Source organism: Bos javanicus, chromosome 14 (assembly GCF_032452875.1).
Source record: "Bos javanicus breed banteng chromosome 14, ARS-OSU_banteng_1.0, whole genome shotgun sequence".
Lineage (NCBI taxonomy): Eukaryota > Metazoa > Chordata > Mammalia > Artiodactyla > Bovidae > Bos > Bos javanicus.
In genome coordinates, this window is record NC_083881.1 from 23,309,979 (window position 1) to 23,454,157 (window position 144,179).

General features: G+C 44.5%; 2 protein-coding genes across 5 annotated transcripts in view; one reads left to right on the plus strand and one right to left on the minus strand.

The window, feature by feature from the left end:
• Positions 1 to 1,205: 1,205 nt before the first annotated feature.
• LYN (LYN proto-oncogene, Src family tyrosine kinase) lies at positions 1,206 to 110,531 on the plus strand. Of its 4 annotated transcripts, none has more exons than XM_061438777.1 (13): positions 1,206 to 1,479; positions 61,574 to 61,710; positions 65,332 to 65,377; positions 67,038 to 67,143; positions 69,291 to 69,389; positions 69,512 to 69,615; positions 69,999 to 70,148; positions 71,528 to 71,680; positions 81,608 to 81,790; positions 84,129 to 84,205; positions 103,525 to 103,678; positions 105,583 to 105,714; positions 108,863 to 110,531. In XM_061438777.1, exons 2-13 carry the CDS (start codon positions 61,579 to 61,581, stop codon positions 109,063 to 109,065), a joined length of 1,539 nt encoding a protein of 512 aa, XP_061294761.1. In that variant the 5' UTR covers positions 1,206 to 1,479; positions 61,574 to 61,578; the 3' UTR covers positions 109,066 to 110,531. The 4 variants fall into 4 exon arrangements, with proteins under 4 accessions (XP_061294761.1, XP_061294763.1, XP_061294762.1 ...); XM_061438779.1 differs by having other exon boundaries at positions 61,574 to 61,647; XM_061438778.1 differs by lacking the exon at positions 1,206 to 1,479 and adding an exon at positions 35,630 to 36,128.
• A 33,383-nt stretch (positions 110,532 to 143,914) lies between these two features.
• Positions 143,915 to 144,179, minus strand: part of RPS20 (ribosomal protein S20) — a 1,319-nt gene continuing 1,054 nt past the window's right edge. Inside the window, exon 4 of the mRNA XM_061438781.1 lies at positions 143,915 to 144,128. Within this exon, the coding sequence (XP_061294765.1) occupies positions 143,946 to 144,128 (183 nt within the window). The 3' untranslated portion in view covers positions 143,915 to 143,945. The remainder of the gene's footprint in view (positions 144,129 to 144,179) is intronic.

Here is a 144,179-nt window from a genome sequence, read left to right on the forward strand (position 1 = left end):
GACTACATACCAGTGATCATCATCGGTACAAAGTACACTACTTAGTGTTGTTGGATAAGGCAGTAGTTTTCAGACCTTTGTCCTCTGGTACCAGTAATAAGTGACTACTCGATGAGTATGTTACAAGATGGTAGACTTGACCCCAGGACTGTGGTTGCAGACTCCGGTGGGGCCAGCTTCCTAAGAACATTGTTAATAAAAGGTTATCAGTCTGACAAGCTTAGGCTTGTCAAACCAGTGTCTGGCTCCCAATAGGCCCTATGCAGGTGTCTGCTATTGACACAAACTCCAAAATCTACTACTACTAAGTTGCTTCAGTCGTGTCCGACTCTGTGCGACCCAATAGACTGCAGCCCACCAGGCTCCCCCGTCCCTGGGATTCTCCAGGCAAAATCTACTACAGGGTACTAATTATTTCCTTGTAAATTCTGAGCTGCAGTGCAATGCTGGGATTCCAGGGAGCAGGAATCTTGCTTAGAGCACGTGGGTATCCACAGCGCCGAACAATGATTCTCTACCCTGGGTTTGTAAGTGGTATTTATTCAGTTGAACCATGAGCTTGAAGATGAAGTCTTGTTTCAACAAGTACTGGTCAGGTACGTGCAGCACGCAGGGATGCAGAGATGGTAAGAGGGAAAGATTACAGCGACCATGACCTTGTGCAAGGCGCAGTGCCCTTTGTAACCTCCCAGCAGCCCTGTCTATATTTTTCCAGGAGGAAATTGAAGTCTTAAGGAACCGGGTAAACTGCCAGACCATCTAACACCAAGGCCACCTCCACCCTCATCAGGTGGAGTACGCCCCCGAGTACACCCTGAAGGAGAGACTCTACGGGTTAAGAACTAAAGGAGACCCGGAGCATCCTCTTTCCAGAGGACTCCAAATGTTGGGGGACCCGAGCGCCCTCTCTGCTGCCAGAAGCACCCCTCTTCCTAACACTGGGGAGTAGGCTGGAAGGGAAGGAACGGAGACTCGAGGGGCTCCTTCGCTGTGCGGGACGCCAGGCGCAGGGCGAGCTCCTGGAAGCCCCTTCAGTCCGTCTCCAGGCTCCCGGGCTCTGCGCACCGGGACGCAGGTCTCCGTGCCTTCAAAGCGCTGCGCGACAGCCACGCCAGCGCCCCAAACCTTGGGCAGGGGCCAAACGGTCACTTCCCCGCCCTCCAGGCGCGGTATGCAAATCCGAGCACCAGGAAGTAGCTGGGACCTCCCGGCCGAGCTCGGCGACGGCCAGTTCCTCCTCCGCTGCTCCGGGCCGCCGCCGCCGCTCGCTTCGGGCCGTGGCGCCTCCGGGCCGGTCGCCCTGCAGCCTCCAGCCCGCGGCAGGCGGGGCGGCCGCGCCACCCGGGTCCCCGCCCGCACCCCGCACTCCGCGCGCCCCCGCCCCGTCCTGCCCCGCCGGGCCGCCCCGTCGCGGCCCCAGCTCGGACCCCCGGCCACCGTGGAGCGCCGCCGCCGCCCCGCGACTCACACACGGAGCTGGTGAGTTCCGGGCAGGACCCGGGCGGGGTGGAGGGGGGAGCGCGCGGCGGGGCGGTGAGTACGCTCGGATGCCTTCCGCCCGCGGAGACTCGCCCCCGGGAGCGCGATCGCGGGGGCGGGCGGCTCCGCAGGTGTCTCAGTGCCCCGGGCGCAGGGGCGGGGCGGGCGCACCGCGGGGCCCTCCTGCGCTGCCGCTAGGGCCGGATGCTGTCCCCGCGCGGGTGGGGAAGCCGGTCTCCACGCGGAGCGCGCGCGCGGCGGGGATCCCCGGGGGACCCCAGGCCTGCACAGTCCGGTATCCCCTCCGGGCCCGGGGCCCCTCCGCGAACCGCGGGCATCTGCCCTCCTCGGGGCCCGGGCGGAGCTTGACGTCCGGGCTCTGCGGCGGAGGCGGTGCGCACCCTCCCGCCGAGCCCGGCGCCTCCCGGCCTGCGGAACCGCAGCCCCGAGCCCCCTGCGGCCGAGAGGAAGCGAGAGTTATTTTAAGAATTCAGGGGTTGCCTTTCCTTCGCCTTGGGGGAAGGGTGTGAGCGTCAGTTCCCACTTTCCTGCGTTATCTCGGCCACTGTGGTGTCTTCGAGATGCTGAGCATTTGTTATGTTCCATCTAATAGCAAGCGTGATCGTGGGGTGTGTGTGTATGTGTGTGTCTGTCTGTTTGAATTACCCCAAATCCACCCAACTTCTTCGTCATCTCAGAAACTCGAGTTGAACCCAGGCTTCTCAGTTTCCTAGCTAAGTGTGAACTGGGGCCCGTTACTGAAATTCTCGGTTAGGGTTTCCTTGTCTACCTTCTGAGCTATTTATTGCATGTAAAGCCCCAAGCACATACTAGGCATTCCATAAACGGTGCTGTTATTATTGCAAATAATTCTATCCATAACAACGAGGCTCCCTGGTTCTTTGCAATTTGATGATTTTAAACCTAAGACAGCTTATCCAATTTAGCCACTTGACCTTACTGATACACTGCATAATAAATACACCAGTGATTTACTGTCGCAAAGCAGGGCCCGGAGTCTGACTCAGGCTAAGAACAAGCCAATGAGGAGGTTTGACTTACTTTTGATTTCTTGGCTACCCCCAGCTGGCTGTAGGGTTCAGAAGGGGTGGGGGATGAGGGGGGTTTGAGGGGTGGGTCTCTCTCTCCAGCACCTTCTAAAGCAGGGTGGAGGGGAATAGGCACTTACTGAGTCCTCTGAATCTGTCCTGATAAGGTAAGCTCTGCTGGAAAAGGGTAGGATTCAGGTGGCTCCTAGTTCTCTCGTGGAAGTCGGTGTTTTGAGGCTTGAAGTCATTTAATTTGATCACAAGAGGTTCTTGGTGATTGGTCCTCTTTGGATGCAGAATGGGGTAACCTTCTTCCTGAGAGAAGAATAGAGGGCAGCCGATGTGAAGGGAGAGAAAACAGGAACCAGGAAGCCTGAGTTTGGGTGTCTTCCATCACTTATCAGAACTGTGATTTGGGATAAATTACTTGGATCATTTATCCCATCAACATCTCCTTCACAATGGTAATTACAATTATATTATGATTTGCCCATATGTGTGTAGTCTGTTTTCACCACTACAATGAAATGTCCGTGAAAACAGCTTTGTCTGGTTTGTCCAAAACGCCAGCCCTGGTGCCTGTCACATGATCAAGATTGCATGGAAGAAGGAAAGAGGGTCTCCAAGCCTCACCCTGTGCAAGTCTGAGGAACAGGGCTGGCCTCTAAGGCATCTGTAGGCCACTGGCCCTCTAGTCCTGGCTTTTAAAATGGAAATTGGAGGAAGTTGACTGTCAAGTTATCCCAGCGCTAGAGTTCTCCGCTCAGGACTGGTTTCCATGCTTGTAACACTGAGAGAGAAGTCTTGATTTGAAGTGGTAAGATGCAGCCTGTAAAGCTGACATCTGGGCAAGCTGTTATGCAATCAAAAAGACACACAACATCCTAGAATCATCAATGTTGGAAAGGTTTGTAGAGTACTTGTGTGATACCTCAATGCTGCCCATGGCATTCTCTTAGCAGAAAAGTGGTGCAGCGAGGTAGTGATTCAATGATTCCCAAAGCCTTTTAGTTCCATTATTTTTGTATTAAAAAAAAATCACCAAAACTTTTGAGATGCCAACTGGTTCAAATGAATATATGGGTTTGTAAATTACAATGTGAAATCATATCATCCATAAACGAACCCATATTCATTTAAAATCTGCACAAATCGGAGCACATGCCCCCCAGCATGGAACATGGCTGTGGCCCACTCACACCATTGATCTGTGACCTCCGTGTCCTCAGGCATGGGGAGAGTTGAAAAGAAAAGGTCATCGCATCACTAGTTGGGCCGCTTATCGGTGACATGTTGATGTCAGAGACAGTCTCAGACCTTTCCTTGGCTCCTTCTGCCAATGGTGGTACTGATGATTTTTGCCGATCCAGGGCTCTGAAGCCTTCTGAACACTGATTTCCTCCAAACCTTTCAGGACCCTGCACAGTAGGCAGGGGCCAAAAAATGAGGGTGAGGAGGGTTGGCATGATCAGTGTCACAGGCCTGATTAAGTGACATCATTGGGCCTAGTAGGTATGTTTTCCACTCCAGCTCGGACAGCTTTTCCCACTTTCCTGCCTTTGGATCTGTAGTAGGTACTCCATTACTTAAAAGTAAAGAACTCGTCATTTAATAAACATTTTAAGGACAGAATCACAAGGTCATCTTCTTCTATCACATGGAGATGGTCTGCACTAAGGGACTGTTAGAGTAAATGAGCAGGTGGACCAGTGAGCAGGGTGCAGAGGCTGTTGTGTCGAGCTGAGTTTCTGTGTCTTTCAACTTTGCTACCTGCTCAGGGCAGGGGGAGGTCTGATAACTCCCCAGATGACATCTGTCCTGGTCACTGTCAGAGCAGCACTAGTGACTGCCTTCAGGACTGTTCCATGCTTATGGGTCAGCATGTTGTTTAGTCGCTAAGTCGTGCCCAGCCCTTTTGCGACCCCATGGACTGTAGCCCACCAGGCTCTTGTATCCTTGGGATTTCCCAGGCAAGAATCCTGGAGTAGGTTGCCATTTCCTTTTCCAGAGGATCTTCCTGACCCAGGGATCCAACTGGAGTCTCCTGCATTGGCAGGCGTAATCTTTACCACTGAGCCACCTGGGAAGCCTCTGGGACAGTATAAAAGTACTCAATGATACTTTGTAAAAAAGTTCCCCCTAGCTTCTTTATAAACCCTACAAGCCTCCTTGTGTGGTTGTTATAGCAGTAAGAGGTGTCATTCGAGGGGAATATACAAGGTGAGGAGACAGGGCCCATGGGATGCATGTGGAAATATGCAGCCTCCTTCCTGGGCTCCTGTTGTGGACCAGGCTCATCCTAAGTCCACACTCCTATAATGGATAAACATTCCCTCCCAGCTTTTAAGATTGATGAGAAGGACAAGGAAGAGGAAGTTGGTCAGAAGTACTGAAAAATTTCTTACAGCTGCCTGGTTTCCTGATACTTAAATTGTGAAACCTTGAGTTCAGTCTCTCATCATTTCTGACATTTATTTTGAGTAAGTTCCCATTTGGGGGAGAAGCCCATGTGTAGAAAATAGTATGGAAATCTGCCCATAGTGGTGGCTTAGTTGCTAAGGCCTGTCCAACTCTTGCTACCCCACTGACTGTAGGCGCCTCTGTCAATGGGATTTTCGAGGTGAGAATACCGGAGTGGGTAGCCATGCCATTGCCTTCTCCAAGGGACCTTCCCCACCCAGGAATCGAACCCGGGTCTCATACATTGCAGGCAGGTTATTTACTGACTGAGCTGCGAGGGAAGCCCTGCCCATGGAGGGATTCAAATTTTTGGAACACACCAGTTTAAAGACTCGGACCTTCTTTCAGATTCTCTTGACTACATTAGCTGGAGGGGCTGTCTTGTCATTTAGAACAACAGGTTTCAGGAGTTACTAGGGATGATGTGTGGAAAAGGCTCACCCATGCTGGCAGGTTGCAGGGGCTATTATCACCCTGGTTCTTCATTCTTGGGCTTTGTCTTCAGTCTTGTCCTGACCTTCACTTTGCCTTGTTCTTGTTCAGTTGCTCAGTTGCGTCACTTTTCCCGACCCCACAGGCTACAGCACGCCAGCAGGCTTCCTTGTCCTTCACCATCTTCCGGAACCTGCTCAAACTCATGTCCATTGAGTTGGTGATGCCATCCAACCTCTCATCCTCTGTCATCCCTTTTCTCCTCCTGCTTTCAATTTTTCCCAGCATCAGGGTCTTTTCCAGTGAGTCGGATCTTTACATCAGGTGGCCGAAGTATTAGAACTTCAGCATCAGTCCTTCCAGTGAATATTCAGGGCTGATTTCCTTTAAGATTGACTGGTTTGAGCTCCTTGCAGTCCAAGGTACTCTCAAGAGTCTTCTCCAACACCACAGTTCAAAAACATCAATTCTTGGGCACTCAGCCATCTCTAGCTCTCCCATCCGTATAAGACTACTGGAAAAACCATAGCTTTGACTATACAGACCTTTGGCAAAATAATGTCTCTGCTTTCTAGTATGCTGTCTAGGTTGGTCATAGATTTTCTTACAAGGAGCGTCTTTTAATTTCATGGCTGCAGTCACTGTCTGCATCTTAGTACTTGACTAAGCATCAACACTCCTGATTTGCTGCCAAGCTGTTTAATGATAGTTGTATTTATAATCAGAATACAATTTTCCTTTTAGAGAACTCTTCCAAAGTGTTGATTACTTATCTCTGCTTTATTCACCATCAATGTATGTCCACTCTCTCTTCTCTAACTCCCCTCTTCAACTCCTTTCTCACTGTCTTACAGAGCCTGCAAGCCACGCATTGCTAGGAATTGACCATTATTGGTTAACCTCAGTGTAACTGTGTTCTTTCTTCATTGTGCTTAGACGTGTAAGTGATGCTCCATAAAATGATGGATGAATGGGCGTATGTTAACAGAGACCATTGGATGGATGTTTCTTGGTGTGGGCTCTGCTCTTAATGAGCTATAGGACTTGGGGAAGAAGTCTTCATCAAGAGGTTCAGAGGGTCTTTAAGTGTCTCATTTCCTTTTTACCATTCACACTTGAGACACAGTCAGATATTGTTGGGCCTGCCCACACTCCCCCCTTTCTTTTTTTTTTAAATTTTATTTAACACCAAAACATTTTGTATTGGGGTATAGCCAATTAACAATGTGGTGATAGTTTCAGGTGAACAGCAAAGGGACTCAGCCCTACAAATACATGTATCCATTCTCCCCCCAAATCCCTCCCATCTAGACTGGCACATAACATTGAGCAGAGTGCCATGTGCCATATAATAGGTTTTTGTTGGTTATTCTTTTTAAATAGCAGCGTGTACATGACCTTCCCAAAGTCCTTAACTATCCCTTCTTCCCGGCAACCATGAGTTCGTTTTCTAAGTCTGTGAGTCTCTTTCTGTTTTATAAGTTCATGTGTACCATTTCTTTTTTAGATTCCACATATAAAGGATGTCATATGATATCTCTCCTTCTCTGCCTGGCTTACTTCACTCAGTGTGACTTTCTAAGTCCATCCATGTCACTGCAAATAGCCTTATTTCATTCGTTTTAATGGCTGCCCACTCCTCCCTTCCTGTAAGCATCTAACTTCACTCTCTGTATTGATCCCGAGTCATGCTGGTTGGAAGCTCATTGTCAGCTCTCCCCAGTTCTCTCTCCACTGGTCCAGTGTTTGGTGGGAGCTATGGTGACTTTTCGGCGCTGGCCTGGGTCCCCAGTGAGATGGTAAGGCAGGTCTGGGTTCATCCTGCCTCCAGCCAGAGTAGAGATGTCTCCCAGATGCTGGGCCTTCTGGGTGCCTCCAGTCTTCCTGGAAATGTTAACCCACACAGGGGCGAGGGCAGCTGAGAAGCCTGTCTCAGAGAGACCGTCTGGAGAGGGAGGCTCACTTCTGCTTTCCACGGGGAAGCTGGGTCACAGAGCGCAGAGCTGCAGCAGGAGGCCGCAAGAAAGTGGTACTTCCTTCTGCTTTGAAGGCCCAGGCCCGTCATTTGCCTGCAGCCCCACCTTCCTCACCACCCAGCCCTGCTTTTTCCTCTGGGTTGGGGTTCTTTCTACCATCTTCTCTGCAGTTGGTCCTTGAGAAGGCGGAAAGGAGGGGAGGGGAAGGAGGAACGAATGAAGCCAGTCCTCAGTGCAGAGCCTCCTGGGGTGGGGAGACTCCCACGGCCATGCTGGATTGTTCAGCCACAGAAAGATGTTCGTTTTGAAATTCTCCATCATGGAAATCATTACAAAACTCCGAATAGAGGTTTTGAAATCTTTTAATGTTCAGGCAGTATAATTATTTCTTAATCTTAACTACAGTGGATCAATACTGTTTTAAAAAGTCTTTAAGCTCTGAGTGTTAGTTGCTCAGTCATGGCCAGCTCTTTGTGACACCCATGGGTATAGCCTGCCAGGCTCCTCTGTCCAGGGGATTTTCCAGGCAAGAGTACTGGAGAGGGTTGCCATTTCCTTCTCTAGGGGATCTTCCTGACCCAGGGATCAAACCTGGGTCTCCTGCATTTGCAGATAGATTTTTTACTATCTGAGCAACCAGCCTCTCCTTAAATACTTGGGGTAGATCAGTGACCTTTCAAACTTCTTTGACTTTGATCCATATCAAGAAGCATCATGTTTTATTTTGTGCCAGAATGTACATCCATCTGTATGCAAAGAAAGAGGAAGAGAGAAAGATAGTTTGGTGAAAAGCCCCTCCCCACAGCTTGTAGGGGGTGGGGAGTGTGACCCCAGGCAGTCCTCTGAGGCCAGCTTGGTGAGATGTAGAATATACAGAAGTGAGGAATCCCTGGTGACTTGGTGGTTAGGACTTTCTGCTTTCACTGCTGTGGCCTGGGTTCAGTCCTTGGTCTGGGAACTATGATCCAGCAAGCAGCTTGGCCCCAAAATAACTACATAAGTAAAGTAAAATGCACAGAGGTGAGCCCAGCTATTCTATAAGCTTCTGTCCAATAAGGTTTATTACACAAACACAAATTAAGATACATCTGGCTTTCCATGTGGCGCTAGTGGTAAAGAACCTTCCTGCCAATGCAGGAGACATAAGAGATTCGGGTTTGATCCCTGGGTTGGGAAGATCCCCTGGAGGAGGGCACGGCAGCCCACTCCAGTATTCTTGCCTGGAGAATCCCATGGACAGAGGAGCCTGGCAGGCTACAGTCCATGGAGTCACAAAGAATCGAATATGACTGAAGCAAATTAGCAGGCATACAATGAATGGTGTACCTTGTAAATATCTTTATTTTTTTTATTCCAATTTTATTTTATTTTTATGTTTATTTTATAATTTATTTATTTTAATTAGAGGCTAATTACTTTACAATATTGTATTGGTTTTGCCATACATCAGAATTATACTTACTAGTGTGAAAGATGTTCTTTAAAAAGCTGAACACAAGCTGAACAGTAATCATATATTACCATTTCTGAAATACAATATTTATGTTGATACAATGATAAACTATGAATGTCAGTGATTTTTTTATAGTAAAGTTTTCAATACTGATTTTCTCTGGGTGGTGGGTGAATGCTGATTTTTCTTTTTTACATCTTTCTTTTGTTACAAAGATTATGACTTATGTGGTTTTAGGACAGTGGTGTGATGGGCGATGACGCGTAATAGGCTGGCGAGACAGCAGAAACTTTAAGGCAAAGGTGGTCCTTTTGATGGTTGTGTGGATATCGTTGTGGGCAGACCGACCCTAGAGGAACTCGTGCACTGCAGATGGTGTAAGCAGACATAATATTTCCCTAAAGAAGTGTCTACTGATATTTACTCATATTTAGTACTGAGTTTCTTGAGAACCTACTATCCTTTAGGCCCAGTTTCAGGGAGGAAACCCCGAAGGGGAGAAGGGGTCTGGGGTGGGGAGAACAGACCCGTTCGCACAGCATCCCTGGGCGGCCAGGCAGTGATGAGGCAGTTTGCGCAGGCGCAAAGGAGCCGTGCCCCCAGGACCCTCAGTGTTGGATTTCACTGTGAAGACCAAGGTGAATCTTGTGGAAAGTCTTTGTGGGAAACTGTTTTTTTCCCCATCACAATCACTTTCTTGACTAGACTCTTCTGTAACAAAGTATTGATGATGTTGCCAAAAAATATAGAGACAGGGAGACAATCAGTAATGGCTAAGTGTCCTCTGAATAGGTGAGTGTCATCCTCTGAATAGGTGGATGATTAACAGGGGGAGGGACGTGGACTTCCACGGAGATTAACTGGGGCCAGAAAGTAGTATTTATTGCCTTTGTACATGACCTAAGACTCGTTTGTAGACACTAGCGAGCAGATACTTGGTCACTCCCCTGGGAGGTGATGACCTTGCCCAGACATTTATCTGACTCTTCCTGATGAGGCAACACTGCTGAGGGGAAAAAGGAGTTGAGTTCTAAGTTTCTGTAGGGTTATTAGTATTTTCCATTTGACTTAAATGCAGACTGTTGGGATTTCCCTGCAGTCCAGTGGTCAGGACTCTGGGCTCTCAGTGCAGGAGACATGGGCTCAATTCCTTGGTGAGGAACTAAGATTCCCAAAGGGTGCTGATAAATAAGTAAATAAATAAATGGAGACTGCTGTACAGCAGCGGCTTGGTGTTGGCCTTGTTCTTACCATATACAAATTAGTGTGTTTAAAAACATCACCATAACCAGGAATGGCAACAGTTGGACAAAACGGGATAATTGGGCAATTCTGCAAGGAATGCTTTTGCATAATCAGAGATGACCTGTTGAATACATGCTGTATTCAGTGCCTGCTGCATGCTAAGTTGCATCAGTCATGTCCAACTGTTTGCGACCTTATGGACTGCAGCCCCGAGGGATTATTAGTTTTAAACTTGAGAGGAGATAGTGTACTGTGGTGGAAAGAAGATGGTCTTCCAGGTGACACAAATCAGAAGTCAGGTGAACTTCTGATCTGCCTGGGGCACCAGGAATCACCAGAGGCTATGGGGTAAGCTCAGTGTTCTTGGCATTCAAAGATGCCCTCAGGAGTGGGACATGGGGCCATAACGTGGTTCTCAGAGCGAGATTGTTTTTGCCCTGGACAGGTGAACACAGCACCTTGCAAACAGGACAGGGCTCCTGGTGATGGGGGATGATGCTTGGTCAGGGAGGGCTGGGGGAGAAGGAATTTACCACTTGGAGACCTTAAAGAGAGGCATCCTTAAATAATGAGAGACTTTATCTCTGAGGAGTGATGGAACAACACAATAGTGCGTGTGCTCCCTGCTTCAAATAAGTGGCTAATACACAGTTTATGGTCATCAGGGTAATTAAACACGCACCCCAAGAGTTGGCTTTTGTCTCTCTGGGCCATGTTGACTTTTCCAACTGTTTCAACTTTAATGCATGGCAAGTGTACATAAAAAACAAAATTCAACAAGTTCAGTTATATAACTGTCTACATACCTTTTATTTTATGGTTTTCAATTACTTTAAAAGTTTTAAATAAGTGAAGATAACCACTAAATGAGAAATTAATGGTCATTTTCCATACATTCCTGTATCTGTGGATAACCTTTCAAATTTGTAATAGAAAAAATATCTGAGGAGTTTGGTAAATGACTTGAATGTTACCTTATTGCTATAGTTCTGTCTTCAGCTAAGGCCGTGCTGCACAGCCCCATTTAACAAATGACTCATCCCCTCTGCTGTCAGCCACTGGACTCTGGACATCACCTGTCTACCTTGGTGTCCAACATGAAAATCAGACTCTCAGAGGAGAAAGATATCTTAGCTGTGTTTCTCGAACATAGGCCTTATCAAGCAGTCACTTTCTCTTGAGCACTGGGTCTCAAAAGTTAGCGTCTGTCCCAGTGATTCTAACAGTGGTAAAGGAGGTCATGTTGTGAGAAGCACTGTGACAGGTATATTCCTGTTGGCCAAAGTGGCCCATTTCACTTTTGTCCAGCTGTGGATATTAAAAAGCTTTTTTGTCTTGTACTGCAATGTCTTATTTCTATAGTTTCTGCTATAGAACTATATATAACTATATATATAAATATATAGTTTCTATATATTCTTACCAGTGATTGGTTCATGAGTGGTGTACTTTGGGTTGAATGGTAATCAGTGAAAAAAGTGATGCTCCATAGATGGTCCTAAGATACAAACAGAAAAGGTGTAGGAGAGAGAGGAGAGAAGGAAAGTCAGATCTGGTCAAAAGATAAAGAAATACAACACAATATGTGAAAGTCCGGAAATTGGAAATTGGAAGGGAGATAGTATAAGTTATTCTCATCAGTAATTTGTGATGTGTACTGTGTGTGGTTGTCTGCTCTGTGTTTGTCCTAGTCGCACAGACCGGTGTGGAATTAATGCTGATAACTAGGCTTCTGTAATCACAGTGGATTTTTTAAAATGTATATTTATTGGGAGAAAAGTTATGACAAACCTAGACAGTGATTAAAAAGCAGATACATCACTTGGCCAACAAAGGTCTGTATAGTCAAAGCCATGGTCTTACCAGTAGTCACATATGAATGTGAGAGTTGGACCGTAAAGAAGATTGATCACCCAAGAAATGACGCTTTTGAATTGTAATGCTGGAGAAGACTCTTGAGAGTCCCTTGGACAACAAGGAGATCAAACCAGTCAATCCTAAAGGAAATCAACCCAGAGAGAGATTCATTGGAAAGACTGATGCTGAAGCTCTAATACTTTGGCCACCTGATTCAAAGGACTGACTCATTGGAAAAGACCCTGATGCTGAGAAAGATTGAGGGAAGGAGGAGAAGGGGGTGACAGAGATGAGATGGTTGGATGGCATCACCGACTCAATGGACATGAGTTCGAGCAAACTCCGGGAGATGGTGAAGGACAGAGAAGCCTGGCGTGCTGCAGCCCATGGGGTCGCAGAGAGTCGAACACTACTGTGTGACTGAACAGCAGCATATTTATTGAGTATTGTGTGTCAAGCATTGTGGTGGGTTCTTGGGGGAAACATAAACCTTAATAAGTGTGAACTTCCTGTCCTAAAGAGTTTATTGTGTTCTATTCTGTCTGGGCTGTTCACACACCAGAAGCTGACAAATTAATTTGCTGTGGTCATGGGTGGGACAGTTACCTTGCTCAGGAAATCCCTAGGCATCTGAATCAGTGCACAGAAACCAAGAGTTCTGGTAAAGAAGGAAGGCAGTGTGTGAAGTGGTTAGAGCACAGTATATGAAATTAATCACACTTGGGTTCAAATTCCAGGTCTGTCTCTTCCTAGGCATAAGGTGCTGGTTTTGCTAACCTCAGATTTAAACCTCAGAGGCTGGTTGTGGGGATTCCAGGATGTAATAGGTTCAGAACTAAACTATATTTGAAGCACATAGCCAATGGTAGTCATTGTTATGAACAAAAGAAAGTTGCTTAGGATTGTTACTACCAAAAAAATCAAACTGACAGAAAGAAAACCCAGAAAATAATAAATGCTGGTGAGGATATAGAGAAATTGGAATCTTTCTGCACTGCTGTTGGGACTGTAAAATAGTGCAGACCCTTTGGAAAACAGTATGGCAGTTACTCCCAAAATTAAACACAGAATTACCTTTCAATTCAGCAGTTCCACTTGTCGGTATAGACCCCCCCAGAATTGAAAGTGGGGTCTCCAAGAGATATTTGTACACCCACACTCTAGCAGCATTATTCACAATAGCCAGGGGGTGGAAGCAACTCAAGTGTCCATCAACAGGTGAATGGATAAACAAAATGTGGTGTATACATACAAAGGAATATCATACAGCCTGAAAAGGATGGAGACTCTGATGCAGGCTATAACACGGATGTATCTTGAGAACAGTATGTTAGAGAAATAAAAGGACAAATATTGTATAATTCCATCTATGAGGTCCTTTTGCTGTTGTTTGTTTGCTAAAGTCCTATCCAACTTTTTACGACCCCATGAATTGTAGCTTGCTGGGCTTCTGTGTCCTTCACTATCTCCTGGAGTTTGCTCAAACGCATGTCTGTTGAGTTGGTGATCCCATCCAACCATCTCATCCTCTGCCACCCGCTTCTCCTCCTGCCCTCAATCTTTCCCAGCATCAGTGTCTTTTCCAATGACTCGGCTCTTTGTGCCCAAAGAATTACAGCTTCAGCATCAGTCCTTTCAATGAATATTCAGGGATGATGCTATGAAAGTGCTGCATTCAATATGCCAGCAAATATGGAAAACTCAGCAGTGGCCACAGGACTGGAAAAGGTCAGTTTTCATTCCAATCCCAAAGAAAGGCAATGCCAAAAAATGCTCAAACTACTGCACAATTGCATTCATCTCACATGCTAGTAAAGTAATGCTCAAAATTCTCCAAGCCAGGCTTCAGCAATACGTGAACCGTGAACTTCCAGATGTTCAAGCTGGTTTTAGAAAAAGCAGAGGAACCAGAGATCAAATTGCCAGCATCTGCTGGATCATTGAAAAAGCAAGAGAGTTCCAGAAAAACATCTATTTCTGCTTTATTGACTATGCCAAAGCCTTTGACTGTGTGGATCACAATAAACTGTGGAAAATTCTGAAAGAGATGGGCATACCAGACCACCTGACCTGCCTCTTGAGAAACCTGTATGCAGGTCAGGAAGCAACAGTTAGAACTGGACATGGAACAACAGACTGGTTTCCAAATAGGAAAAGGAGTACGTCAAGGCTGTATATTGTCACCCTGCTTATTTAACTTACATGCAGAATACATCATGAGAAATGCTGGGCTGGAGGAAGCACAAGCTGGAATCAAGATTGCTGGGAGAAATATCAATAACCTCAGATATGCAGATGACACCACCCTTATGACAGAAAGTGAAGAGGAACTAAAGAGCCTCTTGATGAAAGAGGAGAGTGAAAAAGTTGGCTTAAAGCTCAACATTCAGAAAATGAAGATCATGTCATCTGGTCCCATCACTTCATGGCATATAGATGGGGAAACAATGGAAACAGTGGCTGACTTTATTTTTCTGGGTTCCAAAATCACTGCAGATGGTGATTGCAGCCATGAAAATAAAAGACGCTTACTCCTTGGAAGGAAAGTTATGACCAACCTAGACAGCATATTAAAAAGCAGAGACATTACTTTGCCAACAAAAGTCTGTCTAGTCAAGGCTGTGGTTTTTCCTGTGGTCATGTGTGGATGTGAGAGTTGGACTATAAAGAAAGCTGAGCGCTAAAGAATTGATGCTTTTGAACTGTTGTGTTGGAGAAGACTCTTTAGAGTCCCTTGGACTGCAAGGAGATCCAACCAGTCCATTCTAAAGGAGATCAGTTCTGGTGTTCATTGGAAGGATTGATGTTGAAGCTGAAACTCTGGTACTTTGGCCACCTGATACGAAGAGCTGACTCATTTGAAAAGACCCTGATGCTGGGAAAGATTGAGGGCAGGAGGAGAAGGGGATGACAGAGCATGAGGTGGTTGGATGACATCACTGACTGTATGGACATGGTTTTGGGTGGACTCCTGGGGTTGGTGATGGACAGGGTGGCCTGGAGTGATCAAAGAGTCGGACATGACTGAGCGACTGAACTGAACTAAACTGATTTCCTTTAGGATTGACTGGTTTAGTCAGAAAGCTAATTCATAGAGACAGGAAATAGAATGGTGTTTGCCAGGGGCTGGGGGAAGGAGAAAAGTAGTTGTTTGATGGACCTGGAATTTCAGCATTGTAAGATGAAGAGAGTTCTGGAGATGCATGATGATGGTCACACAAGACTATGGAGGCACTTATTTGTACAATTAAAGATGGTTAAGATGTTAATTTTGTTATGTGTATTTTAATACAATTTAGAAATGATTTTTTAAAATTTGTCAAACTTCTATGGGGATCCAGTGGTTAAGACTCTGCCTTCCAATGCAGAGAGTGTGGGTTTGACCCTGCTCAGGCAGCTGAGATCCCACATGACTCAAGGCCCTAAAACCAAAACATTAAAAGAAAAAAAAAAAGAAGAAGCAATAAAAAGACTAAACAAGACTCAGTATTCAATAAAAAGACTTTTAAAAATTAAAAAAAAATTTTTTTAAGTTAACTTGGTAATCAGAAAAGTAAAAGTTGCTCAGTTGTGCCCAACTTTTTGCAGCCCCATGACTGTAGCCCACCAGGCTCCTCTGTCCATGGAATTCTCCAGGCAAGAATACTGGAGTGAGTAGCTGTTTCCTTCTCCAGGGGATCTTTCCAGGGGCTGAACCCATGTCTCCTGCATTGGAGGCAGATTCTTTACTGTCTGAACCACCAGGGAAGCCCCTGGTAAGCAGAACTGTGTACAAATATTAATAGATGAGGGTGGTCTGGAAACAAGTTAGAAGCTTGTAAGCATGGGCTTCCCTGGTGACTCAGTAAAGAATCTGTCTGCAATGCGAGACACCTGGGTTTGATCCCTGGAAAAGGGAATGGCTACCCATTCCAATATTCTAGCCTGGAGAATCCCATGGACAAAGGAGCCTAGCAGGCTACAGTCCATTGTTTCCCAAAGAGTTGGACATAACTCAGCGACTAACACACACAAGGACAGGCCAAGTGACTTTCTTTAGGGCCTTTTAGAAAAGATGAAATGGATGGCTCTAAAATGCAATTTCTAATTTGATAGTTATATGTTATTTCTAGCCACAGACCCTCAATTCCAAATTACATAATAGGAAAGAATATTTTCAGTGGATAGTAAAGAATCTGCCTGCGATGCAGGAGACCCGGGTTCGATCCCTGGGTCTAGACGGTCCCCTGGAGAAGGAAATGACAAACCTAGCTCAAAGCAGATCCTCCTGTAACCCCCACCCCAGATCAAGAAGCAGAACGATGCACACAACCAGCATCTCCGGGTGCCTCCCCCGGTACATAATGCTTTCTCTCCTCAAAGGCATCTGCCTTCCTGCTTCAAGTTTTAGTTTAGTTTCCCATGTTGGCTTTTTCATAATAAAGTGTAAGAAGCTGAAGAGCAGCACAAAGCCATTTGGCTTGGCAGATGAACAAGTTTTCAAGCTGTGGGTTTGGCTGGCACAGGCATGACTGCAGTTCAGCAGGATAGAGGGCAGGTCCTGGTCAGGTTTTATACCCTGGATATTCAGCTGCCAAAATTCTCACACTGTGGGTTTGATCAGAGCCTTATTTAAATGCCTGTTTATCCAACCATTAGTTAGTAAAATTAGATAGCACTCACCATATATAGCTTGTTTTTCTATCCATCTCTGCATCGCTCAGTACACGTATAAATGCAAATGTGAAATTGTGGGTGTGATAAGGGTGGTTTCCAGTGACCCACAAGTAATCAAACATCCTGCTGTGCACACAGACATTTGAAAGTGCCAACTGGCTTTGTGAATTCAGTTATGAGAGTCCTCATAAAAGGGGACTCGTTTTTCTGATGTGAAGGAACATGGCACCCTGTGACTGACTGATTGTTCCGTTTCTTGTAGTTTTGACATTGATTCTGGTTGGAGGTGAGAGGGCACTGTCGTTTGACCTGCAGGATGCATTAACTCATGAAGTAATGCTTCATCTGTTCATGATTCGGAAACATTTCTCAGATGCTCCCTGGTCATGAATGTGCAGGCTTATGACTTGCCCTCCTATCCATCACCTTTCAATAGCAGAATTGTTCCATAAAGGCTCAGGAAGTTAAAATGTTTTTTAAAGTGGGCTGAATAATGTAACTTTCTATTTTGTATGAAATATGAAGAATACAGTCAGGTAGCAGAGTACAGAGGTACCCATCTTCCTGCGAAGAAGTCACAGGTGTGGTCCAGAGGTCAAGGCAGGGAATGACCCCACCCCAGGGCAGTTGCTGAGCCCAGGGTTGGACTGCCCACAGCTCCAGCCCCAGGTTCATCTTCCTCCAGCTGCATTTGCTGATGTTTGGCGTCTGCGTTTTCACCTCTGGATGATCCACAGGAATTGGAATCGGGAGGGAAGGTAGGGATGGAGGGAGAGGAGGATTAGCAAGGGGACTGGCCAGAGCAGGGCAGCTTTCCAGGGAAGAAGTGCATTCCTCAGTTGAGAATAAAAAAAAAGAAAAGATGGAAAAGCAGTTTAGCCAGCTTCCTTACCTATGGTGTGCATTGGCAATAATCTAGCAGCTTCTGAGAACTGTGTTGCTCCAGGATGACCTTGAGGATACTTGTAGTACTTATTTTCTTTTAGATCTCCTACCTAAAAAAAATAAAGGTCCTCTCCAGAAGAATCCTCAGAGATGGTACAGGGCGGTGTTATTCAACCTGGATGAAAGTTATTAAGGAGCAGACCTTGAGAAGCTGAGCTATAGATTCTAGGGGTGAACTCTGGGCATTTGCACTGCTGCTGTACAGATGTGAGAGCTGGACCATAAAGAAGGCTGAGTGCCAAAGAATTGATGCTTTCAAATTGTGTTGCTGGAGAAGACTCTAGGATAGCAAGAGATCAAACCAGTCAATCCTAAAGGAGATCAACCCTGAATATTCATTGGAAGGACTGAAGCTGAAGTTCCACTACTTTGGCCACCTGATGTGGAGAGCTGATTATTTGGAAAAGACCCTGATGCTGTGAAAGATTGAAGAGGAGAAGGGAGAGGAGAAGGGAGAAGCCTGAAGAGGAGAAGGGAGCCACAGAGGATGAGATGGTTCGATAGTATCACTGACTCAATGGACATGAGTTTGAGCAAACTCCAGGAGATGGTGAAGGACAGGGATGCCTGGCGTGCTGCAGTCCATTCGGTCACAAAGAATCAGACATGCCTTAGCAACTGAACAACTACAAAATTCTGCTGCCCACTCCCTCAACCCTGCTGCCTCAGGGAAGATGGCCCTGCTCTTAACTCCTGGGTTTCCTTTGGGCAGCAGTGTCCATGAGCCCCGGCTCCTCACCTGGAGAGCAGTTATGGCCATTGCCTCTCTCAGGCTGTCACTAACATCAAGGGAAATGGGGTCATTTGAGTCAGTGCTTCCTCTTCTTTGTGAGGGGAGGAACGTCCTGTGGGCGGGACAGACAGAGGACAGGTCACGTGACCTGGCTCCACCTTCGCAGGTGTGAGCCCTCCCTGTCAGAGGTGTCATCTCGAGCAAGTCATCTGACTTCTCCACGTCTCCCTGTGGCCCTCTGTTAGGTGACAGTTCATAACAGAAGGTCTTTTGAAGTTCAGCTGTGTTTATTTGCATGGATGTACTTGAAACATAATAGAGACCTAACAAATATTTCATATTTGCTTTTCTTTTCATTCAAGTGATCATTTTTTTTAGCCATGATAGTCTTTAGGGAGCTGATTCTGTGCAACAATATGGAAGTGACTGCAGAGATTTTGAGAGGGTTGTGGTCATCTGAACTTAGGTGCGCACTTGGACTTGAGCCCGAAGTGCATTTGGAAATGTTTGTTCAAGCTCAGAAACACCATATGTGGCTGAAAGGGAGAAAATGTTTGGATGAGCGATGGACAAAGGAGGGACCGCACCAGATGACTTACGTTTTCCATGCTGCCTGGGCTTTGTAGGGACCTAAAGGGCCTGTCTAGCTCGCAGGTCCCAAAATTCAGACTGTTACTAAAGTCTAGGTCAAGGTGAGCCACTCTGAACTTTCTTTCGGTGGAGGAGACTGATGTCCAAGGCCCAAGGAGAAAAGGAGCTGGGAGTGATTAGTTCGAGCACAGTAGTTAAATTGGCAAAATGAAAGCCGGTTTCCTTCTTAATTGGAAGAATCTTCTTTTTTCTTTCTTTCTTTTTGGCCACAGGCTTTTGGGCTTCCCTGGTGGCTTAGATGGTAAAGAATCAGCCTGCAGTGCAGGTGACGTGGGTTCAGTCCCTGGGTGGGAGAGATCTCCTGGAGAAGGGAATGGCAACCCACTTCAGTATTCTTGCCTGGAGAATCCCATGGACAGAGTAGCCTGTTGGGTAACAGTCCATGGGGTCGCAAAGAGGTGGGCATGACTGAGCAACTAACACACACTTTTGCAGGATCTTGGTTTCCTGACCAGGGCTGGAACCTGGGCCGGGGCAGTGAAAGTGCCAAGTCCTAACCACTGGACCACCAGGGATTTCCCAGAAAAATCTTACAATGATGCCAGCACTGTTATTACTTGCCTGACTTTTGTATCAGGCCATAATTACCTTTTACAGAAAATATAATAAAAAGAACAATCATGTATTGAGTGTGTGTCCTCTGTTAGATGACCATTCCTTACAAGACTTGTTATTGATATTCTTGGTATTGTTAAGGAAACCAAGGCTTAGAGATAATAAATACCTTCTCCTTGACATGTGTGCATGCTCAGTCACTCAGTCATGTCCAACTCTTTGTGACACATGGACTATAGCCCGCCAGGCTCCTCTGTCCATGGGATTCTCCAGGCAAGAGTACTGGAGTGGATTGCCATGCCCTCCTCCAGGGGCTCTGCCCGACCCAGGGATCCAACTCAGTCTTCTGTGTTTCCTACATTGGTAGGTGTGTTCCTTACCAACTGAGCCACCTGGGAAGTCCACTTTCTTCTTTGGTTACTAAGTAAATGGAATATGAGACTGCTTGACTCCCAGGCTGATGTGTTTTATTTAACTTTGAAAGGTTATTTTTTTTTTTAAAAAATCAGGTTATAAAAAAAAAAAAAGTCAGGTTATAATGTGTGGAAGGTAATATCCTGGATAGTTTATCAAGTTGACTTTATACATTAACTTGAATGCAAACAGAGGAATGCAACTCCTCCTGAGAGATCAATAATAAATACAGCTCAGGGACATTTACTGGGCACAGACTGTATGTCATCCATTATTCTAAACATTGCTAAGTTTTTATTCACTTAATCCTCACAACAACCTTATGAAATCGGTACAGTTATCATCCCCTTTTTTTTGTGGACAATTGAAGGTTAATTAACTTGCCCAGGGTCACATCTCTGTGGGGTAGAGCTCAAACTTGAATCCTGGAAATCTGACTTTTAAGGCCAACTCTACGGCTGTAGGATTCCAAGGTGCAACCTCTCTGACTTGAGGGAGAAAAAAACCCAGACACTCACAACCAGCCAAAGCGAGAGAGAGCCCTCAGTTCTGACAGTTTGGTGTCATTCTTACTATGATCACAACTTGCAAAGACAAATAAAATTGAAATATTGAAATTGAGCTGAAAATCTGAACATTAAATCAAGAGCTTAAGTGTGATTAGGATAAAGCCAGTTGATTTTATATGCATTAACTTCAGATGGTGACTCCATTTCTCTCTAGTGTCCTGGTCACCATTTGTTGGGAAAGAAACGATTTTCCTCTGCTGGCCAAGCAAAGCAAATCAGCTGTTTTGTAGCAAAGATTGAATCATGATTGGATTAGCCTTTTCTTCATAGTTCCCTCACATTTTTCTTTTGCTAAGTACTCATCTAGCTTGTGTTTTTCTTCCTAATGAAGCAATATCTTACATTATCACAACTCTTTAAAATGCAGCTACAAAGCCTTGGACTTTGAAAAGTTATTAAGATTGTAGTTAATAGATCACTAATGGCAAAGGGCTGGATAAAAGGCAAAGAATACGGATCTGGTGAGTCATACATCCATCCTTGGCTCACTACCTTCCTCTGTTTCTTGTGGCATTTGCAGGGATGAATTCAAGGTCATCTATGGTTAAGCCTCAGCTAAACGGACTTATTCCCTGGGAAGTGTGTCAACCCTCTGGACAGTGTCTCCATTCAGCACTTGGGTACCCCTTGCTTGCTGTCTCTCTATGGTTCCTCGATGGGCTGTTTCCATTTCTGAATGATTGCTCTCCAAAAAGAAATTAAAAGGAAAGTGGATGAGACTTAAACTTTCTTTAGAAGGGAAAATGTATTAGGATCCCTAGATTTCCTTTCATTCCTGGGGTGCCAGGTGATTCTTGAAGTAAAATCTCAATTTTTTCTGGTCTTGATGAAGTGTTTTGACCTTGACGTTAACATAAACATTGCTGTTTAATCTCCACATCAGTCCTTGTGTTCATTCTTGGGCCCCTACAGGATCCTATTCTGGTCTATCTTGTGGCCTGGCTGGAACCACTTCTGGGGATTTTCCAGGACCAATAGTCTCCAAACATGGTACCTGAAGGGCTGGGCATTAGCAGAGGTTGTGTGTCATCCTTGCTTTCTGTGGGCAGGAAGGTAGAGCTGGAGGAGTCTTGTGTCCATATTTTTGACGCCTATCCAGAAGCGACATGAGTCATACCCTGAAATAAACACAATTGACTGACAGTTTGGACCCGCTGCTGGTCGTGTAAGAACCTCTAGGCTGTAGAACCGCTACTCCATCCAGACCAACCACTTGCTTGAGATCTTTTGGAGGCTGGGCTGCATGCAGAGGAGAGAACTCCTTGCTGAGTAGTTCGTGCTAGTTCTTTGTCTAATTGCACTTCCTGGTTCAACCAAATGTAAACAGATGAGAAGAACCTAAGCCAGAAAGGGCATTAGGACTGTGACTTGGGTAATAAACTACCCCAGGGTCATAATGGACTCATTCCTGGATAGACATGGGATTGAGTCTAGGGTGAGAAAAGCTGAATGAGTGAGTGATGATGCGTCGTCATTTAAAAAATGTCTCACTGTGTTTATGCAAACGGTAGACCAGATGTTAGATGGAGCCCCTCTTTGACTGTTTCTTTGAAGTTTTCAAGAGAACAATTGTGAGCTTATGGGGAACAGTGAAAATTATTTGTTTTTGGCTCTGCTGGGTTTTACTTGCGGCACGGGCTTTTCTCTCTAGTTTCAACTCCTCTCTAGTTGCAGTGAGTGAGCTTCTCATTTTGGTGGCTTCCCTTGTTGCGGCTCCCAGGCTCTAGAGCGCAGGCTCAGTTGCAGTACACGAGCCTAGCTGCACTGCAGCACGTGGGATCTTCCCGGCCCAGGGATCAAACCCTTGTCCCCTGCACCGTCAGGTGGATTCTTTACCACTGAGCCACTAGGAAAGCTTCCCAATGAAATTGACTAAGGTTCCTGTATGCCAGACCCGTGAGGTAAAATCAAAAAACATGCAATAAACCCCAATAAGAGAAGAATAATGAATTGAATTACAGTTGACCCTTGAACAACATGGGTTTGAATTGCATGTGTCCACTTATACCTGGATCTCTTTCATTAGTAAATACTACAGTACTACGATCTGCCTTGGTGGAATCTGTGGATGTGGTAAACCAGAGCTGACTATAGAGGCGTCCATGGATTTTCCTCTCCAAGGGGACAGCACCCTTAGCCCCACCCTGTTCAAGGGTCAACTATGCTTCTGTTGTTTTTGACTGCCAATGTTTCGTGAAATGAACTGGTTGGTAATTTTCTGCTGTTCTAAGTTTTACATTTAAGGTCAGGAGAAAACTCATTTCCTAGGAAGCTGCTCTTTACTGTAAGTTCTATTTCTGTGTTGATAGTATAATCTGAATTCACTGGGTTTATTGAGACTTCATCATTTATAAGTGATGATTAGTTTATTGTTTGTTTATATAGAACTTAAGCTATTTTGTTGTTTATGTAGATCTTGAGGTTTGAAACTTGAAGTAGCTCTGCTTTTCATAAACATTCATTCTCTGAGCATTGATTATAAACTATAAGGTAGAAGGACTCTTGAACTAAAGGAAAATGATAGTGATAGTTTTATAGTAGATAAACCTGAGATAAGTATAAGTGAATTAATATTTTTCATAAAATATTAGTCCCAAAGCTAATACTTTGAAAATACTACCATTTTCTTATGGTTAGAGTATAACCAAATCCAGGACTAAATAACTTTCCATTTGGGGCCAAGTGGAACAAAATAAAGTTCATAGAATAAAATAAAAAGTTCACAGGTTTCTAGAATAAAAAATAAAGTCTGCAGAAGACAAATTGTGATAGTAAAGTCAATTTTGCTGCACCAGCAAATTTTTAATAGTTGGCTCCATTTATTAATCAGTGCTTTTTTTTTTCCTCTTGCTGAGCTTTTTTTTTTTTCTGATTTGAGTTCAGGTATGGGGTTAGGTTGGTTGTGGGTAAATTCCAATGTCCACTCTTGCATAACAGTATGACACTGTAATGCAATATGAGATGGTTTTTGTAGCAGCTAGCCAGCAGGACATCTGAAATTAAACCATCTATGGCCTCCCTTGGCTTCCCTGATAGCTCAGTTGGTAAAGAATCTACCTGCAGTGCAGGAGACCTGGGTTCAATTCCTGGGTCAGGAAGATTCACTGGAGAAGGGAAAGGCTACCCACTCCAGTATTCTAGCCTGGAGAATTGCATGGACTGTATAGTCCAAGGGGTCGCAAAGAGTTGGACACGACTGAGCAAGTTTCACTTTGGGCTTCCCTGATAGCTCAGTTGGTAAAGAATCTGCCTGCAATGCAGGAGACCCCGATTCGATTCCTGAGTCAGGAAGATCTGCTGAAGAAGGGATAGGCTACCCACTCCAGTATTCTTGGGCTTTCCTTGTGGTTCAACTGGTAAAGAATCCCCCTGTAATGCGGGAGACCTGGATTTCATCCCTGAATTGGGAAGATCCCCTGGAGAAGGGTATGGCTACCCAGTCCAGTATTCTGCCCTGGAGATTTTCATGGACTGTATAGTCCATGGGGTCTCAAAGAGTTGGACACAACTGAGTGACTTTCACTTTCACATAGCCCATCTGGGCTTCCCCAGTGGCTCAGCAATAAAGAATCCGCCTGTAATGCAGGAGATGTGGGTTTGATCCCTGGGTTGAGAAGATCCCTGGAGGAGGGCATGGCAACCCACTCCAGTATACTTGCATGGAGAATCCTATGGACAGAGAAGCCTATCGTTGCTAGGGTTGCAAAGAGTCAGACGTGACTGAGCAACTGAATACAACACAACAATGCATATGGCATGTCTATTACTATGATTTCAGTTCTGAAGTGGAGTTCAGTGTCTGATAAAAGGATCCCAACACCATTGGACTGTAAAGTCTTTTTCAGAGCAGATGAAGTCAAAAGTATAGGGTTTGTCTAATGGTTCTCAGCCCTGGCTGCTCACTGGAGTCAATGGGAGAGCATTTAATTCTCTCTGGGCCCAAGCTGCACCCCAGCTAATAAAAGGGGGATAGTGGAGGACCCAGGCATTGGTGCTTTTTATTATTTTTTAAAGATTTTTTGGATGTGAACCATTTTTAAGATAGTTCATTGAATTTGTTACAATATGGCTTCTGTTTTATGTTTTGGTGTTTTGGCTGAGAGGCATATGGGCTCTTAGCTCTCTGACCAGGGATTGAACCCGTGAAGACTGCACTAGAAGGTAAAGTCTTAACTACTGGGCCACCAGGAAAGTCCCCATTGGTGCTTTTTAGGACTCTCCTTGATACCCTGCTTGTGTACCAAGGTTGAACCACTTCATCAGATCCAGCCGTTGAGGATGTCGGGGCTGTTATGGATTGAAGTTCAGATCAGTGAATTTAGATGTCTTGTTAATATCTGGTCAGTTCCCACCTGAATGTCAAATGTCTTGAGAGCTGAGATGTGCGGGCTCCCTATCCCTAGAGAAGGGGCCACCACACTGAGCACCAGTTAGGAGGGTGGTGTGTCTCCTGGGTTTAGAGAGCCTGCGCCTCCAGTCTCCCCCCACATACTTCAGAAGCTTGAGGGTGGGGTGGGTTACCCTACCTGCTGGGAGAGCCTCAGCCTCCAACACAGCAAGTCCTGGTTGTGTTGTGAGGTGTGTGGGTACACAGAGCTCCTCCCACTTCCGAGCATCTCCCTTGCACTAGGGGACCACTCCCCTCTCCCCAGGACTCCAAGGTTTGAGGGTCGCTCGTGACCTCTACAGAGCAAGGCTCTGTCAAAGCGACCCATGAGTGAGAAAGGAAGTCCATATAGGAGCCAGGAAGTAGTATAATGCCGTTGTAGCTCGTTCAGAAGTTTTTGTTTTTTAACATCCAGATTGCCCTAAGTCTCAGAGATGGGGTGCTTGTTCAGGCAGAGGGCCAGGGTGGTGAGATTTACCCTGTGAGCTCTGGGCAAATTACCGCATCTCTGAGCTGCTCTCTCACCATCTGTTAGAATTTCTTATTAGGATTGGTTGTTGAAGAGTATGTGAAAATGGTTTGTTAAGAAAAGGAAAGAAAAGAAAGGAACCCCATTCAAACTCCAGCTTGGGGTGCTGGCCCTTTCATCTAGGGGGAAGGAGCAGACTGCCTGAAAGCTGTTACCCCTTTCCGGCATCATTCATGTTGGTTCCATGAGCCATTAGGGCCCATTAAAAAAATAAAACCCTGACAATCACAGCATGCTGGTGAAGGTGAGGGTGTGGGGAGACTGGAGTGGAAATGGTCCAGCCACTGCAGGAAGCCATTCAGTGGTTTATTATAAAATTCCACATACAAATGCCTCCCAGGCAAGCCTTTCTACTTCTGGGTATTTATGCAAAAGGGATGAAGACGCATGTCCACAAAAAGATGTGTACAGTGATGTATATAGCAATTCTTTAATAATATGTACATAAAACAAAAAACCCTGTACATAAAACAAATATTCATTATCAGAAGAGTGATTCAATAAAACTGGATGATGTTTTCATAAAATAGGACTACTCAAACCAAAAAAAAGACACTGCTCCAACAATGACTGGTTGAATCTCCAAAACATCATATTAAGTGAAGGACTGATAAGTCAGACAGAAAGAAATGCATACTGTCTGATCTTGTTTCTCAGAAGGTGATGAACAGTGGTCATGGGGAGGAGGTGACTTAGAAATGGACCCAAGGGTACTGAGGTTGTGTCCACAAACATGGCCTTTCTGCGTCTTGCTTTGGAAGCTGGGATTGTGGGTGGAGACATTATCAAAAAACTGATCTCACAGAGCATTTAAGATCTGTGCATTTTACTCTATAGATTTTGGGGAGATGAATAATTAAAATTTATTTTTCTTCTTTTTTTTATTGTGGTATACCTAACACAACATTTACTGTCTTAACCATTTTAATTTTTTTCAGTTAAAAAATTTCTGGGCACAACAGCTTGGCTTGCAGGGTCTTAGTTCCCTGACCAGGGATGGAACCTACTCCCTCGGCAGTAAAAGCACGGAGTCCTAACTGCTGAACCACCAGGGAAGTCCCTCTTAACCATTGTTAAGTATCCTGTGACATTAAAAACATTCACACTGTCCTGCGACCCTCATCACCATTCATCTCCAGGAGATTCTATATTTTGCCTCAGTAAGAAAAGCACACTAAAAACGCTGTCATGTGGTGAGGTCAGTTCAGCTGTAACTGAGGTGTTAGCCTCATACGTCCGGACACACAGGACCATCTGCTTCCTGCTGCTGCTACCAAGAGTGGGTGGACACTGTTCTGCTGGACACCTGTGCCCTTCACATCAGCACGGACTTGCCTGCTTCTCCACTGACCGAGAGCTCCCAAGGGTCGAGACAGTCCTGCTCATCGTCCTCCCGAGTCATCCGTGTGAGGAAGGCTCCCATGAACGTGCGCTGAACGCCTAGTGGTCCTCGTGTCAGCACGCAGCCTGGTACCTTTCCAAGGCTTTCTCAAAGAAAACAGTGCTGCATCTCTTAAATGGCTCAAGAAACCATGTGCAATTTAGAGTCTTGAACTGGGGAGCCTTTTGCACAATTTCCTGGAACCACTGCTTCTGGTTAGCATGTGCGTTCATGTCTCTGTTCCTTCTTGCTGAAGTGAACTCTCAGGCTCTCCCACCCGACATGGGGCCTTCAGCACTTCCCTTCCTCCTTGTCCTGTGGTTTCCTGGCCCGCCTTCAGGTTGCCTATCTACCCAGCCCAAAGGGCCTGGACCACTGCAAATAAGCCATTCCTCCAGCAGCTCAGAAAAGTCCAAACTAAGACCTCATGTTTTTCTTCTTCAGAAACTCCAACAATTGCCAGGAATCAGAAGGATTATAAAATAAGGGGAGGGGTCTTTGCATGCTGCAGTAGGAGGACCTGGCCGCCTTGCTTCTCAGCTGAGTCACAGATGGTCCGCTGCAGGCCCTTCTTCCTCTCCGGAGCCCCAAAGCCAGAAATAGAGTGTGTGATAAGGGCTTCCATTCCTGGACAGCTGAACAGTTTGTACCATTTCAAAACTGCATAATCCTGTTCAGACAGTTTTCAATATGTGTTCAGCATTGCCGTCCATGGTCTCAGTTGCATGCATTTTCTTCACTAGAAAATGCAACCAGCATACACTGAAAAGAGTGTTTTGCTTAAGGCTGAAGGGTTCCTACTTTCAACCTACCTTGTAATTTTCATCGTGTCTTTTCCTAGCATTCATATCAACACCTTGGACTTTTAGCATCCCACTACATTTTTAAAATTACCACTTTAAAATACAATGAAAAGCTCAAATAAGACACTGTCCCATCTATCACCTGTTGGGACTAGGACGGAGCTCCTGGTGACTCTGAACTTGGAGGGCGGGCGGTAGCACCATGCAACAGGCAGGAATGTGCATTCATTGTTTGAGAGGGAAAAGTCTGAGTTTGGGGCAGAAAAGGTAGTTTGGGGATGTCAACATATTATTATGAAAGTTGGACATGCTGCAGTGAAGACTGCTTACAATGTAAGGAAATCTCGTTTTACAGACAGGAAACTCATTCATTCATTCATCAGCAATATGTCTTAGTGGTTTAGTTTAGTTGCTGAGTTGTGTCTGACTCTTTGTGACCCCATGGACTGTAGCCCACCAGTCTCCTTTGTCCGTGGTATTTCCCAGGCAAGAATACTAGAGTGGGTTGCCATTTCCTACTGCAGGGGATCTTCCGAACCCAGGGATTGAACCAAATTCTCTCGTCTCTTGCATTGGCAGGCAGGTTCTTTACCACTAGTACCATCTGGGAAGCCCTAGAGAGGGTTGCCAGATTTAACGAATACAAATAGAGAATGCCCAGGTTACACTTGAATTTCAGGCGTGCAATGAATGAATTTTTAGTATATCTCATGCAATGTTTGGGACGCACTTATACTAAACAATGATTGGCTGTTTTGTGAAATGCTGATGTTGCTGGGTGTCCTGCATTTTCTCTGGCAGTGGGAGGCTGTGGGGCTGGAGCCAGGAGGTCAGACTGAGAATGGGCAGTGGATGTCCATGGGGAGGCCTTGCTGATGAGCTGGATCTGGGGAGTGAGACAGAGGAGTACAAGATGACTTCCGGGTCTCCAACCTCAGCACCTAGGAGGCCCTTAACTGAGCTGGAGAAGCTGGGGCGGGAAGTGTGTGTGTTGTGATGCTGACAAGCCTTGTTTAAGGGAGTGTAAACAGGAAGACATAGACATTTCATGAATTGTCCCCTGCTTCTCCGTACAGGCCCACCCCTCCAACTGTCTCCCCTTCCTCCTCCCCCCCCGCCCCCCATCTTGTGTTCTCTGCTCCAAAGGAATAGAGAAAAGCAGTTCAGGACACAGGTGACTGGGGCGAGCTATTTTCTAAATAAACATTTAGATCCCCTGGAGAAGGGAATGGCAACCCACTCCAGTATTCTTGCCTGGAGAATCCCATGGACCAAGGAGCCTGGTGGGCTATAGTCCTTGGGGTCACAAAGAGTCAGACATGACTGAGCAACTAATATTTGCATGCTTTCAAGCTGCTACTAAGGGAAATGGTGGGAAAACAGAAATGTGCTTCCTAGGGACTGGGCTACAGAATATTTCTATTAATAGTTCCTTGTGTAACATTTCTGTGCGCCTCTTTTGCAATGTGTCTTTAAGGATCCATCGATAGGCATAATGAAACGGGACAAACAGGGCAGTTTTGCAATGAAGTGGTTATGTGGACAACCAGGGACAGGCAAAATAAGCTGGGTGCAGAAGTGTCTTAGTCCAGCTTTTATAAAATCCAACATTTCAGTTATACCAGACATTACAACTGTAATATCTAACATTACAATTGGGCTTCACAGCTGGCTCCGTGGTAAAGAATCCACCTGTCAGTGCAAGAGACGTGGGTTTGATTCCTGGGTTGGGAGAGTCCCTTGGAGGAAGAAATGTCAATCTACTCCAGCATTCTTGCCGGGACAGTGGAGCCTGGTGGGCTACAGTCCATGGGGTCACAAAAGAGTCAGACTCGACTTGGCAACTAAACAAACACTACAACTAAGTGCATGGCTACACTGAAGTATTTTCTGAAATTTTATCCCAAATAAGAATTTTAGCCCTCTCATTTCTATTTTTATGAAGAAAAAACAAGTGTATACAAGCACAGTTGTGATATTGCATTTCCTGATTAAAAAGATACATCTTTAAAAAAAAATTGGACTACAAATATTAAGATTTCTTTCAAAGTGGTCCTTGTAAAGTTCATTCTCCTTGACTTTATTTTTATGTAGGGTGAAGCCACTTGATTAAGTAAATATTTTGATTACAGAGGGTTTGGATGTAAAATGGCCCCTTATCCCGAGAATGTTTTGGAAAAGTGAAAACTGGACATATGCCATGACTCTGACTTTTTCTCCACCCCTTCTACTTAAATCTTTTAGTAAAACAATTTTACCAGAAATTCCATATGAACAGTCAATAAGGCTTATTACTGTTGCTCTATTTCCAAAGTTGCTCGGCTTCCAGTGGCAGACAGAATGTCCCCTAAGTCAAACCTGGAGAATCACCTGTAATGTGTGTTATGAATGCTCACTTGCTTCACGTGGATTTGAATTCAGGGGTCTGCCTAGGGCAGGGTCCAAGAATCTGTATTTTTAACAAATACGCCAGCCATTTTCGCAGGCTGGCAAATCTGGAAAACACTGGCTTGAGTGAAATAATTAAAATATAGTCATTGAGGACTTCCCTGGTGGCTTAGTGGTAAAAAAAATCCACCTGTCAGTGCAGGAGACAAGAGTTCCATCCTTGGTCTGGGAAGATCCCACATGAAGAACCTAACCCGAGCGCAACTAACCAGTGAGCCAAGCCTGTGCTCCTCAAGAAGAAAAGCCATCACGATGAGAAGCCCAGGCACCGTTACAGAGTCGCCCCTGCTCGCCGCAACTAGAGAAAGCCCTCACGCAGCAGCAGAGACCCAGCACAGTTAATAAATAAATAAATAATTAAAAAAATAAAATACAGTCGTTGCATTCCAACTGTCTTGAAGGTGTGAGTGAAAGAGCCTTTTGAGAGATTGAAGGAGAAATAATGGCACGTAAGTGGTTTCATGTGTTACACAGTTCATCAGAGTTTGGTCTGCCAATGGGCTTGAAAGCATCCTGGGCACTGACGGTGCTGTGTGTTCAAGACATGAGCCAGGAGGGACGGTCAGTTCTGCCCGGTAGCTCCGGACAGCTTTGCACACAGGACGAGGCATTTGAAATGGTTCATTTGAAACCAGAAGGAGGAGGTTGCTTATGGGCTGGTGGGGTAGAGAGGGGGAGGGTCATTATTCTAGGAAGGAGCAGGTGTGATGGTTAGAGGAGAATGGGGCCCTCAGGTGTGGGGTTCCCATGGAGCTGGTCCTTAGGGTGGGTGGGGTGAGGTGAGCGGCTTGTGGAACCAGGAATGTAGGCTGCTGTGAAGGGAGAGTCTTGCCAAGCTCTGTTGTGTGAGGAACAAGGAAATGGCAGAGAGCTGCAGTTGTTTTTGGAAAGAGAACTGGAAGAGCACTGTGTGGCATGGCGGATGGGCTGGGGGTGGGGGTAGAGGGGAAACAAGAGGGCTGAAAGCCAGGGTGGAGAGTTTCAAACTCAGCTCTGGTGGGAGTGTGAGGCACAGAGAGCACAGTGAGGCCCCGGGAGGCCAGCCCTCTGCTCCCTAGATGCATCTGAAGTATTAACATGAAACCTGCTGGGATGACCCCATACCTCAGAGAGCAAATATTCCCTTCAAGTCAGAGTAGAGAAGAAAAAGCCAAAATGTTCCCGTCTCCACGTGTGAGAGGCTTTGGTCCCTTGGGTCTCAGGGTGGTAGGGGCCCTGCAGGTGGGTTGGCACAACCAGCAGCCTTGACTTGGGCGCTGCTTGGACCAGCTGAGGCGTCCAGGCACCAGCCCAAGCCCTGGGGTGTCTTCCAGATTCTGCAGGGAACCGACACATCTGCGTCTCCGTGTGAGCTGTGTTCCTCGTCCCTCCTCTCCACCCGTCTCACTCTCCTTTCTAGATGTGAGAAAACACTATCTCAGAACAAAAGCCGGTAGATTCACCTACTTGGTGAAGGGAGAAAGACCAAGGAAAATGCTGTTTTTTTCACTCCCCAACCTTGTTCATTGTGTTTGTAACGTGGGAACCCAGTTTGAAACAAATGTGGAGAAGGTGAACAATGACAGTGGGCTGGTGTCGGGGGAATCCTGGGCTGCCAGACTAGGAAGGGGCTTCAACCCTCTGTTGCCTGAGGTTTCCCCTGCTTAGAATTAGGAGAAGTGAATGACATCCATGTAGACGGGGAGTTCAGATGGGTGTGTGTGTGCGCTCAGTCGATAAGTTGTGTCCTACTCTTTGCAACTCCATGGACGATAGCCCGCCTGCCAGGCTCCTCTGTCCTTGGGGATTTCCCAGGCAAGAATACTGGAGTGGGTTTCCATTCCCTTCTTCAGAGGATTTTCCCAACCCAGGGATTGAACCTGTGTCTCCTGCACTGGCAGATGGATTCTTTACCACTGTGCCACCTGGGAAGCCAGATGGTTTTGTTAATTAAATGTAAAAGATCCATTTTATAATAACACACATTAACGCGGGGTTGATGACTGAGGCTGTGCTTTGCCTTGAAGCCTCCTCATCTGTTATCTGCTCTTCTTTTTGAAAGTTGTCTTCTCATTTCAGTTTCCATTGCACTGCATTGCAGTGGTCCAAGATCTCTGAATTCTAGAACTGGCTGCTGCCTGCTTTCCACTGCAGCCCTTACTGTCCTTTGCCCCATCTTCTATGATTTTGCTCTGCAGTTCTGGACATGGGCTGGTTAGAAACACCAACCCCCTCCCCTGGACTTTGTCAGATTACTAGGGGTGATTTTGAAAGGTTTATGCCTTATTTCCAGACCTGATGCCACTCTGGGAGGGTGTGTGTGCAGGGTACAGATCTCAGAGCAGTGGAGATGGTTCCACTGGAACACGGGTTCTAGGTGGGTGTCCTGCCTTTGATGCTGATCCCTGAGCACCAGATGTGAAGGAAAGTGTAAACCCCTCATCATGTCCTGCATGTCACGATGCCCCACCCCTGAGGGACAAGCACACACTGACCTAGAGATGTGGGGATGGTAACACTGTGTGTGTGTGTATGTGTGTGCGCGTGCTGTGCTTGTCAGTCACTCAGTTGTGTCTGACTCTTTGCGACCCCATGGACTACAGCCCCCCAGGATCCTCTGTCCATGGGGATTCTCCAGGCAAGAATACTGGAGTGGGTTGCTATGCCCTCCTCCAGGGGATCTTTCCAACCCAGGGATCCAGCTTAGGTTTCCTGCATTGCAGACGGATTCTTTACTGTCTGAGCCCCCAAGGGAAGCCCGTGTGTGTGTGTGTGTGTGTGTGTGTGTGTGTGTGTGTACAGACAGAAAAATAAAAGACCAGGTTTCTGTTCATTTGGAATGATGACGGGCTTCCCAGATGACTCAGTGGTAAAGAACCCGCCTGTCAATGCAGGAAAACAGGTGTGATCCCTGGGTGGGAAAGATCCCCCGGAGGAGGAAATGACAGCCCACTCCAGTATTCTTGACGGGATAATTCCATAGAGAGAGGAGCCTGGTAGGCTACAGTCCGTGGGGTCGCAAAGGGGCAGCCATGACTGAAGTGACTGACCATGCTGAGATCAGCAAGAGTCATTCTTTTGCAATTGCTCTTTAAACATTTTTATACACTGGATACGCTAATGATATTGTGTCAAACTTGTTGAGAAAGTGGAGGAGGGGGAGCTGTTGACATGAACTGAAGAAAGAAGGGGAGGCCCATGTCTGGAAGGCGTCTGCAGCTCCTGCGTCTCTTACGGTAGATTCAACAAGTCACAGTGACCCCAGGTGCATAGAATTTGAGCTGGAAAAGATGGACATTTTGTTTGACCCACGAGTACTGTGAATGAGGAGACAGTGGCTGTCTAAACCAGGTAAAGGAATAGTGCATCCGGGATCCTCAGTGGTAGTCGCTGTACTCAGTTCCCCCCAGATTCCGATTGGAATTTGTCAGCTACGGCTCCACAAATAAGATGAGTCTAAACTAGATAACCTGTGGCATTAGTAGGTCTTTGGGTTCCCATGGAAACCTGCTCTGGCCACAGTGTAAGCAGAAAGGAGGAAATTTTGGAAGGAAGCTGAGGTCTTACACAAAACTGCCCTGAGGCGAAGGAAGGGCTGAGTAAGCGAGTCTGCGGTGCTAGGGACAAGGCATCTCGAGACCTCCCACTTTGGATGCTGGGGAGCCCAGCCCTCTGACTCAGTGGTTCTGTTCCCTTTCATGGGGTCCTCGCCATGAACATGTTCTCACCCAGACATTGCTCACCAACCGTCCCATCCCTCACCTCCTGTTACCCTGCTCTTTCTGCATCACACTCACCACCACCTAAAAGTCTTAGAGTTGGAGACTCCCCTGGCGGTCCAGTAGTTAAGATTCCGCCATCCAATGCAAGGGGTTCGGGTTCTACCCCAGGTGGGATAAGTAAGATCCCGCATGCCTTGGGGCCAGAAAACTAAAATATGAAACAGAAGCAATATTGTAACAAATTCAATAAAGACTTCAAAAATGGTATGCATCTAGAAAATCTTTTTAAAAAAGGAATGATTAAAAAGTTTTAGAGTTACTTGTTCACCTGTGGAGATTGAAAAATACTGACACCCAGGCCTGACCCTCAGAGAGCCTGGTCTGGCGTAGAACCGGAGCATGTGTTTTCCCTAAAAGCCCCATGATCTTCAATGCTTAGCTCAGGTTAAGAATCAAGGCCTAAGTGGCCCTTACACATAACACTACTGTGTGTAAAATAAATAACAAGAACCTGCTGTTCAGCACAGGGAACCCCACTGAGTGCTCTGTGCTGACAGAGTGAGGATATGTGCATACGTATGGCTGAGTCACTTTGCTGTACAACAGAAACTAACATTGTAAAGCAACTAAACTCCAAAAATAATAAAAGAATTGTGGCCTAATAAACACATTGGTAGAGCAAACACAGGATGTACTGCTGTTACCAGCATGGCTGAAAATATGTTTAAAAGAATTGAGTGACACTGTGAGGGAGAGGGGTAGTTTGGGATGGACATGTACAGCTGAGTATATTTAAAATGGATAACCAACAAGGACCTACCATACAGCACAAGGAACTCTGCTCAGTGTTATGTGGCAGAGTGGATGGGAGGGGAGTTTGGGGGAGAGTGGATACATTATATGTATGGCTGAGTCCCTTCACTGTCCACTCCGAGTCTACGACAGTATTGTTAATCAGCTATACTCCGAGGGTTCAGGATGGGGAACACATGTATACCTGTGGCGGATTCATTTCGATATTTGGCAAAACCAATACAATATTGTAAAGTTTAAAAATAAAATAAAATTAAAAAAAAATAAAAATTGTAAAAAAAAAAAAGTTTCTTTTAAACAAAAGAATTGAGTGACTCATGTAGAAAGGATTCTTTGGGAAGAATCAGGCCGTTGTGAGTAAGCACACATAAGTGATGTTGACGAGAGCCCTCCCAAAGCAGGTGCCCTGGGGGAAGGGGGCGGTGGCCCCAGTTTCCCAGTAAGTCCACGGAGGATGGGGGAAGTAAATGACTTGCCCAAGGTCGACCCGTAGCTCAACAGTCATACATTCCACCTTCGTCTACACTTCTCTGATCCTGAGTGACACCCTCTTCTCCGTGGTTCCCTCTTGGGGCCACATGGGGGCTGGGGGTGAAGCCCCCTACTCCCTTGCCTAGAGGTTAAAACCAGGGGAGCTGATGGCACAAGGAAGGATTGTTGAAGGTTTGGCTGTGTTACTAAGGGAGGGCACATTTTTAGCAAAAACCATAGGCGAGAAGGAGAACCTCAATTTCAGCAAGAAAAGCAGAAGTTGCTGGGCGGTCAGGGCTAATGAACGGAAATGTGAGGGATCTAAGTGTGAGAGTCTGAACCTAAAAGCAGTTTGGTTAAAAGCAGGGAAAGAAACAGAGGCAGGGAGAAAAGAAAGAATAGGTTTTGTCTCTTTAGGGAATTGAGATGTAATTCAGTGGTTGCACTTTTAGCGTTTTGGTGAGAGGGGCAAACAGAAATATGAATGATCTGTAAATGTTGTACTTTTCATCCAAATAGTGGCATGAAAGAGTCTTCCCCTGGGAGAACAGAAAGCCCCTCTGTGTCAGGATGGTTTGGAAACGGATTGCTTTTTACCAGGAGGGATGGACCATGGGACTGCGGGTTCTTACAGAAAAAAAATCTGTAATCCTTTTGGGTTTAACCATTAGGCAAATTGAGCTTCCTGGTTTCAGAAAGAGAAAACACCCAAAAGAGAAAAACCCAGGCCCGTGGGAACAAGAAACTTCCTCCTCCTGGGGCTGCTTGAAAGGCCTGCTGTGCCCGTCTGAGTCTCCAGCTCAGCGTGAGGCTGGCTGGAGGGCTTCCCGGAGGTGGAGGGGTGATGGGCAGAGAACGGCCGCGTTGAAAAGGAACTCTGGACATGGTAGCTGAGGCTGCAGGCTTGGGCCTTGGGGTCTGAAGCACCGAAGCTGCCTTTTCGTTCGATGTAAACCTGGGGAGTGAAGGACCCGGGGACTGAATTGTGTCCCCGCTGTTTGCCCCTTAGTTCTCTGGGTCCTTCAGCCAACCTGGAGGCCAAAAATAGAATTCTTCAGGTTTTTACTCTTTTGGTGACAAATCAGAGGAGAGACCCAAAGCCAGTTGAAACAGAAAGACCTGTAAGTACAGAGCGCTTTTGTCTGCCAGATGGGTGAGTAGGGGCTGTAAGACAGTGAGAGGCTTGAGCAGTTCAGTGAGGGGAACCCCGTGTGAGTGGGGAGGGCTCTGTAATCTGGCCCGCTTCCATCTCAGGGAAGGGAACTAAAGTCTGGGATGGGGCTGAGTGTGGGGTGCCTTAGAGGCCTGTCTGTGGTGCTGTGCAAACTGTAACACTTTAGTTGGTGAAACCCACACTTGTAAAGACTCCCTAGTGATTTTTATTTAGCAGTTTTGTTTGTGCCAAAGGTCCCATGAGCCTTTCTTCTCTATAATCTGGCTCTCCCTGTTTGGGGGGATGGGGAGAGAAAATGGGAAGTCATGCATTGTTCACTGTTTTGAAGTAGAGGGATTAACATATGCTCTTGTGTTTAATCCTCACAATAACCCTTGAAGGAGTAGTGTTATCTGCTTGGTACAGACGAGTAGGATGAAGTTCAATTAAGTAACTGGCTGGCGTTTGTTTGGCTCTCAGGAAATACAGGAGTCAGGTTGGACCCAAATTTCCTCATCCTAAAGCTCTTGGCACCTTCATTTGGGAGAAATGACTGAGTTGAGATTTCAGCCCAGATTGTTTGAATGGTCACAGACTGACTAGGTGGCTGCCATGGTCTAGATTTGTCTGAAACAAAAATGATTTGGGGAACTAACATTTGTTGATCATCTATTATAAACCAGATAGATTGTAGCTAATAAAAAGAATGGGATCTACCTACAGAATTGCTTCTGACTGCAAACTACTGTATCAGTTCAGTTCAGTTGATCAGTTGTGTCTAACTCTTTGCGACCCAATGGACTGCAGCACACCAGGCCTCGACTCAAACTCACGTCTATTGAGTCGGTGATGCCATCCAACCATCTCATCCTCTGTCGTCCCCTTCTCCTCCCACCTTCAATCTTTCGCAGCATAGTCCATGGGATTTCTAAGTTCAACTTCAATTCAAAGGAGGTGTTTTGCTGTGTCATGGTGACGGGGTCAGGGGACTGTGTATGTCTCAATGGTGGAAGCAGGGTGGTGTACAAGGAGGCTGATCAGATAGTATGTCAAGGAGTATACAGTCTCCATGGAGGAGAGAGATGCATACACATTAACAGCAGCTGATGCAGGAGTTACAGACACACATAAAACAGGACCGTTGGTGGTGTCCTGGGGCTTGTGGCTACATCCCAAATTGATGATGGATAGAAGTGGTCAGGGAGAGAAGGATGTAGGCAAGACGCGGTCTGAATTAGGCTTTGGAGAATCAGTGGGATTGGCCTACATGGGGAGGCAGAATGGTGTTACCATGTCAATAAATGCAAGTTTCTGTCCTTGTCACACTGAGCAGCAAGAGAGACTGGAGCCAGGCTGTGAGGAGCTGTGTGGGCCAAGCTGAACACTGGCAGTTTTCTCCTGTTGATAGTACTAGAGATGTTGGTAGCAGAATTTGAGATGATGGTATAGTAGTAATAATGGTGTCTTAACACTTCCTGAGTGTTTATTCTACTGTGTCCTCCGTGCCATGATGAATATGTATGAGCATTTTCAAGTGCCAAGCTCTGTTCTCCAGACGGGCAGTCCAACGGGGTACAGACCTGACAAAAATCCCTGCTCTCACGGGGCTTGCCGTTCATCGAGGAGGGACAAAGCAAATGCTAAAATAAATCCTATAAGCTAAATTCATGTGATCATGCCATGGAGAAATGTGAATACAGAGTGGTGGGCAGGGAGTGGGTGAATGAGAGCACATCTCAGTTTTGAAGTTTGCCTCTGAATAAAGGTAGAATTCATTCATTTAATCAGGTGAAGAGTAGAAGGTGGGTCTGATGGATCCTGAATGTAAATGAAAAGATGAGATGATTAATTCACAGATTTGAGCCCAGAGTCGGGAAAAGCCTGATGCCACAGATACTGGCCAGGAGGCAACCACACTACCCAGAATAGTCACATCTAAAGTGGACCTTTTAGTCATTAATATCATGTAAGGGTTAGTAGGGGCTAACCTACTAACTAGTAGGGGCTAGTGACTCAGTGGATAAAGAATCCGCTTGCAATAAGACTCAGAGGAGACGCAGGTTCAATCTCTGGCTCGGGAAGATTCCCCGGAGAAAGAAATGGCAACCCACTCCAGTATTCTTGCCTGGAGAATCCCATGGACAGAGGCGTCCGGCAGCCGCCGAGTGGGTTCGCAAAGAGTGAGCCACAACTGAGCAACTGAGCATGCGCACAGGGTTTAGTAGAGAAAGAAGACTAACGTAGGGGAAAACCGTCAGAATGACGCTCTTGGCCTTGTCGGTGCCTTTCCCTAAGCCTCCAGCGAGGTTACACAGAAAGTGACGAGGGCCCAGTGGAGAATAAAATGGGACTGCAAGATGACAGAGGTTTTGATCCTGGGTGACGAGGATGGTGGGGGAAAATGAGAAATTTGCCCTACGAATAATGGAAATTCAACAGAATAGCCATCATGCTGTTTAACTTATTTAGAATTTTCTGTAAGTGACCAGGGGGCACCCGGCCCAGCATCAGTACTCCCTGAGAATCAGTGGTTTCTGCTTAGAGCACAGTGGGCAGCCTGGAAGGTGACGGGGTGGGTTTCCAGCGCCAACGCACCAGCCCCCCTCCCCCCACGTGCACCTGCCGGGGCCCCACCCTCCACGCTCTTTCAGCCTGGCTGCTTCAGCTGACAGCACCCACCTGCTGCATCTTCCCCCTCCTGCTGCTGCTCTCTGTGTAAACTTACAGATTCACAGGTCCCCAACCCCCTTGGTTCACAGCCCCTTGAGAACCTCTGAGACCCCCTGAGGGTCTCAGTAAGTTTTTCACAGCGATCCTAGAGCAGAAGCACCAGAGTCCCATTCCCTAGGGAGTCAGATGCAAACCACTTCATATGCATTCGTTATCACAACTCAGTACCATTTAAAAAAGTAATAATGGTGCTAGCGGTAAAGAACCTGCCTTCCAATGCAGGAGACATAAGAGATGCAGGTTTGATCCCTGGGTCAGGAAGATCCCCTGGAGGAAGGCGTGGCAACCCACTCCGGTATTCTTGCCTAGAGAATCCCATGGGCAGAGAAACCTGGCGGGCTTCCATGGGGTCACAAAGAGTCACTACTGAGTGACTAACACTTAGCCAGTTAACAATGTCCTGATGGTTTCAGGTGGGCAGCAAAGGGACTCAGCCATATATGTGTATCCAGTCTCCCCAGCTCACCTCCCCATCCAGGTTGCCGCATGATATTGAGCAGAGTTCCTGTACTGTACCGGTCCTGGTTGGTTATCCATTTTAAATAAAAAGATCATACTTCTATGAAAGTAAAGCAGTGTCCCTTGTTATAGACATTTTGGCAGTGGAGAGGGAGAAAAATAAAAAAATGACCATAGAAGTGTGAAAATTTTTTATTTTAATTTTGATTTAAACAAAAATTTTTCTAAAGTTTATTGTATTAATAATAACCAAGTGTTTTCCCCTTGTAATTTTAAAACCCATCACATATAATAATGCTGTACTGATTCGCTCCCCATCCTGTTCTGATTTCATTTGATTTGAATAGTCCTTTCCGGACTTGTTCCTACGTATGTCATCATAATGTGGATTCAGTTTTAATCTTGCCTTGTTAGAATGTTACATTATAAACATTGTTTTATTCAGTCACAGAGTTCTTTTAGCCATTCTTAAAAATGGATGCTTGTCACTTTCAAGGAGATGTTGTTGTTGTTCAGTTGCTCAGTTGTGTCCCACTCTTTGCATGGGACACCCCATGGACTGTAGCACACCAGCCTTCCCTGTCCTTCACCATCTCCCAGAGTTTGCTTAGACTCATGTCCATTGAGTCAGCGATGCCATCCAACCATCTCATCCTCGGTCATCCCCTTCTCCTCCTGCCTTCAATCTTCCCCAGTGTCAGAGTCTTCTCAAATGAGTCTGTTCTTTGAATCAGGTGGCCAAAGTATTGGAGTTTCAGCTTTAGCATCAGCCCTTCCAATGACTCTTCAGGACTGATTTCCTTTAGGATGGACTGGTTGGATCTCCTTGGTCCAAGGGACTCTCAAGGGTCTTCTCCAGCACTTCAGTTTAAAAGCATTAATTCTTTGGCACTTAGGCTTCTTTATGGTCCAACTCACATCATTCAAGGAGATACTTGCACATAATTTAAAAACCAAAACAACTGAAACACTTTGAAACATCAGATGCTCACTCCTCCTTCCTAGCATCCATCATCCAGTTTTACTCACCAGATCCAACCACTTTCTTTTCCTCAATTCCAATAGCTTTACACCATGGTGGAGTCTCTTGAATGCTACCATATAGTTTAGGTATCTGCTACCAACCTAGACAGCGTATTAAAAAGCAGAGACATTATTTTGTCAACAAAGGTCTGTGTAGTCAAGGCTATGGTTTTTCCAGTGGTCATGCATGGATGTGAGAGTTGCACTATAAAGAAAGCTGAGTGCCGAAGAATTGATCTTTTTGAACTGTGGTGTTGGAGAAGACTCTTGAGAGCCCTTGGACTGCAAGAAGATCTAACCAGTCCATCCTAAAGGAGATCAGTCCTGGATGTTCATTGGAAGGACTGTTGTTGAAGCTGAAACTCCAATACTTTGGCCAGCTGATGCGAAGGGCTGACTCATTGGAAGAGACTCTGATGCTGGGAAAGATTGAGGGCAGGAGGAGAAGGGGACGACAGAGGGTAAGATGGTTGGATGGCATTACCGACTCAATGGACATGGGTTTGGGTGGACTCCGGGAGTTGGTGATGGACAGGGTGGCCTGGTGTGCTGCAGTTCATGGGGTCACAAAGAGTAGGACATGATTGAGCAACTGAACTGAACTGAACCATTCTATTTTTACTTAATCAACTTACTGAACTGTTGGTTGACAGCAGTGGTTCTTCAGGATTGCTAATTTCTGATAAAATCCTGTTCATTATGCAAATATGTGTGTGTACTCAGGGCTGCCTCATCTGATAGTCTCTGTCTTTTTGTTTTTATGTCTAATTTAGTTGTATCTTTCATCGATTATAGATGGCTACAGGTGTTTCATTAGGAATATGACTTTAATAAACATTAGTAAACTTCTACCTCTTATCAGTTATTTTTCCAAGCTAACATTGTAGAAGTTTGAGGATTCAGTTAAGAGGATTTAACACAATTCTATTGTATTTTACATAATGATGATTAAGGCAGAGCAGCCTGCCCTTGATCATTGGGATCTTTGCAAAGACTATTGGGTGCTAGGAAGGGACACGCTAGTAGCTGTGGACAGCTTTTCTCAGCAGAAATAGTTTAAGGTAATACAGTCGTTTCAAAATTGAGGATACATTTTTCTGAAATATCAACTCAGAAGTATGTGGCTCCATGCCCATTCTGTCACAAATTTTAATCTACTTAATTTTTAAAAAATTAATGCCTTATTTTTCGGAGTAGCTTCAGGTTTCCAGAAACATTGAGTGGAAAGTACAGAGGGTTTTCCATGTAGTGCTCACCACCTTCTCGGTTTCCCCTAATTATTAACATCTTGCATAGTGTGGTGCATTTATTACAATGGGTGTACCAGTATTAATATTAATACATTGTGATGCATGCAGATCCACTGTTTTCATTGGGCTCACTCTTGGGGCTGTACTTTTTGTGGGTCTGACAAATGTATAATGACATGTGTCTACTATTATGGTGTCATACAGAATAGCTCAGTACCCACAAAATCCCCTGTGTTCCACCCATTCATTCCTTCCTCTCTCTGAACCACTGGCGACCACTGACCTTTTAACTGTTTCCTCTTCCACAGTTTTGCCTCTTCCAGAATGTCATTGGAATTATACATTATGTAGTTTTTCATACTGGCTTTTTTTCATTTAGCAATATGCATCTAAGTATCCTCCATGCCTTTTTATGACTTGATAGCTCATTTCCTTTTGTTGATAAATAATATTTTGTTGTCTGGTTGGACCACAGTGTGTTCCTCCAGTCACTCACTGAAGGATATATTAGCAGTGCCCAAGTTTTGGCAGTTTCAAATAAAGCTGTTATAAATATCCATATGCATGTTTTTGGTGTGAACTGAAGTTTTCAGTTCATTTGGGTAAATAGCAAAGTAGTAGAATTACTGAATCAGGTACTAAGAGTATATTTAGTTTTGTAAGAAATCGCCCAGCTGTTTTCTGAAGCGGCTACACCATTTTTTATTCTCCGGTATTGAATGAAAGTTCCTCTCCTTCTGCCTTTTGTCCAGACTTGGGTGGTGTCAGTGTTTGGGATGTTTGTCGCTCTCGTAGGTGCGTGGTGGTATCTTACTGTTTTAATCCACATCTCCCCATTGACATATGATGTGAACCATCTTTCACAGTCTTAGTGGCCATTTTTCTCCCTTCTTTGGTGAGGTGTCTGTTCAGATCTCATACTCATTTTTCGATTGGGTTGTTTGTGTTTGTATTATTGATTTTTAAGAATTCTTGTGTATTTTTTTAGACACCAGTCCTTACTTTGTGTTTTGAAAAGATCTCCCAGCTCGTGCTTGTCTTTTAATTTTCTTTTGCAGAGCAGAAGTTTTTAATTTTAATAAAGTCCAACTTTATCAGTTTTTTTCTTCTATGGCTCATGCTTTTGGTTTTTTATTTAGAAAGTCATTACCAAACTCAAGGTCACCTGGATTTTCTCCTATGTCATCTTCCAAGGGGTTTATAGTTTTACATTTTACACTTAGTTCTGTTATGCATTTTGAGTTAATTTTTGTATAAAATATGGATCTAGAATAATTTTTCCTTTTGCATTTGGGTGTCCAGTTTTTCCAGCACTACTTATTGAAAAGACTGTCATTTCTCCATGGAATTGCCCTTGCTCCTTTGTAAAAGACAAATTGACTATTTCTGGGCTGCCTATTCTGTTTACTATACTTTTATTTTTTTTACTTTTTTATGCTATTCAAAATGGTATTTCCACTATAATCTATACAGTTTTATGCATACAGTACTACAGGTTTTAGGCTGTTTGTTGTAGTGTTGACTATACTTTTACAGTATAGGTGTTTGGGTTTTTTGCTGTTGTTGTTACCTTCAGTGGAAATAGAATCTATTAGTAGCTACTCTTGTCTTGACTTCTTTGAACCTTAGTTTCTTCATAAGAGGGAGTGGGTAGAATAGATCGTTCTTGACAGAGGACGAGATGGTTGGATGGCATCACCAACTTGATGGACATGAGTTTGAGCGAACTCTGGGAGATGGTGAAGGACAGGGAAGGCTGGCCTGCTGCAGTCCACGGGGTTCCAAAGAGTCAGACGTGACTGAACAACAACTGTTCTAGTTTTATCTCATGAGACTAGTTTGTATTGTATTTAAGTATGAAGCCAGGGTGGTGATTTTCTCGTAGAAAGTTTCTGGGTGTAGTCCAACAAACACCAGGTCTGTGTGTGTGTGTTTGTGAGTCTGTATCTGTGTGTGTAAGCAGAGTGGCAGACATCTATTGGACAGAATTTTTGGCTATGAATGTCCTTTACATTTTATAAAGGAATAGTAGACCTGCCTTTCTCTGATGAGTGACAAAGCATATTTTTCTGTCCCAGTCTGTAACAGAACATATCAATACATAAGCTCATTACCAGTAATTTAAACACCAGATTTCCTGCCATGGGGGGACATTTGGAAATGTCTGGAGACATTTTTGTTGTTCTATCTGGCCATGTGGAGCGGGCGGAGGTGTTACTGGTATCTGGTGGGTAGAAGCCAAAGATGCTGCTAATGACCTTACAATGCACTGGACAGCGCCTACAACATATATTTTTTGGTTTAGAATGTCAATAGTACTGAGGCTGAGAAAGCCTGTTGCAGAGATGCAGACTTATTTATATCTGTGGGCATGTTTTCCTCTTGCTTTAGCCTCCAGAAAACCTAAACTTCTGGAGATTTTTGGTCTGCTGTAACAATTGTGCAGACCACTTAAGATATGACCTTTAGCTTTGAGCTATCTTGCGCTTAGTTTCACTTTTTCTCAATTTCATAATAATTTCTATTTTGTTACATCTATGTATGTAATCCTGACTTAAACTTTTTTTTTATTGGAGTACAGCCAATTAACAAACAATGTTGTGGTAGTTTCAGGTGAACAGGGAAGGGACTCAGCTATACACATACATGTGTCCATTCTCCCCCAAACTCCCCTCCATCCAGGCTGCCACATAACATTGAGTAGAGTTCCCTGTGCTGTACAGCAAAGCCTGACTAACTCTTAAAGTAGAATTTAAACATATCATTTTATATATTTCTAAAGAGAAGCAGCTGGACCACTGATTCTAAAATTCCGAGGCTAGAAATAAGGTTGATGTTCCATCTGCTTCTTGGTGGGTTGTGCATACAGAATTCAGACTCTGCTTTGAATTTCCTCTTCTGGTCCTTGAAGTGACACGTTTTCCCTGTGATACCTAACTTTCCATTAGCTCATCTTGTTTTCATAGTGTTCCCTTTTACTGTGAAGAGAAACGAAACCAAAAACCCCCACTTGTTTCAGCAATCCCCCATGTCTTCCTCTGTGTGAACTTGCTCAACTAAGAGTTATGCAAATAGGATCAGCTTTGTGTACTCAATCCCAGAGACTGTCACCGGCATGTTTGGTGGGTTTGTTGTCACGAGAGAGTCAGGACCCTGGCCTCCTCTCGTATAGCTCAGCCCCAGCCTTCTTCCAGCCTCACCCACTCCTTCCCCACCTCTTACCTCATTCCCGGCATGGATCTTGGCATGACCTTCCAACTGTCTTGGAACCAAAGAGAAGAAGGCTTGTAGGTATCCACAGAACCTACCTCTTGTGTCCACATGAGGAACTGAGTGCTTGTCACCTCCTGAGATAGCCAGCAGGTGCCTTCTGTCTGTCCAGGGCATGCTGATATGCGCCTCCTGGACACGAAGCCATTTTCCTGATGTCCGTAACTGTCTGCATGATTGACATTTCATTTCCAAGTGATCTTAGCAAATGTAGATGGACGATGGCTCCAGCTGGAGTCTCTCCAAGTTCTTTCCTCCTACAGATTCTCTGGGTTTGAAGGACCTTAGGTTATGGGTCCTCTTGTTTTAAAATTTCAATCAATTTTTGTACAAGTTTATGTATGCGTGTGCATATTATATGTTATATATATACTTATATATAATTAGAGACATTGCATATGTATGTATAATTTACACAAAATAAAAACATCTTTTAAAATTTTAGATTAAAGGTAATTAAACACATGACCTAAGGTTCTTCAAACTCTGATACGTGTGTGTATACATATATATATCTGAATAGGAAATTATATATATGCTATACACACACACACACACACACGTAGGGCTTCCCAGATGGTGCCAGTGGTAAAGAGCCCACCTGCCAATGCAGGAGACATAAGAGACACAGGTTCCATCCCTGGGTCTTGAAAATCCCCTGGAGGAGGGCATGGCAATCCACTCCAGTATTATTTCTTACAGAATCCCCATGGACAGAGGAACCTGGTGGGCTACAGTCCATGGGGTCACAAAGAGTCAGACTGAAGCAACTTAGCACACACGTACACATACATGTAAATATATACACATATATTTTAAGAAAAAGGCAAACCCCAAAATACCTGCAAACTCATCACCTGTAGATGAACATTGTGATATTTTAGGATATTTCTTCCTAGACACTTTTCCTACCTGTTTATATCATTTCTCCTCACAAAAAAATAGCATCTATATATGTTGCTTTTTAACTTAAATATATTGTGAATATCTTTTTAAGTCAACAGATGTAATGTGCAATATTTTAATGACTACTAGTATCCTTTTTTGTTGAGGTATCATGTTCTAGACCAATTTTACAAAAGTCAGTTGCCTGAAGGCCAGTTTGATCAAGTTATCAAATGTTCCAATTTACCAGAAGACATGCTTCTTTGAACTACTTGAATATTATTTCTATTTTTAAAGAAACTTTAGGCATTTTAATGTTCTCCTGATAGTTCTTCAAATGGCATATCAACTCTGAGAGTTGTGAAATTAAAAACTTTTAAGTTTAAATTTAAATTTAGAAGGATCAGAAAGTAATTGGAAGTGGTCAAACATTCTCAACACAGGGACTGCCCTGGTGGTCCAGTGACTAAGACTCCTCACTCCCAATGCAGGGGGCCCAGGTTTGATCCCTGGCTGGGAACTAGATCCCACATGCCACAACTAAAGATCCCGCATACCGGAACTAAGACCTGGTGCAGCCAAATAAATAAACGAATACTTTTAAAAAAACATTCCCAACACATATGGCATGCTAAATCTCTGGATTCTAAGGATAAGTTAGGCTGTGTTGATCTGTCGGCTGTTTGTAAAATCAGTTGACATGAAAGGATAGAAGAATCTTGAGATATGGAAAGGAAGTGAGGGTGTATAGAGGAATTTGTAGAAAGAAGCAGAAGACTTGAGCCTCAGACATAGCAAAAAACATGCCACTATGTTCAAAAGAATTTTTTAAAATTAACTTGTCCTAAGGGCTGGTTCCAAATAGGAAGAGGAGTACGTCAAGGCTGTATACTGTCACCCTGCTTATTTAACTTATATGCAGAGTACATCATGAGAAACGCTGGGCTGGAAGAAGCACAAGCTGGAATCAAGATTGCCGGGAGAAATATCCATAACCTCAGATATGCAGATGACACCACCCTTATGGCAAAAAGTGAAGAGGAACTAAAAAGCCTCTTGATGAAAGTGAAAGAGGAGAGTGAACAAGTTGGCTTAAAGCTCAACATCCAGAAAACGAAGATCATGGCATCTGGTCCCATCACTTCATGGGAAATAGATGGAAAAACAGTGGAAACAGTGTCAGACTTTATTTTTCTGGGCTCCAAAATCACTGCAGATGGTGATTGCAGCCATGAAATTAAAAGACGCTTACTCCTTGGAAGGAAAGTTATGACCAACCTAGATAGCATATTGAAAAGCAAAGACATTACTTTGCCAACAAAGGTCCGTCTAGTCAATGCTATGGTTTTTCCAGTGGTCATGTATGGATGTGAGAGTTGGACTGTGAAGAAGGCTGAGTGCCGAAGAATTGATGCTTTTGAACTGTGGTGTTGGAGAAGACTCTTGAGAGTCCCTTGGACTGCAAGGAGATCCAACCAGTCCATTCTAAAGGAGATCAGCCCTGGGTGTTCTTTGGAAGGAATGATGCTAAAGCTGAAACTCCAGTACTTTGGCCACCTCATGAGAAGAGTTGACTCATTGGGAAAGACTCTGATGCTGGGAGGGATTGGGGGCAGGAGGAGAAGGGGACGACAGAGGATGAGATGGCTGGATGGCATCACTGACTCGATGGACGAGAGTTTGAGTGAACTCTGGGAGTTGGTGATGGACAGGGAGGCCTGGAGTGCTGCAATTCATGGGGTCGCAAAGAGTCAGACACGACTGAGCAACTGAACTGAACTGAAGGGCTTCCCTTGTAGCTCAGTTGGTAAAGAATCTGCCTGCAGTGCAGGAGACCCGGATTCGATCCCTGGGTTGGGAAGATCCCCTGGAGAAGGAAATGGCAACCCACTTCAGTATCCTTGCCTGGAAAATCTCATGGACAGAGGAGCCTGGTGGGCTGCAGTCCAGGGGGTCGCAAAGAGTCAGGCAACAACTGAGTGACTAACACTTACACTTAAAAGTTAAGAAATGAAGTAGGAAACTACAGAAAAATCATATCCCCTATTGTGTGTTAGTTGCTCAGTCATGTCCAAAGAATTTTTAAAAGTTAACTTGTCCTAAAAGTTAAGAAATGAAGTAGGAAACTACAGAAAAATCATATCTCCTATTGTGTGTTAGTTGCTCAGTTGTGTCCTACTCTTTGTGACCCCATGGACTATAGCTTGCCAGACTCCTCTGTCCATGGGATTCTCTAGGCAAGAATACTGGAGTGGGTTGCCATTCCCTTCTCCAGGATATCTCCTATTACACTTAAGCTAATTACTGTTTCCAAAATTACATCCATAAATATTTCAATTTTCATCTCTAAAAGATAAAGAATCACATTTTCAACATAAATTTAATACCATTATTAAACATAAAACTGATTATTCCTTATCATCAAATATTCAATAAATGATCAAATTTTTCCAGTTATCTCATAATTACTCTTAATAATTTGGCTACCAATTACTAGTAATCAAGGCTAATATGGTAGCCCACTCCAGTATTCTTGGCTGGAAAATCCCATGAACAGAGGAGCCTGTTAGGCTACAGTCCATGGGGTTGCAGAGTCAGAGATGATTGAATGACTGAGCATGCACACATGCATAAGGCTAATACAGTTCTAAGAAGACTCAACAAGTCTTAGTTTCTAAAAATAGAACATTCCTTTAAAAAAGCATCATAGAAATCTTCAAAAGCTTTTAAAACAATTACATTGGATAAGAATTATTATACCCTTAAGCTATTGAATACTAACACAAACCAGCAGTAAACTTAAACTGTTAAAACATCACATCAAATATGAAATTATATACACTATACAAAGAGTTAAAAGATACAAAATTTGGTAAATTTGTCATCTTGTAAGGTGAAAATCCTCAGAGAATTGGTTTTGGGTGAAATGAATTTCAAGAGCTAGTCTCCATTTATTTAACCAATGACCTATTACCTGCCAAACCTTTTTTTCTTTTTTTTTATTTGGAGTATAGTTAATTTACTATGTTGTGTTAGTTTCAGGTGTACAGCAAAGGGATTCAGTTATATATAGTTTTACATACACATACACACACAGGCTTCCCTGGTGGCTTAGTGGCAAAGAATCTCCCTGCCAGTGCAGAAGACACGGGTTCTATCCCTGGGTCAGGAAGATCCCCTGGAGATGGAAACCGCAACCCACTCCAGTATTCTTGCCTGGGAAATCCCATAGACAGAGGAGCCTGGTGGGCTGTAGTCCATGAGGTCACAAAGAGTCAGACACAACTTAGCAACGAAATGACAGCGACATATAACTATATAGTCTACATTTACATTCTCTTTCATTAAAAGGGATGATTTGGGAGAATGGCATTGAAACATGTATAATTTCATATAAGAAACGAATTGCCAGTCCAGGTTCGATGCAGGATACAGGATGCTTGGGGCTGGTGCACTGGGATGACCCAGAGGGATGGTACAGGGAGGGAGGTGGGAGGGGGTTCAGGATGGGGAACACGTGTACACCTGTGGCGGATTCATGTTGATGTATGGCAAAACCAATACAATATTGTAAAGTAATTAGCCTCCAATTAAAATAAATAAATTTAAATAAAAAAAAAGAAACAGTCCATAGAGTTAGCAACAACAACAAAAAAAGATGGCAGCACTTGATTAATATTTTAAAAATAGATCTACTGAAGGCAAAATGTAGCAGTAAGGAAAAATAAGTGAATAACAAGCAACGGAAACATATACATTACTGTATGTAAAACAGATCACCAGTGGGTATTTGCTGTATGGTTCAGGGAACCCACAGCTGGTGTTGTGACAACTTAGAGGGTTGTGATAGGGTGGGAGGTGGGAGGGAGGTTCAAGAGAGAGGGAACATATGTATACCTATGGCTGATTCGTGTTGATGTATGGCAGAACTCAACACAATATTATAAAGCAGTTATCCTTCAACTAAAAATAAAAAAGAGAATAAACGTAAAAAAAAAAGAAAAAAAGTTATTTCAAAATACTGAGGATAGTTCCCTATGCTATACAGTAGATCCAGTTGATTATCTGTTTTGTATACAGCAGTGTGTATATGTTCGGAGAAGGCGATGGCACCCTACTCCAGTACTCTTGCCTGGAAAATCCCACGGATGGAAGAGCCTGGTGGGCTGTAGTCCATGGGGTCGCTAAGAGTCGGACACGACTGAGCGACTTCACTTTCCCTTTTCACTTTCATGCATTGGAGAAGGAAATGGCAACCCACTCCAGTGTTCTTGCCTGGAGAATCCCAGGGACGGGGGAGCCTGGTGGGCTGCCGTCTACGGGGTCGCACAGAGTCGGACCCGACTGAAGTGACTTAGCAGCAGCAGCAGTGTGTATGTTACTCCCAAACTCCTAATTTGTCTCTCCATCACCTTTCTTCTTTGTTAACCATAAAGTTTGTTTTCTGTCTCTTTTTCAGTTTTGTAAATAAGTTCATTTGTGTCATTTTTTTAGGTTACACATATAAGTGATGTATGATATTTGTCTGTTTCTGCCTAGCTTACTTAGTATGATCATCTCTAGGTACATTTATGTTGCTGTAAATGACATTGTTTCATACTTTTATGGTTGAGTAATATTCTATTATATATATATATATAATATTCCACTTGCATATATATGGTGTATATATATATATATATATGCACATGTGTACCACATCTTCTTTATCCATTCATCTGTTGATGGACACTTAGGTTTCTTCCACGTCAAACAAGTCTATTTCTGATTGGATGGTATTATAATACAGTCTCACAATAAAAATCCCTTTCTTAGAGCTTTGTGTAACTACCCAGTTATTTTCTTAGAAATCTCTTATTGGGAGAGGTGTGGGTGTTGTGTTGAGAAGTGGATACGTTGTAAAGGCCCTTGTTACGTGCTGTCAAGGTGAAGAGTATCACATACTCTCTCCCGCCATGCCCACCGATTTCATTTCATGGTGAGGAGATTAGAGTCCTGAGACCGGCTTAGTCTTGTCATATACAGGACTGTCCAGGCCAGACCTGCAGCTGGACACCCAGATTCCTAACTTCCCCACATCTTTGTCACTTCTCCACTCTCTTCCAGGCAAGAGGTAGATTTCTCTTCCACTTTCTCTGTGCTGGATACCAACCTCCAGGTGTTTGAATTTCATCTACCTCTGAAACTGTCTTGCATTTCTTTTCTGGACTCAACTCTAACTAATGTAGTGATAAAAATTGTACCAGGTTATTAAAGTTCCAAAAATGCAGTCAATTTGCTGTCTTTCGTATTTGACTGTTATTTCGAAAGATCTCTGTGTCAGGTTAGGTTCACATTTTTATGCCACACATTCATGTTTAGTTCATTGCCTGATCCCCGGGTCTTCCTGAAGCTGCACCTGGCTCTTAGAGCACAAAATAAAGAAATGGTTTCAAACTGGATAAAGACATCGGCAAACATGAGTAAATTAAAATGGATCAGATTTTTATTTCAAAGGCTTGAAGAAGAGTTAATTAAGAGGGAATCAGCCGTAATGTACTGGGTCTCTCATTTCAGCATGGGGGGGGGGCTTTTTAAAATTAATTTTTTATTGATACACTTTTAGTATACTCATAAGTTGTAAAACCATCACCACTCTCTAATTCCAGAAACTGATGCATCTTCTGTGAAACAGGCTTGCAGATTTTGCACACTGCAGTTCAACTGTGAAAAAAAAAAAAAAAAAGGAAAGAAAGGAAAAAGGAGGGAAAAGAAATCTTCACATTGTCTAACTCTTCTCTCTCCAGCTCTCTGAGTAGCAGCAGGTGGGAAAACAACCTTAAGTTGACCAACAGGGGTCAAATCATTTCCATTTTAAACAGTCTGTTTTCCATCATGACTCTACACCTTCCAGATAAGAGTTGTCCTTCTTGTTTCTTCTGCTCTCTTCCAAGATGTAGATAGATGCAGGTTTCTCTTGTGTTATTTGGGGAGAAAGAAGCCATCCCCCACCTCAAACAAATGGTTGATATTAGCACACGTGGAAATGCCTATTGTTGTTCAGTCGCTAAGTCATGTCCAACCCATGGACTACAGCACACCACCCTCCTCTGTCCTTCTCTATCTCCCAGAATTTGCACAGACTCATGTCCATTGAGTCAGTGATGCCATCCAACCATCTCATCCTCTGTTATCCCCTTCTCCTCTTGCCCTAAATCTTTCCCAGCATCAGGGTCTTTTCCTATGAGTCGGCTCTTCACATCAGGTGGCCAAAGTATTGGAGCTTCAGCATCAGTCCTTCCAATGAGTATTCAAGGTTGATTTCCTTTAAGATTGACTGGTTTAATCTCCTTGCTGTCCAAGGGACTCTCAAGAACCTTCTCCAGCACCACAGTTCAAAAGCATCAATTCTTGGGCACTCAGCCTTCTTTATGGTCCAGCTTTCACATCTGTACATGACTACTGGAAAAACCATAGCTGTGACTAAATGGACCTTTGTTCAAAAAGTAATGTCAGTCTAAAGTGATTTAGACCTTAGCAGGGGCATTATAGTAGAGAAAGACAACTACTTAAGTTGGAATAGATGGTGCTGGTCATGGAGTTGAGTTCTGATGCTCCCTCCTCTTCTGTCCCCTTCCTTCCCCCGGACACCCAGGAGGCTTTTCTGACCCCTTTCTCTCGTATAAGCAGTTTGGAGAAAAGATCCCAATTCCTCCCTGGGCTTTGCATCTCTAAAAAAGCCTCCAAAGTCTCATTCTTAAAAGTAAAGGAAAAAGGAAAACGGTCAAAGGGCATCTGAAAGGTTTCTATTTGGGCAGGCAAGGTACATCTCTCAGGCTACATAACCGGTACCAGGTTGCCCAGATAAGAATTGTCTTGGGGATGAGTCCCTGTGAATGATCCTGGAACCAAGCTCAACTTGCTTTGGAAGCTCAAGACCACTTTTGTCTGGGATCATAGGCACCTATCCCTATGTTCCTGGGGCTTCCTTTCTCTTCTGAGGCTCCCTCACTCAGCTCTTCTGGAGGTGAGCTCCTTGCACTGTCAGGCAAGAGGCCTTGGGTGGTTGGAAGTGCATCTCCAAGGCCACTGGGCTCAGGTCCACTTTGGCAGGGACCGTTGATCACCAGGCATGGGTCCATCTCTGGTAGTGTCTTCCTGGTCTGCACTGTGCCAGTCACAGAGCAAGCAAGTGCTCATCTTCCTCTCATTTCCCATATGCTGTCTCCTGCCCTAGAGATGCTTCTGGTCACTCCAGAATGACCACTTACATTTCGCAAGGTCAGGCCAAAGGGGGTCAGGAGGGGGACTTCAGAACCTCTGGATGCGTTATTTACTAGCTCCTGGGAAAGTGCCGTGCAAATGTACACGTTCAGTCTGGGAAGTTGCAGTGAAGTGAAAAAAAAAAAATGTTTTTGTTGAGTTTCTGTGTGGCTGCTGGGATGCTGTCTTTAAAGACAGATGCCTTTAAAGAAAGCAAATACATCGGTCATCATAAAAAGAAAATGCTGTCATAATAAAAACAAAGCAAAGAAACCAATTTCTTTGGTAGCACTTTGTAAAGGCAAGAAATTTATGTTCTCAGGGGTTAAACTCTAGTACTTCTGTTTTTCGATTTTAAGATCTAGGATTCTGAACATAAATGTGTGAAATAGCTGTTAAAATCTGGGTTCAGATTTTATAGGGGAAGTAGCAGTCCAATTTCCTGTTTTTATTTCTTTTAGCTCTCAGAATAGGAGAAATTGGTGATTTAAAAATCTTTCTATAGCCGAGAGGTGAATTTATATGAACTTCAGGCTGAAATGGACATGATGGAATATCTTTTAAATTTGTGAAACTTATGGTGAAAAACAAAATATTACCTGAAACGTATATTATATAAATCCAAGCTCAGGAACCTCTTTCATTGCAGAATTCCTTCCCCTCAAAGGTCCGTCTAGTCAAAGCTATGGTTTTTCCAGTAATCTTATACAGATGTGAGAGTTGAACTATAAAGAAAGCTGAGCACTGAAGAATTGATGCTTTTGAACTGTGGTGTTGGAGAAGACTCTTGAGAGTCCCTTGGTCTGCAAGGAGATCCAACCAGTCCATCCTAAAGGAGATCAGTCTTGAATATTCATTGGAAGGACTAATGCTGAAGCTGAAACTCCGATACTTTGGCTACCTGATACGAAGAACTGACTCTTTTCTAAGACCCTGATGCTGGGAAAGATTGAAGGCAGGAGGAGAAGGGGACGACAGAGGATGAGATGGTTGGAGGGCATCACCGACTCAATGGACATGAGTTTGAGTGAGCTCTGTGAGTTGGTAATAGACAGGGAAACCTGGTGTGCTGCAGTCCATGGGGTTGCAAAGACTCGGACATGAACTGAACTGAATACACACATTTATGTTCACATCATCATGTTATTAAAGTGGACAGCAGGGCTTCCCTTATGGCTTAGTGGTAAAGGATTCACCTCCCAATGCAGGAGACATGGATTTGATCCCTGATCAAGGAAGATCCCACATGCTGCATAGCTACTAAGCCCGTGCACCACAACTATTGAGCCTGTGCTCTAGAGCCCAGGAGCCACAACTACTGAGCTCTCAAGCTGCAACTACTGAAGTCTGAGCGCCCACAACAAGAGAAGCCACCTCAGTGAGAAGCCTGAGCAGGGCAACTGGAGACTGGCCCCAGCTCCCAGCAACTAGAGAAAAGCCCACGCGGCCACAAAGACTCAGCACAGCCAAAAATAAATAAATATAATTTTTTTAAAAAAGTAGACAAAAGAGTGACCTGACGTCTAGGTTACCTTGCCTAACAGAGGGGAGGAAGGAGAGGGGAGAAAAGCTCCATTTAGAAGGTGTAAGTGGGGCATGTGCCAGCCAGAAGCTGATTTGGGAAGTGTGCTGCTGCGGGTCCCTCTTTGGGGTGAAATGGGGTTTCCTTATACATCTCATCACGAATTCTCTCCCTCCCAGTAATGGAGGGAAACCTAGGCTTTGGGTTACATTTATTTATATATTATTTAGCAGAGATGTATATAGCTCTTACTATGTGCTGCTTAAGTACACTTCAAGCACTTTACACATATTACTGATTTAAGGCACATCACCCTCATAACAAAGCGATGAGCTAGATGAAGTGATCTCCATTTTTTTCAGAAGGAAACTGGAGCACAGAGGTTAGGTTGCTTGCCAAGATCACACAGTTAATAATCGAGGGATGCAGGATTTGAGTTTAGCAATCTGACTTCACAGTTCTTTTCTCCAAAATATTTTGCAAATTGTGGTGTCTTCCTTAGGAATTAAAAAATATATATATATATATATTTTGGCTGCACCGTGGGGCTTGTGGGATCCAGTTCCTGGGCCAGGGATGGAACCCGGGTGACCACAGTGACAGCACCAAATCCTAACCACTAGGCCTCCAGGAAACTCCTTTCCTTAGACATTTTTTTAAGATAAAATTTCTTTATGGGCTGTTGCATCTTACAAATGAACTTCAGAACCTAAGCAACATGGTGGTGGGATCCTTTCAGACTATTTTCTGTGCATGTTAATTATACATGGATGTGTGCATGTGTGTGTATGTGTATGTATGTATATGTGTGTGTGTGCTGATTGATTACATAAATTGATAGATATATATTAGGGCTTCCCTGGTGGCTCAGAGGGTAAAGCGTCTGCCTACAATGTGGGAGACCCGGGTTCAATCCCTGGGTTGGGAAGATCCCCTGGAGAAGGCAATGCCAACCCACTCCAGTACTCTTGCCTGGAAAATCCCATGGACTGAGAAGCCTGGTAGGCTACAGTCCATGGGGTCGCAGAGTCAGACACAACTGAGCGACTTCACTTCTTAGATATATATGAATTTTTTTCAATAAATGATCGGTGGTCAAGAGCATCAAAGTTATGCAAATCTCTCTTTTTAACCCACCTCACTCTTATAATATGCTCAGTTCAGTTCAGTTTAGTCACTCAGTTGTGTCTGACTCTGCGACCCCATGGACCACAGCACACCAGGCCTCCCTGTCCATCACCAACTCCCAGAGTTTATCCAAACTCATGTCCATGGAGTTGGTGATGCCATCCAACCATCTCATCCTCTGTCATCCCCTTCTCCTCCTGCGTTCATACTGTTCATGGGGTTCTCGAGGCAAGAATACTGAAGTGGTTTGCCATTCCCTTCTCCAGTGGACCACATTTTGTCAGAACTCTCCATCATAACCCGTCCATCTTGGGTGGCCCTACACGGCATGGCTTAGTTTCACTGAGTTAGCAAGGCTGTGATCCATGTGATATAATGTCAGTTTGGCTTAATTTAATGAACTCTCCCCTATCAGGCTTCCCTGGTGGCTCAGACGGTAAAGAATCTGCCTGCAGTGTAGGAAACCTCGGTTCAATTCCTGGGTTGGGAAGATCCCCTGGAGCAGGGAATGGCAACCCACTCCAGTATTCTCGCCTGGAGAATGAAATAGACAGAGGAGCCTGGCAGGCTACAGTCCATGGGGTCACAAAGAGTCAGACATGACTGAACAACTAACAGACAACAACACAACCCCTATTGATGGACATCTAGATTGTCTGTGTCTGTTATATAAATAAGACCAGTATGAACATCCTTGTACTCTGTGTAAGCATATCTAAAGAACAAATCCTCTACAAGTTTTCACCATAAAAACCAACAACAACAACAAAAACCCCTAAAAATGTGAAGTGATGAATGTGTTAACTGTTTTGAGGTAATTTTGCAATATGTAAGTATATCGAATCATCACATTGTACACCTTAAACTTATACAATGGTATATGTCAATTATATCTCAATAAAGCTGGAGAGAGAGACTTCCCTGGTGAGCCACTGGTAAAGAACCTACCCTCCAATGCAGAGGACGGGGGTTTGAGCCCTGGTCAGGAAGCTAGGATCCCACATGCCCCAGGGCCACTAAGCCCAAGCACTGCAACTAGCGAGGCCCACATGCCTCAACGAAGACCCAGCAAAGCCAATACATCAATAAGATTGTAAAAAAAAAAAAAAAAAAGCTGGAGAGAGAGAAAAAAGAACAGCCTCTCAGAAGTGGAATTCCAGGTGGACAGCTGCTTCCTTGCTGAGCATGTCGATAACTGTGGGACATTATTTGGTCTGGCCATGACCAGCCTGATGATAAACGAGGAGTCATAATTAGCCTTTTATCCCAGAGTTTCTTCTGGTTTTTCTTTTTTAAACAGAGATTTTAGTATTCAAAGGCCCTTCAGTGAGGATGAGGCACCACTAATGGATATTTGCCCCAGTGAACGTCTGGACAGAAAAGTCGCCCAATCCTGATTTCTGGATATGTTGATGGCAGTCCCTTTGTGACAGAGGGTCACCTGCTATCTGTGTCTGGTTAGATCATCTACTTGAGCTTCTATGATGAACAGCATCCTAGGGGTGTATTTGCATGCGAGACCCTCAGGTATTATCATGATTAATTCATATCTGCTGGGAAAGATTGAGAGCAGAAGGAAAAGGGGTCAACAGAGGATGAGATGGTTGGATGGCATCACTGACTCAATGGATATGAGTTTGAGCAAACTCGGGAGATGGTGAAGGACAGGGAAGCCTGGTGTGCTGCAGTCCATGGGGTCACAAAGAATCAGACATGACTGAACAACTGAACAACAGAGTCCACATGTAAAATGTGCTTTCATTTACTGTTAAAAAAGAAATATCGAAGACATTGCCGACAGCACTTTATGTGAAGCCCATCCTATGAAACTTTAGAAATTTTATGCCGGGGCGTGCCCGTCCACTGTGGACCCAGGTCAGCTTCCTTTTTCCCAGGAGAGTGCCCTGTGATGCCGGCTCTGGCTCTTCCTGCCGGAAAGCTCCTACTGCAAATCTGGATCCACATTTGCATTGTCTTCTTTTCCTCACCTAGAGTTTTCTGTTTCCAGTTTGTTAAACTCACTTTTTGGTAAAAGTATTTCAAATCCTTTTTGAGAAAGAAGCGGGCTATAAAAAACAGTGTCTTTAGCATCATTAATAATGAGATAAACACGTTTCAAAATAGCCATTGTTTGGCAAAAGGGTAAGAAAAAAAAAAGCACATACTTCAGGCGAAAGCTATGTGAGTCCACCATTCACTTGTGCAATGGTTTGAGGCCAGTCATGTAATCTCTCCATGCCTCCATTTACTCCTCTGTAAAATGGGATTAATAATACCTGGGTCATGGGGTTTCTTCGAGGATTAGATGAGATGCTCAGAAAATTACAGATATTTAATTGAAAAATAAATACTAAGGTGTAAATCCTTATAAAGCGTAGCTCCTGTCACTTGCAAACATGTAACTGGGCTCTTAGTTTTTGTTGGGGGTGCACTGGGTTTTGTGTGTTTCTGGTACCTTGGCTCAGTGAAAAGAATTGAAGACCTGGTGCTGTTTATCCTCTGATGCAACAGGATGCTATCTGAGCTCTTTTGCTGGAATGTTTGAACTGCAGGGACCCAAACTCAAAGCTCAGTGCTAGTGGGTTAGGGTCTTCGTCTCCAGTGTGCACACGGGGCTCTCAATTATCTGTGTGATGAAAAGTGAAAGTTACTCAGTGGTATCTGACTCTTTGTGACCCCCATGGACTGTAGCTTGCCAACTCCTCTGTCCTTGGAATTTCCCAGGCAAGAATACTCAAGTGGGTTGCTATTCCCTTCTTTAGGGGAGCTTCCTGACCCAGGGATTTGAACCCAGGTCTCCTGCACTGCAGGTGGATTCTTTATCATCTGAGCCACCAGGGAAGCCCATGTGATGGGGGAGAGGGAAATCATGAACTATGCATAAATAAATAATACTGCAGATTAGACGACCCCCTCACACATCCTCCCACTTTTAATTTTCATTCTCTGTTTTCCTTCCCATGGCCACGGCCTTCAGACGATTGCCATCACCGCTTCAGAGGACCGAACCACCAATTCCCCGATCTGTGCCATATCACTAACACCCACGAAGTGACTTTCTAATCTCATCTGCCTTCACACACAAATGTGTGTGCACACGCACACACTACAGGGGTAGCTAATATTTTCCTGGGAATTTTTTGGCATAAAGTCGTTTATACTGTCCTTCTATGTTCTCCCTTATCTGACTTTTTATTTTGAAAATTTCAAATCTACAGAAAAAAAATCCTCACCTAGAGTCACTAATTTTTTTAAAGCTATTTTGCCACATTTGTCCCCTCCTCTTGCTCTCTTGTCCCCCTTTTTTCTTTTTCATTTTGGTGGAAATGTTGACAGCTGGCAGATACCCTGAGCCCACATCCGTACCCGCCTCATGAGCATCCTCTCAGATGAGGACTTTCCCCTGCATGACCACAGTACCATCATCACATCAATGAAACGCATAATCCCCCGGAATCAAGTCCACGTGTATTCAGATATCTCCAATGATCCTACCCACGTGTCCTCCCCTACTCACCTATTCATTCAAGGCTCATTTAGGGAATACTTCTGAAGTTCCCACCTTTTGACACATCATGGACCTGTCTGATTATTTTGATCCTTTAACCTCTGTTTCCTGTGAACTAGTAGTTAGTTCTATAGGTTTCTGTGCCTCTATCTCCAATACAACAACGGCTGGGGCAGGGATGTCCTCTTTCCCTTTCCTTGTCTGTCTGGAGCGGGAGGGGCTGGGATGAGCACACTGGAAGCCCAGAGTGCAGCAGCCTGAGCACTTGGTCCATCCCTTCTTTCCACAAACCCTCCTGGAGCACCTGCTCGGAGTGGTATTTCAGAGAAGAAACAGGCTGGGACCCCAGCCTGTCTACTTCAGAAGATCTGAGGAGGTAACATTTGGGTCCAGATCTGGAAAAAAAGACAGAACTGGAGTGTGTTAGAGCCAGGGAGGGTGTGGGGAGACAAGCGGGCTCCCGGGAAACATCCTGGGGAGAGGTGCGCATGACCAGGAACGCGTGTGTCCTAGGGGCCCGCTGGGCTGCTCCTTTCACAGCTCAGGGAGCCACTGGGGTCCACTAGGGTCCACTAGGGTTGGCCTTTTCCAATACCGACTTCCTTCCTTCATGCAGCCCCGTTTTCATGCGAATAAGTTAAAAACATTTTTTTTGGAGGGTAGGAGTAGGGATGGAGGTGGGATGGGTCAAAAAAGAGCTCCCCTGTTTATTTACAGATCAACTAGGAAACCCATCCCATTTCAGAAACTTTAGCACATGAAAGAAAAAAAAAAAAAATACTGTGCTGTTTTGAGTCAAAGAAGTACTTGCTTCCCCTTTATTTTGGGAACTACAGCTCACTAGTCTCAGAAAGAGGCGTGGCCGTCTTCAGAGGCTTCCTATGTCAGCCAATGAGATGATAAACAAGGCGGTGGTCGCCGAGGCCTGTGGGACCAAAGGCAGGCCAAGCCGGGGCAATAGGGACGAGCTCCTGAGGCTTTTTTGACCCATTCCTCCTCTAGGAGGTGTTCCGAACTCCCATCACCCGCCTTCCCCACGTGAAACCGTCCTTGTTGTGTGATGTTCTGGGCAGGGGTCCCCTTTGGCAGTGCCTGAGAATGACAGTCACAGTGGAGCGCCCACCCCCCTGTGCCCCTGGAGAACTTCCTGGACTGTGTCCAGGGAATCTGCTCTGTGAACCTAGGCGATTCTTGCGTGCCTTTAGGTTTGGGAACACCGCCCTCCAGTACCTTGTAATGGAGTGCATAACAGATTTTGTTTTGTCTTTAATGTATAAATTTGACCGTGAGGCTGTGCTGTGAGGAATAGTCATATCCAATTTCAGTTTTAAAGTCGCCTTTAGATCTAAAGTTCCCACTTTGCTTTGGGTGGCACTCTGCACATCCTAGTATAACTGAATAGACAGATAAGAGTTTAGCCTTTAGAAGGGTGGTTCCATCTGTCTCACTGGTTGTGCTCAAGCCCTCTTCTGTCGGGGCGTGTTTCCTGAGGCCTTAGGCTGGCTGGCGGCACCCTCTGTGCCTCTGGCTCTGACATCTCTCATGTTTTCCACACTCACACGTCTCACTGGGAAGTCTACAGATGTGATCATGTGGATGTTCCTACAAGCATCTATTCTCCATACCTGTGTCTCCTCTTTGATTTCCCGTCTCCGTGAAGGCCACCACCATTGCCCCAGGCCCCAAGCCATATAAGGTTGGAGCCACCCTTTATGCTTCCTGCCTCTTCATCATGTTTGCCTTTGAAGCCCCAGGTCCCCTCACTTCACTTTGCACAGTGACATTCGTCTTCAGCCATGCTTCCCCCTCCAGCCCAACTCCTGGACTTCCCTACTTGTTCCCTGAAGGGTTTGACTTGAACTAGTTCCCGGAAGGGGCCGTGTTCCCGGGGCCAGTACTTTGCATGTGAAGTTGTCTCTTCCTGGAATCCCTTTACTGACTCTGCCACCTAGCTGACATCACTCCCATTCTGACTCAAAGCGTTTCCATCAGGACGCTTCCCCTGCCCACATCCTTTTCCTCTCGCTTGAGGTCAGTGTCCTTTCCTATGTCCTGTGCATCCTCTGTTGTTGACCTGCCACATCGCATTGTTATTTTAATTCACGCATCTTCACCACAAGAATAGGAGCGTCTTTAGGGCAGGAATTTATGCTGACCTAAAATTGATGCTCAATAAATTGTTGTTGAATGAATGAGTGAACAGATTATGAACAAGCACCTGGCTTGTGAACAGTCTTTACCTTTTTGACTTGGTTAAATCATCAGCGATGAAGAATAGAAGTGTGTTTGTTGTTGTTGTTGAGTCGCTATCACCTTCTCTTAAATGGAGAGACTTCGGTGGCTGGAAGCCAGTTCTGGAATGGTAAAACGATGCCGTTGCTTTTGTATTCCAACAGGAACTATGGGATGTATAAAGTCAAAAAGGAAAGACAATCTGAATGACGATGGAGTAGATTTGAAGACGCAACCAGTACGTAATACTGACCGAACTATTTATGTGAGAGATCCAACGTCCAATAAACACCAAAGGCCAGTAAGTAGATAGTCTCAGGGGAGCGTTCCCACGGCAGGATCAAAACATGGCTGCGTAATTTAAACTCCAAATCTTACCATGTGCATGCCAAAAAAAAAAAGAAATCATGTTAATTACTTGGGCCTCAAATAATTTTTGATATACTTTGTTACTTAATCCTTTAAAGAGTTTATAAATATATTCGAGACAACCAGGCCACTTAATGTACAGTAAAGGGGACTTTGGTCACCTTATGTGTGGCTATTATCACCTTTCCTGTCACTGGTACAAATACCCTCTCTTTATATGTAAGGACATGTATATGAGCTTGTGTGACTTAGGATGGGCAATAAGAATAGTGGTCTGGAAGCAGAAGGAAATGCTGAATTCAAGTCGGAAGCCAAAATAGGTGCTAATATGCCCTTTGGTAGATGTTGTTGTTTAGTCGCCCAGTCACATCCAGCTCTTTGAGACCCCGTGGACCGTAGCCCACCAGGCTCCTCTGTCCATGAGATTTCCCAGGCAAAAATACCGGAGTGGGTTGCCATTTCCTTCTTCCCTGGGGAAGGAAGATCCTAGGGGATCTTCCTGACCCAGAGATCAAACCTGCGTCTCCCATGTTGGCAGGCATATTTTTTACTGCTAAGCCACCAGGGTAGCCATCATACTTTATCCCATCATGTTATTCTTCAATTAATTCAAACTAGTATGAACACTGAAGTTGTCATGACTTACTATAGAGAATTAAAAGATAAAAAAAAAAAAGCAACTAATTCTGCCTTCTAACCTAGGACAAATACCTGTACCAGCATTTTTACATGATGGATGTGCTCTCTGATGTGTTTGAGAAATGCTTGGCAAAGAACTAATATCACATTTCATGAAAGAAAGGAACAGAGCTTTGGATAATTACAACCTTAAATGCACTTTACTTCAGATCTTAGGTCCTTTCTGTTTGCTCACTGTATATATGTACATCCCCCATTGCCTGGTTTTTATGGAAACCAGTGTTTCAGCATTTAAGCTGAAAGCAGCTTATTCCACATTAGTCCAAATGCCTTCATTAAGAGTTTTCATTGTTTCTCTAATCTGACATGTTTTTAAATACCTTGGCATTCTAGAAGTATATTATTGTTGTCATGCCCTGTACCAGCCCCCTCCCCTACGTTCCCCCTTATCCTGCAGGTATGGTGTATGTCAAGGCCACATGTCATTGTTGAGATTGGTAAATCGGTGCTTGCACCAGAAAACTGATATTCTTGCAAAAAAGTAGAGATGAAGAGTGAATACATTATGCTGTTAATTCCCTATATGATATTTCTAGACAGATAAATTAACGTTAATTTTAGGAACGTCCCCGGCAGTCCAGTTTTTAAGACTTTATGCTTCCAATGCAGGGGGCAAGGGTTTGATCCCTGGCTGGGAAACTAAGATCCTATAGGCTGTGGTGCACAACCAAAAAAGAAATTCAAGAAAAACATTGTGGACTTCCCTGGTGGTCACTGATTAAGAGTCCTGCCAATGCAGGGGACATGGATTTGATCCCCTGTGCAGAAGGACCCCCATACCACAGGGCAGTTAAGCCTGTGGGCCCTAGAACCTGTGCTCAAGAGAAGCCACTGCACTGAGAAGCCTGTACACTGCAACTAGAGAGTAACCCCGTAACTAGAGAAAGCCCACGCACAGCAGTGAAGACCCAGCACAGCCAAAACTAAAGAAAAAATTTTTTAAATATTGTAATTTTACAACAGAAACTCAAAATGTACAAGATTATTAATAACTTTTATAATTTAGTTATAAATACCTATAAATATAATATTCAAAAACACATCACATAAATAGGTATAGATGTGGAGCTATGCTATGGAAATATGACTCACAGAAAATGAAATGATACAAGGACTTGGAGTCACAGATAATTTTCTCGTTATAGACTTCAAAGGCGTCATAAAAAGGACCTGACTTTTTCCAGTGTCATGTGCTGTAGATTTTACATGGTTTAAAATCCCCCATTTTTTTTTTAACGTAATTAAAGAAGATGTCCTTCATTCAGAAAAGCAAAGGAGACCAGTACAAACTTACGCACCATTTTTCCTCTTGGTAAGAGTAAAGGAGGTTAAAAGATAAGTTAGAAAGCAGAAGTAGGAAGCAGGTTTGAAATCTCTCAGTTCCCTCATGCACCCCCGGAGCGCAGTACACTCCACCTTCTGTGGTCACAGGTGCCCTAGTTTGTGAACTGGGCAGTTGGACCTTATTCCATGGATAACATTCAGTTCCAGCCAGATGTGCCCAAAACACACCCCTGGATTGAGTACAGGCTGTATGTGTGACAGCAAGGTTGAACTGAATCGAATTCAATAACTCTCTAAGGAAAAGACATTTTAGAGAAGAACAGTGGTGACAGATGCTTTCTATACATGTGTTTTGGCCTTCTGAAGAATGTGTTCAATCATTTGTCAATTAAGGACTCTTTGATATTTGAAAATCAGCTTGCTGCTTTCAAAATGATTTAATCAGTCTCTCATCTTCTAATTGTTTCCTCTAACTGCTTTAAAATTGATCATACATTCTAATTATGCAAATCTGAATGAGTTTAAAAATCGGTATAGAACTCCTTGAAATAAGTATTGAAAGATCATCCGGAGCCAAGAGTTTCTCAACCAGAAAAAACGTAATCCCCTGCTCCCCGCCCCTGGAGATTGGATGGGCTGACTTCCATCAGAAATTTAAATTTCAGTACAAGCTGTTTTGATTCATATTCCATTCAATCACGTTAATCAAAGAGAAACACAATGAAGCCCAGGAAGTCTCACACATCCTCCCCATGTCAATGAAGGAAAAAGGAATTGGATTTCCAAGGTGATTGGGGTGGCCTTTTGTACCGCCAGGCCCTTCCTGATCATTCAGCTCCAAGCTAAAAAAACAGGGATGCCATCTGTCCCCATAGCGGAATCGGGGTCAGCCACAGGAAGCCTGGATCTGTTAGGACTTGTTCTCAGCTGCCAGTGACCAAGCCCTTACAGCAGCTTTTAAAACAAGTCTGGGAAAAGTGAAGATCAGCAGTCCTGGCCTGGGTGGCACTTCCACAAGGTCACCAAGGACCCAGGTGACCCCTCTCCGTCTTTGGCTCTGCTGTCTCTGGTCACTGGTATCCATGGCTGCTGAAAGCCCAGCTCATCACCTGCTGCTGGGCAGAAAGAAGAAGCCCAGGGAATAAGAAAGCCGATCCCAAAGCCCCATCACCTGCCTGCAGGTCAACTCCTTGCCAACTAGCAAGGCTGGATAATGGGGAAGCATTACCATGGAGCTGGGCAAACCACCACTTCTAAGGATATTTGGGCTCTGGTACCTGAATCAGGGGGAGGGAGCCAATTGAATCAGCAGCGGCTCAGACATGTCCTGTCACCCCCAGGCCAGTGGCTGCTGAAGAAGGAAAAGCCCTTCCATGGTTGGGGCAGGGGGCAGGGATCGGAACACAGCTCTGCAGGACTGTTCCTCTGCACTCCTTTTCTTTCTGGCTTAATAAATTAACAAATCTAAATCCTATTTGCTTCTGTTCGAAAATGACATAATATACAGTGTGAATGTAAGCATAAAACGCTAAACATAGAAAATATTTTTCTAATGAATATTCTCTTTTAGGTTGCAGACTCTCAGCTTTTACCAGGACAGAGGTTTCAAACTAAAGGTATGTTTTCATAACGCCATGGTAGTTTCTTTTCTTTACTGTTCGAGTTTCTGTAAAATAGTTGTCCTGGGTGTTTTTGTTGATTTTGGGGGGGCAGGCGGTGGGGTGAGGTAGAAAAGGATACTTTTATTGTTTTATCAGGCAAAGGGAGACACACTAGGCTTCTGCCTTGAAAAACTATGTGTCTCCGAATTTTTTTTTTTATTGTGGAAAAATAGACATAACATAGAATTTATCATTTTAGCCATGGAAGTGTTCAGGTCAGTAACATTAACTACCTTCTCATTTTTGTGCAACCATCACCTCCATCCGTCCATCTCTCCATCTGGGATGATGAACTTTCCATCATCTCAAACAGAAACTCTGTGCCCATCAAACACAAACTCCCATCCCCCATCCTCCCAGCCCCTGGTACCCACCATTCTACTTTCTGTCTCTATGAGTGTGACGGCTCTGGGGATCTCGCCTAAGTGGAATCAAATGGTATTTGTCCTTTGTGGCTGACTTATGTCATTTAGCATAATGTCTTTAAGGTTCATCCATGTTGTAGTAGGTGTCCGAATTTTGCTTCCTTTATTCTGTGGTATGTATACACAGTGTCTTCGGATGGTTTTCTCCTTTTAACTTTTGTAAACAATGCTGCTATAAGCACAGGTGTATCGCATTTTAAACCTAGAGCTGGAAGTCATTGAGGTCATAGGTCTCTATGATTTGAGATGACAGACATGTACCAGTGTGTACAGTGTGTGGCCAACCACGGACCATGTGGACCCTGAGCCATCTGGGAGGAAAACACGTCTTCTTTCCAGCTGCCTGTTTCCTCAGTACATCCCTGCACTCTGTGCCCCATGACAAGCTGTTACAACATTTCTGCTGTGGATTCTTTTTTTAAAAAACTTTTAATTTTGTACTGGGGTATTATGACCAACCTAGATAGCATATTGAAAAGCAGAGACATTACTTTGCCAACAAAGGTCCGTCTAGTCAAGGCTATGGTTTTTCCAGTTGTCATGTATGGATGTGAGAGTTGGACTGTGAAGAAAGCTGAGCGCCAAAGAATTGATGCTTTTGAACTGTGGTGTTGGAGAAGACTCTTGAGAGTCCCTTGGACTGCAAGGAGATCCAACCAGTCCATCCTAAAGGAGATCAGCCCTGGGATTTCTTTGGTGGGAATGATGCTGAAGTTGAAACTCCAGTACTTTGGCCGCCTCATGTGAAGAGTTGACTCATTGGAAAAGACTCTGATGCTGGGAGGGATTGGGGTCAGGAGGAGAAGGGGACGACAGAGGATGAGATGGCTGGATGGCATCACTGACTCGATGGACGTGAGTCTGAGTGAACTCCGAGAGTTGGTGATGGACAGGGAGGCCTGGCGTGCTGCGATTCATGGAGTCGCAAAGAGTCGGACATGACTGAGCGACTGATCTGAACTGAACTGAACTGAATAGCTGATTAACAATGTTGTGAACAGGGAAGGTGAACGAAGGGACTCAGCCATGTATACATGTATCCATCCTCCCCAAAACTCTCCTCCCCTCCAGGCTGGCCACATGACATTGAGCAGAGTTCCCTTGCCATACAGTCAGTCCTTGTTGGTTATCCATTTTAAACATTCTGCTGTGGATTCTTAAAGGTCTTCACTCGCCTTGTTCATTTTCAGATCCAGAGGAGCAAGGGGACATCGTGATCGCATTGTATCCGTACGATGGCATCCACCCAGATGACTTGTCCTTCAAGAAAGGGGAGAAGATGAAAGTCCTGGAGCAGTAAGTGCAGCCAAGTGTCCCTCTTCTATGGCACCGAATCCCGAAGCCTATCCCCCTCCCCGGGCTTGGCCGCCAGCGGCACAGCAAGGCAGACACCCCTCTGGGGGTGGGCATGGAACTCCAGCCTTATTGCTGCCAGAAGGAGCAGGGCCAGAGGGATTTTCCTCTTAGGCTTTACTGTGAGCAGTTTCCAAGAGTTTTTCCTTTGAAACCAAACACCATTGTCTTTCCTTATCCATCTGTGCTGCCTTAAGAGGTTTAGATCTATGTGGAATTTGCATTTCTTTTTTTAAAATGTTTGTAAAATTTATTCTTGGCTGTGCTGGGTCTTTGTTGCTGCTCTCTGGCTTTCTCTAGTTGCCGTGAGCAGGGGCGACTCTAGTTGCAGTGTACAGGCTTCTCACTGCAATGGCTTCTCTTGTTGCAGAGCATGGGCTCTAGAGTGTAACAGGCTTCAGTAATTGCAGGACACGGGCTCTCTAGTTGTGGCGTGTGGGCTTCATTGCCTCGAAGCACGTGCATCTAAGTTTCTGTACCAGGCATATGTACCGTGTCCACTGCATTGGTGGGTGGATTCCTAACCGCTGAACCACCAGGGAAGTCCCTGCATGTTCTTTTAATGCCATTTTTACTTTGTTATTTTCCTCAAATTCACACCAAGTGTATGGGTCCAACTGGGTGTGAGTCATCAGGGCGGGGTGCCAAGGCAGTGGTCATCTCGGGGAAAGCCCCTGCTCAGCACTTAGCGCTTCTGTGAAGATGCTTGGACATCATTTTCTTGACCCCTCAAGGTTGACTCACAGGGCTTAGGACTGTGCTGAGAATAAGGAACTTCAGTAATTCTACTGCTCTTCATATAGCATTACCTTGGCCCGCCAACAGGAGACCCTTGGTTGGCTGGAGGAAAGAGACCCTTATTAAGTATAAGGTGTTGAGTACCTGAGAGGGCTTGTCCATTACTGGCTGAATGTGAACTTGAGCCTCATTCTGGGCTTGCCACTTGATCGCTGTGTGACTGTGACAAGTCTCTCTGTATCTTAGTGTCTTGCTTGGGAATCAGAAATGGCTTATGTGTGTGTGTGCATTTTATAAATATGGCACAGGTGTGTAGTGTACCACAGCTGAGTGCCAGTTGTAATTGTCCTTCATGTCTTGCCAGATGAGGGTCCCATCTGGGTGTGAGAACCTGACGGGAACACAGCTGAGGCTCATCCGTTGGGGACCCATCCGTTCCTCCTTCCCCAGCCCCTTCCCTGGCTCCATGCCTCTTGTAGGAGATGCGAGGTGGTGATAAGGCTCATCTGCTTGGGACTGTTTTATGGTTTTCTTTTTTTCCCCATGGCATCAGCCTATGGACACTAGCTATTTCAACAAAGCCATTTATAACTTAAGAACTATGAGCTTTTATTCCCTTGACTCCCATTTCTGTAAGTGTGAAAAGTGAAAGTGCTAGTCGTTCAGTTGTATCCAATTCTTTGTGACCCCATGGACTCCTCTCTCCTTGGAATTCTCCAGGCAAGAATACTGGAATGGTTTGCCATGCCCTCTTTCAGGGGATCTTCCCAGCCCAGATATCAAACCCAGGTCTCCTGCATTATAGGCAGATTCTTTACCCTTTGAGCCACCAGGGAAGCCCATTTTAAAGATATCCCTGGGGAAGTTAAGAATTCTGCTTCTGCAAGATGGAAACCATTTTCACCAACTCTTATGCAGCAGCTCTGAACACAGAGACCCACACTTCAGTCATGAGGCTGTTTTGCTTTGGGTCCATCACTAAACATATTTGTATTTCATCAGGACACATCAACTTTCCCCCTGCATTCTGGGGTCCCAGGGCCTTCCCCACTGTCCCACACCCCACAAGACAAACACCTTAAGACAATTGCTCTTGTAGTTCTTGAGTCATTGAATACAAACCCTTTTTTCTTTTTTTAATATGTATTTATTTGGCCATGTCGAGTCTTAGCTGTGGCGTGTGGCCTCTTTCTTGGCAGCTCAAGCAGTTGCTTGGCTGCCCCATGGTATGCAGGATCTTAGTTCCCTGACGGGGGATTGAATTCACATCCCTTGCATTACAGGGTGGTTGTTAACCACTGTACCATCAGGGAAGCCCAACAAACCCATTCTGATGAGGGTTTCTATTCCAGGCACGGAGAGTGGTGGAAAGCCAAGTCCATTTTGACAAAGAAAGAAGGCTTCATTCCCAGCAACTATGTGGCCAAAGTCAACACGTTGGAAACTGAAGAGTGAGTCCTCACCTGGAGTGGTCTGGAATGGTTCTGTGTGACATGCTGGATTTCTTGCTTTTTCTTCATCTTTTTTCTCCCCGGGATTACAACAGCCATGGGATGTTAATATGTCTTCACAGGTGGTTTTTCAAGGATATAACCAGGAAGGATGCAGAAAGGCAGCTTCTGGCCCCAGGGAACAGCGCTGGAGCTTTCCTTATCAGAGAAAGCGAGACATTAAAAGGTAGGAAGTGACATAAGGCCTCAAACGCTGTTTAGGAAATCATTCTTAGAAATGATTCTAGAATTCTGTTAAAAAAGAATTATAGGCAGACCTCGTTTTATTGAAGTATAGTTGATTTACAGTGTTGTGTTAATTTCAGCTTTACAGCCAAGTGATTCTGTTATCCATGTATGTCATCTTTCTTGTACTCGTTTCTGTTCTGGTTTATCACAGGTTACTGAATATACTTCCTTGTTCTCTACAGTAGGGCCATGTTGTTTATCCATCCTATGTGTCATAGTTTGCATCTGCTAATCCCAAACTCCCAACACTTGCCTCCCCATAATGCCAATCTTGTTTACAAAATGTAAGTGTAATCTTTGCTTGTACTTCTTCCTCTGCAGGAAGTTACTCTCTGTCTGTCAGAGACTATGACCCCGTGCACGGCGATGTGATTAAGCACTACAAAATCAGAAGTCTGGACAATGGGGGTTATTACATCTCCCCACGAATCACTTTTCCTTGTATCAGCGACATGATTAAGCATTATCAAAGTAAGTGAAAACATAAGGTCAGACAAGAAAAGAAAGATACATCTGTTATGATAAATATATGATGTCAAACTTACATAAAAAATTTTTGTATCCTACAACTTTATAGAATTCATTGATGAACTCTAGTAGTTTTCCTGGTAGCCTCTTTAGAAAGGAGAATCATATTTCTTTTGGATAAAGTTGCAGGATCATGTTCTATAACTGGTCCTAAAGTAACCTGTAACTATACATTCAACAGTGCACTAGTGGTAAAGAATCCACCTGCCAATGCAGGAGACACAAGAGACACCCATTCAGTCCCTGGGTTGGGAAGATACCCTGGAGGAGGAAATGGCAACCCACTCCAGTATTCTTGCCTCGAAAAGTTCATGGCCTGAGGAGCTTGGTGGGCTACAGTCCATGGGGCCACAGAGAGTTGGACACGACTGAGCAGCTGAGCACACACAAACATTCAAAGTCAGATTTGATCTTTGTGAATAATTATCTTAGTCCTTCCCACCTAGCTTGTGCTGTTTAACAGTTAATGTTCAAAAATTACAAACATAGAAATGAGTATTATTTTCATATAGTGCATGACTTTACAACACATCTTTTAATATCCAGACTAGGAATGCAGACATGTGTATGTGTGTGTGTAAAAGTAATACGTACCCTTGGTAAAAGAAAACAGAAATTATAACAATAACACCAAAACAATTAGAAGTGGCCAGTCAGTGGTCCTTCGTCCCCAGTCTGCTCTTCAGCCTTGCTAGGCTGACCCCGTGAATAGCCTTTAGGTACATTCCCTTTGTGTTTGAGGTCAGTTGTAGTGGGAAGCTGTTACTGCTTATTTCTTCAAGCTGCTCTAAGGTAAAACACATAAAATTTGCTTATGTCCCCAAGTATGGAGAGAGCAAGTACTCTAGAGTAGTAAGTCCTTCTTCCCCCTCTGTTAGCCCCATCAAGTTATTCATCTGGCATATGTGTTGAGTACTTGTGGAGTCCTGGCCCTGTTCTGAGACTGGGCGGGGAGGTGGGGGGGTCCCCTGGTGACCTGACCAAGTTCCCACCATTGTGCCCTAAAGAGTTTACACTGACTCAGTAATTAAAATTATAGTCTATTAAGTGTGACAACCTGCCAGCCTGTGTTTGTCTATTTATTTTATTGTTTTTATTTTCATAGATTAATATTACTGATGAATCAAATCAAGTGTGTCTTAAACTGTCTTTCATTTAAGAATTTCAAGTCATGATTACACAGAAGAGACCCCCATAAACATTTTAAGTTTGTAGACCTTGGCGAGTTGGAAATGATAAAACTCATAGTCCAGATTTCTCTGTAGATACTGGTAAAATACAAAGGATGACTTTTTCCACATTTACTTTCTCTTTGAAATTAGAGCAGTCAGATGGCTTGTGCCGGAGATTGGAGAAGGCGTGCATTAGCCCCAAACCACAGAAGCCATGGGACAAGGATGCCTGGGAGATCCCCCGAGAGTCCATCAAGCTGGTGAAAAGGCTGGGCGCCGGGCAGTTCGGGGAAGTCTGGATGGGTGAGTGTGTGGCTCTGAAGCCTGAGTCCCTTCTGGAGAAATAAGGGCTCCAGCTGATTTCTGTCAGTTTTCTCAGAAGCATCGATGCTTTCATTTCTGTCCCCCTGGTGCCAAGAACAAGCCCACACAGTCCTCATGATTAGACTCTTCATCTTCCTCGAGACTTAGGCATTCTTTTGTTGGATGAATGTTTACAAGGAAGGGGCAGTGGGTGCTTATCCTGGTTTATCTGTCTACTCTTCTCTGACTCTCATCAGCAGATTCTTTGGACATACGGTTAAGTGCAGGCATCTCAGGGAAAGGTACAGTTGGGTTGTGTGCCTGTGCTCAGTTGCTCAGTTGAGTCTGACTCTTTGCGACCCTACGGACCGTAGGCCACCAGGTTCCTCTGTCCATGGGATTCTCCAGGCAAGAACACTGGAGTGGGTTGTCATGCCCTCTTCCAGAGGATCTTCCCAACCCAGGGATCGAACCTGCACCTCTTGCATCTCCTCTAATGGCAGACAGGTTCTTTACCACTAGCACCACCTGGGAAGTCCATAATTAATTCTTACTGTGCTGTAATTCTCTGGGAGCATGATAATGGAATCAGGCTAAATCATGATTACACAGCCTCACCTTGCTCACTGGGGTCTGTGTGAGTACGTGGCACCCTGTTTCTGGTCGGGTCCACAGACCGGGGGCGTGATCTTGCTCTAGGTGTGTCTCTGCTCCCACTCTGCTGCCTAAATCATCACCTCCTCCTCCTTGCTCTGTCCACCTTTCCTTTCTTATTGAAGTAAAATTCATGTAACAGACTCTGATGCTGGGAGGGATTGGGGTCAGGAGGAGAAGGGGACAACAGAGGATGAGATGGCTGGATGGCATCACTGACTCGATGGACGTGAGTCTGAGTGAACTCTGAGAGTTGGTGATGGACAGGGAGGCCTGGCGTGCTGCAATTCATGGGGTCGCAAGGAGTCGGACACGACTGAGCGACTGATCTGATCTGATCTGATCTGAAGGTCAGTCATTTTAAAGTGAACAATTCACACTCATGTTGTTGTACAGTCACCACTTCTATTTAGTTCCAGAATATTTCCATCAGTCCAGAAGGAAGCCCTGTACCCATAATGCACACATTTACCCCCACCCCCACTTCCCCAGCCCCTGGACACCACTCTAATTCCTGTCTCTATGACTGTAATACTCTAGGACTCTCACATCAGTGGGATCCTACACACATTTGTCCTTTTGTGTCTGGCTTATCTCCCTCAGCATGATGTCCTCAAGGTTCACCCACATTTGTCAGAATTTCTTTCTTCTATGAGCGAACACTATTCCATTGTATGGGTATGCCACAGCTTATCTACTTATCTGTTGGTGGACCTTTGGCTTGTTTCCATCTTTGGGCTATTATGAATAATGCTTCTTTGAACATTCATATGGAAATTATTGTGTGGACAGGTGTTTTCATTTTCTTACGGATATACATTCTCCTAGCAGTGAAATTGCTGAGTCACACCATTCTGTGCTTAACTTTTTAAGGAATTGTCTTAACTGGGATCTACTCATTTAAAAAAAAAATTGTCACCTCTTTCTCCCCTGAGATATTTGCATTTATTCCTTAATATATTTTTTTCCAAGTCCACAGAACAGGAGCAGGTATAATATACGTTGTATATTCTTCACCTAGATTCACCAGTTAATATTTTGCTGTATTTCCTGTATCATTTCTATATACGCACACAGACATGTTTTATTTTTACGGAGCCACTTGAGAGTAAGGTGTAGACGAGACGACCTTCACCCCTGAATACTCATGCAGGCATCTCCTCAGGGAAGGGCTATGGGCTCATGCCACACGGTGGTCACATTCAGGAAGTTCTGCATTGATCCGCAGAGTCTAGTGTAGAGTCGACATCCTAATTCTCCCCATTGTCCCAGTGTTGTCCCCAGGGCTGTTGGGATCTAGAGTTTGCTTTTAACTGACCTGTCTGTAGTCTCCTTGAATCTGGAAGAGTCCCTTGGCCTGTCTCCATCTTTCATGACAGGTTTGTCCTTTTGTAGAATGTCTCTCATTTGGCTTTCCCAATGTTTCCCGTGGCTTGGTCCAGATTATGCCCTGGGTCACGAATAGCATCTAAGTACTAAGCGATGCTGTGCCTTCCTGCATCCCTCAGGGGTACAGAATGATGGTTGGTTCCATTATTGCCTACAGGCCAAGGAGGGAGGGCAAAGTCCCTAGTTCCCAGACTGAGCTGGAGGTTGGAGTAACCATGTTTGGGGTGGGGTGGGGGCACCGGGAAGGGTGGAGGCAGGTCAGAGGACAGACAGCTGCAGCTTTTAGAGAGGTGATGGCCTCTAAGAGGGATGAGAATCAGATGAGCACGTGATTCTGAAACCATGTGGGGAAAGTGCTTTTGGATATTTAAACAATTTTAAAGAATCTCCCCTAAGGTAATGAATACATCAGTTATAATAGGGAATTAAAATGTTACATTAAAAATAGAGAAATCTGGTAGACCTCCTTAAAATCAAACAGAACAATAGCAGCTTACTCTCAAGTGGCTCAGCAACAATAAAATAGGGATGGTGTAAAAACAGGATGAGGTGATGCAAGTAATCATTTAATATAGTTGACAGCATTTAAGAACAGTTGTTATTATTTTAAATAATCATATTATGAAGATAGTATGATAAATTAGAGCCAAGACTATGAAATAGAGGGGAGAAATTACCCAGAATTTCCCCCCTCAACATGAGCTGTTTCTTGGGTATTTTCAATTAAACTTTTTATTTTGAGATAACTATGGATTCACACACAGTTGTCTGCAATAATACAGAAATGAAAACATCTGTTCACAACAAACATTTTTACACAACTGTTCATAAGTAAGAGCGTTATTCATAATAACCAAGGAGTATAAACAACCAAAATGTCCATCAGTTGATGAACGGATAAACAAAATGTGGTGTTTCCTTGCAATGGAATATTATTTGGTAATTAAAAGAAAGTCCTGACACACATTACATGGATGACTCTTGAAAACATGATAATAAAGAAAAGAAACCAGAGACAAAGGATCATGTGTTATATGACTGCTATTTATGTGAAATGTCTGTAAAAGACAGTTCTGTAGAGACAAAGGAAATGAGTGGTTGGTTCAGGTGGGGGAGGGCGATGGCAGTGTTAATTGTTAATAGGTTAATAGGTAATTGTTAATAGGTGGGGACATGAAAATGTCCTTATAATTGATTGTGGTGATGGTACCACAAATCGGAATATACCAAAACCAACGAATGGTATGTTTTAAATGGGAAAGTAATGTGGCATATAAATTATATTTCAATAAAGCTATTGTAGGTGTAAAAGAAATAATACAGAGAGGTCCCATATAGCCTTTACTCAGTTTCTCCCAAAAGTAACATATTGCAAGACTATGGTATAACATTACCGCTGGAATGTTGATGCTGAAAGTTGTTTGTTTTTAAATGGTGCTTTCCCCCTAGTTTTGTATTAAAGAAAGAAAAGAAAGAGAGGGAGAGAGAGAAGGAAGGAAAAGAAAGAAGAGGAGAAAAACAGTTTTGATCTGGGGTCTTGTGCAAGTGTGGTTCTGTGAACCTGGCTGCCAGCCAGGGAGCTCTTCCTTCGCTGCTGAAATTACGTCAATTTGTTGAATGCACTTAGCAGGGGAATGCTGGAAATAAAACCAAAGGAACAGTGGGGAGTGACATGCTACGAAGCAGGTCAAAGGATGCGCCCCTCGCACGCGTGTCTGCACGTCTCATTCCGACCAAGGCTCCATGTAAAAGCAAGGTCTGTCTGTGCAGTTTAGAGCTGCTGGCAATTAGCTTTAACTTCTCGAGGGATAAATAAGCTGGCTGGCTTTGCTCATGGCTAGAAAAAGGACAGCAGATTAAGAATTGCATCCCTTTTAATCAAGTAAGTAAACATTATCGTGAAGCGTGAGAAATGGCTCAGAGGCTCCCAGGCACAGTTTATGGTCTGGATTCTTTGGTCCGAAGCACAGTGGACAAATACTAGGGAACGCCCTGATCTGGGGGAGCAGGGGTGGGGAAAAGAGAGGGGAGTTTGTCCCTCAAGCTGTTTCCTCTGGTCCGTGTGATCCTCGGCCGTCTGGTTCAGGGACCCGTTTTCCTCTTCGGGTTGCTGGACACTGAGGGAACTGACCCATGAGTAACACAAAAGGAGACATTTCCTGTTCCCGCTCGGCCTCTGGAGAGACTTTGGGAAAGAAAGGAAACTGATTTTGCGTTGCAGTTTGCTTGATCCATCTTCATGGGAGCCAACTGTATTGAATGACTTCTAAAAGCAACTGCATTCATCTTTTCGTATGAGCAAAACCACCTTCGTCCTGTGATATAGCAAGGCAGCCACACCTGCATTGGAGCGCTCTCTGCTTTACCTATGGCACAGCGGCACCCACAAGAAATTATTTACTTCCTTCAAAAGATTTAAAAAAATTTTTTTTGCAGCTTCCTTTTATTTATTTATTATTACAAATTTATTTTTTATTCAAGTACAGTTGATCTATAGTGCTGTGGTAGTTTCAGGTGTACAGCAAAGCGATTCAGTCATATATAAGAATCTTTCTTCAGATTCTTTTCCCTTAGTGAAGTCGCTCAGTCGTGTCTGACTCTTTGCGACCCCGTGGACTGTAGCCCACCAGGCTCTTCCATCCATGGGATTCTCCAGGCAAGAATACTGGAGTGGGTTGCCATTTCCTTCTCCAGGGGATCTTCCCGACCCAGGGATTAAACCCAGGTCTCCCGCACTGCAGGCAGACGCTTTAACCTCTGAGCCCTTTTCACTTACAGGTCATGATAAAATATTGAGTAGAGTTCCCTGTGGGTCCTTGTAGTTCATCTGTTTTATACATAGTAGCATGTGTATGGAGAAGGCGATGGCACCCCACTCCAGTACTCTTGCCTGGAAAATCCCATGGGCGGAGGAGCCTGGTAGGCTACAGTCCATGGGGTCACTGAGAGTCAGACACGACTTCACTTTCACTTTCGCTTTTCACTTTCATGCATTGGAGAAGGAAATGGCAACCCACTCTGATGTTCTTGCCTGGAGAATCCCAGGGATGGGGAAGCCTGGTGGGCTACCATCCATGGCACCAACCAGTGCAAAAACAAGGGCACAGAGTCAGACACGACTGAAGCAACTTAGCAGCAGCATGTGTCTATTTCCATCTGTCATGCCACATCTCTGTGACCCCTGTGAACCTGCCAGTACTGGGCAGTGTATTGGTAAAGTACGATTTGATGCTTAGTGCTGAGTAAAACTCATGCCTTTGGCGTAGATGGAAAGCTGCCCTGTCGTGCAAACGTCACAGCCCTAAGCAGCCATGAGTGGAAGCTGCTGTCCTCCTAGAGTTGGGTTTGACACAGCTGCTTTAATTGCTGCTCTTTTCAAACTCCTTATCAACATTTTTAATATCTTTAGCAGCTGCAGTATTTCCTGGTGATTTTTTCCCCCTGTGCTTGGAGAGCATTTTTTTTTCCTTCATCCTTGACCCATAACTTCATGTTCTGTGAAAAGTCTCGGTGAGTCCCATGGCTTTTGTGATGACAAAAGGAGACTAGCTACCCCTGCTTCTTTCTCTTCTGTTGCTTTAACATGCAGTATAAGAAGCAGACAGAAAAGTGCCTACCACACGAACGTTCGCTTTCACAGCTACTGACAACATGAAAACCTGTGTGGTGACCACTGAATCACACCCGAAGCCCCTGTACTCCCCTTCCTGACCACAACCCCATCTGTCCCCCGAAGGCAGCTGCTATTCTGGCTTTTGTGATCATTTCCTGACTTTTCTTTGTAGTTCTGCTGCTTTTGTGTATGGGGCTGTGTGCACCCAGAGTACTTTACTTTTGCCCGGTTTTAAACTTTATATAAAAGAAACCCTACTATTTATCAATGGCATTGGAGTTACTCCCATGTTCTGGCTATTAGGAACAGGCTACTATGAACGTTTTTGCACTGGTTGGTGCCAGGGTACATGAGTTTCTCTAGATGACCAGGGAGGATTTACTGCATCACAGGTATACAGATCTTCAGTTCCAGTGCTCAGCCCCTCCGTCATGTCTGACTCTTTGAGACCCCACAGACCATAGCCCTCCAGGCTCCTCTGTCCATGGGATTTCCCAGGCAAAATTACTGGAGTAGGTTGCCATTTCCTCTTCAGTGGATCTTCCCGACCCAGGGATAGAATTCTTGACCACTTGAGCCACCTGGGAAGCCCTCAGCTCCAATAAATGCTGCAGTCTTAGTTTCTAAAGCTCTGTTCTGGGTTAGACCCTCCCCACCAGTGTACACAGGTTCATGGTCAGGTGGGTGGTCACTCAATATAACTGCTCTAGAAAAGAGCCTGCTCTGTCAGCATCCTTCCAGGGCCATTGAGGATACTGTTGTTTCAGCGATGCTAAGAAGAGAACCCAGAAAGGACCTGCAGGAATTGCCCCAGCTGTCCTGCTAAGGGGCTAGCACTGCCCGCACTCAAGATGGTCAGACTTTGTCATTTTTGTCGTGCTGGGTGGTGGTTTCTTTCTCCTGGAGATTTTTTTTTTTTTTTTTTTGGCTTCTCTAGGTCTTCGTTGCTTTCTCTCGTTGCAGTGAGGGGGCTACTCTTGTTGAAGCACAAGGGCTCTAGAGCACAGGCTCAGTAGTTGTGGCACACAGCTTAGTGGCTCCACGACATGTGGAGTCTTCCAAGACCAGAGATTGAACCCACGTCCCCTGCATTGGCAGGTGGATGCTTAACCACACCAGGGAAGTCCTCTGGAGACCACCATCGTTGGTTTTCCCTGAGCGTAAGCTGTGTGTGTACTGATAATCGTGTGACCTGAAAAGGGACTGGACGTTTCCACATCACTGTTCCTTAGGTGTTTGTCTCTCTTGGGCCTGGGGCTGTTAGGCTGTCACACACCAGGTAGAGGTGACCTTGAGGGTGATTTGTGGTGACCATCTGCCACTCCATCCTCACCTTTTCCTGTCTTTCCAAGAGAACTATGGAAACAGAAAGAAAAGCTGCGTGTGATTACCTCTATGCTTTCCAAACCACCAAGAAAAGGCTTTTCCAGGAGAAAATCAAGCTCCAAAGTAAGCACATCATGGGGAACTTCCCTGGCAGTCCAATGGTCAAGACTTCACCTTCCAATGGAGAGGGGACAGGTTCGATCCCTGGTTGGAGAGCTAAGATGCCACCTGCCTCACAGCCGAAAAGCCAAAACAGAAGACAGAAACAATATTGTAACAAATTCAATAAAGACTTTAAAAAATGGTCCACATCAAAAGTAATCTTAAAGCAAGAAAAAGTAACCACATCATGGAGGCAGGTCCCAGAAAATCAGTGCCTTGGGGGAACTATATTAAGGAGGCGGTATTTCCCGAAGTGTGTTCTGGAAGATAAAAGGTACATGAAGATGTGTTCTGAGGTTGAGACAGTGTGGGAAATGCTGTGGTTAACCAAGCCAGACGGGCATCTTTCTTGCTGGGCTGTCTGCACTCCTGCTGTGTCTCCTGGGTGAGATGGCGTGGGGCAGGCAGGGGTTCCCAGGTGGCTCAACCCAGAGCCCTTTCTTTGCATAGAATCACTGTGTCCAGTTCTCTTTGAAAACTTTGAGAAATACTTATTTGATTCCTGTGTATTCTTTGTACTTTAGAGTTAGTAAAGTTTTTTCAAGGGCAAAGCTTTTCTTTCTGATTATAAAAATAATGCATATTCATTGTAGTAAAGTTGGTAAAGAGTTAAAGATATGGTGAGCAAAATTTAAATCACTCATAATTAAGCCAGTACTCAGTGTATTCTGGTGTATTTTCTTCCAGACAGTTGTCAGAGTGTGTGTGTGTGTGTGTGTGTGTGTGTGTGTAAGAGTATCTAATAGACTTATGGTGTGTGGGGTTTTTTGTCTTGGGATAAAAAACATTTTATTAATTAGAAAAAAATCTAATGAAACAGAGATCAAATTAATTAGAGAAAATGGGACAGTGCATATGGAGTTTTGTTTTACCATTGTTTTATAAAAACCTTTTGATTTCAGAATAATTTTAAGTTTTTTGGTAAAGATGATACAAAGAATTCTCATGTACCCTTTACTTAGTTGCCCCTAATGTTACGTGCTGTGCTGTGCTTAGTCACTCAGTCATTTTGCAGCCAATTTCATGTCCAACTCTTTGCAACCCCATGGACTGTATGTAGCCCACTAGGCTCCTCTGTCCATGCGCTTCTTCAGGCAAGAATATTGGAGTGGGTTGCCATTTCCTTCTCCAGGGGATCTTCCCAACCCAGGGATTGAACCCAGATCTCTGGCATTGCAGACTGATTCTTTGCTGTCTGAGCCACCAGGGAAGCCCAAGAATACTCAAGTGGATAGCCTATCCCTTCTCCAGGGGAACTTCCTGACCCAGGAGTCTAACTGGGGTCTTCTGCATTGCAGGCGGAGTCTTTTCCAGCTGAGCTGCTACCAAGGAAGCCCCCTAATGTTACATATATAGGTTTTGTTTTTCTTTTTATTATCATTTTTTAAGCACTTATTTATTTGTCCGCACCAGGTCTTCGTTGCAGCATGCATGATCTTTTTAGTTGCAGCATGTGGGATCTTTAGTTCAGTTCAGTTCAGTTCAGTCCAGTCGCTCAGTCGTGTCTGACTCTTTGAGACCCCATGAATCGCAGCACGCCAGGCCTCACTGTCCATCACCAACTCCCAGGGTCGACCCAAATCCATGTCCATGGAGTCGATGATGCCATCCAACCATCTCATCCTCTGTCGTCCCCTTCTCCTCCTGCCCTTAATCTTTCCCAGCATCAGGATCTTTCCCAATGAGTCAGCTCTTCGCATCAGTTGGCCAAAGTATTGGGGTTTCAGCTTCCACATCAGTCCTTCCAATGAACACCCAGGACTGATCTCCTTTAGGATGGACTGGTTGGATCTCTTTGCAGTCCAAGGGACTCTAAAGAGTATTCTCCAACACCACAGTTAAAAAGCATCAATTCTTCGGTGCTCAGCTTTCTTTATAGTCCAACTCTCACATCCATACATGACCACTGGAAAAACCACAGCCTTGACTAGATGGACCTTTGTTGGAAAAGTAATGTCTCTGCTTTTGCATATGCTGTCTAGGTTGGTCATAACTTTCCTTCCAAGGAATAAGCGTCTTTTAATTTCATGGCTGCAGTCACCATCTGCAGTGATTTTGGAGCCCAGAAAAATAAATTCTGACACTGTTTCCACTGTTTCCCCATCTATCTGCCATGAAGTGATGGGACCAGATGCCATGATCTTCATTTTCTGAATGTTGAGCTTTAAGCCAACTTTTTCACTCTCCTCTTTCACTTTCATCAAGAGGCTCTTTAGTTCTTCTTCACTTTCTGCCATAAGGGTGGTATCATCTGCATATCTGAGGTTATGGATATTTCTCCTGGCAATCTTGATTCCAGCTTGTGCTTCCTCCAGCCCAGCATTTCTCATGATGTACTCTGCATATAAGTTAAATAAGCAGGGTAACAATATACAGCATTGACGTACCCCTTTTCCTATTTGGAACCAGTCTGTTGTTCCACGTCCAGTTCTAACTGTTGCTTCCTGACCTGCATACAGGTTTCTCAAGAGGCAGGTCAGGTGGTCTGGTATGCCCATCTCTTTCAGAATTTTCCACAGTTTATTGTGATCCACACAGTCAAAGGCTCAAACTCTTAGTTGTGTCATGTGGGATCTAGTTCCCTGACGAGGCATCAAACCTGGGTCCCCTGCACTGGGAGCTCAGCATCTTAACCACTGGACCACCAGGGAAGTCCCTAAAGGTTTTAGATAATGTTAACACTATAGAGTTTATAGAAGTTTTTTCTGTCTATAGCTAAATATTCTTCTAAGTCTGCATGAAGTTTTTGATGAATCACGACCTCCCTTCTTTTCCCTCCCTAGGTTACTATAACAACAGCACCAAAGTGGCCGTAAAAACACTGAAGCCAGGCACAATGTCTGTGCAGGCGTTCCTGGAGGAGGCCAACCTCATGAAGACGCTGCAGCACGACAAGCTGGTGCGGCTGTATGCCGTGGTCACCAGAGAGGAGCCCATCTACATCATCACTGAGTACATGGCCAAGGGTGAGTGCCCGCCCCCACCCGGGCTTGTGATGGCCCAGCCCTCAGAAAGGACACCCGGGCATGTGACGGCCCAGCCCTCAGAAAGGACTCCCGGGCGTGTGATGGCCCAGCCCTCGGAAAGGAGAACACTTAGACATTCAGAGACTCCTCAGATAATTCAGACTATCAACAGCAGGCTCGTTACAAGGGCTTCCCAGGTGGCACTAGTGGTAAAGAACCCGCCTGCCAATACAGGAGACATAAGAAATGTCAGTTTGATCCCTGGGTTGGGAAGATCCCCGGGTTGGGAAGATCCCCTGGAGGAGGAAATGGCAACCCACTCCGGTATTCTTGCCTGGAGAATCCCATGGACAGAGGAGCCTGGTGGGCTAGAATCCATGCGGTCACAAAGAGTTGGCACAACTGAAGTAACTTAGCATGCAGGCTTATTACAAAAACATCAGAAAACACAGGACAATAAAGCCCTTTCATAAGCCACCTCACTGGAAGTCATCTGTTATAAAATGAATATGTTGTCTTCCCAGTTTCTGTGCAGTTGTCTCCATGTACCTGCTGGCCTCAAGAATGAGACCCTAAACCTAGACGGCCCCCCAGACATACTTGTCAAATAAGTAAATACAGATATCACATATGAGTATTATTTTGGGTTCCAATTGTGAGTTCTCAGAATTGAAAACCAGTTCCTTGTCCTCTTTAGCATTATCTAAATGTTCAGAATGACACTTTAAAACGTAAATATTTGAAAAACTTGTCAAGGTCAAGTTCCTGCATCATCACAGAATCCCTGAAGAAGAGGTTTCAAGAAGCCATCTTTTCTCCCACTGCTGTCCCCTTCAGATCAAGGATCTTAAGTCATCATCCTTCTTCCTCCAGCTCAGGAGAAATGCTAACTTAACTGCCCGTGATTTCTAAAGAATCTTCTGAACGAATGAAGATGATACCTAAGCCATCATCCAGAACTAACAGTGACCTCCTGAGAATAGAGATTACAGTGTGATGCCATAACTGAATAGGTTAGAAAGATGAATATTGCATTTTCTTATTTAATATATTTCAGAATATTAATATCTCCTGGAGTCCTTCTAAAAAAGAATATTTTTTAAGCCCTATCAGGGCTTCCCTGGTGGTTCAGTGGTAAAGAATTCTCCCGCCAGTGCAGGAGACACGGGTTCTATCCCTGATCCTGAAAGATCCCACATTCCACAGAGCAACTCAGCCCAAGTGCCACAGATACTGAGCCTGTGCTCTGGAGCCCAGGAGCCACAACTACTGAAGCCCATGCACCTAGAGCCCATGCTTCACAACAAGAGAAGCCAGTGCAATGAGAAGCTCGTGTACCGCAGCTAGAGAGCAGCCCGTACAGCAGAGCCAAGAGAATGAATATAAAAAGATAAATACATTTTGGAAAAGCCCTATTACCTATTAGCTGCTGCCGTTCAGGAACCAGGCTCAGGATCAGACGCTTAAGCAGGAGTTCATAGATACCTGTGGGATTGATTAACTAGTAGTGTTCTTAACCATAAATGTCAATGGTAGCAGTGCCCACCTGGTACTGAGCAGTTACTATATGCCAGATGGCGCTTGATGTCGTCCCTGAGGAGCGCTCTCATCTTCCCCGCAGTCGAGGCTGCGCACCGCCGTTCTGTGTTATGGATCCACTGAGCGCTCACTACCTGCCATCACACTGGCACGTGCTTTAAAGCCCTCCTCCCATGGACTGTGGCAGAGTTTCTGGGAACTGCCCACTTGACAGGGGCTCAGACGAGGTACAGAACTTGCCCAAGGTCACCCTCAAGTTGGTGCTACAAGTTCTAGAAGAAGGAGCAGGGCGTGTTTTAGAGATGAAGTCCGGGGATGCTGCAGACGATGCCGGTGGGCACACTTGCTCCCTTTTAAGTGATATCTCACTTTCCTCCAAAGCACAGTTGGTTCATCACATCCTCACTGGGCACCTACGTGGTGCCTGAGAGCCGTGCTGGGCACGGATGAGTGCCAGCTGGGAAGACAGGCTGGTTTCTGTCCCAGAGAAGCCCTGCAGGATGCGTGCCATGGTGGCAGGTACAAATGCTCTGTAGCAAGAAAAGGAGCATCCACCATCACCCTTTCTTACCTGGAGCTCGTGTACATCTCACAACAGGTCAAAGGGGACACGTCAGAGGGGACTGGGTTTGACCAACATCAGGAAAAGGCACTGTGACCACACAGAATGGTAAAGCAGTCATTTCACCTGGTCCGTCCTCCCTGCCCTGCCAGTCGGAATGATCATTTGAATTTTGTTTGGATTTCTTTGTGTGTGTGCATGTTTGAACTGCACTGATTTGCTCTTCCTCATCAACAGGCAGTTTGCTGGATTTCCTGAAGAGCGATGAGGGGGGCAAGGTGCTGCTTCCGAAGTTGATTGACTTCTCTGCTCAGGTGACGTATGAAAAAGCAGCTGTAAAGCACTGTAAATGTCCCCCTGCTTCATACTCGAGATGGAACTGCACTTTCAGGGGGAAGGCATTAGGGTTGTGTTTCCTAGTAGACCTTCGAAGGACAGGTCCTTGGAGGTGGCGATGGGTGCTTCTCTTGGAACGTGTGTGCACGTGTTGAATGATGACATGGATGCTCTTGTGTCTGACCCAGTCCACCTCTTTATACTTGTATTCATTTCTGCATGAAAGATAGAAACAGCACCACTGAGCTGATCACTTTCGTGCATTCTGGAGATGAACTCCATGCAGTATAAGCATGGCACCTTCTCAGTGACGTATATGTAGTGTTTAAGTTACTAAGTTCTGATGCCTCAGTGTTCTGGGAAACAGAACTGTTTTCCTTCCCTGTCTACCCCACTTTCACTCCTTCTTGTTGGATGTGTCTTTAGAATTCTGAGAAATGTTCATTTGTAAGACTTCTAGTACTAGCCTCCGGCTGCCTAGGTGGCTCAGTGGTAGAGAATCTGCCTGTCATGCAAGAGATGTGGGTTTAATCCCTGGGTCGGGCAGAGCCCCTGGAGGAGGGCATGGCAACCCACTCCAGTATTCTTGCCTGGAGAATCCCATGGACAGAGGAGCCTGGAGGTCTACAGCTCATGGGATCACATAGAGTCAGACATGACTGAGCGACTAACACCTTCCTTTTTTAACTTTCTGGGAAGATGAGACCAGAGGAACAAATTAGTCCGCAGGTAAAGCAGTTTGAGTAGGAAAGGCCCCGAGCACACGCTGTGCAGCAGAGTGTCAGCGGGCAGAGTCGGAGCCCAGCATCATGGACTGAGCTGATGCCAATACTCAGCCACTTGGTGGCCACTGTCAAGACGCCTTTGCCTCTTTGGGTTGGTGTCTTCACCTGTTTAAGGGGCGTGGTCATTCCTGCTTCAAGGAGAGGTGTTGAGGGTAGAGTCAAATGAGCTGGCATGAACTGGGTGCTTCAGAGCCAATGAGGGGACACTGAAGAAACCCTGGGGGTGACTGTCCCCCTCCCTGCAGTAAAGGCGAGTGAGCAAGACGTCCTGCTTAGCCCTCACCTCGTATGCACAGCTGGGGCTCTCTACAGGTTCCTTATCCCAGTAGGCAATTCAAACGGCATCTGCAACTCCAATATCTAGTGTGGCAAGAAGAAAAATTGTTATGGAGGCTGGGGAGGCCACCCTGACTTTTGAACCCTCTTCTCAAACTCTCTAAGCCGCCCCTGTGAGGCTCTGTGGGACCCCCAGGCTCTGGGCCAACAGTTTGTGTTTTTTTGTTTTTTGTTTTTTAAGATTTTTTGATGTGGATCATTTTTAAAGTCTTGATTGACTTCGTTACAACATTGCTTGTTTTATGTTTTGGTCTTTTGGCTGAGAGGCATGTGGGGTCTTAGCTCCCCTACCAGGAATTGAACCTGCACCCTCTGCATCGGAAGGCACAGTCTTAACCACTGGACCTCCAGGGGAGTCCCCAGGCCCACGCTTTGAAAACCACTGCTGGGGAGTGAGAGGAGAGATGACTTGGGCTCAGCTCTGGACCCCGCACGGACAGGAGTCAGGGGTCCTGTCCTGTCTCAAAGGCAGAGGCTCATGAGCCCGTGTCACTCTCGGCACCATTATACGAGGCGGGGGAGCCCTGCCAAGGCTGGTGACATGGGAGTCCCCACTAGATGCGGACATTGAGGGGTGTCATAAGGGCTTATGCACCTGCTTCTCAGAAGGGGAAGGGAGCTGTGGAGGAGGAGGGCATGTGGCCTGGAGGCCTGGATGGTCATCCCTGTCCGGGTTCTCAGGGTCATTCTTGCCTGCCGTTCTGTAGGATGGAAATTAGCACATCGGGTTGTGTGCTATGTCTGGGTAGGACTTATCTTGTCACACTTATCTTATCTTTGTATCTGGTTTTGTATAGCTTATCTTATAAAACCTTATCTTGACATAGTTCTTAAGGTTCAAGTCAAGGCCTCCATCTCTAATCTTTAACTTTCAGACTGTGGGTTCCAGGAGGGGCCAGGGAGCAATTGAGGCACCCACCCCTGGTCATGGTCCAAGCCAGCGTACTGCATCCATCGCACAGGATGATGCTCTTCTTCATCCGTCTCAGGCTGGCTCTCCCAGCAGTGACTGCCGGGAATCACGTCTAGTTTAAGAGCAGGAGAATTGAGTGTCTGTGGAGGGTCGGCAGCACCAGGGAGCCCCTAGCAGGCGAGGTCAGCACAAAGCTCAAGGTCCTTACAACCGAATTGCATCTCCTTGAGACCATCTTTGTTCACAGGGCAAACCTCGCCTCAACTCCCCCCCAGCCCTCCCCTCTAGGGGGAGCTACTGAGATCTCCTGTTGTCTGTTATTAACTGTCACCCATTTCATCTGCTCGTGGCTTTTCTTATTCTAATATTGGAGGGACCTGCACCTTGGCAGTGAGGGTGGGGCATGTATGCCTCAGTTTCCGTTTGAAATCCTACACCGCACGCATCCAATCGCTGTCAACCATGCCGGCCACCCCATCCCTCTGTGATAGTCAGTTCCCTTTGTGACTGGCTCTCCCCACCCTCCTCCGTCTTCATGGGCCTTTCTGAAACCATCTCTGTACAAAGAAAGTCATCTCTGAATTGCTTCTCCTTTTCCCCTCCATCATGTGCCGGTAATGAACATTGTCGCTTTCCCATAGTGAATAACTTGAGAATAGTAAATATTCATAAAGCTGCCCCAAGGTGACACATGGAGAAGGAAATGGCAACCCATTCCAGTACTCTTGCCTGGGAAATCCCGTGGACAGAGGAGCCTGACGGGGTGGCAAAAAGTCGGACACAACTCAGCGACTAAACAACAACAATCAATAAGGTGACACAGGACACCCAGGTTGCTAATAATCCAACCTTCTTACCCCTTACCTCCACTAGGCTATTGAAAGCGGAAATGGGGTAAAACAGAAGCACTGGTGAGTCTGAGTGGTATTTGAACTCAACGATCAGTAACCTATAAAACACTTCTATGCTTTCTTTCTTCCATTTGCACTGTCAGTAGCATCAGAGATCTGGGAAACTGAGTGTTCACAAGAGGCTATGGTTAAATTTAGTAGTTTTTGCAACAGTAGACTGAGAGCAGAAATAAACCAGTTGACTGATTCCCAGCCCCAGAAGAATAAGGAAACAGGGGTGAGGGTGGGGCATGTGAGGGGCAGTGTTGGGACTTTTCCCAGACTCTCCTCTCAGCAATTCTTCCCTCTCCCCACCAGCCACTTCCCCATGTTCCACTCCCCTCCGCAAGCTCCCTCAGGGCCCGTCAAGATAGGAAGTGAGTTGTGAGAGCTGATTTCATCACTTCCTGTCTCAGGATGAGTTCTGAAAGGTTCCTCGGAGCTCCAGTGTCATCGACCAACCCACCTCTCCAGCCACCCGTCTTCCTCTCCACTTAGTGGAGATTAAGAAATCCCAACTGAGTCAGCTGTATCCAGTGCTTTTCTGGTATTAAAAGCATCTTGTGCTGAAGTAGAAAAATGACCCTTTTGCAAAGGAAGTTTGATACTTTCAAAGCAGAGAGACTTTGTCCAACTGCTTTCCAGCCCTTGCCTCATGTAAGAGAAAAAAATGAACTTGGAAAGAGGAGTGGGTGAAATCTGTGGGAATTTCCTTCAGCAGAGATGGAAATGGGCTTGTAGACTCATCAAACAGAGAAGGAAAGGAAGTTGGGACTTCACAGTTGCAATATGGAGGTCAGATAAATCATCTTGTAATTCAGGGGAATCAAGACATTTCTTGAGCTTTGGGGGTATAAAAAGTACCAAAAGTCAAAGAACACGCAGTTATGTGTGAGTAAAGCTGCAATACTGTCCATGGCATTTTCCGGGCAGGAATATTGGAGTGGGTTGCCATTTCCTCCTCCAGTGGACCGTGTTTTGTCAGAACTCTTCACCATGAACCATCCATCTTGGGTGGCCCCGAACAGCATGGCTCACAGCTTCATTGGCTTACACAAGCCGCTTCACCGTAATGAAGTTGTGGCATGCTGCAGTCCATGGGTCACAAAAAGACAGTGCTTAGCGACTGAGCAACAACAAAACTGCAGTAAAAGTGGGAAAATCAAAGTTGTTGTTATAATCATGGCAGCGAGTAACATCTCTTTAACTCTTTCTGGATGATAGAACAGTTCTACCTCCATCATTTAACTCAAGCCCAAGAACCCTGAAAGCATTTATATTGTTTAGTGGCTCAGACGGTAAAGCGTCTGTCTGCAATGCAGGAGACCCAGGTTCAATCCCTGGGTTGGGAAGATCCCCCAGAGAAGGAAATGGCAGCCCACTCCAGCATTCTTGCCTGGAAAATCCCATGGACTGCGGAGCCTGGTAGGTTACCATCCATGGGGTCGCAAAGAGTCGGACATGACTGAGTGACTTCACTTTCACTTTCACTTCGATACATTTTACAGATGGAGGGGTGACCTTGGACTTGTCCAAGGTTACAGCTAGTGGTAGAATTGCTGGGCTCCACTGTGGCTCCTCTGACTCTAGATAACTGGTCCTTTCCTCTGCACCCCACTGTAATTTCATGATCAGAATTGCCCTGTGGTCATCTGCACCTGACATTTTGCTGATATGTGTTTTCTCCTTTTATAGATTTTGATTTTCAGAATTAATAATATCTCTAGTTTTTTTTTTCCCCCAAAGAATCTCTTTTGCCAAGATGCAGGTCTTTGTGTCACATCGTGATTATGCTCAAGATACATTTTGCCTTCTCGTGTTAAAGGGTAGGACACATTTAAATTGGAAATTGAGGAACAAGGCAGGTCAGATACCTCAGTCTATGATCATGTAGTTCTCAGCCTGTTTAGTACAAAAGTCTTTGACATTAGAGTGTCTGAGTCTGCCCTCATTGAAGTATCTACTGATCAAGAAAACAGGGTATAGATAGGGCATCCCTTGTAATAACTCTGAGTTGGAACCACCAGTCTGCAGAAATGGTCAATTCCACAAAATCGTCTGGACGGGTGCCACCAGCAACAAGGAAGCCCCCCGGTAACAGCTGGATGGTTTCCAGTGATGATTTCAGTGGAAGCTGAGCTGGGGCCTCATCCCCTTCCCTGTTTCAGGGTCTTCTCTGTCCCTGATTCCTGGAATCCCTTCCTTTGCCTCCGGAGCCTCCTCCCTAGACCTGACTGCTCCTCCTCCCTGTGCCCACCCCACGCCCCTCCTGGCCTCTCTCAGTCATGCTCTCCAAACAGTTGATACCTGGTATTTCTTGAATTGAATCGTTTGGTCGTTGTTTTTAAAAGCAGGTTCATATTGACTTTTTCTATGCAGGAAAAAAAATGGAAGAAAATGACTTCAAGTGACCTTTACCCAAAATCTTTAGATGCTTTTGTAGCCTTTCACAGATGAGTCCTTCCTTCCCCACCCATGGAATACCTGCTTTAAGACACTTGTGTTACCTCACTCCCTGGCTTCAGAAGGCTTAAAACTGAGTCGCCAAAAGTCACTCCATCCCCAATTTAAGAGGAGTTTGTTGTCTTTGGCGTTCATTTTGAGGTCAAGGTGGAGCTGGAGGCACTTTCCCCAGCTTCACTTTCAGCCTGGGGTCCTGCTCAAAGGCCAGAAGGGCAACTCTGTGACCACAGGGCCACCAGAGCAGAGAGGTGATGCCCAGGGCCACATGGTGCCCTGCCACAGGTGCCACCCTGCAGCCTTGCCCTCTCCGTGCACCGAGACCCGTTCCTCAGCCTCCAGCTCCCCCAGAGCCCTGCCCGAGGATGTAGCCCCAGATGGTGGGCTCATAGGTCCTGCCCGGCCCCCTACCCTAGTGGCAGTGGGCTTATCCTTGAGCAAACCCTCCTGGCAAGAATACTGGAGTGGGTTGCCATTTCCTTCTCCTGGGGATCTTCCCAACCCAAGGATCAAACCCAGGTCTCCCGCACTGCAGGCAGATTCTTTACCATCTGAGCCACCAGGGAAGCCAAAAAATTCCTGATGAAGACGGCCCTAGGCTTCTTCAGGTTTGCAGCCCACCAGGGTCCTATCTCAGTGTCTCTCCCAAGCCCACTCTTGGAGACCACCCACTCTCTCTTTTCTATTTCTTTCAGTGCACCTACTGCAGTGTGAATATTTGGGCAGTTTTGGTTTATCTCTGTGTCCCAGACACTCAGCACAGTGCCTTGCATGCAATAGGTACTCAATAAATATTTGTCGAATGACTGCACTGACCCACGCGGGGGCTGCCCATGTTCAGTTTAAAACAACAGAGCCTGCTTCGCGTGACTCTGAATGAGTAATTAGAAGAGCCTGTGTTTCTGGGGTTTTCTGGGCCACTCTTCAGGCGGATTTACCCATGAAACATGTTCCTGGTACATTACTTTCTCCCCTCCCTCTGACTGTGCTGACTTCCCTTTACCAAGCTCACATGATTGGTCAAAATCACAGTGAGAGAAAAAGAAGGAAGTAGAACAGAAGTAGCCAGGCCTTTCTGAAAAGACAAAGAGCTGACTTGTTTCCACTCTCTGTGGAGTAAAGAACTCCAGGGGGATGAGAAACTATAAATGAAATGTTGCACATGGCAGCCAGTGGCGGATGCTTTTAATCGGGAAAACACTTTTAAATGGACGAGTTTTTCCTCTCTAGTGCCATTCAGATTCCTTTGAGGCTGGAATTCAAGGAGCGAAGGGGCTGGCAGGCTTTTCTTAGCAACTGGGGTTTCTAGCCCTTGTTACCTGTTACACACACACACACAGTCGTGTCTATGACATCACTATCTGACCTGCTCTGAGCTGGAGAACCACCTGCATGTTGCTTGGTAACCATCATATTATACTCAGGTTGGCAGCCGTATGTTTTAGCTGCTCTTCTTCATCGTTTCCACACCTTCCATCTCCCCTTCTCTGGACCCCCGGCTTTGAGATCCACCAGCCCACCATCCATCCCCAGGATCCCCAGGCACTGCCTCTCCGCGCGACACTCGCCCAGGCACCCCCTCCATCCCCCAGAGCCCCAGCCACTGTTGGTGGCCATCCAGGCGTGTAGACCCTCACACTCAGTCCTTCTGTTTCTTGACTTCCTCTCCCCCAGGACTCTGTTCTCACCTGCTGGAGCCCCACCATGGTTATGGCCAGAGACTCTGCCCCCGGGCCCCCATTCCTGCCCTTCATCCCCCACCCCGCATCTGCCTGGCTCCTGCTCCAGGCCTCCATGTTTCCTCCTCTGCACGCCCCCCATGTTTCTTTTCTCCCCTGACCTGGCTTCTGTGCGCCGCCTGCCCCCTCCTTTATCACTTACGCTTGGGTCAAGCCCAGCCCTTCACCTGTTGGGCCCCCATGTGTGTGCACCAGCCGTGACCACTGCTGACGGAAGGCGCTGGCTCTTCTGCTTCTAGACCAGGGGTCGAGCTGCCTAGGGACCCCACTCACACACACGTGTCCCCAGACCGAAAGCCCTCCCCCTCCCGCTCTCCTGGGTCACTTGCTGTCGCTCCCTGGGAAGGAGAAGCCAGCACGCTCACTGCTTCCTGACTGAGGCCACCTGCACTGGGCACCAAGACCTGTCCCCTCTTCCTTCAAGACGTGTGTGCGCGTTTAGTCACTTCAGTCATGTCTGACTCTGCAACCCCATGGACTGTAGCCCACCAGGTTCCTCTGTCCCTGGAATTCTCCAGGCAAGAATACTGGAGTGGGTTGCCATTTCCTTCTCCAAAGGGTTTTCCCAACCCAAGAATCGAACCCACATCTCTGGCATTGCAGGCTGATTCTTTACCACCAAGCCACCTGGGAAGCCCTCCTTTCAAGACATTGCCCTAGAAATTCTGCCCTGCTGTTTTCCCTTCATTTCTGTGCCGTTCCCATAGGAACCATGATACAGCGCCCCTTCTCCTCCACACCCCTCTCCAGCTGCCTCTACCTCCAGTTCACTCCACCCCGTCACGACAAAGGTCCTTGAAGGACCACATTCTCTCTTCACAATTCTTCCCCTCCGGCTCTCTTTCAAGCCCAACAGCTCTCGAGCAAACAGCTCTGGACAAGTCACCTCAGTGACCCCATGACACAAGTCCAAGGGCATTCCTCAGACTCACAGCGGCATGCTTGATCTCTCTCTCCTCCCAGACATTCCTCTTCACTTGACTTGTGGGACACTGCTCTCTGGGTGTCCTCCCACTTCACTGGCAGTTTCCTCCTCAGCTCCCAGCATTTAAACACTGGAAGGTCCCCGAAGTCAGTTCTCGGACCTCCTCTTTCTCCAGATTCACCTCCTGAGTGATCTCATTGAGAGCACAGTGTACTTCCCTAGGGCTGACATAACCAGCTACCACCAACTGGGTAGCCAAACCATCGGGAATTTTTATCCTCTCACAGTTCTGGAGGCCAGACGTCCTACATCAGTGTGTCAGCCGGCTGCACTCCCTCCAGAGGTTCTAGTGGAGGATCCTCCTGCCTCTTCTGCCTCCTGGTGGTTCCTAGAATTCCCTGACTTGCCAGAGCATCACTTTTTCTTCACGGGCCTTCTCCTCTCCGTGTGTCTCTCCATGTGTCTTCTCTTAAAACAACACTGCTCATTGGTTTAGTTGTTGTTCAGTTGCTAAGGCATGTCCTACTCTTTGCAACCCCATGGACTGCAGCATTCCAGGCCTCCCTATTCTTCACTATCTCCTGGAGTTTGCCCAGATTCATGTCCCTTGAGTCAGTGATGCCATCCAACCATCTCGTCATCTGTCGCCCTCTTCTCCTGGCCTCAGTTTTGGTTTAGGGCCCACCCTAAATTCAGGATGCTTCCCTGGTGGCTCAGACGGTAAAGAATCTGCCTACAATATAGGACACCTGGGTTTGATCCCTGGGTTGGGAAGATCCCCTGGAGGAGGGTATGGCTACCCACTCCATTATTCTCACCTGGAGAATTCTATGGACAGGGGACCCTGTCAGGCAACAGTCCAGGGGTTTGCAAGAGAGTCAGACATGACTGAAGCAACTTGGCAGGCATGCACTGTTTCTTTATTGTCAGTTGTGTGTATGTAGTATAGATGAAATCATGCATCTTTTCCTATATTTATTCTTTGTTTGCAGTTTATTTTTCTGGAAATTCTTTCTTTAAGCTTTTAACCATTTTTTTTTGTTATTAGTTCATCATTATCCATCCTTTCTAATTATTCTTTTCATTGCATATTAGCTTTGTACCATATGTGCTGTGTTATATGTATTGAACTGAATATTACAGTTTTTCATTTACTTAAGAACTCTCCAGGGACTTCCCTCGTGGTTCAGTGGCTAGGGCCCCATGCTCCCAATGCAGGGGGTCTGGGTTTGATCTTTGATCAGGAAACTAGATCCCACATGCTGCAGCTAAGACTCAACACAGCCAAATAAATAAATATAAACTAAACCTTTTTTTAGTTTTAATTCTCCATCAACATGTATGTACCTATTAAAGTATAATATTCTATTCCTGTAACTGTACCGTGATTTCCTTACCATTCCTTGGTTTATGTTTGGGGAATCTCCACTTTTCCATTAATACAAGTAACAAAACCTTTCTTTACTTACTGCACCTGTTTCCTTATGCCCCAGTTGCCACATAATAAGATCAGAGTAGGAATGTTTTCGAGTCACTTGACAGTTTTAGTTTTCATTGAGCAGATTTGCACATTTGCATCCCGCGACTTGTCCCTCTGCTGGAGGTGTGTGGGGCAAACCCCGTCAGGCCACATTCCTCCTTAGAGGCAACATTGATCTGGCCCTGTAAAAGCTTGGGCAGAAGAACCAGTGGCTTTTGTCTCATTCCTCCATCCTTGGGATAAGTTGAGAACATTTTGCTTCCTTCTTCTCCTTCTAAGGTGATAAGCACAGTTCATTAGCCGCAGGTCAGAGTAGGTCGTCTTGATAACAGTAGCAGCAGTGAAATTGATGCAGAAGAGGGGACAGTAAGCGAAGGAGATTTCTGATCTTAGTGTTGGTTATTCACTGCCCTCTCCTGGGGGTACAGAGTGGGGAGTCCCCGACCTGACTGGGAGGAGGTGATCATTGCCAGGTCATCCCTTTTCAGCCTCAGGCAGCCGATACCAGGGAACCCATCAGTGGACATGGAGTCCAGCTCCAGATCCTCCCAAGGGTGATGGCAGCCGCTCAGCAGGGGAGGCAGTGTGAGCAAGGCTGCACTCGGGCACCTGGGGGCAGCGTTCTGCCCACTGCCCCTTGGAGATCAGCCCTACTTTCCATTCACCAATACGACCACATCTGGATGTGGGTCTTATTATTAACAGTGCATGCTCAGTCGCTTCAGTCGTATGTGACTCTTTATGACCCGTCCTACCTGGCAGACGGTAGCCTGCCAGGCTCCTCTGTCCATGGAATTCTCCAGGCAAGAATACTGGAGTCGATTGCCTTGCCCTTCTCCAGGGATTATTAATAGTAGTAGTAATAATTTTTTTGTGGTTTAAATAGTAAATTTTATGTTATGTACATTTTCCCACAGTAAAAAAAAGTTGCTTAAAAAAAAAGGGAAATCACTACTATTTGCTATGATCCCATTTCGTCTTTTTTTTTTTTTTTTTTTTTACCATTTAAACTTTTTATTTTATACTGGAGTATAGCCAATTAACAATACTGTGGTAGTTTCAGGTGGACAGCAGAGGGACTCAGCCGTACATATATGTGTATCCATTCTCCCCCAAACTCCCCTCCCATCCAGGCTGCCACATAGCACTGAGCAGAGATTCATGTGCTGTACAGTAGGATGTATTAATGTTAGGAATCATTCATCTCCATCTTGCATTGAGTGGTCTTGCATTCTCCTTTTCAGTCTCATCTGGACTCTCTCAGGTGATGCTATTATCACATTTCATAGAGTGGAAAAGTTGAGATTTTGAGAAGAAACTTGCCCTGTTTTGTATAAAACCCAAGATGACTTACTGTAAGTCTCTGACGCACAGTCACAACCATCTGACTATCTTCTGAGGCGTTGTTGGTCTACTTCCTGCTGATCCCTGGTTGTGTATTCACATCACGGCCAGGTCTATTTGAGGTTAGATTGAGGAGTGGCCTGGGGAGGAAGTGGTATGGGAGGAGCCCTGACCACTGCCCAGTTTGACGTGGTCCCCCCAGATGTGCATGGGCGTCCCTGGCCAGGGTGCCACCACAAGCCGCAGAATGCACTGTGCAGTGCAGTGCGGTGGGTGTGGCCCAGTCTGCAGCATCCAGCAGACTCTCCGCCTTCTGTTCCTGCTTTCCCACGGCTGGAAGCTCCCCGTTTTACGTTTCAACTGTGATAAAATACACATAACGTAAAGTTTACCATTTCATCCATTATTAAACGCACAGTTCAGTGGCATCCGGTTTGCAGTGGCATTCCCACTGCTGTGTGGACATCACCGCCATCTATCTCCAGAACCCTTTTCATCCTGCCGAACTGACACTGTGCACCCATGAAACGTTACTCTGCTCCTCCCTCGCTCCGGCCCTCAGCAGCCATTACTCGCCTTTCTGTGAATGTGATCCTCTAAGTGCCTTGCATGAGTGGAATCGTTCAGTATTTGCCCTTCTTAATGATTTATGGCTTATTTACTTCTCTTAGCTTACTGTCCTCAGGGTTTATCCGTGTCGTAGTCTGTGTTAGAATTCTATTCCTTCTTATGGCTGAATCATACTCCATTGTTTGTATAGACTGCAATTTGTTTTGTTTTTTTTTAATTTCGCCCACTGACGGACACTTGAGTTGTTTCTACCTTTTGGCTATCGTGAATAGTGCTCCTATGATCAGGGGTGCATCTGTCCAAGATTGTGCAAATGTTAACTATCTACTTTTGGTTCTTTGGGCTTTATACCCAGTAGTGGAATTGATGGATTGTGCAGTAATCCTATGTTGAATTTTTTGAGGAACGCTCATTCTGGTTTCTACAGTGGCTGTACCATTCTACATTCCCATCAGCAATAGCTAATTTCTCTACTTTCTCAACACTGTTTATTTTCTTTTTGTTGTTGTTTGACTGTTTTTATAACAACTGTCCTAATGGATATGAGCTGGTCCAATAAGTTTTTGCAGGAAAAAGTCTATGAGAATTAGTTGACAAATGGCTCTTTCTTTTCTGCTAATGATGATAAATCTCTTTGATGGAAACTTACTGCTTTAAGTATGATTATTTTGTGATGCTGTCTGTGTGGAAATTGTGTCTTCCTGAGGCTTTGTGGGTCCTTGCATGCTTTTGGATTGATTTTTTTTTTTAAATTTGGCTAAACTGGGTCTTCACTGTGGCATAAAGAATTCTCTAGCTACAATGCACGGGCTGTCTAGTTGCCCCGTAGCATGTGTGATATTAGTTCCCCAACCAGGGATCAAACCCCTATCTCCTGCATTGGAAAACAAATTCTTAACCACTGGATCACCAGGGAAGTCCCTGAACCGATTAAATTTTGATCTATCAGAGAACCTCACCAGCCCTAAGTTTGTATGTGTCAAACTCTGCCCTCATCTTTCAGCTATGAAGATATTACAGACTGCTCACTTTAGTGTGGCCATTTGTTACATGATCTAGTTATTATTTCTCCTTTCTCTCCTTTCCCCTGATGTCAACTTGCAAGCATTCTACAGTTTGTAGCCCTTTTAAAAGGAAAAAGCTAGTACAGATACATAATTAAGGGCACAGGGGGTAGGACCAGCCAGCTTTGGATTCAAATCCAAGTCTGTCTAGGGGAAAAAATCTCACTTCTCCAAGACTCAGCTTTACTAGGAATGTTGGCTACTTCCCAGGCTTATTTTAGGGATTATAAATGCCTGGTGAGGTGCCTGGGCAGAGTGAGCAGCCAATACACGGTGGCTGTCATCATTACCGCCGCTCTTGTCATCATCACCGTCACTGTCCCCACCGTCCTCGTCATCATCTCCGTTGTCATCACCATCAGCATCAAAGCCATAGTTTCCATTATTTCTTAGAAGTTTTGCTGGAAAAAGAGGAATAAAGAAGAATGTTTTTAATAACCCAATAAAGCTAAAACATAATTTCTAAGAAATGTGATGCTCCAACATAGCAAGGAATGAGCTCTCTAAACCATCCCTTCCTTCATCCAAATTATGGACTAAAGAGTGCAGGGATCCAGTATGGAGGCTCAGTGAATATTGGTAGAAAAGTACATCTATAGGAAGTATCACCTGCCACAAAGTAAATGCTGTGCCATTTGGAGTGCCAAGGAAATGTGTTCTTACTTAAACTTTCTTTTTAAAGACTGTTTTCTCTGCATTTTATTTTCCTTTTGTCATGAAATGGTCTTTTCAGATCCATTTAGGATTAACCCCAGGGTGATGGAGAGAACCCTTCAGATAGGCTTGAGAGGCTTTTACCCTTTGGCTCGGTTCCAGCTTATTAATATTAACACTATTAGTATTTTGTAATCTCCCTAGGGTTTTTGCAAGTGATTAATTATTTGAATTCTATTTTTCCCAAGTGTAGGAAGAAAGTACGTATCTAGAGAGTAAGGCAAACAATGCCTCATGGGACAGGTGCCACGACATGCCACAAGAAAACCAAAGTTCAGTCTTTCCTGCTTTCTGGCAGGTTTTTGCTCTTTCTCTCTCACTGCTCATCTAAGTGACAAATGTTTTCCAACTGGCCAATTCGAAGACAGGCTGGGTTTTCAGTTCCAGTTTTCTTTCGGGCTGGAATTTCCTGGGGCAGATTTTAGCTTTGCTCGAGAAATCACAGCAAGTCCGTCAATTAGGTTCCTTTATTCCATCCGCTCTGTCTCATGTGGGCTCTGCTCATTAAAATTTTACAAATTACTCATTGAGCAAGATAGCCTGTTACTCGCCCGTTTCTCAGAACAGCGGCTTCCCGGTATGTGGGGTCAGAGCCTCCTCTCTGGTCCTGTCTGGGAAGCTGCTTGGCAGTCGCCCAATGGTCACACTTTTTCTTCTCACAGCATGTTGAAAGGCCTCCCTGGAGAACAGCCAGAGGCTGGGGGTCTGCTTATTTAGCCCCATGATGAGATTGGGGCTTCCCTCATGGCTCAGTGGTGCAGAATCTGCCTGCAATGCAGGAGCCCCAGGTTCGAGCCCCAGGTCAGGAAGATCCCCTGGAGCAGGGAATGGCTACCCGCTGCAGTAGTCTTGCCTGGAGAATCCCATGGACAGAGGAACCTGACAGGCTACAGTCCATTTGGTCTCAAAGAGTTGGACATGACTGAAGCGACTGAGCAGGCACGCATGCAAGATGAGATTGACCTCTAACTCAGGAAGCATCATTTTTAATGTCTTCTCAGTGCCTAGAACTTTTACTGGGTACCAGATGCCTGGGAAATGTTGCCAGAAGCTGCTGGGTTACTGCTCAGGTGGGGGTCCCAGTGGTTCACTCCCAAGTGGTTCCTCCCTGTCTTCTTGGGATAGTTTACAGGCACACACACACACACACACACCTGCACACAGAAACATTAAAGAGAGAAAATGTCACCATATATTTCCATTGATGGTAGAAAAAGAGGAACTAGACATGTATGCCTGCCACGCTATTTGACCTCAGGAAATGGCCAGCCCATGTGACCGTCAATCAAGGTAGCTTTAAACCAAGAGTCCAGACACATCACCAACCTTGTCTCCTTGTATGATTATTCTCATTTTAAGTCATAGGGGAGGTTTTTACTTCAAATTTCCACTTGCTTCACACACAGACTCTCTAGTACAGAGTTGGAAATTAGCCCATGGAGAAAGAGACATTTTTAGTTCTTCTTTAGTGTTGGCAGGTGGTTCAGAAAGTCAAAGTTTTCTCATGTTTGCGCATCACTGAGCCTGATGCTGGCGTGATGCCGACGTGGCTCAAGAGGTAGAGAATCCCCTCCGACTATTTAAAGCTGAGAGGTTAAATCAGTTTTCTAAGCCCTGTCAATAACGGCCTGACCCCAGAACCTTGATGTGCAGGAAGAGGTTCCAGTTTCCCTGCCTCTGAGCTGTGAGCCTAGTGTTCTCCCTAAGTTACAAAAGAAACAGAAGCTCAGGACACATGTTCTGTGCTGCCCACCATCTGGGCCATCAGCCCCCGTTTGGCACCCTCGCCTCTCTGCCTGGGCTCCTTCCTGCCGGCTGTGGTCATCTTGCTCCTTATTTCTCCTCAGTTGAGTTGTGTGGGGACCTCCTTTCCCCAGCCTTAGGAGGACTATCGTCCATCCATTCATGAGGCTGAGACTGAGATTTCATGCCAGTCTGTCTAGCACTTCAAATCCTAAGACAGCTGAAGTTAAAAGCACTGGATCTAATGCAATGCTTCTTCAAGTTCACTGTGCAGACAAAGAGCTTATTAAAATCCGGGTTCTTACTGAATGAATCAGGATCAGAGTCAAGCTCCTGGGAAGCGACAAGGGCCAAGGCAGTTCTGCACCTGGGCTGCCCATCACAACCAGCCAGGGAGGCCTCACTCTTAGGGATGCAGGTTTAGGTGGTTTAGGGTGAGAACTGGGTTAACATAAGAGGCCCAGGGACACAGCCAGCGAGAGAGTTAAGAAATATGGTCATAAGGGTTAAAACTGAATTTAACTGCTAAATGAGCAGAAGGGAAATTGAAGTCACTTCCAAACCATTGTGCTAACCTGTGGCATGACTCTAGGAAAATAATTTCCTTTCAACCTTGTCGAATTTTCCAAAAGGAAAGATAGTTATTGCTTTTTTTCACAATATATAGGACTACTTGAATGAAAGAATATTTTCCTGCTTAATTTTAGCCTGGTTATTTTCATTCTGACAGAGTGTTAACCTCATCCAAGCCAAGAATATATCATCATCCATCTTATTTGCCACTTTTGAGTCATAGGGAAAAATGGACTTTATACCTTCTTTGCTTAATTTAGCTTCTAGGCCGAGAATTCAAAATGGGGCAAGATTGCCCCCACGGGACTCAGAATTTGTTCATGGGGGAGGAGGAAAGCTTAGATATTTCTGTGGCCCTCCACAGCTCAGACCTACTGGACGAAATCCTATTTCTTGGTATTTTGTTGTTGTTGTTCAGTCACTAAATCATGTCCAACTCTTTGCGACCCCATGAACTGCAGCATGCCAGGCTCCTCTGCCCTCCACTATCTCCCAGAGTTTGCTCAAACTTATGTCCATTGAGTCAGTGATACCATCCAACCATCTTATCCTCTGCCACTCCATTCTCCTCTTGCCCTCCAATTTTTCTCCTTAGAGGGTGATAATGAAAAAAGGCTGAGAAGCACTGTTCCAGACAAAGACAACCCATGCATGTCCAAGCTTGTATGTCCTTCCTGAACTCTGCCTGGGGAGGGTTTGTGATAGCATTTCTGAGCTGTGAAATTTGGGCTTATCAACAATGAATTCTAAGATGAAACGTCAAAAGCATTCTTTTCTCTTCTCAGCAGAATAGTTTCCTCTTGATGAAAAATTTGAGTTCCAGAAGCATCTAATTGTGAGCTCTCTTGCTGATGGGACATTCTGGGATGTGACCTGGAGGTCAGCCCTCCTGGGTGTCAGTCCTGGCTCTCTCCCTCCCTCTGTGACTTTCAGGAGGTTCCTGTGCCTCTTTAAGTCTCATTCGTATGTGTATAATGAAAATAAAACTTTCCTGATAGATTGTTTTCAGATGAAATGTGAAGTAGGTTTAATGAAGGTAAAACAGTGTCTGGTGCATAAAAAGCGCCCCTTTAGTGCTGGGAGAAGTGATGGTTATTACCATCTCTATATATATCTATCTATTTACCTGTCAGTCAGCCACCTTATTATCATCATCATCATCTATGTAAAATACCTCTGGGTGCAAAGGCATCTTCCTGAATCAGATTCTGTCCTCATCAGACCTGAGCAACTCCACCTAACTCCTTCACAATTCACCTTTCCCAAGCTGGTGGGATTAACAGATACATGCTGTGTGCATGCATCCATGCATATTAAGTCACTTCAGTCATGTCTGACTCTTCACGACCTTATGGACTATAGCCCACCAGGCTCCTCTGTCCATAGGATTCTCCAGGCAAGAATACTGGAGTGGGTTGCCATGCTCTCCTCCAGGGAATCTTCCCAACCCAGGGATCAAACCTGCGTTTCCCCATTTCCTGCATTGCAGGCAGATTTTGTACCCACTGAGCACCTGGGAAGCCCCACATCCATGCTACTATATATAAAATAGATAAACACCAAGGACCTGCTGTAGAGTGCAGGAAACTATATTCAATATCTTGTAATTACCTACAATGGTAAGAATCTGAAAAAGAATACACATGTATTGAGTTGGCCAAAAAGTTCATTCAATTTTTCCATAAGATCTTATGACAAACCGGAATGAACTTTTTGGCCAATCCAATATACAGGTATAACTGAGTCACTTTGCAGTAAGTTACGACTGGAACTTTGTAAATGAACTATAATTTAATTAAAAAGAAAGTGGAGGGTGAGCACCATCCCCCGCTCCTTGGGGCCCGGAGGATGGCTGAGCCTGGGGGTGATGTATTTATGCAACAGCTCTTTCTTCCATGCTGACAGCTGCTAGACTAAGTGGCCCAGAGGAGGTAGAACATATTCACGCAAGGAAAGTTGATCCTGGATCCCATTAGCCAGAGTGGTCTCTGATTTCTTCCTGGTGTTGCGAAATAGAGAAATAGAGCTGGTTTTACTTTAGTCAAAGTAAATACAACAACCAAACAAAAAACAAAGATTAAGGTTTAAAAGAAAGAAAGAAACCCAGAAAGACCAACGCATACAGACCAGGGAAATAGTACATTTTATATAAAAAGAGAATTGTAGTCTTTTGTGACCTCAGAACAAGTCCTATCCAAAAGCTTTTGTTATGCTCTCATATCCATTGTTTATTCCACTTGGCGAATGCTATTGTTTCGAATCTTCATCTCAGTGAGCGCTGTTATTATTATTTGCAATATGAGCTCCTTAACAAACCCTGAGATGAAAAAGAAAGCCAGAATAAGTGGGACTTGCTGCAAGTCTGTTGTTGTTTCAGAGAATCATGTTTTTTAAAAATGCATTCAGGTTTGTGTAAATGCAGAACTCGGTGAGTGTGTAAGAAGAGCCTTACCAACAAGTTCCCAGGTTGCTTTTCATGAACTGAGCATTCAGATCCGTCACTGAGGATGAGAGAAACATGAGTCCTTGGTGCACCAGGTTAGAGATTCAGCCTGTGTCCCCTGGGCTCCTCGGAGTGGTGGGTCACATCCTGGAGACGTGTCTGGCGAGTGTCCCTGATGGAGTGTCCAGCTTGCTTTGGAATCACAGCAAACCTCGGCGCTTCCTGGTTCCCTGTCCAGTCTTTGGAGTCTATAGTCCCAGTCTGTAGTCATTGGAGTCAGGAGAAGCATTGCATGTAGTAAGGAGCTAAGCCTTTGCTGAGCCACAGCGCCTGGCTCAACTGGCCTTTGATGAATGATAAGGAGGATGCTGTTGAGGATGGAGTTAGGAAGGAGTCAGGTCCGCCACCCTGAGCTGCCTGGAATTCAAGGTAGAATTTGCAGAATACACTCATTCCTGTGTGAAGTAATCCTAATTAGTTTTCCCTCTAACTGCTCACCAGACACAGCTCCTTGGTCCTTCCCTTCCTCCCTTCCTTCATTCATCCCTCTCTCTTTCCTTCCTCTCCCACCCTCCATCCCTCCCTTACTCCCTTCCTTTCTTACTTCTTGATTCTTAATAATTTGGTAATGTTTTCCTAAATAACCCTATTTTGATTCCTTAACCCAATTTTCCAGTAATTGCTGTGTAGTGGTTTCACCTCCCCTGTTTTATCTTCGGCTCATTGCTTCTCTCCTGCCATCCGTCAGCTTTGTGTCTGGGTGACTCTTTCTGCTCATCCTGGAGGGACTGTGCAGAGAGAGCTTGGAGCCTGGGTCCTGTGGGCAGTCAACTAACTGTACAGCAGGGATGTGGTGACAGGGACACCAGTAAATCCAGCTCTGTTTCTCTATTTCACAACAGCAGGAAGAAATCAGAGACTACTCTGGCTAATGGAATCTAGAATCAACTTTTCTTGCATGAATATGTGGTGACAGGTACAGCCTGCTCTTGGGTCTGTTAGCACATCATTCCCCCGGCTCTGTTTTCACTTCTGAAAAGCTGGGACAATGACGTCCTTGTATCTACAGAGTCTTCAAAAGGGCCTCCACACATTCAGAAAGGTTGAGACAACTTAAATAATCATGTTGAGACTGATTTTCATCATTGGAAATTTGGAGGAGCAGTTATTTTAGAGAGGACTCAAGGGGGCGATTGTAATTTACCCTTTGTTTGAAAAACTTGAACCATCAAAATATCTACAAGAACTCAAAAGCTTTCTGATTTTCCTCTCTGGGCCTAAGTAGAACGTCTAAAGGAAAGCCTTGTTCTGTTTCCAGATCGCCGAGGGAATGGCGTACATCGAGAGGAAAAACTACATCCACAGAGACCTACGAGCCGCTAATGTGTTAGTCTCTGAGTCTCTCATGTGCAAAATCGCAGACTTTGGTCTTGCTCGAGTGATTGAAGATAACGAGTACACAGCCAGAGAAGGTATGTTCCCAGAGCCATCTTTAGGTGTTTGGTTATTGTTTAGTTTTGTTTTGTTTTTGCCTATTTTTAACAAAGCGATTACAATAGGCATCAAAAAAAAAAAAAAGAATTCATTTGGTACAATATTCAATATGTACCATAGTTGCAGTTTGTGGTATATCCTAATTGTTTTCTTTTTAAAAAATTACTCTTTCGATTATCTCTGTATGATACTTTTATAAAATTTTAAAATGCTGTCATTTGTATTTCAATTAAGTGAGGCAAAACAAGAAGAGGCTTGGCAGAATCGTAATTCTTTGTTCATATTACATGTCAGAGCTTTTCACCCAATGAGGTACACTTTGCTTCACTGTAGAAAGAATATTTGTAACAATAATCCTATACTATACTATTTAAGGCTGTATTCTGGCCTTTTAACTGTCGGGTTGCCCAAAAATTTCATTCAGATTTCTCCATTGCATCTTGTGGAAAAACCCGAACGAACCTTCTGGCCAACCCAATACAAATTAAAACATGGAAATTATCACACACACACAGAAGTAAATGTAACACTACAAAAACACACTCCTGTATTTCCCCACATTCCATATTATACGTGGAAACCAAAGAACACCCAGAGCAGCGTAAATCCCCGAGTCCCTGGCCTGGTGCTCCGAGGCTGGCCCTCCTGGTGCTGCACTGGCCTCTCCTGTTGGAGACTGTTCTGTGTTGCTTGTGATCTGAGGACTCCTACAGTCTCATTCCTGAAAGTTCAGTGAGTAGTTTTGGGGATTTTTTTGCAGTGCTTTCTCTTCTGAAAGAGTCAAGCACTTCCTTGACATTCCTAAGACTTGTTAAAGATCAATTTAACAACATGTGTGTTATTTCTGGAAGGTGCCCACAGAAATTCATAGATGTGACAGACTGAAAACATTGCTTTGATTTGTAAAACATCTCTTGCATTTGTCACGCTTCAGGTGGTTCTCCCGCCTCAAGTTTCAGTACTCTTTGGTGGATTATAATTTATCTTTGGCCTTAATCACCTTCAGCAAAATGGCAGGTCAAGGAAAACAGTTTGAGGAGAAGTGGGTAAAAGGAAAAGACCCTAATGCTGAGAAAGATTGAGTGCAGGAGGAGAAGGGAGTGACAGAGGAGGAGATGGTGAGATAGCATCACCTACTCAATGGACATGAGTTTGAGCAAACTCTGGGAGGTAGTGAAGGACAGGGAAGCCTGGTGTGCTGCCGTCCATGGGTCGCAGATAGCCAGACACAACTGAGCAACTGAACAACAGCAGCGATCTAAAAGGTAGTGAGCTTTTCAGTGAGGCAGCTGCTGTTCTAAGTGCTTTTCATGCTATCTCATTTATCTCTACAATAACCCTATATGATAAGTAGTATATTGCTTCCATCTTGTATATGAGGAAAAAGGAGAGGCTCAGAAGCTTCTGAAGCCACATAGTAAGTGGGAGAGCCAGGATTCAGACCCAGGAGATCAATTTATTACATTGGTTTTGTAGAATTTGACAAGCCTCTGTGTGTGTGTGTGTGCTCAGTAGCTTCAGTCATGTCTGACTCTTTGTGACCCCATGGACTGTAGCCCATGGGGTCACAAAGAGTGACCCATGGACTACATGGACTGTAGCTAGGCTCCTCATCCATGGGATTTCCCAGGCAAGAATATTGGAGTGGGTTGCCATTTCCTTCTCCAGGGGATCTTTTTGACCCAGGGATTGAACCTGGGTCTCCTGCATTGACAGGCGGGTTCTTTATCACTGAGCCACCTGGGATATGCATGTGTTACCCACTCAAAATTAATCATCAAAACTTTCCCCCTCAAAGAAGGAAAGTGTGAGAGTCACACGCCTGTGACTTTTTTGTTTCAGCTCAGAGACCCAAGTAAAGCCCTTGTGTCTTCTCCCCTAGGTGCTAAGTTCCCCATTAAGTGGACAGCTCCAGAAGCAATCAACTTCGGATGTTTCACCATCAAGTCTGACGTGTGGTCCTTTGGAATTCTCCTGTACGAAATTGTCACCTATGGGAAAATTCCCTACCCAGGTACTGCTTACTTACCTATTTCCATTTGCGGGATATATATGAGAAAAAAGCCAGGTGGTATGAGACATAAATGATGAACAAATATCCAGAGGAAAGACAAGGGTGTGAGAACTTTGTCTTTAGTGGAAAGTGTTGTAAAATATGCTTAGACACTTCTCCGCCTTCTTGTCTGCGTGCGTATCTTTCGCTCCACTAATGAATTCCACCACTAACAGCCTAGAATGTGCCTGGCGTGGTCACAGATATTGCTGAAGCAACAGGGTTGGAGGACTAGACACAGGGCTCCTCCCAAGCCTCACACCGGATGGTGGAGGAAACGGACATAGAAATGATGCTGTATGATTCTTTCTTGGTCAGTTCTGAAACAAAGATTTGTATAATGTACTTTGGAGTCTTTGCCACTTCAAGAGACAACCACCTCTGTCTGCAAACAAATGATTCTTCAGATCCTCAACTTACTGGCTGTGGGGACGTCATTCAGTATTTCCAGATTCCTAACATCTTCCCAGCCAGATTCTGCCAGCCCTCCTTTTTCCAGGAACATGGAAGCAGAGGGACTTTTCCCCAAAGCCTTCTCTTTCTTGTTAATGGGCTTTTCACAAAATCAATGGATATGGCCAGTTTAAAAGTAAATCTTTAAATCGTTCCCTCATTCAAAAATCTGAGGGTGCTAAGCATTCCCAAGGTGCCAGATGGAGCAGTCCCAGCTCCTCCCTTGAGAGCTAATAGTTGAGTATTGATTACAATCATTTATAATAATCACTGATAATAAGGACCGTATGTAGGATGGGAAGTATGCTGTTGGGGGAGGGTGTGATGGTTTAGGGATTGGGTTGGGGGGATGGGTCGCAGGTTCTAAAAGCAGCAGGGACTCAGTGACTTGACAGAGAGCCCCAGGGGCTGTCCGGGGCTGGCTGTCCCGTGGGGGAAACAGCCAGAGCACAGGGTCCCGAGCAGGGGCAGGAGGTGTTGGGATGATGTGGAGCGGATGTGAGCCTCAGAGGCTGCCCAGGGGCTTCACCTCTGACTTTGCAAGAGACGGGAGACTTTGGGGCAGAGCAGTGATGTGGCCTCCAGGCTCCTAGTCACCTTTGCTGCTCTTGGGCCTGGAGGGCTGGTAGGAGGGGGAGGCCTTTGGGTGGGGCCTACACAGTGGGCTGACGGTCCCGTGAAACCCTCCGGTGCCAGATTTCATGTTCTGACGGCTGCTCTGCTCTAGACACCGCAAAATGGGGACAGTATTTCTGAATCAGCCCAGATATCTATCTATAATCTACAACCTATAGAGAAAGATTATATACTTTGCCTATATATGACACCTGATCAATAAACATACAACCTCACAAGTATTGTGTGGTAGGTACTGCACGCTCCACAGCGATGTGTGGACGAGGCTCTGGGGCTCGGAGAAGGAGACTCTGGCCCAGAGCCGCATCACTGGCTCCTACGGAACCCTGGCCACCTCGCCCTCACCTGCTGGACTTCCCACCATCATTCATCTCCGGAACGTCTTCATCTTCCCAAATTGATACTGTACCCATTAGACGCTAACTCGCCGACCCGCCTGCCCCCCTCCAGCCCCTTGTTGTTGATGTTGTTGTTTATTCACTCATTCATGTCCAACTCTTTGCAACCCCATGGACTGTAGCCCGCCAGGCTCCTCTGTCCATGGGTACTCCAGGCAAAAATACTGGAGTGGGTTCCCATTCCCTTCTCCAGGGGATCTTCCCGACCAAGGCATCAAACCCAGGTCTCCTATATTGCAGGTGGATTCTTCACCAATGAGCCACCAGGGGAGCCTACTAAAATGGCTGAATGAGCATGTTTTATTATCCCGTTTTAATGATGGAGAAAAATATTATTAAAATGACCTTTTTTTTCCCCTTAAAGTTCTTCTCAGTGTCAAAGACGGACAGTTCAGTGTCTGAGCTAACCTGAGACAAGTGATTATAGTAAAAGCCATCCTCCACAGTCAGCAATCCTGCAGAGCCCAGCAGGAATAGTGGGTGCCCTGGGCTTCCCAGGTGGAGCTAGTGGTAAAGAACCCATCTGCCAATGCAGGAGATGTTTAAGAGACACGGGATGGATCCCTAAGTCAGGAAGACCCCATGGAGAAGGAAATGGCAACCCACTCCAGTATTCTGGAGAAATCCCACGGACAGAGGAGCCTGGCGGGCTGCAGTCCATGGAGTCGCAAAGAGTCGGACACTGAAGTGACACAGCAGGCAGGGGGTTCCCTCGCTGGAGCCCACCGAGCTCTGCCTCTTGTCCTGAGGATGATTTGAGGAGTGGGAATGAAACAGTTGGTCTAGCTCACTTAAGGACCCTGACTTCTTTAAGTAAACTTGCAATGAAAAGCTGATTTTGAAAAAGTATTGGGAGATAATGGGTGAGAAAATGATTTTTTTTTTTTTAATTACCGGTAGAAGCTGGGGGAAAAAAATAGTGCAAAAGAGAGTGAGATGAAATGTTAGAATCGGGTGTTTATTCACGAGATCTGTCAGGTCCAACGTCCTTTTGTCGTTGAAGAGAACTCGCTCTGCCTTCCGCTTATCACGTTCACCGATTTTTACTTTGGCAGCTGAATGCTGCCTAGATCCTCTTTGTACTAACCTCCTTTATATGATTACATTGCTTACAGAAATGTCCGTAGCCCCTCTGCCAGTTTTGAGAACTTCTGTAACAAAATACCACAAACTGAATCACTCATACAACAGAAATGTATTTTCTCACAGTTCCTCAGGCCGGGAGTCCAAGATCAAGGTGTTGACAGGATTGCTTTCTCCAAGGCTCATCCTTGGCTCTTGAGACAACATCTCCATTTGTCTTCTCTCTGGCTTTATCCTGCATCTCCATGTTCTAATCTCCTCTTCTTATAAAGACACCAGTCAGATGGGGCTTAGGCCCACCCTAAAGGCTTGGTCACCTCTTTAGAGGGCTTATGTCTAAACGCAGTCCCATTCTGAGGTCCTTGGGGCTAGGTCTTCAGTATAGGAATTTCCAGGATAGCAGGGACTGTGGGAACACAGTTTAGCCCACCCCATCCTCCGACACTTACTCCAACCAGGGATGAAGGAGGTGGGTACCACTGCATCGCATGACCCTCAGTCAGGCTTCTAAACAGTACCTGTGGGTTTTTCGCCTCCAGGGAGAACTAACGCGGACGTGATGACCGCCCTGTCGCAGGGCTACAGGATGCCCCGCATGGAGAACTGCCCAGATGAGCTCTACGACATCATGAAGATGTGCTGGAAGGAAAAGGCAGAGGAGAGGCCAACGTTTGACTACCTACAGAGCGTGCTGGACGACTTCTACACGGCCACCGAGGGCCAGTACCAGCAGCAGCCTTAGTGCTGGGGACTCAAGCCACGCACGGGACCGCCGCCTCCCCCCAAAGGGAAAAACAACAATCCCCGGTCACTAGTTATTTCCTGGGCTGGCTTCCCCGGCTATCCTTGCTTCCTTCACACAAGGCTAAAACTCAGGAAGGACTTCTTCCATGGGAAAGGATTCTCCTCTCAAGGGCAATATGCCCACCAGCCTGCACCCAGTGGGCACACTGGCTCTGCGAGTCCAACACCTGGACATGGATTTCTGAAAAGAAAACACCTATCCCACCAAAGTGCACCCACATCGGCCTCTTGTTTACAAGGGGGCATGTGACTCAGAAGTTCGGAGGCCATTTCAGTGAGTCGCAGACAGGAGCACAACAGAAATAACCAGATGTCTCCATTGCACTTCCTTGTATGTTCTCTGTGCTTGAGCTTATTTGTTAAAAAAAAAAAAATCTACTAATCCAACCTGTTAGATTTTGCAGGTTAAGTCAGATGCTTCCATGTCCTTCCCAGATTTCTGTGACCTCCCACCCCATGAAATCTGGACTGGAGATCACTTCCTTCCACGGAGATCACTCAGAACCCCACCTGGGCAGAGGAATCTCTTTCCTTGAAAGTGTCATCAGCAAGCAGGCAGGGCCACCGTGTTAAGCCATGCGGATTCCCCAACCACCCAGGTTTGCCCAGCTCCCCTGGAAGGGAGCTTCAGGAACTGCTCTGCCAATAGAAGGAATGTTTTTTTTTAAAGTCCAGCTTTTCAATTCCACAATTTCCTCTATCCAGACTTCTTTGGACCTTGTAGTTTGGACGAACAAGATGATTCTAATCTCTGCGGAACCTTCTAGGGCCTTACAAAACATCAGAGCTTTCTTTATTGCTTCAAATGATTCTGAACATTATTTTATTGATCAAATATTCATTTTAGTTGTACTCTAGAAAGTAAAAATGCCGTATTCGGGGGCTATTTTTGTGATTCAGCAATCTTTTCTAAATTGTGTGTGGTCTGTGTGAGTCTATTTATATGAGGCTATGCTGGAAACTAAATGAGTGAGGAGGCTTTTCTGAGTCACTGGAGCAATTAGATAGAGGTTTTGTTAAATTTTTCTACTGTAGCTTGAATGGAAAACGCTATGTCATACCACATTTCACCTATGCTGTTTGTGTATATACCTAATATTTCTATTTTTGATCTTATTTTAATACACCTGGGCCCGTAACATCTCAAGTTTTCCACTGGTGTTTAACATTTCCAAGTGTCGTCAATATAAGAATGGGTACCAGTTGGTGGGGGAGTGGGGGTTGGGAGGTGATTCCATTGGTTACATCGATTGAAAAATGTGTACAAGTTCTGCCTCCATCCTTTGAGTGTTTTCAGATTGGAGAACCGAGGAGTTGGTGGCCTAGACACCCATCATCCCTGTCGGGGGGCCCAACAGGATTTGTTTTCAAACAGGCTTAGTAAAGTATATGCGTGCGTGCTCAGTAGCTCAGTCCTATCTGACTCTTTGCGACCACATGCACTACAGCTCACCAGGCTCCTCTGTCCATGGGATTCTCCAGGCAAGAATACTGGACTGGGTTGCTGTTTCCTTCTGCAGGGTATCTTCCCAACCCAGGGATCAAACCCGCGTCTCCTGTATCTCCTGCACTGGCAGGTGGATTCTTTACCACTGAGCCAGCAGGGAAACCGGGCTTATCTATCAAGCACCATTACAATTTCACTTTGTATGTGTTGCCTAGGTGTTGGGTGCCTGGAGAAAAGGACGAAATATTCTGCTTTCCCCTAAATTTTAACTTCCTTTCCCATATAATGTTTTTTAAAGGTCCATTGTAAAGTATTCTAAAATTCTCAACTCCCAAGAGCCGCCTTCACAAAGGTGAACTATTATCACCATCTAATGTCTGCACAGCTGGTGACGTGACGCACCACCCTGCATTTTTTGACATACACACACCTGTTCACACTCCATTTCAGAAGCTCACACATGACCCAGCATCAAGAGAGAGTATAAGGAAGCCCCAAAGCAAAACAACATCTCTAGGAAATGACTAAATTCACCGTCACCTTGTTTTTCTCCATTCTGCTTCCTCTGGCAGTTTTACATTCAACTGTCCCCCCACCGTTCACCCCACCCCCAGCTCAAGTCTGAATTCCTTTGCCTTCAGCATCTCTGCTGTCACCTGGGCTTCCTCCCTTGTTCTCAACCTGTGTCCAACTCGGTGGTGCTCAGCAGACAACACACAGTTAGGGTTCCTGACTGGCAGATCCAGGGGCTGGACAGGTGCTTGTTTAATCTCGGGGTCCACAGAGACGTGCAGGCCGGTTACATCTTCATGTCCCAGGTCATTATTGAGAATTTGAAAAACAGAATGCCCATTCCACTTCCACCCCCAAGATCCTGACTCTTGTTCTGCACTGGGTGAGGGAGATACAGTGGTGTCAGTGAACCTAAAAGCTTCCCAGGAATCTAAGGTGAGTAAATGCACGCCCAGGTTCAAGAGCAGCCCCAGCTTTGACCTGTACTGCAAAGTGATCTGCTCAAAAGAAGACCTCTTTCCCCAGACGGCTTGCCTTCCCAAAGCTGGCTGTAGGCGTAGAGGAGGAAGAAGGAGGAGGAAGTGTGGATTTTTCCTTTCTTACGAACAGGAAGCTCGCTGAACCTAAAGTAGAGCTCGTAGCCCTGACATGTGTCCCTGGGAGGAGGGGATACTTGGCGCCTCCATAGGCCCTCCAGAAGGCTTCTCGGGGTGCTGTCGGAATCCCACCAGTAAAGCATGTCTGGGTCTGCCTTTAGGGGACACAGTACACCACAGAAGGGTACACACTACACCCAGGAGCGTAGAAGAGGGTCGATTAGAGGAGGGGCCATATTTGTTTGCTTACACAACACGACAGATCAAGGACACTGAAGTTAAATGTGAGCTCATTTCTCATCTTGCCTGTGCTGAAGGCTTTCCTTTTGCTCAAACTATAGCCAAGGAAGTTGCAGCTAAAAGGAAGCAAAGCACCAGCATCTAATAAATTCAACTGAATTAAAACAATTGCTCATCCTATGGGTCAGCCCCTGACTTTTATGATTTTAAAGCCACTTTCCATGGCCACGCTTAATTCCCATCAGAACATCTCTCACACCACCCACCTTTTCCCCCATTCTGTATCTGCATTTCTACTTCTGCTGGTTGAATGAGATATCAGTTCTCTATCTCTATGCTTTGACTATGTGAAGTTTTCTGATGAACTGGGAGTGCCTTGCTCTTCTTCCTGATGGCAATAATGACTATAGATACACAAAGATACCCATACACCCACCATTCTCTCCATTCAGTGCTTTGGCACTTTAAAAAAAAGATCACCTTGAACTCACACAGTCACTCTGGAATACCTGGACGCTAGGATCGCTGATTCACAGCTGAGAAATCAACTGCATTCAGGGCCACAAAAGGAATAGAGTGGTTTCTCTTCATATTTTCTTGCAAAATAAAAGAAGTGAAATTCCTTTACAGTGGCATCTTCGTGACTCGGCTAGATGTTCTAAGCAGGCAAAGGAACTACTTACAAGATGCCCCACTTAAAGTCCAGACAGATGTGAGAAAAAAATTCTTCTAAAAATTTTAATTTGGGGAGAAAAGTCATGCAAGTATTTAACTCACCATTCACTCTTTTTAAAAAGACAACTTATGGAAACTACACTTTTGAATGAATTGCTTTGATAACATTTGTGTTCCATTTCATGACATTGATGTTGTATTAAACTGATGAAAATTTATCCCAGAAAGTCCTAATCTGAGAGATGTGTAAGAGGGAAGCCTTCCAGTTTAATTTCCTGTATTCTTATGAATCTAAATACTTGGAGTAGGAGCAAGCGCCAAAAATGTCACAGGTCTCCAAGATGGTCACCAAGTGATCTCGAATATTTCCCTTAAATCTGGAAATGATAGGGGCAGGCTTGGGCCTCCATCTCTAGGCCACTGATAAGATTTTCATATATAATCTGGATTGGTCATTGTGCCCTGTTAATACAGAACTTCTAGAATCAAAGGTGGCTTTATTTATAGCACTGAAAGTCAATACCATGTCACAAAACAAAACAATCCGTGAATTTTTAAAATTACACTTTATGCTGGGGCTCAGACAAGTTCTTAAGCCCTCATCTGCTAACCTCAGGGTCAGATGTGTTTCTGATTTAAGGTTTGCTTTTTTTGTTTTTGTTTTTATTTGAAAGGCTAATACAATAAATTGGAGAAGGAAATGGCAACCCACTCCGGTTTTCTTGCCTGGAAAATCCCATGGATAGAGGAGCCTGGTTGGCTATTGTCCATGGGGTCATAAAGAATTGGACACGATTTAGTGACTTCACTTAATACAATAAATATACTGAATATTTGGTGGATGTCTCTCGGTGAACACTGGAGAAGAAACCACTAAACAAATAAAACATTTCTGTAGGAAAAATACCTGAGTTCATAGGAAGTGGAGCCTATACATAGCTTCAGATCAGGTTTTACCACCAAATGAGTTCTTTAAATATGCCTGGTTTGGGGTATTTTGGACTTCCGGGGCTAAGGTGATGGACCACAGAACTTGAAGAGTATGTGAGATCTTTTAGTGTTAGTGAAGTATCCAGTTCAAATTGACCAACATGGGGGTTGTGGTTACTCAAAACTTATTTAATGCGGCTATGTTGCAAGATGCAAAATATTTATGCATCTCTTTGAAACAACACGTGTGTGTATTAATTGCTCAGTCATGTCCAACCCTTTGTGGCCCCATGAACTGTAGCCCACCAGGCTCCTGTGTCCATGGAATTCTCAGGCAAGAATACTGGAGTCGGTTGCCGTTTCCTCTTCCAAGAGGTCTTCCCAACCCAGGGATCAAACCCCAGTCTCCTATATTGGCAGGTGGATTCTTTACTGTCTGAGCCACCAGGGAAGCCCTGAAGCAATATAGTCATTAAAATACTCTCTGATCAAATGCACTTCAGGGAGGCCTGGGACTTCGAAGTTCAAGTGGGAAGAAATGTCTAGTGGTTTTAGTGACCACAAAGATGCCAGTGATGTGGTTGCTGAAATAGATAATGGGCGCAGTAGCGGGCAAAGACCACAAACAAAAGGAGATGCTCTTTCACAAAAGACCACAAGGGGGCGTTCCGTTCAACTCTGTACACTGATGGTGAACTCCCAAATCTAACTGCCCTGGAAGTCACTCTGATGTGAGCAAGGGGATACAGGTGACAGATGTAAATTGCCCTTTCAAAGGATTTGAATTCTTCTTTGTAAGGCATTTTTTCCCCAAAGTGGATCATCACTCCTAATTTCTTGTCAATGTATTTAGTTTGAAAGAACGTTATCCCGTAGTTAATAGTGGTCATTCATTACAGTGCTTCACTGAACTCAGTCTCAGGTGGCCGGCTTTAAGGGGACAAGGGCAGTGATGATCATGCAAGTGCAGGGAAACGATTATAAGGTGGGGGAAAAAGGTGAAGAGGATCTTTCTGTGGAGAGGTGGTGGGACTGGTTACAAAGACAGGCCTGGACAAACAGCAAAAAGGCTTTGTAAAGAAGTGACCTTCAGGATTGGCTTAGAGGAGGGACAGGGTGCTGGCAGCGGATGAGAAGGCTGCAGGGGGTTTCAGAGAGAGGCTGAAGCGAGGGGGGAGGAGGGCACCAAAGGAAGTGGACATCAAAGGACAGAGCCCCCCAGACTGTAGAGTTGGGGCATGACTGTCAATCGTAAAGGCCTCAGAATTGCCTCTTCATCACAGATTCCTGGCCCACCCCTGAGTTTCTGGTTCTGGGACAGAGCATCATCTTCCCTTCTTGGAATCCCTCTCTGGGACCGCCCTTGGCTCCAAGAGAGGAGAAGGAGGTGACAGAGGACAAGATGGTTGGATGGCATCATCGACTCCATGGACATGAGCAAACTCCAGGAGGTAGTGAAGGACAGGGAAGCTTGGCGTGCTGCAGTCCATGGGGTCGCAAAGAGCTGGATATGACCGTGACGGAACAACAACCACAAAATCTCAAGCTCGGGAATCATATCACAATAAAATACCAGCTATTCATTCATTTATTCAGTCAACAGGTAGTTGTGGATCACTTGCCATGTGCCAGGGACCGTGCCGGCTGCTGGCTGGTTGGAATGCACTTCGTTCTAAGGACACCCCGACACGAATGCCCCCCGCCACACACACACATCCACAGCCATTTGTCACTTAGCTCTCTGAACAATAGCTCCCCATCTGTCAATAGCTTTAAAAATATCCCAATCATATTCCAGAGAGCTGCTCAGTCTGTAATAGGAATTAAAGAAAAGGAGAGTGTGAAAAACGTAAAAATCAGATGAAAACCCTCAACTCCAGAGGATCAAATAAAAAATAAAGATTTTTGTTCTTATCAATCAGTAATATAACAAGGAAGTCCTCTGAGAAGAGAATTCACTCATACACAAATTTCTGGAACAAGAGCTGTGGATGAGAAAATAGGCTCCCTGCTCCCCAAGGACAAAGCTGAGACAAGATGAAGTGAAAACCTTGCGAGCTCCTCATGGGAGAATTGGGGATGAGTGGGGCAGTGAGGATTCCCTGCCAAACACATAGATGATGTGCGTGAGGTTTAACCTCTGAATGTGAAACCCCAGAAAGAAATTCTGTGTTATTATGCCACATAATACAAAACGAGGGCTGAACTCTCTCCTTGGAGAGAAAAATAATTTTAAAACAAAAAATGACAGAAATTCCATTTCATTCTTTTAATGCACAGTCTCTGGTTAAATGTATAAGAGTCTAGCCTCTGATGTTTTCTGTTTTCAGTCACCTTTGTTAACTGTTTAATGAATATTTTGGATAGCATGGTGGTGTGATTAAGCAGAGATCTTAGGGAAAAATACAAGTTCTCATTGTTCTGCCCACTTAGGAGAGCTCCTGAGGGATAAGGTGACTAATACCACCCAGGATGTGGAGTCATCTCCTCCTGTATTTTCTTGAACTACGTGGAATTAAGTCAGTTGCATAATTTCTCAGTAAAGGAGTTAAGAATTTGTGCTGAGAAGGGCAGCACCCAGCCTCTGAATTAGACATCATTTCTATGAAAAGCCTGTTTCTTACTAAGCAGCTCATTTTGCTTAGCTTCTTGGCTGTTGATCCCTGGCTTATTTGCGTAGTCTGAACAACATCTTCCCCTTCCTTTTCCTAGGCTGCCCTCATACAGCTTGCCCAATTTTGTAAAATCCAAACATGAATCAAGGGCTTCAAAAAATATGGCTGCTCTCCTGGGACCTAGCTCAACTCCTAGCAATGTTAAATACTTGAATAAGGAGAAGGTGCCTAAAGAACTTGTAGGCTCAAATGTACTCATTTCATCACTGTAATTCTAAAATGTTGAAACAGATAATTTTGAGAGATAATTTATTCAATTCCTATGTGTTAAAGGTCGTTCTGCATCCAGAATTACACACTGAAGATACTTTTGAGCCAATTCAACTCTAAAGGAAAGGTTAATTTGATGGAGGACATTTCAAGTAATATATATGTAATAACATGGGGAAAATATCCATGATGTATTGTTAAATAGAAATGATTAGGATATGAAATTATTTACAAAGAATGCGTAAACCTGTTTTTTAAAGAGGAAATGTAAAAAAAGTATGCAAAATAATAATGAAAAAAGAAACACTTTCAGAGAACACACGAATAGTAACAAAAATTGACAAAGTAACGAAGGCTTTTTTTTTTAAATAAAGTAGACTGTTTCTTTTTCTTTCTACTTTCATCTATCTTTTAGTTTTCATTATTAACATATTACTCCAGTAATGGAAGAGTCATGTTCACAGAATAATGGTGTGAAATCCCATTTGTAGACTGAACTGCTTAAAAAGAAAAAAATACATTGATGGAAGTATGTCAAAGGCACACAGAAGCCAACTGAAAGATCCCCCAAGGGCCAAAGCTGGAAAAATGTGACTAACAAAATAAATAAAGTAGTACTGAGTTATAACCCAGAGGGTAAAATAAATATTCATGGGTCTACACTGTTATAAATAAATAAATCAGTGAATAAGTGGAGGAGAAGAGAAATTTTTCCAATGCAGAAAAATTCCAGATGATTAATGTAATAGATACTTCACTTTCCAAGAGGTGAATCATCACACCCACCTCCTCAAGTTCTCACTGTGCAAAGTGACTTCCTTCCAAGGAGAAAAGTAGAGAAAAGGAGGGGACAGGTACCTTGATGGTGGGGAAACAGGAAGCCTGACAAGCACCCCTCAGCTGGGAGATGAAGGTCAATGTACACAGCGATTGGTCACATCGACAGTGTGAGTTGTGGACACTTACGAATCGAGAGAGTAGCACGGAAGAATATACATTACCATATATAAAATAGATAGCAAGTGGGAATTGGCTGTATGACGCAGGGAGCAGCGCTCTGTGACAACCTAGAGGGGTGGGATGGGTTAGGAGGTGGGAAAGAGGTTCAAGAGGGAGGGGACATACGTATACCTGTGGCTGACTTATGCTGATGTATGGCAGAAATCAACACAATATCGTAAAGCAATTATCCTCCAATTAAAAATAAATTAATTTTTTAAATAGTGTGCACACTGGAAAAGGAAATGGCAACCCACTCCACTATTCTTGCCTGGGAAATCCCGTGGGCCTGGTGGGCTACAGTCCATGGGGTCTCAGAGTCGGACACGACTGAGCACAGTGTGCACTCCGACAGCAGGCGAGGAGGCAGCCTGGCACCTGTGTGGTCTTCCTCCCCTAAATCCATAACCCAGCCTGACCCACAAAGGAGCACCGGACACTCACCCAGTCAGTAACCTGGCAACCATCGAGGCCATCATGAGGAGCTCGAGGAGACAGGGTGGCGACATGTCCAGCAGTCATCTGGAGGGGATCCTGGGGCAGGAAAAGCACATGAGGCAACAACTAAGGAAACTGGGTGAGGTCCAGACCTCAGCTAACAGTGAGTTAACATCACTTCATCCATGTGACAAGTGTGCCTCACTAAAGCAAGGGAGCAATAATGGGGACCTGGAGGCACAGTGCATGAGAGCCCCCTGCACTGGCCCTGAGATGCTTATGTAAACCTGAAACTGTTCCAAAGTTTATTAGCATCAACAGCAATGAAAAAGGAAACTAGTTCCAGGAGTCGTGGTGCCCAGAAGCCATAAAGAGCCAGCAACCCGTCGTTTACTCAGTTACATTATTCAGACAGTCCACTGTGTTTCAAGTGTAGATGCTTACTCACAAAGTTAACACTTCATTAAGAACAGCAAGTGGAGGGAATATTTTTATCTGATTTCTGGAAAACACAAAAGAAACATATCCCTGAAAATGCACTTAAAAAGAATTCTGATCAATTCCCAAGGAAGACAGTGCCATCTAGTGTCCTGTCACATAAATGAACCAGAGGTGGTCTGGTTACTTCATCAGCTATACCTTACCTTACATCTGAATATAAAACTGAAAGAAAAATGAAATGAAAGCACTTTCCCCCCACCTTCCCCAGAAGTCCTTTCAATACCAAATGGCTTGAGCCATCAAATTTCAATAACTTGGTTTCACTTACAAGCTCAGCCTAGAATCTTTGTTTATAAAATATTTTAAATATTTTTAAATATTCAGTCCAATAATAATGTGTATGAAAGAGATCTTATCAGAAATACGAAGTGATGAAAAAGTCAGTAAGAGCCACTTTAAAAAGTTACAAAATAACTTAAGCCTTCTAAGACAGCAGAATTGAGATCTCTCAATTCCAAGCGTCTGTTCTAGAAACCATAAAGCAATATATTAATATTGTGTTATTTAACTTTACCCTAACACTTACATAAAATTCCCTTGTTTAATAAGTCCATGCTTATATTAATATCAGATTGTTATTCATAAAGTTATACTTTTATTAAGAATAAAGACTGAAAGAGGAAAAACGAGGTCAATTATGGTCTAAAACATCTCAAGGGAAAAAACTGAAATGATTAATTAACATATATTGGTTATAAACCTGAATGTTTTTTCAAAATATGTCATTACAAAAAGAAACACAGCTGAAATAACTGGCACATTTAAACTGCAAATAACCAAAGTAGCAGATTGCCTAGAATATAAATGGCAAAAATTTATTCCCCTCCCCCTGTATTTTCCTATATACTTAGCATATGAATAGATGGAAAAAATCATTTCAGTTGTTAATTTGATTGACACTCTTTGCAGTCTTCTAACCACCAAGGCATGTTAAGATAGACCCCTGGAGAGATTATGTCTGTAAGATGTGTGTCCTTTGGTTAGGAAGTCATCTTCCATAACGGAAAAGAATCTGAGAAAGAATATATATATACATACATATATATATGTACAGACATCGGAGAAGGCAATGGCACCCCACTCCAGTACTCTTGCCTGGAAAATCCCATGGATGGAGGAGCCTGGTAGGCTGTAGTCCATGGGGTCGCTAAGCGTCGGACACGACTGAGCGACTTCACATTCACTTTTCACTTTCATGCACTGGAGAAGGAAATGGCAACCCACTCCAGTGTTCTTGCCTGGAGAATCCCAGGGACGGCGGAGCCTGGTGGGCTGCCGTCTATGGGATCGCACAGAGTCGGACACGACTGAAGCGACTTGGCAGCAGCAGCAGCAACATGTACAGACATATAAAGGCTTCCCTGATGGCTCAGAAGGTAAAGAAACTGCCTGCAATGCAGGAGACTGGGGTTTGATCCCAGGGTCTGGAAGATCCAAGGACATGGCAACCCATTCCAGTATTCTTGCCTGGAGAATCCCATGGACAGAGGAGCCTGGTGGGCTACAGTCCGTGGGGTTGCAAAGAGTCAGACACAACTGAGCAACTAAACACATACAGGGATCTCTTAGCATCAGAGTCTTGGGACTTCGAGAGGATGAGAAAGCCCCAGGGAGGCGAGGAGAGGCAGCTTTTCTAGGACAAAACACCAAGAGGCAAAGCTGCCACCAACATCATCTCCAACAGATACAGAAGGACTGGCCGGAGCTCAAAGAGGAGCAGGTTGGCGTCTCCAGGGTGCTTGGAAGGAGTAGTCTTTGGCTGTGATAAGATGGTCTCTTAAAGGATGCTGGGTTCTCAAGGAGGAAGAGAGATTGTAGTGCTCTGTGTTCTCCGGAGAGAGTGAGGTTTCAACAGAAACACCGCCCGCCCCCTCACCCCACAACTCCCAATAGCAAAAGGGGTGATGACGTCAACTTTAAAAAATGCACAATGTGAGAACTGTGAATTAAGTTTTACTGGGGGCAAAATGCGGACTGCAGCCTGGGAAACAGCACCTCAGATAGCTCTGAGAGACCACTCCAAAGAGACAGTGGGGGGAGGTCAGTATGCGTGTGATTTTGGTGAAGGGAGAGTACATGCAATCGAGCACAAATTTTCCCAGAAACTTTCTGCTAGTCACAAGGAGCAGTGGTCTCCATGAAGGGTTTTAGTGCTTTTCTAGACCCGAGGAGATATGAGAATTGGGCTCATAAAATCAGCTCCTGTAAATACCAATCTACCTGAAGACCTGTCCTGCCAGTTTCTCCCTCCTCCCCTCTACCTGAGCACAGCGTTCCTCATTTCTGCGCTCCACCCTGAACTCCTTTCAGAAGGTGTTGAAGGTCAGCAGCTGCAGTAGTTCATGATTTCAGCCTTGTAGAGGCAAGGGCCTATGGCGAGTACCCATTTGTAGTTGACAATGAGCTAAGTCAAATTTTCTCTGAGAAACACCCATTTATAGCCATTATAAGTTGATTAAAAAACAAATGAAAATCAGAGATGATACAAGCCTTTCCCTGTTGACTGAACGAAGTAGGATTTCAGTTTTCATGTAACTGCACCATTTTGCTATATATAACAACTTCAGGAGCTGTTCACTGATTTTGCAGAACTGGATACGTCACTGTAATTATAGAGAGCATGCGGATCTGAACCGTTTCCATGCCGTTCAGTGCCATCTGTAGGTGAGTTGAGGTCACCAAGATTTATAATTGAATCGAGTCTGGAGTACACGTCACTGCAGGTGTGAACACAACTCCCCATCAACTGGCCGGGCAGATTGATGACCAAGGGGTTATTTGATTAAATTTTCAAGTAAAAAAAATCCCTAGGGAATCTCTTCAAAGTTGCAGTGAAATTGTGCAATGCTTTAAATTTGCTGTAATAAATTTCATGCCAATCTTGAGTCCCTGGAATTAATAAAAACACATAAAGATATATTGGGCTGTGAGTTCTGGAACCTTGTGGAGAATGGAAGGGACGTTCTCCAGGAAGCAGGGTTGGGAGGGCGGGCAGAGAGGGTCCTGAGGGATGATTTAAATCTTTCTGCCAGCTTGGGATCCCCAGTTTCTGCTCCAGGAACCTTTCTGGTTGTGATAGACCCTCCAGATTTGGTGTGGGGTTGTGGGGGAGGGTGCCCTGTGGCTGCAGTTCTCAGATGAGTACAGGGAAATTCTTTGATTTTCTGTTGGTCAGCTTTTCTTATCACAGGAGGGAATGACGACTTCTGAGCTCTTTACCTGTGAGAGCAGAAACTGCATCAGTGTGTTGGGTCACTGGAAATATGCTCTTAATAACCCCACAGCTAGGAAATGAAAAAGAAAGAGAAAAACCCACTCTTCTGGCTGCAATTGATTTTCATAAAGCCCATCTGAAGCCACTTGAGAACCAGATGAAGAATATCTTTGAAGTGGGTTTGGAATTAAGCAAAGTAGAAAAGAATCTACCAACAGTAGAGTGCCCTTCCATCTTAGCATCCAAACTGGGATATTTGGGGGTGGGGGCAGTAAAAGGGAGAGGTTTCATTAATTACATGGGGAAAGTTTGTGCATCTCCTAGGATTTTCAGTACTGCATACATTTATTTAGGACTTCCCACATGGCAACATGGTAAAGAATCTGCCCGCCAATGCAGGAGACAGGAGACATGGGTTCGATCCCTGGGTTGGAAGATCCCCTGGAGTAAGAGATGAAACCCACTCCAGTATTCTTGCCTGGAGAATTCCATGGACAGAGGAACCTGGTGGGCTACAGTCCATGGGATCTCACAGAGTTGGACACAATTGAAGCAACTTAGCACCCAATTACGTACGTTTATTTAAAGATGAAAAATAAGTTAGCATCTCTTATTTACTAAAACTCCCTAACAACAACAACAACAAACTTGCTTTACTGAATGTTACTAGATTCTTTGCTGTAGGCACTTTAAAGCAAAAATCTTGGCACTTTTCCAAGCACATCAATGCCAGTATTCTCAGATCTTTAGTTAGAATTAGAAATATAAATTTAGTTAGAAATTTAGTTAGAAATTAGAAATAGAATAGAAATACCAATGGAAAGTCCTCTTGTAATCATGGAGTATAACACCTTTCCTACTAATTATGTTATATAGCCATGGGAGGAAGTTTGCATCACATTTGTTTACGATTAGGAAAAAACTATTTCTCTTTAATATAATCATAGAATTGTAGAGTTCAAAGCTGAGATCTCACTTAGCCTCAACTTTTATATACTAGGCATCTGAGTCCCAGAGAGGTCGAACCACTTGCTCAAGGACAAACGAGAAGGAAGAACAGAAGTGAAGCCCATCTCTCCCAGTACTGAGTCCTGTGCTCTTTCAGCTCCACCGTTTGTGCAGGCTCGCACATAGGCACAGTCACGACTCCTCTGCTGCTGTGAGAGGCTCATCATCGGCTCTGGCTTCCTTTCACGCTGACTGGACGTAACAATCAGAATCTTTTTCTGTTGCACATCCTCCCTTTCGTTTGTGGATTTCTTGGTCTATTACATGGTAATATTAATCATAGTAAAATAGACCCTACATGAGATCTACCCTCTTAACAGGTTTTAAAGTGTCCACCGCAGTATTATTATCTATTGGTGAAAAAGAATGTATATAAATGAATCACTTCGCTGTAGAGCAGAAATTATAGATGTAAATCAACTATACTTCAATTAAAAAAAGAAACAGCCAGAGAGCTGTTTTCCTTGCTCAGCAGAGAGATTAGCTTTCCATTTTAAACTGTGGTATCTTCAGGTGTTATTTCTTTTGCCACCTCTATAAATATAAAAGCCCATTTATTCTTATAACAGAATTTGTCAATAACTATTTCTTCCTCACACGGATGTTTGTGGCTGGATGTATATCTTTTTCTGTATAAAGACAAGGCATATGGTGTATGAAGGCAGGATTCTATTTTTTTTTTAAGATTTATTTATTTATTTTTGTTCTCCATTGCTAAGCAAGTGATCTCTAGTTGGCAAGGCAAGCAGGGGCTACTCTCTAGTTGCAGGGCACAAGTTTCTCACTGTGGTGGCTTCTCTTCTCTGTTGTGGCTCCCCGACTCTAGAGCACAGGCTCAGCAGTTGTGGGACTTAGTTGCCTCAAGGCACGTGGAATCTTCCTGGATTAGGGATTGAACCAGGATTGGTTTGGTTCAGTTCAGTTCAGTCGCTCAGTCGTGTCCGACTCTTTGCGACCCCATGAATCGCAGCACGCCAGGCCTCCCTGTCCATCTCCAACTCCTAGAGTTCACCCAAACTCACATCCATTGAGTCGGTGATGCCATCCAGCCATCTCATCCTCTGTCGTCCCCTTCTCCTCCTGCCCCCAATCCCTCCCAGCATCAGAGTCTTTTCCAATGAGTCAACTCTTCGCATGAGGTGGCCAAAGTACTGGAGTTTCAGCTTTAGCATTATTCCTTCCAAAGAACACCCAGGACTGATCTCCTTCAGAATGGACTGGTTGGATCTCCCTGCAGTCCAAGGGACTCTCAAGAGTCTTCTCCAACACCACAGTTCAAAAGCATCAATTCTTCGGTGCTCAGCTTTCTTCATAGTTCAACTCTCACATCCATACATGACCACTGGAAAAACCATAGCCTTGACTAGGCAGACCTTTGTTGGCAAAGTAGTATCTTTGCTTTTGAATATGCTATCTAGGTTGGTCTAGATTCTTAATCATTGGACCACCAGGGAAGCCCTGAAGGCAGGATTTTAAAGTCTTTCTGTTGATGAAATGCAAAGCTTAATTGAAATTGCTGATCTTATTCCAAAAGTATTTTTATTGAGATATAATTAACATAGAACTTTGTATTAGTTTCCACCATCTCCTCCCCCGTGATGATGTCATCATCATCACCTCATCCTGTGTGTTCAGCTCTCGCCTCTCTGCTGCTTCCTTCCCAGCAACCTTTAAAAGTCCTTTAAGTTCATCTGAGAAACACAAAGGTCCACTCTCAACCACACGCTGCTGCACTCTTGCTCTTTGTCTATTTTATCTCCTTTAGAGCCTAACTTTTCAGATTTTTCTGTGCTCAAGGGTCTCCATTCTCTCATTCTCCTCTGTAATCTACCTCACATTCCCATCACCTTTGTGAAACTGTCCTTTATCAATTTTTGCTAAATCTAATGGACTCAGGCAAATTGGAAGTCGTCAAACAGGAGATGGCAAGAGTGAACGTCGACATTCTAGGAATCAGCGAACTAAAATGGACTGGAATGGGTGAATTTAACTCAGATGACCATTATATCTACTACTACGGGCAGGTATCCCTTAGAAGAAATGGAGTAGCCATCATGGTCAACAAAAGAGTCCAAAATGCAGTACTTGGATGCAATCTCAAAAACCACAGAATGATCTCTGTTCATTTCCAAGGCAAACCATTCAATATCACAGTAATCCAACCAGTAATGCTGAAGAAGCTGAAGTTGAATGGTTCTATGAAGACCTACAAGACCTTCTAGAACTAAAACCAAAAAAAGATGTCCTTTTCATCATAGGGGATTGGAATGCAAAAGTAGGAAATCAAGAGGTACCTGGAATAACAGGCAAATTTGGCCTTGGAGTACAGAATGAAGCAGGGCAAAAGCTAACAGACTTTTGCCAAGAGAACGCACTGGTCATAGCAAACACCGTCTTCCAACAACACAAGAGACGACTCTACACATGGACATCACCAGATGGTCAACACCAAAATCAGACTGATTATATTCTTTGCAGCCAAAGATGGAGAAGCTCTATACAGTCAGCGAAAACAAGACCAGGAGCTGACTGTGGCTCAGATCATTAACTCCTTATTGCCAAATTCAGACTTAAATTGAAGAAAGTAGGGAAAACCACTAGACCATTCAGGTATGACCTAAATCAAATCCCTTATGATTATACAGTGGAAGTGAGAAATAGATTTAAGGGACTAGATCTGATAGAGTGCCTGATAAACTATGGATGGAGGTTCGTGACATTGTACAGGAGACCAGGATCAAGACCATCCTCATGGAAAAGAAATGCAAAAAAAGCAAAATGGCTGTCTGAGGAGGCCTTACAAATAGCTGTGAAAAGAAGAGAAGCGAAAAGCAAAGGAGTAAAGGAAAGATATAAGCATCTGAATGTAGAGTTCCAAAGAATAGCAAGAAGAGATAAGAAAGCCTTCCTCAGCGATCAATACAAAGAAATAGAGGAAAACAACAGAATGGGAAAGGCTAGAGATCTCTTCAAGAAAATTAGAGATACCAAGGGAACATTTCATGCAAAGTGGGCTCGATAAAGGACAGAAATGGTATGGACCTAACAGAAGCAGAAGATATTAAGAAGAGGTGGCAGGAATACACAGAAGAACTGTACAAAAAAGATCTTCATGACCAAGATAATCACGATGGTGTGATCACTGACCTAGAGCCAGACATCCTGGAATGTGAAGTCAAGTGGGCCTTAGAAAGCATCTTTACAAACAAAGCTAGCAGAGGTGATGGAATTCCAGTTGAGCTATTTCAAATCCTGAAAGATGATGCTGTGAAAGTGCTGCCCTCAATATGCCAGCAAATTTAGAAAACTCAGCAGTGGCCACAGGACTGGAAAAGATCAGTTTTCATTCCAATCCCAAAGAAAGGCAATGCCAAAGAATGCTCAAACTACCGCACAATTGCACTCATCTCACACGCTAGTAAAGTAATGCTCAAAATTCTCCAAGCCAGGCTTCAGCAATACATGAACCATGAACTTCCTGATGGTCAAGCTGGTTTTAGAAAAGGCAGAGGAACCAGAGATAAAATTGCCAACATCCACTGGATCATCAAAAAAGCAAGAGAGCTCCAGAAAAACATCTATTTCTGCTTTATTGACTATGCCAAAGCCTTTGACTGTGTGGATCACAATAAACTGTGGAAAATTCTTCAAGAGATGGGCATACCAGACCACCTGACCTGCCTCCTGAGAAACCTATATGCAGGTCAGGAAGCAACAGTTAGAACTGGACATGAACAACAGACTGGTTCCAAATAGGAAAAGGAGTATGTCAAAGTTGTATATTGTCACCCTGCTTATTTAACTTACATGCAGAGTACATCATGAGAAACGCTAGGCTGGAAGAAGCACAAGCTGGAATCAAGATTGCTGGGAGAAATATCAATAACCTCAGATATGCAGATGACACCACCCTTAAGGCAGAAAGTGAAGAGGAACTAAAAAGCCTCTTGATGAAAGTGAAAGTGGAGAGTGAAAAAGTTGGCTTAAAGCTCAACATTCAGAAAATGAAGATCATGGCATCTGATCCCCTCACTTCATGGGAAATAGATGGGGAAACTGTGGAAACAGTGTCAAACTTTATTTTTGGGGGCTCCAAAATCAGTGCAGATGGTGACTGCAGCCATGAAATTAAAAGACGCTTACTCCTTGGAAGAAAAGTTATGACCAACCAAGATAGCATATAGAAAAACAGAGACATTACTTTGCCAACAAAGGTCCATCTAGTCGAGGCTATGGTTTTTCCAGTGGTCATGTATGGATGTGAGAGTTGAACTATGAAGAAAGCTGAGCACCGAAGAATTGATGCTTTTGAACTGTGGTGTTGGAGAAGACTCTTGAGAGTCCCTTGGACTGCAAGGAGATCCAACCAGTCCATTCTGAAGGAGATCAGCCCTGGGATTTCTTCGGAAGGAATAATGCTAAAGCTGAAACTCCAGTACTTTGGCCACCTCATGTGAAGAGTTGACTCATTGGAAAAGACTCTGATGCTGGGAGGGATTGGAGGCAGGAGAAGGAGGGGACGACAGAGGATGAGATGGCTGGATGGCATAACTGACTCGATGGACGTGAGTTTGAGTGAACTCCAGGAGTTGGTGATCGACAGGGAGGCCTGGCGTGCTGCAATTCATGGGGTCTCAAAGAGTCAGACACAACTGAGCGACTGAACTGAACTGACTGAATGGACTCATTCGACTTGTATCTAATCAGCACCAATTAACACCACCCTCATTCTAGAAATATTGTTTTGGCGTCCCCCTCATTCTGGTCTGCTGGTTTTCTTGATCCCACTTACGGGTTCCCTTCCTCTCAGGATCTGTCTGCTCAGGGCTCCATCCAGCTCAGCTCACCAGCCTCACACTCCCTGGGCCATCTCACCTATGACTATGGTTGCGATTATCATCTTTATGCTGAGGTTCCCAGGTCCACCTCCCCACCCAAGATTCCTCTCCTAATCTTTAGATCCACATTGTCCAGCGATTTATCAGTTTCTACACATGGAAGGAACACGGCCACTTCAAACATGTCAGATCCAGCCCTACAACCCTTCTTCAGAGTTCTCTGTAAACGCTCAGCTAGCATTCACCACTCAAGATCCTGCCTCACTCTTTATTTACCCTTCCTCCTATTCGACCTACTCACAACTGCAGTAGCATCTTCCTCTGAAACCTCTCATAGTGATAGAACTTCCTCTATCCCCAGTCCCTCTATTTTAGTTCAAGCTGCGTTCCTGCCTCAACTGGACCCTTTCAATCACTGGTCAGCCTCCAGGCTTCCCTCTCCCTGCAGTCCACTCTTAACAGCAGATCCCCTCATCTTACGCCTCTGACTGAACACTCCGATGTTCTCCCCTTTGCTGGAAAATAAACGCTACGTTCCTTAGCACAGGGTAAAGTATGACCCAACCCTTCTTACGGCACCAGTCCTGTGTCTCTCCTCACATGAACCCAGACTAGGCATTTCATCCACACCTGACTTCTCTCAGGCCCTTTACCATGCCACGCTCTTTCTCAGCTGCGAGCTGGTCCTTGTTCCTGGAATGTCCCTTCACCTGTTCTCATCCTCTTTAGTACTTCCCTGACCCCTCCAGCTCTGGCGCCCATCCACAATCTAGTTTATTCTGACCTTTATTTCCAAAATCTGAGTTAGGTGAAACATCTAGCTTTGCAGATAATAAAACAAATATGTATTGAATTGAAACTGTGATTTTTATCATAACCATGTTGAAATTTACAGACAAACATATGATTTACCAAGGCTTGCCTTCAACACAGAGCTCAGCCCTTTACCTCTTATGGAGCCAAATTCCTAATAAGCTCTTAAAGGATCAAGCACATGTTAAAAGAAATAGACCAACTTCTAAAAACCTGCAGGGAGATTATTCAAGGAATAAAACTTCAAAGTTTGCATTTGAAAATCACAACCCATTTGAAGTTTTATAATAGTTTTCACTACAGGACATTAAATTATTTTTCTATAGATAATAATGAGATCTATGGTTACAACAAAGCATTCTTAAAAAAAAAAACTATGATGATTGCTATGAGCATTTCCTTAAGTAGGTTCATAGTCAACTTAAATTGGGGTCATGTTATAGAACTTTTGACCTCTTAATCGGCTCTGTTCCTATTATTTCCTGGAATATCACTGGGTATTAATAAATCTTTATTTAGTGCATCAGTGCATTGTTAGTCTTTTGGCAGTTAACTTTTCTATCAGATTTCCAGCTGACCTTAACAGATCTAGCAAAAAATCATTGAAAAGAGAAAACAGAGACATGAATAATTTGTTCTGCAGCAGGGTTAAATCACATATCCATTGGTGAAATGGAAGCTGTTCCTCTAGCACCCTGGCTTCTCACTTAAAGCACTTCATATTCTAGAAAGATTGTATTTATGGGGCAAATATGAACATAGATTTCATGTAATAAGAAATACAGATAATCCATAAATATACAAACATCTTCCAGAGAATAAATAACAAGTACAAGACATAGTTTTCACCTTTCATTCAGGAAAATTCCCAAAAGATAATCACAATGTCCTGTGCTGGAAGGGAATGAGCAGAAAGATACTGTTATATGTTGTGTAAAATCATATGTACAAAGATCTGCAGGGTAGCACTGTTTATGACCAAAAATGACTAGAATAAAAATTATAAATATCTATCCATGAGGTGCCGGATAAATAAATTGCAGTATAGCCATGCAATGGAATCCTATGTAATTATTTTTAAAATATTAGAACAGTTCTATAAACAAAAATAAAATGATGTTTGTGATATGTAAGTGAAGGAAACCAGGACCTTGTATAGACAGCACTGTAATTTGAGTTCCATGTACACACCTGGGCGCCTTGGAGTCTCATTCCACAAAGGTTACTCTGGCAATTTATTCTATCAGTTTGCTTATACCTGCTCAGCTCAGACCAAACCTGTTCAGAAGACTAATGACTTGCTTCATCACTTCCTCTTCTTAGGAGTAAGATCTCAGCCCATCTTAGGAGTAATATCTCAGCCCATCTCATTCCTTTTGAGAATCTGATGACACTGTTGGATCTTCTTTCCAGAAGGGTCAGGCATAAACCCAAGCAAAATTTCGTCTGTAATTTCAAAGTGAATTCACTGAAGTCCATCCACAAATGTCCAGCAATCCAAAGCTCCTAAGAAAAGAAAAGAGCTCTTTGTTAAAGAAGAGCTCACCGTAGGATACCACAGAATTTTAGAAAGGCATTATAGCCACACCTGGATGGGGGGCAGGGGCACGCTCTCTGGAGTGTGTATCAGTGGCTGTGTGTCACCTCATACTGGGCTTCCTAGGTGGCTCAGCGGTAAAGAATCAGCCTGCCAATGCAGGAGACTCAAGTTCGACCCCTGGGTCAGGAAGATCCCCTGGAGTAGGAAATGGCAACCCACTCCAGTACTCTTGCCTGGCGAATACCATGGACAGAGGAGCCTGGCAAGCCACAGTCCATGGGGTCACAAAGAGTCAGACACGACTTAGTGCCTGAACAACAACAAGCGCCTCACACAGGCTCTTGGAGCCTCAGAAGGGCAAGTGATGCAATCACGTGGCTGTGGGACCAAGCAGGGGCCTAGCTGTGTTCCAGTCCATTTCCACTCAGCCTTCTGGCACCTTCTCACTCTTTCCATAAGACAGCTTTTCTAGTAAGCATGATGCCACCGGGAAAGAGAGCCTTGAGAAACTTTCCTGGAAGAGAAGGAGAACAACTAGAGCAGCATCCCCTTAAGTGAACTCAAGAGCCCCTCATGGTGCCATGGCCTTGAGGACAGACAGTTTTCTAACACCTGAGGTTCAGATGGCCCTCTAGCAGATAAGGCCTAGATAACCGGCACACTCTATTTAATACAGCAGGGAACAGCATAGCGTATATTAGAAGAGTTCCCCTGAGAGGGAATAATAGAAAAGCTTTGGAAATTAGAGGATTAAATTTCTGTTGTTTATTCACTAAGTCATGTCTGACTCTTTGCAACCCCATGACTGTAGCCCACCAGGTTCCTCTGTCCATGGGATTCTCCAGGTAAGAACACTGGAGTGGGTAGCCATACCCTTCTCCAGGGGATCTTCCTAACCCAGAGACTGAACAGGTCTCCTGCATTGCAGCCACATTCTTTACCATCTGAGCCACCAGGAAAGCCCCTATGGATGTCGGCAGACCCCAAGGCCTACAGGACAAGGCAACAAGCAGGAGATCAGGAGTGCTGATGGTTTAGGTCCAGACTGAGCACAAAGGCCTGGGAACCAGGGAAATCTATGGAATAATTTTAGTCTGAAGGTCAACAGGCCAGAGACCAGGAAGAGCCAGTGTTTCAGCTCAAGGCTGAAGGCAGGATAAAGCCGTGTCCAGGCCCAAAGGCAGCCAGGTAGGAAGAGTTCCCTCTTACTCCCAGGAGAGTTAGACTCTGTGTTCTATTCAGGCCTTCAGCTGATTGGCTGAAGCCTGCTCATGTTAGGGAGGGCAACTTGATTTACTGTCTGCAGATTTAAATATTAATCTCATCCCAAAACACTTCACAGAAACCCCCAGAAAAATGTTTGGTCAAATACCTGGGCATCTCATGCCCTAGTCAAGCTGAAATTAATTAAATTTCATAAAATTTATAAATTAATTTACAAATTTCATAAAATTATTCATCACAGACATCAAACAGTCGTTTGGGATTGCAAAAAGTCAGACATGATTGTGCGACTGACACTTCACCTTCATAATCACGTGAGATGACTCATAATATATTTCATACATTTCAATAAATTTCATACAACATATATACATATATATTATTGATTCTGTTTCTCTGGAGAACCCTAACACATCACTGCAGAACATAAACCCACATTTCATAATAACCTCTAACTACTTTAAATGTTTTATACAATAATTTACTGATTTCATTTTTCAGTGTGGGCAAAATAGATTGAATATCATTCTGGGGTACACACATAAATGTTTAAGACCACGTGAATTCTCTGTATGAATTTTTAAAATAATCATAGTTAAGTATGACCACTTCCTAACCCCTCAAAATATTCCTCTGAGATTCATGACGTAAATGGAAAGGCATTTTGTTTAAAATCTGTGATTCTGCTTAGGATGACTTCAGATCATCGACTGGATCAAAGTTTTACCTGCTACAGTTCACGGTTAGACCCACACGAAAACATATTTCTCTAGACTGTTAGAGGCCTCTTCCTTTTCTTTTCTTTCCCCTTTATCCTTTATCCCTCTCTCCCTGAGCATCTCAGCATGGGTGTGATCACCCCCAGAGGGAGTGGGAGGGCAGTGGCCGCGTTGCAGGGTGTCAGCACCCAGCAGGGGGAGGTGGTGGGACCAGCAGCTCAGCCCAGCCCAGGACATCGCCCGAGAGGGAAGGGCTCAGTGGAGAAGAAGGGCAAGATTGCAGGAGCGAGCCCTGAGTGGGGCTGCAGCCTGCACAGGTAAGGCAAGTATCCAAATTACAATGCCTGTAACCCTCCAAAGTGCCAAGGTCATGAAGGTTAAAGGAAGACTGAGGAATGGGTGGGCTAAATCAGGCAAAACAGAACTTTAATGCAGTGCAATGCCTGACTGAGTCTGGTGCTGAGTTAGGACTGGTGACAGAACTTGAATGAGACACGAGGATTAGACCAAGGTGAGCATCCTTGGTCTAATTTTGGTGGCTGCACTACGGTTGTGGGGGGGCAGGGCTGAAATACACATAGGGAAGTATTTGAAGGATGGTGTAATGTTGATCATTTTTATCCAAATGGGTGACAAAATATTCTTTGTACTGTTCTTACAGCTTTTATGTAAGTTTGCGGTTACAAAGGAAAAATAAAAGAAAGAATCTTTAAGGAACATATGTTTGTCAACATTATTTTCTGACATGGCAGCAACAAGTTTTGAGATCAACAAGTTTTGGGATCCCAACAAGAATTGGGATCAATGAGGCTTCCTGTTCATAGTGTAACTGGTTTATTTCTCCTTCCTGTTTTAAAGAGACAATTTATTTTTTTTTTTTTTGAGACAATTTACTTCTTGTTCTTGTGGGTTTTCCATCATTTTCCTTAAACCAAAGTTTAATGGGATTCGTATTTGGAAAAGATTCCAGCTCAGTGTTGACGCTTTTAGAAATGAAAACATCTGAGACTTGATAATGTACAAATGTGCTCAGTCATAAGTGAACAAATGATAAATGATTGAAAACACCTGTTGAATGTTCATAGGAAAACAATGTCCACAGTTCTTTTTTTTTTTAATTGCAGTTTTGTCAGAACTTGATCTTTTGCTGAGTATTTCACTGTGGTCTTTTTGCTGGGCTTTCAATAGGTAGCGTTTTTGCTTTCCTCGAGCTTTGGCTGAAGTATTGTGAGGATGCGATGATTACCAAAAATAGAAGCAAACAGATGTTTGGAATCCTGTCTTTGAGCCTCCTTTGTTAGGCTGTGTCTCTTCCCTGTTAGTTGTTTGTATGGTGAATTCATTTCAGTTGCTACTCTGATGCCTGTGTGTCCTGTCTGGGATACACTTAGTTCTTCAGACTTACACATTTACTTCTTATGAACTGCCTACTTAACTGCAAAAGCAGTCACCACTGAACCTAAGTGATTTTTAAGCAGGAAAAAAAATTTTTCTTAAGCCTCTTTGTATTCAGGGAAATCTGTTCTAGATGTGGAGACAAGAAATTAAAGGGGCCACATTTTCAGATTCATTTTTCATTTCTTGAAATTCAAAGCTGTTCATTTTCAAATAAATAGTTCTTATTCTGTGCTAACCACTGTCCTAAGTACATTAAAAATGTTAACTCACTTCATTTTCAAACAATTCCATGAGGCACTTTCTTATTTTACTGATGAAAATAAGTAAATCTTATTATAAGTATATAATAGGTAAGTTTACTTATAAGTAAGATTTACTTATAAGTACTTATTTACTTATAAGTAAATCTTATTCCACTGATGAGAAAGTGAACGTGTTAGTTGTTCAGTCACGTCTGTCTCTTTGTGACCCTATGGAATGCAGCCCGCCAGGCTTCTCTGTCCACAGGGATTCTCCAGGCAAGAATACTGGAGTGGGTTGCCATCCCCTTCTCCAGGGGATATTCCTGATCCAGAGATCAGAGATGGAACCTAGGTCTCCTGCATGGCAGGCAGATTTATTTTTACCATCTGAGCCACCAGGGAAGCCCTGGATGAGAAAAGCAAGATACAAGAGGATAAATAACTCAAAGTCTCAGCTAGAAAAGAGCAGAGTCAAACTGTGAGCACAGACAGCCTGGCTAGGAGCCCCTACTCTCCTTACTACACTAGTCCACTGTTCTTCCTAAGGAGACGTGTCCCAGATGGGTAAGAATCAGCTAGAAATCAGCTCAGGATTGCAGACTGAGCAAGGAAGTTGCCTCACCTCTGTTTAGAGACCTCATTGAAACTATCGTAGAAGAAAACAAAGGATTAAACAATAACAAGAAAGAGAATGGAACAGACTTTTGAGTTCAACAGCTTTCTAGGATCCAGAACGTGTGAGAAGACACAGAATGGAGGAGGCCGCCCTAGAATATGTTCCTGGTAGGGCTGGTGGTGGGAACTGCCCTTCCTGGGGCTCTGGGTAGGGAGGAGTTGGTGCAACCCTGGGTGCAGGATTAGAAGAAGGCTACCAACAGGGGGCTTAATTTTTAACTGAGAGTGTGTTGTTGAAGCACCTATACCTGTCAGCCTGCCCCACAAGCTTCTGCCTCACTAAGGACAGGAGGGAGATTGTAGCTGTCTATAACCTGAATAACCCTGGGAAGAGATAAAAGCATCAAATGTGACCGAGTGTTGCTCTTCATTTAAGTGGTGTCTGTTGTGAGGGTCCCCAGTCTAGCAGCCGGCTGCCTATACGTGTACCTTACAGGGAATTCCAGGCCTTGAAAATCCTTCAAATGGTAAAGAAGAGCCTATTAGAGACGCAGGTCTGTCTACCTAAGAGGGAAGATCCAGACCAGTACCAGAAAGAAAAGCTTAATTACGATTCTTAAGTACAAATAAAAGAAACCAAAGATTCCCCATAGCTTCAAGGGGAAAGATCAAAATAGACAATTGCCCCTGAGAAATCAGAGATAATTCCAAGACAAATGTGGGTGGTCTTTGCTTTGCCAGGTTCTGATAAGCACGAGCTTTATCACAGTTATCACAGTAGAGGCCTACACCACCAGGCCCCCCCTGATGTAGTTCCTATATCAGTTACCACAGTACATCAATTGTGAGAAGCTGCAGAGAAGATAAACTCTGTGGCAAGCACTTCAGTCTACAAGTCATTAACACACACATAACAACGTCACTTCTCTCAAAGTCTGGTGATGGCTCATGTTATTTAGTCCTCAGAGAGGCAGCAGAGACAACAAAGCATGGAGCCATAAACCCATGTGATGTTTTACAAAAATGGAGACTTAAGAACAGGAATTTGGCACACAAAGACAAAAGAACAGCGAAGAAGCAATATGAGAATGCTGGATGTGAAGTCTGAATCAAACGTGAACAGGGTGGTGGAGCGAACAGTGGACCCTGAGCCTGTTGACAGTGCAATGTTGAGAGACTCAGAAACACAGCCAAAGAGGCTCAGTGAAGACAGACTTACTGAGATGAAGGAGGAGCGCCGTTGTGATGAAAAGGGTGATGATGTCCTAGAGGGGGGATACCATTAAAAAGCTATACGTTAAAAAGAAACTAGAAATATTTCATGACCAAAGTCAGAAATATGACAGCTCACCAAGGCATAGGAAAAAAAAATGCCTTAAGTTATGTAATGAGAAAACAAGCACTGTTCATACTACTATTGATGAGCTTGGGTTTTTGGTTTTTGTTCTTTTTTTTTTTTTAACAAAGGCATAGAATATTTTCTTAATATTACTAATGTTTTAGATGATAGTACACTAAATATCAAGCTTCCCAGGTGGCACTAGTAGTAAAGAACTGGACTGCCAACGCAGGAGATATGAGACATGGGTTCGATCATTGGGTCAGGACGATCCCCTGGAGGAGGGCATGGCAACCCACTCCGGTATTCTTGCCTGGAAAATCCCATGGACAGGGGAGCCTGGCGGGCGTCAGTCCACAGGGTTGCAAACAGTCAGACACAACTGAAGTGACTTAGCACAGCACACAAATACTGAATATCAGTTCTACCATTTTATATTTTCCTTTACATTTATAACTGAAAGCAAAGACTTAATTTTTTGTAAAACTTTATAGGTAACAGAACAATCATAATTTTTCCTGTTGATTATTAGGACCATTTTGCAAGTTTTCAGCTTGCGTGTTTACTTTCTCTGGTCCCATGCTACTGCTCAAGATGAGGTTTGTCTGTACCTAAACAATTTCTTAGATGGAAGGGGAACCACTAGATTAAAAGAAATTTGAGAAACATCAATCAGATCCTTATTCAAATAAATAAACAGTAAAAATACTCAAAGAAACTTGACTACTACTGGATATTTAAGAATATTAAGAGGTTATTGTTATTTATGATATTTGATTATATTTCAAAAAGATTCATTAGAGTGATGTCAGCAAGACAGAGGGATAAATAGGAAGCCCCAGACCTTCTTCTAACACACATACCAACCCTAACAGTGATACACAGACCACGGTATCTTTGTGACAACTCCAGGAACCAGGCAACAGGCTGCAGCATGAGGTGAGCACAAAGCCAAGAAGGGTCACAGCAGGTGACCACCCACACCCCCGTCCAGGATGAGACCAGAAGAAAGCCCCCAGCTTCTCTCTTGGAAGAGAAAATAGAGTGGAACATGAGTCCCATGTCCTGGCTTTTTGCGGGACTGCCTAAGGGACTAATTTCAGTCTCTGGAACTCAGGGAACTGATGGGAAAGCAGTATACTGTGTGTGGTTGCCGGACTCGAGGCCAGTTGAGAACAAAGTCATGTTCAGTTGGAGTTATACTTTGGCCACCTGATGCGAAGGACTGACTCATTTGAAAAGACCCTGATGCTGGGAAAGATTGAAGGTGGGAGAAGGGGACGACAGAGGATGGATGGCTGGATGGCATCACCGACTCGATGGACATGAGTTTGAGTAAGCTTCGGGAGTTGGTGATGGACAGGGAAGCCTGGTGCTCTGCAGTTCATGGGGTCGCAAAGTCTGACATGACTGAGTGCGACTGAACTGAACTGAATCGATACCATGGAGAATGCAGTACCACAGACAGACACCAGAGGGAGTAAGAGATTACAGGCTCCTGAGAAGCAAACAGGCAAGTCTCTGTCTCTAGTAAATCATACACACAAGCCCAGAGAGACGTACCCCCAGAAAGTGTGAGAGGTTCTCAAATCTCCAGCCAAGATGACTTCCCCTACAGACTAGACTTCCCCTACAGACTGGGGCTTCCCTGGTGGCTCACTGGTAAAGAATCTGCCTACCGATTTAGGAGACGCGAGTTCAATCCCTGAGTCAGGAAGATCCTCTGGAGAAGGAAATGGCTATCCACTCTGGTATTCTTGCCTGAAGAATTCCATGGACAGAGGAGCCTGAAGCTACAGTCCAGCCCATGGGGTCGCAAGAGTCAGGCACAAATTGGTGAATGAACAACAGACTGGGAGGGATGGCCATTTTTCACATGCCCAAATTTCAACAAAGGATCACATGGCTTACAAGAAATTAAAAGGGGGGAAACAAACAGCTCAATCAACTGATCAAAATAAATTTCCAGAAACCAACCCTAAAGAAACAAGAGGTCTATGAATTACCAGACACAGAATTCAAATAACCACTTTAAAGGTGCTCAATGTGCTAAAAGAGAGCACAGATAGACAACTAAAGAAAATCAGGAAAACAGTGGTTAAACAAAATGAGAAGATCAACAAAGAGACAGAAATTATTAAAAAAAAATTCTGGAGCTGAAGAACACAATAACTCAATTAACAAATTCAATAGGAGGATTTAGCGGCAGACTTAATCAAGCAGAAGGAAGAATCAGCAAATGACCTGAAGACGATAATTTGAAATTATTAAGTCAGAGGAGCAGAAAGGATAAAGAACGGAAAAGTGAAACAGTTTGGGGGTTCTGGGACACAATCAGGCAGATCAGTGTAATAATTATAGGGGCTCCAGAAGGAGAAGGAGTAGGGTATGCAGAGAGCTTACTTGAAGAAATAATAGCAAAAAAAAAGAATTTTTCTAAATTTGAGGAAAGAAATGGACATACCAAACGACTGCAATGGAATGAAACTAGGGCTCAATAGCAAAGGAAAAATGGGAATATTCACAAATATGTGGAAATTAAACAATACACTCTTAAAAAATAATCTAATTTTACATCTCAAAGAACTAAGAAAAGAACAAACTAAACTCAAATTTTTACATCTCAAAGCACTAAAAAAAGAACAAACTAAACTCAAAGTTAGCAGAATGAAGAAAATAATAAAGATTAGAGCAGAGATAAAATAGAGAATAGGGAAATAACAGAGAAATTCATAAAACTAAGAGCTCAATTTTTGAAAAGATAAAAAAAAATGACAAATTCTTAGCTAGATTAACTAGGAAAAAACTACTTAACTAAAATCAGAATTGAAATATAAGACATTACAACTAATGCCATAGAAATAAGACGGATTATAAGAGAATACTATAAATGCTTATATGTCAACAAATGGGATAACCTAGAAGAAATGGATACATTCCTAGAAATACAGAACCTCTTAAGACTGAATCATGAACAAATAAAAAATTTGAACTAGTAAGGACATTGAAGTAGCTTTAACAAAGAACAACAAAGAAAAGTCCACGATCAGACAGCTTCACTGGGGAATTCTACCAAACACTGGAAGAAAAACTAACACCAGTCTTCTTCAAACTCTTACAAAAAACTGAAGAGGTGGGAACAATTCATAATTCATTCTGTGAGGGCAGCATTATTCCAATACTAAAACCAAACACTACAAGAAAACTACTGATTATAAACAAATATAAAATCAGTCCATGGTACACCTGAAACTAATATAATGCTATATGTCAATTATGGTGGTTTGGTTTAGTCACTAAGTCATGTCCAACTCTGGGGACCCCGTGGACTGTAGCCTGCCAGGCTCTTGTGTCCATGGGATTTCCCAGACAAGAATACTGGAGTGGATTCCCATGCTCTCCTCCAGGGAATCTTTCCCAGCCAGAACCCACGTCTCCTACATTTCAGGCAGTCTCCTGCATTGCAGGCGGATTCTTTACTCCTGAGCCACCAAGGAAGCCCTCAATTAAAAAAACTCACACCATTATCTCTGATGAACACACTGAAGCATTCCTCAACAAAATACTAGCAAGTCAAATTCAACAGCATGATCAAAGGATTATATACTATGACCAAGTGGGATTTATTCCTGCACACAAGGATGCTTCAGCCTTGACTGAAGGTCAAGTGATCTTCAGTAAGGGTGCCAACTGATGCTTTTGAATTGTGGTGCCGAAGAAGACTCCCAAGAGTCCCTTGAACTGCAAGGAGATCAAGCCAGTCAATCCTAAAGGAAATCAATCCTGAATATTCATTGGAAAGGCTGATGCTGAAACTGAAGCTCCAATAGTTTGGCCACCTGATGCAAAGAGCCAAATCATTGGAAAAAAACCTGAAGCTGGGAAATACTGAGGGCAGGAGAAGGGGATGAGACAGTTGGGTGGCATCACCAACTCAATAGAAAAGAGTTTGAGCAAACTCTGGGAGATAGTGAAGGACAGGGAAACCCTATGGACAGGAAGTGCTGTAGTCCATAGGGTCGAAAAGATTTGGACACGACTTAGACTGAACAACAAAGGTGCCGAGACCAAGCAACCGGGGAAAAGAAGTCTCTTCCAGCCAATGGTGTTGGGAGACATACAGAGATACACTGCAAAAGGAGGAAACCATCTACAAACATCACCTTATACCATACACAAAAATTTACTCAAAAGGAATTGGCATGAAGAGGCAACCTACAGAATGGGGGAATTTGCAAATCACATATCAGATAATCACTTAATATCAGAATATACAGAGAGCAATATGTTTAGTATTGTCTCACATGTATTTTTAAAGAGAGAAATTTTATATGGCTAAAGAAAAGATATTGAATAGCTTAAAATCACATATACTTGTATTTATAAGAAAAGTTCTGAAGATTTCAATATTAACAATACCTTTTGGGGTGGGTGGGTTTCATGTAAAGAAAAAAAAAAAGCACTTTATAGGACAAAACGTACAGAAAGATCAAGTTCTCTTGTTCTAGAAGTCTAATTTGCTATGAAAGTGAAAAGTAGTATACCTAGAATGAGAATTAGTTCTTCTTAGTTTCTAGAGGTTAAACTTTGGCTTTGCCACATTCTGCTTTGGAGTTGGACCTGTGTACTCACTAGTTTGGTGAAGGAGGAAGCAGGTAGGAAAGCCATGTCCTGGGCTCAAATGCCCCTGTAAATAATCTCACCTAACACCATTGGTCAGCAGTGCACCACACCCTGTGGGAATCGAGGTTGCCGTGGGAGAAATCTATGCACTTAGCAAACCAGTCTTGATTTTGTTAGAAAATGTCTCCCAGAGAAACAAAGGAACCCCCAGTATGACCTTGAGATAGACACAAGTACCTTCATTTTGCACATGAAAATTGAGGCTCCAAGAAGTATTTTATTAAGCCTGCATATCCATGTAATTAAGCTGGAAACAGATTTGACAGCCCAGCCGAGAATTTCTCCTCTCTTGCCCGTTTACCTTACATCCCAGGTCCTGAACCTATTTAATACATACTTTAGGAGCCTCAGGTGGAAAAATCTGACCTAGCAATGCATAGCTGTTGTCTCCGGTTTAGCTGCATGTTTAAAACAAAGTAGGAGCCTCAGGTGGAAAAATCTGACCTAGCAATGCATAGCTGTTGTCTCCGGTTTAGCTGCATGTTTAAAACAAAGTAGCTGTGAATCTAATGGGAATGTGTTAAGGACTGGAGAGCCTCCCATTTTCAACCTTCCTCTGCCTTGGGCTAATTTGTGGCTCAAATGGTAAATAATCTGCTTACAATGTGGGAGACCCAAGTTTGATCCCTGGACAGGAAAGATACCCTGGAGAAAGGGAATGGCTACCCTAGTATTCTTGCCTGGAGAATTCCATGAACACGGGAGCCTGGCAGGCTGCAGTCCATGATATCCCAAAGAGCTGGACATGACTGAGGGACTAACACTCTGCCTCCCTAATCCATACAAGCTGGCCTACAACCCAGACTCATTGATATCGATACCACTATGTAAACTACCATTATTTTGTTACGAATATTTGAAGGCCCAGTATGGATTTTAAGTAGCTATTTTTGAATGTTTGAGTGTATTAACATGTAGAGACATCACTTTGCCAACAAAGATCCATATAGTTAAAGCTATGGTTTTTCCAGTAGTCCTGTACAGATGTGCGAGTTGGACCATAAAGAAGGCTGAGCGTCGAAGAACTGATGCTTTTGAACTGTGGTGTTGAAGACTCTTGAGAGTCCCTTGGACAACAAGGAGATCAAACCAGTCCATCCTAAAGGAAATCAGTCCTGAACATTCACTGGAAGGACTGATGCTGAAGCCGAAGCTCCAATAATTTGGCCACCTGATGTGAAGAAATGACTCATTGGAAAAGACTCCGATGCTGGGAAAGATTGAAGGCAGGAGAAGGGAAAGACAGAGGATGAGATGGTTGGATGGCATCACCAACTTAATGGACATGAGTTTGAGCAAGCTCTGGAGTTGGTGATAGACAGGGAAGCCTGACGTGCTGTATAGTCCATGGGGTCACAGAGATGGACATGACAGATTAACTTAACACAACAAATGCATTTATGTATATTTTCTCATTTGTCCTTTTAAAGTCCTCTGAGGTAGTGGGCAGATGTTTATTACACTTTAGTTCATTCATGTTAAGTGAGTTACTGAAGGTCTCAAAATTTCTCTTTATTTTTAGGGGGAAAACGTTAATGTTTCCTTTGGAGAAGAGGGAAAAAAAATCTTACCTGAAATAGTTTAAAGTCATTCAGTCACGTCCAACTCTGTGACCCCATGAACTATATACTGTCCATGAAATTCTCCAGACCAGAACACAGGAGTGAGTAGCCTTTCTCCTCTTACAGATGAGAATTAATGACCAAAGAGCTTAAGTAAGCAAGTTTAAGGTCACCTAACTAACCAGCTGTGGAACTTATGACTAAAAACCCAGTTAGTTCACTGCTATCTCCCCTGTACTACATTATCTACAGTTAGGATAGGGAAGCCTGGTGTGCTGCAGTCCATGGGGCCAGAGAGCCCCACAAAACTTAGTGACTTAACAAAGGAATTGAAGATAATAGCAGTTCCTGAACTTTAAGTGCCAGGTTTTAGCTGTATTTCAGGCCCTATGAATTGCTTATGGCTTAAATGCAATTATCCTTGTGTGATGACAATTGCTAAACCATCAGTCACCCTGGCATGTGTTGGTTAAATTTCAGAACTGTATTCAAGTGCATCTTTTGATTTAGGAAGGCACATTTTGCTTAACAGCCTACTCTTTAGCCATTAATGATCTTAACTGCCACTGTAGTTGTAGAACTTCCTAGTGCAGAGAATGCTGAAAATTGGGCTAGAGGGCAAGTCAGTAGCTCACTGCCTGGCTGATTTCCTACCAACTTCTTCAGTTGAACTGAGAACACCAGCTCCTCTAGGAAAGGTTAAATCACTGCTGGACTCAGGAATAGAACTGTAAGACTCTTACGCAACGAAATTTTCTTGTTTCCCCAAGCTAATTAGAAGTTGATCTGGCACAATGTTATTGTAAATGGGTTAATATAGGTTACTTTGGAGAAGGCAATGGCACCCCACTCCAGTACTCTTGCCTACAAAATCCCACGGACGGAGGAGCCTGGAGGGCTGCAGTCCATGGGGTCGCTGAGGGTCGGACACGACTGAGGACTTCACTTTCATGCACTGGAGAAGGAAATGGCAACCCACTCCAGTGTTCTTGCCTGGAGAATCCCAGGGACAGGGGAGCCTGGTGGGCTGCCGTCTGAGGTTGCAGAGTCGGACACGAGTGAAGTGACTTACCAGAAGGTTACCTTAGCATAGGTTAGCATAGCATCTTTGCTAAACCTTAGCATTAACACCTTTCCAGGTTCCGCTCTACAAAAATCCCTTTTCAACATCTGGTGTTTTGGAGACCTGCTAGGAGGAAAAAAACAGAATCAAAAGGACTTGGATGTTGCAGAAGTGTTTCGGGATGAAAATTCCAGTATCAGAACGATTGTGTGGCATGTGTTGGACATGGGTTGAAAACCAGGTGTGGGGGCTTGTCAACTTACAGTGAGGCTCTGGCATCTGGCACGTAATTGGATAGAGAAACCTGAACAGCTTACGTATGCTAACTGAAGCCACTGGACAAGGTAACCCAAAGTGGGCTGGGTTCCTGGGAAGAAAGGCAGGAATTTCATTACTGCAATCCTAAGAGTGGCCAATTTTATCAGTTGTAAAATGCTTATATACCTGTCATATACTTCTGTAGAATAGACATACATGTTTAGGATAGCCACCCAATTAAAAACAGCAAAGACTTCAACCCTTCAATGGGACATCAAGATGGATCCTCAACCCATGGGCACACTAAAATTTCAGCTGTGCTATTAAAGCTCAGAACACTGAGCAAATTAAAATGCAAAAACCAATTTCTATGTCTACACAATGGGAATACAATGTATAAGCAGGGTCTTGGAGTTAGCCAGTGTTACCCAGTAAGAGAGGTTTGGATTTGACCTAAGATGTGCTTTTCAGCCCTAAACATATAAATGCTTAACTTAGCTTCATACGGAATGACTTATATACATAAAGTGAAAAGTGATTCCAAGGAGTATATATAAAACACATTCTATAGATATAACCTAAGTACTAGGATTGTTTTATATTTTATCTAAAATTAAGGCACCAGTATCTATAAAAGTTTCCACAACTTACTGAAATTTGCCAAATTTAAAAGGAGTTATGACAAATGGCAGGGTCAGATATTAAGACCTAGATTTTGAGTTCCTTGCCTTTTATCACACTAGGTTTCTAACTACAGCTGGTCACATTAGAATCATCCCAGAAACTGCTGACAGTTCCAAAGTTAAACCCACACACATGTTCAAAAACCCCAATATTCATCAATAGCAAGATCTGATGTGGCAGTTAACACAATTCCATTTTCAAATGCTGTCACGTGTAAACTAGCTTACAATCGAAACAGGGTCAAGAACCACAGGCTATCCATCTAATTCTGATTATTCTACTTAAAAGGTGGAATCAATTCCATAACACAACTCTATTCCTAAGACTTGTCAGTATTATAAATAAAAGTCAACAAAATTTAACAACTGATTATCGATTTATTAAAAAGGTTGATTTAGGCATCGGCAATGGTGACTTCCACCTCGACTCCCGGCTCAATACTGATGGAAGTGATCTGCTTGACAATTTCAGAAGGACTGTGCAGGTCAATGAGTCGCTTGTGGATCCTCATTTGGAATCGATCCCAAGTCTTAGAACCTTCACCACAAGGAGTTTTCCTCGTAGTTATTCTCAGAGTCTGCAACAAGAAAAAATGGAAACCAAGCGTTTATGGTCTGTTGTGCTTCCC

What these genes read in the sequence shown, in the direction of transcription:
- LYN (XM_061438777.1), top strand. Translation starts at nt 61,579, where the DNA reads ATGGGATGTATAAAGTCAAAAAGGAAAGACAATCTGAATGACGATGGA. An exon ending in CGAGTACACAGCCAGAGAAG is followed by an intron (nt 103,679 to 105,582) that starts GTATGTTCCCAG and finishes CTTCTCCCCTAG; the next exon opens with GTGCTAAGTTCCCCATTAAG. An exon ending in TGGGAAAATTCCCTACCCAG is followed by an intron (nt 105,715 to 108,862) that starts GTACTGCTTACT and finishes TTTCGCCTCCAG; the next exon opens with GGAGAACTAACGCGGACGTG.